Source organism: Myxocyprinus asiaticus, chromosome 2 (assembly GCF_019703515.2).
Source record: "Myxocyprinus asiaticus isolate MX2 ecotype Aquarium Trade chromosome 2, UBuf_Myxa_2, whole genome shotgun sequence".
In the NCBI taxonomy this organism is placed as follows: Eukaryota; Metazoa; Chordata; class Actinopteri; order Cypriniformes; family Catostomidae; genus Myxocyprinus; species Myxocyprinus asiaticus.
Window position 1 is genome coordinate 24,963,270 of NC_059345.1, and position 102,100 is coordinate 25,065,369.

At 38.2% G+C, this 102,100-nt stretch overlaps 6 protein-coding genes, 1 long non-coding RNA gene and 5 other non-coding genes across 15 annotated transcripts; 11 read left to right on the plus strand and 1 right to left on the minus strand.

Moving 5' to 3' along the window:
• The first annotated feature begins 300 nt into the window (after nt 1-300).
• On the plus strand, nt 301-10,568 carry LOC127414903 (N-alpha-acetyltransferase 40). Of its 2 annotated transcripts, XM_051653299.1 has the most exons (8): nt 301-641; nt 3,076-3,171; nt 3,596-3,648; nt 3,768-3,863; nt 6,594-6,752; nt 6,874-6,957; nt 7,068-7,145; nt 9,521-10,568. In XM_051653299.1, the coding sequence occupies exons 1-8, from the start codon at nt 636-638 to the stop codon at nt 9,663-9,665; spliced, it is 717 nt and encodes a 238-aa protein (XP_051509259.1). In that variant the 5' UTR covers nt 301-635; the 3' UTR covers nt 9,666-10,568. The 2 variants fall into 2 exon arrangements, with proteins under 2 accessions (XP_051509259.1, XP_051509266.1); XM_051653306.1 differs by lacking the exon at nt 3,768-3,863.
• A 1,267-nt stretch (nt 10,569-11,835) lies between these two features.
• LOC127414861 (galactosylgalactosylxylosylprotein 3-beta-glucuronosyltransferase 3-like) lies at nt 11,836-21,778 on the plus strand. The gene is made up of 5 exons (XM_051653218.1): nt 11,836-12,193; nt 12,303-12,471; nt 15,378-15,732; nt 17,514-17,804; nt 19,453-21,778. Exons 1-5 carry the CDS (start codon nt 12,106-12,108, stop codon nt 19,549-19,551), a joined length of 1,002 nt encoding a protein of 333 aa, XP_051509178.1. The 5' UTR covers nt 11,836-12,105; the 3' UTR covers nt 19,552-21,778.
• A 2,842-nt stretch (nt 21,779-24,620) lies between these two features.
• Nucleotides 24,621-29,540, plus strand: LOC127414895 (uncharacterized). 2 transcript variants are annotated; one of them, XM_051653284.1, is made up of 3 exons: nt 24,621-24,687; nt 25,732-26,409; nt 28,691-29,540. In XM_051653284.1, exons 2-3 carry the CDS (start codon nt 25,774-25,776, stop codon nt 28,841-28,843), a joined length of 789 nt encoding a protein of 262 aa, XP_051509244.1. In that variant the 5' UTR covers nt 24,621-24,687; nt 25,732-25,773; the 3' UTR covers nt 28,844-29,540. The 2 variants fall into 2 exon arrangements, with proteins under 2 accessions (XP_051509244.1, XP_051509234.1); XM_051653274.1 differs by lacking the exon at nt 24,621-24,687 and adding an exon at nt 25,408-25,587.
• A 1,424-nt stretch (nt 29,541-30,964) lies between these two features.
• LOC127414956 (uncharacterized) lies at nt 30,965-36,077 on the plus strand. Of its 2 annotated transcripts, none has more exons than XR_007892879.1 (11): nt 30,965-31,005; nt 31,517-31,550; nt 33,755-33,801; nt 33,990-34,040; nt 34,184-34,296; nt 34,463-34,510; nt 34,692-34,725; nt 34,963-35,014; nt 35,203-35,285; nt 35,443-35,517; nt 35,667-36,077. It is a non-coding gene; the product is annotated as an uncharacterized LOC127414956 (long non-coding RNA). The 2 variants fall into 2 exon arrangements; XR_007892880.1 differs by having other exon boundaries at nt 30,990-31,005; nt 31,517-31,574.
• LOC127416855 (small nucleolar RNA SNORD29) lies at nt 34,328-34,392 on the plus strand. Its single transcript, XR_007893197.1, has one exon. It is a non-coding gene; the product is annotated as a small nucleolar RNA SNORD29 (small nucleolar RNA).
• On the plus strand, nt 34,555-34,623 carry LOC127416763 (small nucleolar RNA SNORD30). The gene has a single exon (XR_007893164.1). It is a non-coding gene; the product is annotated as a small nucleolar RNA SNORD30 (small nucleolar RNA).
• Nucleotides 34,764-34,888, plus strand: LOC127416778 (small nucleolar RNA SNORD22). Its single transcript, XR_007893167.1, has one exon. It is a non-coding gene; the product is annotated as a small nucleolar RNA SNORD22 (small nucleolar RNA).
• LOC127416764 (small nucleolar RNA SNORD31) lies at nt 35,054-35,123 on the plus strand. Its single transcript, XR_007893165.1, has one exon. It is a non-coding gene; the product is annotated as a small nucleolar RNA SNORD31 (small nucleolar RNA).
• LOC127416770 (small nucleolar RNA SNORD31) lies at nt 35,314-35,383 on the plus strand. Its single transcript, XR_007893166.1, has one exon. It is a non-coding gene; the product is annotated as a small nucleolar RNA SNORD31 (small nucleolar RNA).
• Nucleotides 36,078-36,941: 864 nt separating the features above from the next.
• Nucleotides 36,942-42,228, minus strand: LOC127414930 (ADP-ribosylation factor-like protein 2). The gene is made up of 5 exons (XM_051653343.1): nt 42,023-42,228; nt 41,709-41,819; nt 39,760-39,922; nt 39,424-39,504; nt 36,942-39,289 (listed from the first exon to the last, which is right to left on the minus strand). The coding sequence occupies exons 1-5, from the start codon at nt 42,085-42,087 to the stop codon at nt 39,155-39,157; spliced, it is 555 nt and encodes a 184-aa protein (XP_051509303.1). The 5' UTR covers nt 42,088-42,228; the 3' UTR covers nt 36,942-39,154.
• Nucleotides 42,229-46,016: 3,788 nt separating this feature from the next.
• Nucleotides 46,017-50,329, plus strand: LOC127414938 (basic leucine zipper transcriptional factor ATF-like). Its single transcript, XM_051653355.1, has 3 exons — nt 46,017-46,578; nt 46,712-46,819; nt 47,974-50,329. The coding sequence occupies exons 1-3, from the start codon at nt 46,501-46,503 to the stop codon at nt 48,316-48,318; spliced, it is 531 nt and encodes a 176-aa protein (XP_051509315.1). The 5' UTR covers nt 46,017-46,500; the 3' UTR covers nt 48,319-50,329.
• A 222-nt stretch (nt 50,330-50,551) lies between these two features.
• LOC127414848 (serine/threonine-protein phosphatase 2A 56 kDa regulatory subunit beta isoform-like) lies at nt 50,552-100,991 on the plus strand. Its single transcript, XM_051653192.1, has 13 exons — nt 50,552-52,126; nt 64,221-64,417; nt 65,264-65,365; nt 65,532-65,624; nt 66,692-66,822; nt 66,924-66,983; nt 69,315-69,423; nt 77,634-77,687; nt 77,828-77,878; nt 78,148-78,267; nt 78,429-78,556; nt 86,862-86,963; nt 97,401-100,991. Exons 1-13 carry the CDS (start codon nt 51,931-51,933, stop codon nt 97,564-97,566), a joined length of 1,509 nt encoding a protein of 502 aa, XP_051509152.1. The 5' UTR covers nt 50,552-51,930; the 3' UTR covers nt 97,567-100,991.
• The last annotated feature ends 1,109 nt before the right edge of the window (nt 100,992-102,100 follow it).

The following is a 102,100-nucleotide window of genomic DNA, read 5'->3' on the forward strand; positions in this document are numbered from 1 at the left end:
TAGAAAATTAAAGAAACTATTATATTCAATCATATAATATGTTAGAATATAATATATTGCATATTACTTATTTCCAGTAATGACCTGGTGACACTATTTTGGCAGCATCCTTTATAATGCTGGAAGAGTGTTACAGGAATTTGCGACAAAAACAACATACACGACAGCAGTCAAAGGAAACTGCCTTTAATATAATCTAATTTGTATTTTATTGTAATACTTGCAGTTCACCATTTAACACTCTACGTGAGGAAGCATGTGGAGAGTTCGACCCTTAACCCCAAACCTCTGTGTCGTCATTTCCCCAAGACTTGGCGGCGGCTGCTAATGCTGCTGAGAGGGAAAGAAAGAGTGAAGAGAGGGAGGGAGGAAAGGAGATCAACAAAGGGAGAGAGACGTCATTTTCCCCGCTTCTTGGCGCGAATCTGGCTCGTAACTATAAAAGGGAACAATCGTCGCTTCTTTCAAGCGTCTAAACAGCGAGCTGTTGTGTTTTTGCAGACTAGCTCGCTCGTTAGCAATTTTCACATTCCTTATCACAAACCCCATCTCATCTCCAGATATTGATCTCTAACTTCTTTAAAGCGTTTTAGAGTACAGTAGTCTCTTCAAGGCGGTCTTATAAATTCTTCACAATGGGGGTGAGTTTGTCTGTCCTTGTTGTTTGTTATTAGCTTTGCTCTTACTTTGGTTTTTGACAGATGTGTGCGGCAATTTGAACAAAGACTGAAGGAGGCAAATCATAATCCCAGGTTTGAGTGAGAGTGTGTGTGTGTGTGTGTGTGTGTGTGTCATGGAGGGATACGCGGAGCTCGTGAATAGCGAGGGGTGGTGGTGAGATTTTTTTTTTTTGGTGTAAAGACGTTCAGGTCCTAGACTTTTACGTGTCCAGAGATGTTGTTCAGCATCTCATGGTTGAGTTCTTGTTTCTGGTTCATTTCAGGTGGATCGTCGACTGCGCCATTTCTTTAACGCTAAGCACAATAACACTGATCCATTTAACAAGTCAAACCGTTGCTATTTTCATCAAACTGCTTGTTTGTCGTGTAAGATATGGAACAGTCGGTACATTAAAGCTATATGATGAGCATGTAAGAATTGAGTGAATGTGTAAATTGGGCATAAGGGTCTTCGTGCAGGCATTTAATCAGCGGACATGATGCCAGCAGCACTGCAAACCCCTTCACACCGCACATGCATTCATATATAATAACATCAGTATAACCTTATATTATACATTTAAGCCAGGCTTAAGTTACAATTGAGAAAAGTGAACTTCAGCATCGTCAAGCCCTTGTTTTATGAATCACGTTCATCTCCACGTGCCTGAAGAGTTCACAGCACCTGTTTCCTGATTGTTTCTTCTGCCATGTGTGTACTTGGATCTTAAAATTATCTTTATTATGTGGCTCTGGGCCTCTAGTTGTATATTAATGTTGATGATAGACAACATGTTTCTCGAATTAACTGTTAACTGCAGACCTTCATAGAAATGCAGCCATCCTATGGTGACCAGAGGTAGACTGATAGTGGATTTTGCCGATACCAATAACTAAGGTGGTGGAAATGCTGATAACGGATTATTTTGCCCATGTTTTTTTAAATCGATTTTATAGAATGTTAAAATAAATTCTTAGTCTTTCCTACTGTGACGGGCCAGACGTAGAGGCTACAAGAGTACAAAATTAATATTTCCAAGTTGCAGTTTATTGTTCAACCAAACTTCTAATAATAAACACACACACACACACACACACACAAAAAGAAAAAAGATTTGGTGCAAAATGCAGGACTTTTAACTGTAAACAAGCCCAAAACACACAAGGGATTCTTATTTTGAAATGACGAAAACTTGGCTCTGTTACAATAATATATAATTATTTACTTACCAAATTAAGCATTTTATAGCCTGTATATTCACCAGATGAAGGGTTTTGTAATTCTGTATTTCACCAGATGAGGTTTAATGAGAAATAAGGTTTATTATTATTCACCAGAAATGAAATTGGAGACGTGATTCATGTGCTGACGGGGCACGTTTCCATATAACCACATTTTTCTTTGCATGTCCTCACTTTAATTTAGAACACTAAATAACAGAATATGCATTGAAGTGAGAATAAAAATACGGATGAACTTTGTCAGTAATGGATTTAGATACAGCAAATCTCAACGAGGTGTCAGTGATTATTTTTATTTCACCTCTGCTGCTCTTATAAGAACTGTAGAATCCTCCATCGCTGGCCACAGAGTAACACGGAGGAATAAAAAAAAAAAATCTACCAGCATAGATTTTTGCAGATAATGATAGTTCCAAAAAGAAACTATCGGCACTGATTAATCGGTTAAACTGTTATATTGGCCTACCTCTAATGGTGACCTCAAACATGTCAAAAACCCTGTACAGTCACTTGCAAACAGAAAAAGTTGTGATTATAATAGTTAAAATACTGGGAGTTGTTCTGAAGGCAAAAAATATTACTTGCTTGTTATGAACCTATACAGTATATCAGGCAGGCCAATCCATTAGTTGATATTTTGACTGTTGGCTGATTATTGGTTTCTGTGTTTAAAAAATGTGGCTATTGTGTAAATATTTTGTGTATCATATCACTGCAGAGGGGGGAAAAAAAGCTGGTTGACCTATCCAAGTTGGTCTTCCAAGCTGGTCACTTGGCTCGTTAAAGGGGCGTTTAGGGCACTTTTTAAGATGGTCATGTTGGGACACCGGCTGGCCTCTGAGCTAAACCCACTGAGTACCAACTTGGCCAGGCTGGGAGACCAGCTTATGCTGGCTTTATTTGTTTTGTTTTTTCAGCATAGGTCTCCTTTGCTGTAAATAAACTATTACATTTAAGTATAATATTGCTAGACCTGCAATCAAGGTATTGTTATAGGCATCATCCATTTGAAAAGACAAATTGGTCAAATACTGTTACTTACTGTGGACTTTCCCAGAGTAGGACCCTCAGAATAGTAATGTAATTATGAAATATGACTCAGCCACAGTTTTGTTTAGTCCCTTTTTTGAGGATAATGTCTTGATTGTGCATCTGTCTCTCCATAAACATCAAGAGAAAATCAAACAGAGCAAAGGAGAAAAAGCAGAGAAGGCTTGAAGAAAGGGCAGCTATGGATGCAGTGTGTGCCAAGGTGGATGCAGCTAATAAGGTATGAGATTAAGTGGTTAACATCTCAATACTGTTGTTAAGATTATCTGAATGGAAGGATTTCCAAATGTCTCAAGATTGCTATACAGTATGTATTTAGTGTTACAGTGTTCATACAATTGAAAAGCATTAAAGCGATATTTCACCCAAAAAATGAAAATTCTCTCATTTACTCACCCTCATGCCATCCCAGATGTGGATGGCTTTCTTTCTTCTGCTAAACACAATGGCTGCATTGTGTGGACCTACAGAGCTGACATATTCTTCTAAAAATCTTTGTGTTCAGCGAAGAAAGTCATACACATCTTGGATGTCATGAGGGTGAATAATTGATGAGAGATTTACATTTTTGGGTGAACTATATCTTTAACACAGTGTTGACATTTTAACACCAATAATGACAGTGTTGCATGGTTTCTTTTCAGCTTGAAGATCCTCTAGCTGCCTTTCCAGTGTTCAAAAAGTATGACAGAAATGGGTATGCTGTCCTTTTTGTTTTCCCATTTCTTAGTCTATCAGTGAACTGGTGAACTGAAGTCATTCCTTTGTTTTTAATGTGCCATACTAATATTGTGAAAGTGTGTGAATCTGTCACAGGTTAAACCTGGAGATTGAGTGTAAACGGGTAACTGCAATCAGTCCAGACACAGCGGAATGGGCCTATGATTTGACTAGAGGCAACATGCAGACGCTGTAGGTATTGAGCAAGTCAACATGTGGGGTAATTTAACATCCCTACATTGTTTCTGCCTTGCCAGTGTGAGGCATTTTGACCTTGCCTCCAGACCTTGTTTGTGCACACATTTGCTTTGAGTCTCATTGAAGTTTAAATGCATCTTTTGGACTTAATTGAAGTTGGTGGAATGTTAAAGACCGGTTCATACTTCTGCGTTGAACCTATGCCATAGGCTCCATGTAGCTTCCATGGTTACGCGTAACCTTCGCCATAGACTAACACGCACCTCTCCAGAAATGTTACTACACGTCGTGTCACAACAACTGTGATTGGTCGGCTTTGTAACCAAAGACCATCCACCAGGATATTAAAAAATATATCTGAGGTAGTTTTGTGTTTTCTCAAAGATTAATTTAAGATCTAGCCTATCCTTTGGCATATCACACTTGCCTATATGTACTGTAAAGTCCACCTTTTAAACTTTAAAGGGGTCTTTTATTTTTCTTTATTATCTTCACTGTGGTCCACTTAAAATGTTAGTTTTTTTGACACCAAACAGTCAATTTAGTCATTTGATAATTTTCCACCCCGTCTCTGGCCCTCTGTCTGAAACGCTCGGTTTTAAGCTGCCTGGCACTTTAAGACTGTTGTGATTGGCTAACATCATGCAGCCCTTCCAATACAGGCATATTTGAAACATAGTCAGAAGAAAATGAACCAAATCGACACAACATTAAAACTACATTTCAGGGTTAACACCTAAAATACATCCAACACATTTCATCTGAATGTATCAAACTGTTCACTCAAGCACAGCATACACTATCAAACAGTCATGACATATGAAAAATTCATGAATGAAATTGGTTACTTTTTTGTCCAATAGTCCAATTTTATCTGTCCCATCTTTCAATAACAGCTCCTTGGCTTGAATCATATTTCTGAATGCACATATGTAATACAATACACATTGATGTTGGGTGCTTCAACGGCTCCAACAGGCCAAAGCAGAGATGCTGGTCTTCACATCTTGCATTTTCCCAGTTTGTTTACACATCGCCGGAAATGCATCAAAACGATCAAAGACGTTTACGATGGAAAAAGTAGCACAGATGGGTGCAGAAACGGTCCAGGATGCCTTGTGAACAGCAAGACAGCACAGCTGAATGAAACACAATGGTGGTCTCCATTTTAGAGTTATAACTTGACATTGCGTCTTTTAAAAGTGGTGCGCGATGTATGATAACGGTCAAAGCCATTCACCTAGTGCACATTTATTTAGAAAAACATGAGCAATATTTGAGCACTACTCACGAACAACATCTCAGATGTAGATGCTCAATAGTTCGGTTCACTTATAATATGCATTTAGAATGGCACTGGAGGTGCTTTTTATTTTATTTTATTATTTTTTTTTATTATTTATTTATTTTTTTTTACCAGAATTTGAATAAGAAGCAAATTAAACTACTGTGAACTTGCCTACAAACAGACACATACAGAACTTCCTGGAGAGTTCAGAATGTCAAAATAAGCGTGAGGGTTTAAAAGTTAAAGGCGCACGATTGATATATTACTATTATAATATATCATTATTATCATTTGTTTACAAATGATAATATTTAAGTTGAATGGGTTCCAAAAAATAACTGTGTGAATGAAAAGTGAACTGATATCTTACAACTAAATTGAACAAAAAAATAAATCTGAATCCTTTAAAGTCCAGATACAAGTTGAGAAAATATTGTAAAAAACAAAACGGCTTTTCTATTGATGACTTATACTAGAGTTACTGTTAATTTTGCTGCTACATTATCCAGTATACTAGTTAACAAAGTTTTTCTTAATAAGCAATACATCTATATTGAAATAATGTGTAGTTAGAGGTTTGTGTTTCTTTACATATTAAAGAGTACACCCAATTAGTTCCACACAATAATGTTAAGATATACTAAACTGATTATGCAAAAAAAACAACACTGGTATCGGATCGGGATCTGTATCGGCTGATGCTGAGATTTCCGAAATCGGAATCGGATCGGAAGAGAAAAAGTGGTATCGGTGCATCCCTAGTTGTTGTTAATTAAATTAATTAATTAGTTGTTGGGGTTTTTTTCCAGCACAGAGCATCAAAGTATGCCAAATTATTTATTTATTAATATTTAAGCAACTCCAGCATGCATGCAGTATTTGCGTGTGTGTTTTATTTGATTTTTTTTTTTTTTTTCTCTGCATGGCAGACAACATACCTAACCAACGTACCAACGTACCTAACATTTCATAACATTCACATACTTGTGAGCTTGTTACTTATGAACTTGTTTTTAATGCTAATATAGCCTTATTTAATAACTTAATTTGAATGCATGAATCTCATTGCTTTTGTTTATTAATGAAATGAATAATTGTTATAGAAATAAAGGCATTTTCTTACAATACACTTAGTGGTGTCATCGCAAAATGACAGACGAACCAACACAGAGTTATAAATGAGGCTATAAGCTACAAGGCAGGTTTGACGCAGAAGTATAATTCGGCCTTTACAAATGAAATTTAACAAAGCGGAAGAGCTTTTCTGCAGTTGGTGATTTCCACCTCTTTGGTCATTTACATACTCAAATGTCTCTGAATGATTATTATATGTTTAAATAATGTGCATGTGGTGTATGCATCTGAGAAATGTTCATGCACATTTGTTAATTTGTTTGGTTTATAACAAATGTAATTTGTTTTACATTTTTTGACAGATATGAACAGAGTGAATGGGGATGGAAGGAGAGAGAGAAGAAGGAGGAGATGAAGGATGAGAGGGCGTGGTATCTCCTTGCCCGTGATGCTGACTCTACACCTTTAGCGTTTTCACACTTTCGATTTGATGTAGAGTGTGGAGATGAGGTTTTATATTGGTAATGTTTCTTTATTAGGTCTCTATCAATTTTTACACTGTATGACTTCACTGATTCTCTGAGTAACATGACAGCAAATACTTGCGTTTGCATGTAATTAACTCTAATAAAATCTCCGCAGTTATGAAGTTCAACTGGAGAGTAAAGTCAGACGGAAAGGCCTGGGGAAATTCCTCATCCAAATCCTTCAGCTTATCGCCAACAGGTACCAAATCCAACACTCCTAGTTCTGGTGGAATTTATACCACGTGTACAGTAAGTACTTCTGCCAGTAATCATGAATCACTCAGTTTCTGGCTTTGTGTCTTTCCTCAGCACACAAATGAAAAAGGTCATGCTCACAGTATTTAAACACAATCATGGGGCTTACCAGTTCTTCAGGGAGGCTTTACAGTAAGTTCCATCCTTCTTGACTAATACATATTTAAAAAAAAAAAAAAAAAAAACTTGCCATATAGCATTCCTAAACCTCATTTGAATGCTAATTAAATACAGGGTTCTGTAATCTACCAAACACACAATAGCAGTTACCATAGCAACGGGTTCCTTGCCAATTACTGAAAAGAAAATCTGCTATCCTACTTTTTCATAACAAGCATACTCCGTTTAAAAATGTTGGTGCTATTTCGGTTTTGAAGCAGAAGTTCAAATTGCAAGATTTACACTCGCTGAGCACTTTATTAGGATTACTATACCAATACTGGGTAGGGCCTCCCTTTGCTCTCAAACAAACCTCAATTCTTCATGGCATGGATTCCACAAGATGTTGGAAACATTCCTTTGAGGTTCTGGTCCATGTTGACATGACTACATGCAATTTCTGCAGATTTGTCAGCTGCACATTCATGCTGCGAATCTCGTGTGCGTGCGTGCGTGCGGTTCAGTTTATTACCGAGAACCATTACACTCATATATATACGTACACACAGTATATACATATATGTAGGATAAACATTAAATGTTAAAGATATAGCATATGCAATTGAAGCCTGAAGTTGCGTGGTTCTCTATCTGTGCTCGCCCGTCAACAGGGCTGCTAGCTCCGGTTACAGGATAGCGCAGAGCGGCTCAAATGCACGATTCAGTCGGGCTTCCCTCAATAACGTGGCGCATACAACACATTTGAATTCTACGAGATTTTTCTATTTTAAAGCACTATGAAGCAATTTAACCAATTCAGACAGCTAAACGGCAGCGATATTCTGAACAGCGCTGACAAGGGAAAGAGAAAACGCCTGCCCTGCCCCAACATCAATTACAAGACTTTTCACATCTACACTTAAACACCCTTACTAACATTTTATCACAGTAAACTGTAAAAGAATATTTCAATACAACTGTGGAAGTTGTAGCCAAGAAAAAAAACACTGATAGCACATAGTCTCCTGTTGTGGGTATGTAAGTATTTTGGATTGAAAGACTTGCTTGATTGTTGTGGAGATGACAAACTGTCTCCTTAGTGTTTACCTCATTCCACAAGGCAATGAGCTGTAATCAAAAGATTTATGATCACATGTATGGTTTTTTTTTTTTTTTTTTTTTTCTGTTTTTATTTTTGTTTTTTCAACAACTGAAGTACCTTATATTGTTGTGGATGTCCCAATCTGGATATTGGATTTGCACTTACCAGAGAGCTCAGTAAAATATCAAAATTATATTTTGGTATCATTTGTGAGATAATGTAGTTGATTGTGTAAAATATAGCACATAATATCGTAATATCGATCGCAGGCCCTTGAATCTAATCGAAATCGCATTGTGGCAGACTTTGAGTTATTGGCAAACATCGGATCACTGGTTAAGAGAATCAGTATAAGATTGTAGCATGCTGAATCTTGCGATTTACACCCCTAGTAAATAAGACAAAGATGCTGGTGAAAGCCCCATTCGCACCACCTGCAACAATTCGACAGGATGCCATTCATTTTCAATGAAAGCACAGCGATTTCCAGTGACATGAGCAACAGAGACCATTGGTGAGGAGATGTGGCCGTGGCGAGCGACACAACAAAGCTGAGAAAAGTTTAACTTTATGCAAATGACGTGCGACGTTCAGGAGCAACTACCAATGAGAGTGAAGACAGTGGAGCTCATGTCATCCATCTCCTGTGAGATACTGGAGCCGAGTGCAGGCAAAATGGAGAGGTTATAATGTTGTGAGGGATTTCACTGTTCTGTATCACTTGTCTGTAACCACATATAATAAAACGATGATGCATGGAAAACCATTCATAGATCGTTCGTCCCGTCAATGATATTATACATTGAGCATTGCTGCAAGTTATGTAAAAACACTCTCCCCTTGCAGAATGTAAATTTTTAGAATCAAGAGAACCTTGTCAAAAGAAAATAATATCTTTTATTTACCGGCAGTACATCTAATCTGTGATCAGATTTTCTTAAGCTATGGCCAATTGTGCAGTCCACCAATAAAAAGTCACTGGCGGTGTGAACGGGCCTGAAGTCATTTGTGAGCACTTTTTAATGTTTGACTGTGTCCTTTGATGGTCAGTGAGTGAGAAAAACTTCACCTTATTGTACAGAAGATTTTGTATATACTAGATTTTCATGAATGCTAATTAAAACTTGTCTAAAGCAGGCCTTTGACCAAGCTCCTTCACACTGATTGACCGTTTGATGAAAGTTACTCCCATAATTTGCACAAAGCATTATCAGATATAAGAAAAAAGTGGATTCCTGTGATGTCCCTGCAATGCTTATGCAGTGTCAAAGTATGAATACTCTAATGGCTGTCGTCTTCCTGTCAGGTTTGAGATTGACGAAACTTCACCCAGCGTGTCGGGTTGCTGTGGAGATGACTGCTCCTATGAGATTCTGAGCCGAAGAACAAAATACGGCGAGGTCTCAGGGCATGCACATGGTGGCGGCCACTGTGGAGGCTGCTGCCATTAAGAGCGGGCCTTCCAGTATCGTTTCAGAGCTTCCTCATCCTCATTCACTTCCCTTCTCCACCGCCCATGTACACCTATTAGAAAGCCCCTAAAACACTCTTCTGTCCATCATTATCAAAGGCCCCTCTTTATGCTTGCTCTTGGTTTTAACTTTGAAAAACAAGTTTTGAATGACAGAGATGGCTGATAAAAGCCACTGTCAGCCAAAGTGACATTTCTCACCTCAGGTATTGGCATGGTGAGGCTGTATGTCTGTGTATTTCATCCAGACCAAAAAGCATCTTCCCCCAGAAATTTTCCCTCTCCTCTCAGCCATTTTATTACTGTAGTGAATGAATGCAAGTGTGGTTCATAGTGGATATTGCAGCCATTTCATCCTATACCTCTTTTCAGGGTAAATGTATTTTTTAAAAAAAAAGCTGAAGTTTGCTTAACCATCTTCTCACTTCAAGAATCTGAATACAGTGATCTGCAATGTTTATAATTAGGAATCACTAAACCTAGTCTGCCTCAGGTCATTGAATTTAAACTTCTAACAAATGTTTTTTAACAGCTATTTTAGGGAATTGTTAGATGAGGATTATGTTGATGTTTGATTCGATACAGGGATTGGCATGTTAGTTTTGGTGGACCCTTAGAAACATACTTTTGTTTTTTTTTTATCATAATCTTTTATCATGTTACTGTATATTTCACATTTCTTCACTGTATATAATCTGTTTGCCATGTACATTTTATTTGCCTTCACAAAGTCATTGGGAAAAGTGTAAAAAAAACTTAGTGACAAGAGTTAGAGAGATGATTGTTCCTGTCTTGTGCTCTTGTTAAAAACAAAAGGTCATTCCAGCTTTGTCTTGTTTACTTTGTATGCAACAAATAAAGGAATCTTGTTTGACTTATGGAAGTTCAATTGTGTTGTAACATTGTGTTTCACACTAATTTAGGTTAAACTATCCTTGAGATGTTTTGGGGTCATGAGGAACCAAATTTACCTTGATATTTTGACATATAAGAGGTCATTCTATAAAAACATACTGTAAATCTCAGAACTCTAAACTTAATCCCGTTCTCTACTTCCACAACTTTCCTTGGGGGCCCATTAATTCATAAAGCAACATATAAGCGTGGATTGCATGTGAACCAGTCAATACAATTCAAGCTTTGCAAAGGAGCTGCTATTGAAGGATAGTGCAGTTAAAAAAAAAAAAGTTTCATTCATGAATATTTTACATTTCATGACTATTTGATAGTTTATGGTGCTACTGTGATTGATTGAAGAGTTTTATATATTCAGATGCAGTGTTAAATGAGCGTTGTGTAAACCCTGAAATTTAGTTTTATAATGTTGTGAAGCTTTGTTAATTTTCTTCTGATTAAGTTTAAAATATGGCTGTATTTGAGGGGCTGCAAGATGTAAGCCATTCATAACAATGGAATAACATTGAAGTTTAAAGGAGACTCTGAGGCCAAAACTGAGCATTTCAGACAGAGGGCCAGAGACAGGGTGGAAAATTATATATTACTAAATTATGTTTTGGTGCAAAAAAAAAGTTAAATCCAATTTTACAACTTTGTTTCCATTACGATGTAATGTCAACAAACCCTGAAATAACTGCAAAAATGACTTTTTAAACAACTTTACAGCTCAAATAATACATAAGTTTTAACAGAAGAATTAATGTAAGTGCTTTTATGAAATTATAAACTTCACATTTCTGCCTCCCCCTTTTTTTTTTTCTTTTTTTTTTTTTTTTTAAGAAAAGGACGGACGAGTAGAAATTAATTTTGTGTTAATCAACATTTAGCCACAAATGCTGTCGACTGAGCTTAACTTGTATTGAACCCTAAACATTCCTTCAAGGGATACAATAGGCATTGTACGGGGCAGTGGTGGCTCAGCGGTTAAGGCTCTGGATTACAGATCGGAAGGTCGGTGGTTCAAGCCCCAGCACCGCCAAGATGTCACTGTTGGGCCCTTAAGCAGGGCCCTTGACCCTATCTGCTCCAGGGGCACTTAGCTTAGCTGGGATATGTGAAAAAAAAGAGTCTCACTGTATATGTGCAAATGTGTGATAAATAAAATTATTATTATTAATTGTAATTATTATATGTATAGAGCGGAACTACAGTAAATTGCTCCGTTTCAGGGGATTATTAAGCGTGTGGCGCAGTCGAAGCGGAAGTTGTTGGTAGTGCGCAGTAGATGAATGGGAACGATGTGATTTAATGCAGTAGCCTGTAGGAAAAGAATCACGAAGGATCGCTTTAAATTAATTAAACTCAAAGCGAGCAACAGTTGAATTGTCGGGTCTTACAGAACATTAGGGTAGAATGCAATCGATCAACCAACTAAAATATGTGTGTGTCGTTGTTATAATGCATTCGCATGGGTTGTCTCGGTGATCATCGCCCTACATTAGTCTTGATTTCAGCAGATCACCATGAGACTGAGACTGAAGCTCAAGACTGTGTTCGTGCTCTACTTCATGGTGTCACTACTCGGACTCATCTATGCGCTGATGCAGTTGGGTATGACTGTCATCACAATGTTCCTTCTTCTATCACATGGTTTTACCTGATGTAAAAGTGCAAAACTAAATGATTCATTGTTATCCATGACATTGACTCTTTTCTGTAGGTCAGCGCTGTGACTGTACAGATCATGGCATATCTAGAGATCAACAAATCTCTCAGCTGAGAGGGGAGCTGCAGAAGCTGCAGGACCACATTAAAACATCAGAACTGGCAAAAGACACCAAGAAGACTAATGTGCCTGTTATTTATGTGATAACACCTACATATGCAAGGTATGTACGTCGCTGTTACAAAAGACTGTAATGCAGGAATTCGGTAATAGCGTTTTTTATTGTTTTATGAAATAACACGGAGAAAACATTACTAATACCTGCCAGGTTGCACCGAAATAGGTGCCATGAAATATCACACCTTTGTAAACAACAACAAAAAAAAAGCCCATAGGCCGCGCTTAGATTATTTGTTTAGCTAATCAGAAGTCTTTTGCTTTCTGTCGGTCAATCATTCAACCCATATATGGACAGCAGGAAGTTGAGAGCGACGGTTTGACGGGCCCTGTTCCAAATGGCACCCTAACCCCTTGTTGTCCTCTGAGTGCAGACTTTGGTGACGTAAGCGAGTGCAGACCGATGGGGCGCTAGCCAGCAAGTCTATGACGATGCATAAGTGATTTAAGTGTGCATTTGGAACAGACTTCAAGACTTCAGTCAGATGATGCTTTTTTTATATACATAATTGTATTAATATACACGCTGTTTTACAAATGATTATTTGAAAAATCATGCCATGAATAGAAAGAGTAAAGGAACACACTTTAAACTAACTCTTGAATATTTCTTTTTATGAAATAATTCTTAGCAACCCACTGACAATAAAGTATTAGATCATTTAATCATGAACCTCTGGAAAAACAAAGGGAGGCGCTTGTGAGCACCCTTCTGAGCGCTAAAATGTATAATGGTATCCCTACGGTCTCGTGGACTTCGCGGGAACGTGCAAACGATGGTCACGAGACCGCAAGTTCACATCAAGTGTGCCATTTGGGACAGGGCCTACATACTGTACTTAATGAAGGACGCACTTCTCGGAAGTTAAAACAGTACACTCTTTAAGTATGCATGCGAGAAGTGTGAATAGATTCAAGACATGTTACGTTCAAGTCCTCCTGGGAAGTTCGTATTTACAAGGTCGAAAATCGTAAATTCGTTGTGACATATGCTCAAGTGATTTTACTCGGGGGGGGGGAGACCCCTTTTGCAATTGAATATTTTTTACTTAAGGCAGAAAGCTTTTTTTGGCACCAATGCAACAAAATGAAGTGCAAAACCACACATTAGGTGTGTTACTATGCTGCCTTCACGTGCTATCGTAATTATCAGAAATATGAGTTTCCCACTCAGAAGTTGCACATGAATGACATCTGAAGTCGTAATTACGACTGGGAAACAATTTTGATACCAGAGTATCCGAGCTGGGAGGAGATTACAGTTTCTGTAGTGAATGACATTTTTTTTTTTTTTTTTTTTCTAAATACAGCTTATTGTTAGCGCTTACCTTTTCGGCCATATTCATGTATGTACAGGTGCATCTCAATAAATTAGAATGTCGTGGAAAAGTTCATTTATTTCAGTAATTCAACTCAAATTGTGAAACTCGTGTATTAAATAAATTCAGTGCACACAGACTGAAGTAGTTTAAGTCTTTGGTTCTTTTAATTGTGATGATTTTGGCTCACATTTAACAAAAACCCACCAATTCACTATCTCAAAAAATTAGAATACATCATAAGACCAATAAAAAAAAAACATTTTTAGTGAATTGTTGGCCTTCTGGAAAGTATGTTCATTTACTGTATATGTACTCAATACTTGGTAGGGGCTCCTTTTGCTTTAATTACTGCCTCAATTCGGCATGGCATGGATGTGATCAGTTTGTGGCACTGCTGTGGTGGTATGGAAGCCCAGGTTTCTTTGACAGTGGCCTTCAGCTCATCTGCATTTTTTGGTCTCTTGTTTCTAATTTTCCTCTTGACAATACCCCATAGATTCTCTATGGGGTTCAGGTCTGGTGAGTTTGCTGGCCAGTCAAGCACACCAACACCATGGTCATTTAACCAACTTTTGGTGCTTTTGGCAGTGTGGGCAGGTGCCAAATCCTGCTGGAGAATGAAATCAGCATCTTTAAAAAGCTGGTCAGCAGAAGGAAGCATGAAGTGCTCCAAAATTTCTTGGTAAACGGGTGCAGTGACTTTGGTTTTCAAAAAACACAATGGACCAACACCAGCAGATGACATTGCACCCCAAATCATCACAGACTGTGGAAACTTAACACTGGACTTCAAGCAACTTGGGCTATGAGCTTCTCCACCCTTCCTCCAGACTCTAGGACCTTGGTTTCCAAATGAAATACAAAACTTGCTCTCATCTGAAAAGAGGACCTTGGACCACTGGGCAACAGTCCAGTTCTTCTTCTCCTTAGCCCAGGTAAGACGCCTCTGACGTTGTCTGTGGTTCAGGAGTGGCTTAACAAGAGGAATACGACAACTGTAGCCAAATTCCTTGACACGTCTGTGTGTGGTGGCTCTTGATGCCTTGACCCCAGCCTCAGTCCATTCCTTGTGAAGTTCACCCAAATTCTTGAATCGATTTTGCTTGACAATCCTCATAAGGCTGCGGTTCTCTCGGTTGGTTGTGCATCTTTTTCTTCAACACTTTTTCCTTCCACTCAACTTTCTGTTAACATGCTTGGATACAGCACTCTGTGAACAGCCAGCTTCTTTGGCAATGAATGTTTGTGGCTTACCCTCCTTGTGAAGGGTGTCAATGATTGTCTTCTGGACAACTATCAGATCAGCAGTCTTCCCCATGATTGTGTAGCCTAGTGAACCAAACTGAGAGACCATTTTGAAGGCTCAGGAAACCTTTGCAGGTGTTTTGAGTTGATTAGCTGATTGGCATGTCACCATATTCTAATTTTTTGAGATAGTGAATTGGTGGGTTTTTGTTAAATGTGAGCCAAAATCATCATAATTAAAAGAACCAAAGACTTAAACTACTTCAGTCATTGAATTTATTTAATACACGAGTTTCACAATTTGAGTTAAATTACTGAAATAAATGAACTTACAGCACTTTTTAATGTCTCTTATTCTTCCTCTCCATCTTGCTCCTCTTTCCAGGCTGGTGCAGAAGGCAGAGCTCACTCGTTTGTCTCACACCTTCCTCCATGTTCCTCAGCTCCACTGGATCGTGGTGGAGGATGCTCCCCAGCCAACTCCGCTTGTCACAGACTTCCTGGCTTCATCTGGCTTGACATACACCCATCTACACAAGCTGACCCCCAAAGACAGGAAGTTGCAGGAGGGTGATCCTAGCTGGCTGAAGCCCCGAGGTGCTGAGCAGAGGAACGAGGGTCTGAGCTGGCTTAGGGAGATGGGTGCAGCCGCTGAGGGAAAGGAAGCGGCCGCCCTTGAGGATGCTGTGGTATATTTTGCTGATGATGACAACACGTACAGCTTGCAGCTCTTTGAAGAGGTGAGATGTTCTGAGATTGTTGTTTGTATTGATGCTTAAATGTAGCACCACAGAAACAGAGATTTAAATGCAAAGCTCCTCCAGACTTAAAAGTTTGTTGTAAAACTGTAGCTAGAGCCAAGTTACGTATATATTGTTTCTAAGGGCCAAATCCTGTGAGGATTACAGAGGATTCTAAACAAGAGATCATGTTGAGACATTTCATTGGTGTTGAATGCTTAAACCTCCAGGTGGAGCTATACATCAGGTGTAACAAATGTATCAGAAGTTCTCTTTTGGAAATTTAACCAAAACCCCATTTGCACCAGTTGCAGTGGTCTTAACCTAATGGCTATGAACATTTGATGGGAGGTCTTAGGAATAGTTCTCCCAAAAATGATAATTTTGTCATCATTTACTCACCCTTATGTTGTTCCAATCCTCTGTATCACTTTTTCATTTACAAAATACACAAGATTTATTAAAAGATGTTCTGTTAGCTGATTTCCACACAATAGCAGTTGTAAGTGACTCGTTTTAAAGCTTTAAAAAACACCAAAACGTGTCATAAATGTAGTACATGCAACTTGTGCATCATATTCCATGTCTTCTAAAGGCATAAGTTCACTTTGTATGATAAACAGACCAAATTATTATGCACTAACTCAAATCAGATCAAATCATTGATCAACTCTTGTAAACAGAGCACAAATGAAATATCATGATTCTTTCAGGGCTCAACAATAAATACTTTTTTGCTGTTAGCCTGGTCGGGCTGGTAGTTCAGATTTTTTCTTGCCCTGCCAACAATAAATTTGCCTCACCAATGTATTTTTATATGTGCCAAAAAAAATGTTTTCTTAAAAAACAAAAACAACACATAATTCCTGCTATTTTCACAAAACCTTACCTTAGTTAGCCTGTTAGATAACGTTACCTTGGTTTAAATCTGCAGATTTCACAACAGCAATGTTCAGTATTTCACAGAAAACCAAATGTTTTCACGGTATAAAAAATATATATTCTGTACAAGATCAATGAATGTATGATTTTGTGACAATGCAGCACTGGCCCAATTGAGCAAGTAATGGTTCTGTCAACAGGCCTGCAACATCAAACCTTGTTGGTTTTTGCGCATCTTGACCAAATGTCAGGAAACAAGAACTAAGAACTTTTTTTTTCCTCCCCAATTTGGAATGCCCTATTCCCAATGTGCTCTAAGTCCTCGTGGTGGCATAGTGACTCGCCTCAATCCGGGTGGCGGAGGACAAATCTCAGTTGCCTCCGCGTCTGAGACCGTCAATCCATGCATCTTATCACGTGGCTTGTTGAGCACGATACCGTGGAGACATAGCGCGTGTGGAGGCCCACACTATTCTTTGCGGCATCCATGCCCCACCGAGAGCGAGAGCCACACATTATAGCAACCACGAGGACGTTACCCCATGTGACTCTACCCTCCCTAGCAACCGTGCCAATTTGGTTGCTTAGGAGACCTGGCTGGAGTCACTCAGCACACCCTGGATTCGAACCCGTTACTCCAGGGGTGGTAGTCAGCATCAATACTCACTGAGCTACCCAGGCCCCAGAACCAACATGGTTTGATGTTATTGATGTTTTGCCATATTTGATATGTGCCCAATAAAGATAAAATTTTCTTGGGACAACAGAAGTGATGTTTCAACAGTCTTTTTATTTTTATTTATTTTTTTCATTATTTTATGTGAGGACTTAATTTATTTTTTACCTTGCCTTTCTCTTACACTTTTTCCATCCTCACTCTCCTCCCCCACACCCTTCAGATCCGATACACACACCGGGTCTCCGTGTGGCCCGTGGGTCTGGTGGGAGGGATGAAGTTTGAGAGTCCTGTGGTGGAAGATGGGAAAGTTGTGCGTTTCCACACTGGCTGGCGCCCCAATCGCCCTTTCCCCATCGACATGGCTGGTTTTGCAGTGTCCCTGAGGCTGGTACTGGCCAATCCCAAAGCCTGCTTTAACGGTGATGCTCAGATGGGCTTTCTAGAAAGCAGCTTTCTTCAGCACCTGGTTACTGTGGAGGAGCTGGAACCCAAGGCAGACCTGTGCACCAAGGTAGCTCCAGTTTTCTTCTACCAGTTGCAAATATGCACATTTGTACACTGTAATCTTATTTCCTTTTTAGGTCTCAATGTATTAAGCATGCACAGTACATCAATGTGTGATGGACTAGGCCATTCATCTGCCATTAAGTAATGACACTTGGTATGCACTATAAGGAGACGGAACTATAAAGCATTTAAAGTATAGTTCACCCAAAACATGCAAGTTTTGTCATCATTTAATCACCCATGACAATGACAAAAATGTCAAAAAAGCACCATAAAAGTGTCATAGAAGTCCAAAATCTCTTGCGCTATATCCAAAGCCTTCTGAAGTATGTTTAATAGCTTTGCGTGAGGAAAAGTCAAATTTAAGTTATTCACTGATAATCTTCCCCTCTGCTTTAAATTTCAAATTGTTTTTGTGGTAGGGATATGCAAAACTACCAGTTTTCATAATTGACTAGTCGTTCGGTTGTTTGAACGACATTTCGACTATTCAATGTTAAGGATAATATATAATTAGTCTCTGTTATGTTCACATGACCCTGATCAGGCCTTTCAGAGGGATATGTGGACGCTACGAGCAGCACTTCAACATGGTAACGAATGGATATTGAACAAATAAATAGGCTAAATAACTATAACATCTTACTGCACAAAATTATCAAAGTAAGAAATAAAAGCTCCAATACTGAGTGGCACAAAACTGCTTAAAGGAATAGTTCACCCAAAAATGAAAATTTGCTGATATTTACTCACCGTAGGCCATCCAAGATCTGAGTTTCTTTCTTCATCAAAACAGAATTTAAGATTTTTAGGATTTCATTTCAGGCCTCCTCCTTTGAACAATGCAAGTGAATGTACTCCATTTTTTGACGGTCAAAAATGCATATTTAGGGTGCATCAAAATAATCCACACGACTCCAGTTGACAAATTAAGTTCTTCTGGACGCAAATGATTGATTATTTTAAGAAACAAAACAATACTTATATGCTTTTTAAATACAAATGTTCACTTCCGTACATCTCTTTGATGCGCGCTCATGAGAGGGATGACGTAAGGTCACGCGTCACGTGGAGGAGGAGTCAGGAAGTGCGTCATTGTTAACAAGAGAAGGAGAGCTGTACAAACGTTTAATTGTCTTTGCTGTAGATTTGTATTTGTATAAGTCTATTGTTCAAAATGGTCATTACTAAAAATATTAATGTAAGTAGCCGACCCAATTAATCAACTAGTCAGTTGTTAAACGACTTTTCGATTAGTCGACCACTCTAGCACATCCCTAATTTGTGGTCACTTTTTCGTATTTGTATTGAAACTTACTGCCGCAATCAGTAGCGGTATACATGAGAACCAATAACGTTTTGCGACTTTTTCATCAAACCTGACACGTTGTGTCTTAACATGCCAAGTTTGTATATGTACATGTGCGAATGAGATTTGAGAGGCTATGGCAGAGGGGAGAAAATATCATAATGCACTTTTGTTACATGGAGAAAAAAAGCTGCTCGGACAATCTGCCTAATATCTCTTTTTGCGTTTCACTGAAGAAAGAAAATAACGGGGGGGTTTGAATGACATGAACTTTAATTTTGGGTTAAATTGTCTTTTTAAATATTCCTTTAATTACTACTGGAATCATTTTCCTCTTGCTCAGGTACTGGTGTGGCACACCCGAACTGAGAAGCCAAAGATGAAGAGGGAAGACGCACTACAGAAGCAAGGGTTGGGTTCAGATCCCGATGTGGAGGTGTGAGTTCCACCTTCTCAGAACATGCCTGGACTTCTCCAAACATACATGTTGACAACTTCTAGTGTGCCAAACAGATTTACAGTCTTATGTATATGACATAACTCTGAGTCACTCTGCTAATCAACTGTTGTTACTGGGCCACACTTTTTAACACGCACAAAAACACTACAGACTTTGGCCTAAAAGAATTAGCAAAGGAAGTGATGATTCAGCTGAATACAGGGAGGGAGAGAGAAACAAAGGAAACCACAACTTGCAACCATTTATGGAAATCCATTTCCACAAAGTGTCACACCCATATGCAGTCTTTTTCCTCTATACTCTTGAACTGTATCTGAATTTTTAAATAGTGTTGAAATCAATAAGGTTGTATTTATATCTTTATGTATATATGCTTATCAGCCACAACATTAAAATCACTGACAGGTGAAGTGAATAACATTTTATTATCTCGTTACAATGGCATCTGTCAAGGGGTGGGATATATAAGGCAGCAAGTGAACAGTCAGTTCTTGAATTTCATATGTTGGAAGCAGGAAAAATGGGCAAGCGTAAAGATCTGAGTGACTTTGACAAGGGCCAAATTGTGATGGCAGATGACTGGGTCAGAGCATCTCCAAAACGGCAAGTCTTATGGGGTGTTCCTGGTATGCAATGGTTAGTACCTACCAAAAGTTGTCCATGGAAGGACAACCGGTGACAGGGTCATGGGCACCCAAGGCTCATTGATGCACGTGGGAAGCGAAAGCTTGCCCGTCTGGTCCAATCCCACAGAAGAGCTACTGTAGCACAAACTGCTGAAAAACATAATACTGGCCATGATAGAAAGGTGTCAGAACACACTGTGCATTGCAGCTTGCTCATGCTGACTCCTGTTCACCACCGAAAGCACCTACAATGGGCATGTGAGCATCAGAACTGGACCATGGAGCAATGGAAGAAGATGGTCTGGTCTGATAAATCACATTTTCTTTTAGATCATGATCCGGGTGTGTGTGCGTTGTTTACCTGGGGAAGAGATGGCAGCAGGATGCACAATGGGAAGAAGGCAGGCCAGCGGAGGCAGTGTGATGCTCTGGGCAATGTTCTGCTGGGAAACCTTGGGTCCTGGCATTCATGTGGATGTTACTTTGACATGTACCTCCTACCTAAAAATTGTTGCAGATAGCATACACTTCATGGCAACGTTATTCCCTGATGGCAGTGGCCTCTTTCAGCTGGATAATGTGCCCTGCCACATTGCAAAAATTATTCAGGAATAGTTTGATGAACATGACAAAGAGTTCAAGGTGTTGACTTGGCCTCCAAATTCCTCAGATCTCAATCCGATTGAGAAACTATGGGATGTGCTGGACCAAAAAGTCCGATCCATGGAGTCTCCATCTTGCAACTTACAGGACTTAAAGGACCTGCTGCTAAAGTCTTGGTGCCAGATACCACAGGTCACCTTCAGAGGTCTTATGGAGTCCATGCCTCTGGGTCAGAGCTGTTTTGGCGGCACGAGGTGGACCTACACGGTATTAGGCAGGTGGTTTTAATGTTGTGGCTGAGCGGTGTGTGTGTGTATGGTTTACTTGAAATATGTGTATTATGATGTATTATGTCAATGCTGGCCATGTCTCTGTTAAGGAATGCTGAAGAACAGAATGCTGTACTTGTCTGTCTCATCTCTCCTGATGTCTTGTAGTGTTTGTCTAATGTTATAATGTCAAGCTGTTGTCTTTTGTCTTAAGATTTATGTTTGTTTTTCTTTTTCTTCACTGATAAATGACGTGGAGGACGGTGACAGTACAGAGGTGATGTATATTTTTATGATTAACAAATTCTTTTGAATCTAGTCCCAATGATGTGATTTATCTGACCCTATGTCATGTTGTGTACTTTGTGCTGATAACGCTTCAAGTGACAGTGTGAAGTACAGTGACTCTATGATGTCACTTGTAAAACAACAGATGAAGAAAACATTCTCATACTATGAAAAATTTTTCAGTTCTTTTGCAGATCACTATCTCTGTACTGACGACGCTGTGAAAATAATAGATGATAAGGTTTTAATACAGTTTGTCAGATTCCATAAGCTCAAAGTTTTTCATTGTATTGCTTTAGAGCTCTACATGTTGTAGGATATTAAAGTTGAGGTGTCAATTCCCCTTGAAGCATCACTGAGTGTCAGCTTGATCATGTTCAAACACATCCGCTTTTGTTGTAAATAAAAACGGTTGCCATTGCTGATTTTGTGCTTAATATGGTATTGGAACTACTTCCAGGTCAACCTATGTCTCACACATTTGAACAGATTGACTCATTCTGACCCATCACGTTAAGAAGTTGCCATGTGAGTTACAGCACCAGAGACCACAAGGAGTGAATAACCTAGACCATACACACCCTCTGTATTATGATTCAATACTACAACTCTGCTTGGTCCTGTTGTATGCTCCCTCCACCACACAAGCGCAAGAGCACAGCTGTTTTTGTTTATGCTGATATCACCTGGGGGCTATTGCTGCTCTTCATCAGATGGTTTTTTACTTAAACTAAAGCACTGAGCAAGAATAGAATATACTGCTGTGCATTATAGTCTATAATTTTAACAGGAAAATAATGGTAAAATGCTATAGTAAAAACTTAACTGGTTAACTGCTAAAAAAATATATATAAAAAAAAACAGTACATAAAAAAAAAGTTCCAAGAAGTAACATTGTAGTAGTCATAGTAGTATGATTTCCCTTATAGTTAAAAGTGAAAATGTATATTGTGTTTAACAAGACAGTACATGTACATTTTCTATCCCTGCATGAACCATCACATTTGGTATATTTTATTGAAATATTTGTTTCTTGTATTTGAAATCAGTTATGGTACCCACTTTATATTAGGTGTCTTTAACTACTATGTACTAACATTAAAATACATACAATTCAATTAACTCTTTGTATAACTACATTTTGTTCTGCAAAATTCTCACAAGGTTCAGAGGTAGGGTTAGGTTTAGAGTTAGGGGTTAGGTTATCAGTGTAATTACAGATGTAATGCAGGTACTTTAAATGTAAGTGCAACACAACATGTATGTACATAAGTACATTGTATCAAATGCTTAAGTACATAGTAGTTAAAGACTCCTAATATACAGTGAGTCCCAGTTATGTACATTGGGTGAGTTTTGTATGACATTTTATGTTGTGTGAAAGTTTATTGCATTAGTTTAGTGTTACGTGTGTTAGGCTGATAGTGTCTTGTGTTTGTGTGAGTGACTTTGTGTGCACTGTATATATAAAGTTATTGTCCATTGCTCCTTGATAGGCCACTTTTGATTAAATTGAAGTCACATGTGCCCTTTTGTTATCCCACCTGTGTTACTGTGGTTAACCATACATGTAAAAGTGCAAAGCAGATTTTTGTAGTTCCAGTAGGTTAATATATTTACACTATATAATTTCATGATATATATGGTAGTGAACTGTAAAATATACAGGTACCTAAATGACATCCCATAATGCCTGAAACATGGCACTGTATTTTTACAGTGAATTTATGGCAACCACAGCTGGCAGATTTTTGCTGTAAATTAATAATAAAAAAATAAAAACAATGTGTACTGAAAGGTAGACCGAATACAGTTGAAAAGGTGAATATTTCCCTTCTAATGAAAGCTGAGAACATCAGTTTTGGGGGGTAATTTTTTTAATTTTCTTAATCCTATTTCATTGTGAATAAGTCATTATTTCTGAATGAAAGGAACCTTTGCTTGTTGTAATTATTGATTTTTCTACCTTTAATGTATTTTGGGACATCCTAGGATGTAAGGCCATCCCATAAGAAACATGATTGTCAATGCTCCTATAGTTTTGTTAGCTTTTATTCAGTCAGAAAGCTTAGATAAGCAATCAGATTCATGAATTAAGATAGATTGATAGATAGATAGACAGACAGACAGATATTATGCAGTGTAAATGATTTTTTAAAGTAGATTTAGTCCATTAATATGATTGTAAATGAGTATTTTGGTTGGTTTGCATGTGTGTGCATGTCACAGGATGTCTCGTATCAGGGTGAGGAAAACTAAGAGAGTATTTCCAACTGATGTGTTAGAAATGATTGAAAACAATCACAGAGTATCAAATGTGTCAGTATATTTCAAGTTAAAAGTTAAGTTAGGCATAATGCCTTATTTAAAAATTTGTGTTACAACTGTACCTGGTATGGGGACAATTGTAACAAAAGTGCTCCTTGTCTTCAAACACTAATTGTAGAAAATAGTAACAATGTATGCAGCTTTTGCCATAAATTTTGGTTGTAGACAGATAAAGGTATCTTGTGTAAAAAAAAAAAAAAAAAAAAAAAAAAATGGCATGTTTATTCTGCTCTGTATTTGTGCAGTACATCAAAAAGTGTTACAGCTGTACTCGGTCTACCCTAGTATATTGTAAAGCTACATTGGGACAGTATTGTGAAAAGTGCAACACAACTTAATTGAATTGTTTAAAAGTATTTAAAGAAACCAATTTTTACACATCATGCAAAATTACTTGCAAATAAACACGTCCACACGCACATAATTTTTTTTTTTAAATCTGTTACCCTGCAGCAGTCACTAAGTCTCTCTTAAATGCCACACCTAATATATCCAGGTATGCATTCCATTCATTCTTTTTCCAGTCTCTCTGTTTTCTCTTTCTCCATTACTGGCACTCTGTTTGCCCAGTTTTATGCTGTTTATACATTCCAACATCTTTTTCAAACTATCAGCAAAATTAAGCAAAAGCATGTGTGAACAATATGTGTTAGTGGAGACATTAGTGGAGAGGTTTTTCTTTGGAAATCCTTAATGTTGCCAGGGGGAATAATCCCCAAAACAGCGTGAATCCTGCTCCAGAGAGTCAGAATCTTTGCTAATGGTTCAATAATGGAAACACAACACTGACTAACTTTGAAACTCTTTGAAACTGTTTTTCTTTTTTGTAGCTGCTGACCTTCTTTAGTTAATTAAATGAAACGAGAGAGAGAGGTGGGGGTGGGGTGGGGGGAGTTAGTTTGCTTGAATGACGACAGGTTCAGACAGAGTGACGATTGTGTGTGTCAATGTAAGGTGAGTTGGGCACTGAGAGAGAGAGCAGAGTCAAGGGAAACAGTCAGCAGGTAAGTCGCTTAATGCTCTGTTTTTTATTTGTACATTAAAATGTAATGAAAATGTCATGTTAATTGTTGATGTAATGGTTACAATACCAAATTATGTCTATGCCCTGAGACACTCTATACTAATAGAGTAACTAACTGTGAAGCTGAAGTTGGTTAGTTCCATTTCAAAAACATTTACTGCAAATAGCTTTAATGGCATGAATAAGATGACCTAAACTAACCTAAAATCTCCAAAGATTTCATAGATGGATGAGGACACTGCAAACAAAAATATGAAACAAACCTTAGCACTATGTGTATTTTCAAATATTCATCATAGTATTTTGAATAATGTAAGTTATCATTAATCAAAGCCTAAATGCTAATTACAGGCTTTAAAACACTAAAAATTAAGGTTTGTGAGATATTTATAATTACTAATATTAATCATCTTTAATTCGCTATCTGTTAAAATATCTGAAGTATGCTCTTCCTGGTATGAATAATGGGAGAATAATATATGCATTTAATTATGATTCTATTTAAATATATTTGCAGTATTTCATTATTGTGAGTGATTTTGAGTCACAGACAGTCATCTGTCTTGGCACCAGTATCAGTTCCAGCATGACCAAGCCGAGTCAAAGTCAAAAAGAGGCTGGAGTTCCTCTTATCTGAGTGATAAAGCAGTGGGTAGTCTGTACACTCAGGAGACATACTGTCCCTAAATATGAACTTACTGATACGCTATTTACACACAGACTGAACTTTGAACAGTGTGAATATGATGACATGACTGATAAACACACATTACTGAGGGATGGAGGGGAGAGATAAACCTCAGGGCATGCAGATTTCATTTCGACAGTAGCCCGAGGAATTCTGTTGGTCTTCTTCCTCTTCTTTTTGTCCTTTAATTATGTAAGGAATGTTTTGGTGTGATTTTCTGTATCCAGAAGCTGATGGATGTCGTTTTTCTTCTGCTTTGAAAAAAAAGTAAACTTTTTAAGAGATGACCACCATCACATGTCAAAGTCACTTGTTTTTGTCTTCCTTCCTCTTTAGATTGCCAAAACCGGATTATCATCTCTCTGAGTTCACAATACCATGACTATCGGCAAGAGCTCCAGAAAGAACAAAGCCCCTCGTTCCCCTACTTTCCTGGACAAGGCTAATGGATTCTATGGGCGCCTGGATGAGATGGGTGGAGATGATGTACAGGTGGAGGGAGAAACCACAGAAGTCCAGATGGGAACCTTGATCAGAGAAGAGATCCGGAGACAAGATGACATGATGGTCCCAGGTTGGATAGAAGAGGATGACCATGTGGTTGATTTTAACCAGGGAATGATGGATGACGATGGGACCACTTTACTGAAGAGAAAGCCCAGCAGACTGAGTCAGCGCTGGAGCAGGAAAAGTTCTAGGAAGGCAAAATGTGACAAATTTTCTTCAGGGAAAGAAAGTAAGGGTACTGAAACTGTAAAGAACCCATCTGTAGGTCCAAATCCAGAGGTGCCAGCAGTGGCCCAAACCCTGAAAGCAGCAGACAGCAGAGAAGCAGAACTAGCACTGGTCCATTTCTCTGCAAGGGAGCATGCAGATGATCAAATTCTCATTTCAGGAAAGACGGGGGGTAAAAGAGAACTGGAAGACACAAGAAAAGAGAAGAAGACAGAAGGCAAATTGGATGGAGAAACCATGGAAATTGTAAAGAGGAACTCTCTCAAGAATTATCGCATGGTGAGGTTTGGCTGTTAATAAAATGTCTGGATGGCTTTGTGTTTTGGCACTGAGACCACATTCATATTTATTTGTTTTCATTTTCTGATTCCTAACGTCATTGTTTTCCGAAGTATGTAGTAATGGAGAGCGTATGTTTTTGATTGAGGAAAAAGCTGTTCTAGTGTAGAAGAGAAGTGTAAACGTAGCAAAATCAATGCGGTTACAAATGAAAACGTGTTAGTGTGAACATGACCTAAAATGAGATCAGTTAATCTGGTAACACTTTAAAATAAGATTCTGTTAGTTTACATTGTTTAGTTAATGCATTAGATGTCATGAACTATCTATGAACTATAATTTTTCGTTAACGTTAATTTATAAATATGCTATCATTTATTGTTAGTTCATGTACAACTTTTAATGTTAAAATGTATTAGTGTGAACATAATGAACATTTACCAAGATTAATAAATGCTGTATAAACTGTCCATTATTAGCTCATGTTAATTATTGCGTTAACAAATTTATACAACCACATAACATGTATACTGCTTATATCGTATACAACCTTCATAAAACTTTCATTTTGAGAGAAATTATAACTCTAATGGCTGATAAACTGCTAATATGTTCAGATAGATAAATTAAAATGAAGATATGTCTTCTAAACCTAACAGCCTACAGATTGCAGTCTTTAGTATTGATTTAATCATAAATCTGATCAGAACATAATGACTAAAGCAGTTACCTCCAATCATGCTTCATACGCAAGTTGTATCACAGTACAAGGTACCACATATACTCTAAATACTAATAGTTATCTCAAATTGTAAAAAAAGAAATAAAATAGTTTACTTATCTAATTTTTTACTATTCTTACTAGTTTTAATTAAGTTAAGGTTACTCTCTAAATCCTAAAGATGTCATTAATAAAAAGAAAAACATTAAGTGGTCCTAATTAAACATTACTTGAAATGTCACACTTTGAAATCATAACTCAAATATATATGTTCTTTAAACTTTGGCTTCAAGTATGACTAACTCAGAATTATCAAGTTCAAAATTGCAGCTGTGTGGAATACCCATAAGCACTAGCGCTTAAATAAATTATGTATGCTTGGTAAAAACAAGGTAACTTACAGTATGTAGAAAAATAATAATTATTTAAAATGTATATAGTGTTAATTCTTATGACAATTGTTGTTGTTGTTTTGTTGTATCTGGTTGATTTTTTTGAAGTCACCATGAGGATGATTAGTGTTACCTCTGGTGAACTTGGAGCCTGTTAAATTTTAGCCATTCTTCTTTACTCAATTGTACTTAACAAATGCATATTTATGTGCACTAAAAAGTACTGAGGAGAATCCAATGCGCCATATGGCGAACCAAGATTCCAGTCATAATTTCCTTAATACTGTGTAAGACATGCTATACCTCAATTTAAGTAATTAAATAAAAACAATAATATTTTAATCACAGATTAGGTAAGTTTACTTGTAACTAGTTAACATTACTTAAAGAATTCAGTTTACTTGAGCCAAATACTTGAGCCATTTACTTAAAAAATAAATAAATAAATAAATAAATAAATAAAAACATGCAAATCAATAGCCTTAAAAAAATTAAGTAAGGTCAATTAATTATTTTTTACAGTGTAAAGTGAAAAAGATCAATATTAATTAAATGTGTAAAATGCCTTTATGCATCTATGGTTCAAAAAGGGAACATTTTGGAGAGACATCTTGGGTAAAGTTCCTTTTCTAAAGTGTGCGAAAACAAGCAGTCTATTAGTGCCACCAGATAAGACTCCATCACCCCATAACTGTTTACTTTTGCAGTAATATGCCATGGTCAGTCTCTTCTTTCCATCTATCCACCCTTCGTAAACACTCATTGCTTAATGTTAGGAGATCATTTTGCTTGGCTCTGTCTTTCTCTCTATCCCTCTGTTATGTCACTATCAATTTGTACTTATACATTCTAAGGAAAAATCCAAGCAATACATGGACAACAATGCTATTCGATCTGGACTTATGCAAAGTGACCCTGGTTGAAGGGGTTTCTCTGATGAAGAATTTCTGCAAACAATCAAAAGGACCCTGTCATTTCACCTGCGGTCCATGACCTCTAGTTCAGCTACTGAGGGCACATTCTTTCCCTGTCCCAGCATTGTCAATAAACCTATCCAACAGAACAAACATGTTCCCGATTAAAAAACAATGATATATGTTGGGGGGGATGTTGTTTTCTGTGACTGTGAAAGTGAAAGTAACATTTTTCTATTTATTTTCTTCTGTAGGCTCTGGACAGAGCTTTCCGCCGAGGATGGGAGACATTTGTTGCCAATCTGTACAGTGTGACGCTGACACCTATCTCATCAACATCCTCTTCATCCTCACCATCAGACAAAACCAAAATGAACAGGAATCGTGCTTTAGCAGAATTCAGATAACAGACTTACTGTTGATGTTCAAATTGATCTGTAATTTCATGTATTAATTTAAATGTGCTTAAATATTTAATATCAATTGTTCTGTTGCATAGAACCGATCTGTGCTGATCTATTTTTTAACTGATCATTATATAACCTGACAAGAGGGGTCAATATTTGAACTTTTTATCAGCGTATAAATTTGTTATCGCAGCACTACTTGGCAGGGGCCTGTAGCTGATCTTTGTTCCCTCACAGGAACACATGAGGCCCAGGCCCTTAATTTTCTTATATGGAGAGATTTTTTTGAGTCCAGATATGATTAGAATTTTTGAGCTGTGAACAGTTTTGGGGAGTTCCTGTACTTTGGTCATGAACTTGTATTCTTCCAAATATTACAAAGATGTACCTAAGGGTTAACTCAAAAACAAACTTGGGAGCTCAAAAAGCTTTTTTAAAATGTCATTACAACATAATTGGCAGTGAAGTATATTAATGACAATAGATGGAGTTAAGATGTTTTTGGGGTTCTGTACATCTATTTTACCTGTGAACAAACAGTTTTTTTTTTTGTTTTTTTTTTGACCATTTAGTTTCTGTGAAAAACATTTGGTCTTTGTGTGTGTGTGTGTGTGTGTGTGTGTGTGTGTGTGTGTGTGTGATGTCATGTTCTGCATCACATTAAAAAGAAAAAGTGAAGAAAAAAAATCCTTTGTCACTCAAATCTGTTCTAATGTACAATTCAGTTTAATTCTACTAAATTTGCATTATTAAAAACTGATAATGAAAATAAGTGCATAAACAATTATTATATGTATGCAATATTGCTCATGAGAAACACCCACAACTAAAGTTTAGGAAATGTTTTCAAACGGCAAAAATAATGCATTCATAGATTTCCACTATTCATATGCTACAATATAGCCTCTGTGCTGTCATGTGGACACATTTGTCAGTTTGCTGTTCTCTTTGGCTGTTTGGAATGGAATGGTAGCATACTGTTTACTGTCTTTAAAAAATTAGTATATGAAACAGTATGCATTATGCATTGATGAAGAGTAAAACAGTAGTATACTATACTGTTGTCACATGACTTAACTATGTAGCATGTTTAATTCAGGTTACAATCTCATAGGGATTTTTAGGTTATTTAGCATTGTATTAGGGATACAGTATCCACCACAGTGTGCTCTGTTGTAGGGTATAGAGCTGTTCAGCCATGATGTACTTATGTAATCGAATCCAGAAGGCAAATTCGACATGGGTTCCCTCTGGATACGTTCTGTGGTAGGAAGAAAAGGTTTGTGTGGGAATAAGGTCTGTGGTAAACATTACTTGAAGATACTTTGTTGACATTTTGTTCTACAATTCAAACATGAATTTATGTTGCGTATGAGTTGCTAGATAAGGACTACAAATACCACAAGCATATGAGTGAACATGCATGACGAAATGGAAATCCGTTGTAGTTCTTATCTAGCAACTTGTTAACAACATACTTTTTAAAAACATCCAAGTATCTTCAAGTAATGTTTACCACAGACCTTATTTTACTCAAAAATCCAAATCTGCAATTTTAAAAACCCATAAGAAAATCCAGAGGGAACCCATGAAAATGCTAATTCTCTTTCTGATTTTGGACTACAAACTGAACAGCTCTAAACTGCTTATTTTGCTAAATGTGGTTGATCATCATGGTATTTCAGCAGATTATGTACACATATTGCATACTGCAGAAATAGTATGAGTAGTGTATGATACATGGTAGTATGCTATTCGGATATATACTAGCCTAAATGCAAGTACCCTCGTTTTACAAAAATGGTGCCATCTAGAGGAAAAATGTGAGGATTGAAAAAAAGAATATATATAAAAAAAATATTCAGCAAGTCAACAGCTAGTGCTTTTACAGTGTTTTGCTTTGTCTCTGTCTATTTTGTTCTGCTATTTTTAATTTATTTATTTTTACTATTTAAAAGTTTTTCATCCGCACTTTTTGCACAGTTACAGTTTTTTTGTTTACATTTATTTTTGTTTATAAGGAACAATGTTCGCGCTTTTAATGTAATCTGTTAAATATCATTGGCTGTTGTAAAGTGGGCGTGAATATCACGTGATGACATGTATAAAATGCGCCTTGACCAGCTCTTCGTTCATTTTGCAGCGGCATCTGGTCTGGAAAGGTATGTTTGCATGCGTGTTTCATCTATTGTGAAACGTTTTTGCATTATTTCAATTATTTAATGCAGAGGGAGTGCAAGTTTTAAAAGGCCAATTTTTGTTGTTCTGCATCTTAATGTTCGCTTGTATTTTGGCTTTAGTCGACAGCATGGCCGTGAAGCTTTTTTGCGAACGAGTCATTGATCTGAATCTAAAGCCATCCTTGCTTTATTACAGCTTTTACTTGCAATTTGTCAACAATCTGATTATAACTTATCAGAACCACGACATATGTGGGGGAATTTCTTGGAAATTGTCTTTTTGTACGGCATTTCCAGTTGTTGGATCTCTCAGTGATGATAATACACAGACCTGTACTGAAACCCTGTGATTGCAGTTTATTTATCTGACGAGAGATTTGAGCTATTCTCCTGTATTTTTACTTAACTTGCTTGGTAGTTAAGTAACTTAGTGTTCGGGAAGCTACAAATGAAAGCACATGTTAACTAAGTGGTATTTTTTGCACCCCTACAGACCAGGACGAGTATGCAGTGCATTGACTGGGATGGTAAGTCTCTTAGTTTGGCATGAGGTGTGTGTGTGTATAAAATATATATGTGTGTTGGTATGTTGCGACGTGCTATTCACAGACATTAAAAGCCAAGCCAAAGGGGGCCACTAAAGGCTGTGTACAATCTTCGATAACTGTACTTATAAGCTTGGCCTAGCAGTTTAGTCTCCAGCATGCGAGTAGCACCTGTAGCTTCATATATTAAATGCTTGACTTAAGACATATCCAGTGCTACTGTGATTTCAAGCCGAAACGTACTTGACGCAGACAGACGGGAGCGCTTATCCAACACGTGGTCCTGCTGTACATGAGTTACTTGTGCTTTTGCGTTGCCCTGGCGGTTACAAACCTCCAGACCACAAGAGGGCAATCGTTTTTTTTTGGGTGGGGTGGTGGGTTCGGCGTTACGACAACTTTAACTAAAAAACGTAAGAATTTATGCGTTTTGGCTGTTCGTTTACACGACAACGTCGTTTTGGGGCCTGAAACGCGAACTTTAGAAAACGTGTTTCAAAGTGCAAGTTTGAGAACTGACATCATGCGCACGCATATTACGTGTTAAAGAATGATGGCTTGATTAGCATCAATTTGAGATGTTATTTGCACAGACACCAGTATTCATATTATACAATCAACCATTTATTCATTTAGTGTTTTGTATGGAGTGTGAACATTGTACAGTAGGCAGAACCTGCAATTTGAAGATCTTAATGTATGGATTCAGATACGAAAATTTGTATTTAGCCTACAGAGATGTGACGCCATATACAGTATTCAGTGATGTGCTTAGAATATGAAAACATGAGGCAGTGAAAATGCATGTTAGATCCAGTGTACACAAGACCTCTCTCCATCAGAAGATTTCCATATATCAGAGTTCTGTCTGATAACCAAAACCAGTCAACATCAACAGCTTGTTAACTCTCCTACCAGCCCAAGAGTCAGCAGGGGGAATACAGAAGGCAGGAGTTTATTTAATAATCTTTAGTTTAGTCTAAAGGCATGCGCACGAGTACTTTAAAACGCATGGGACATTCAAAACTACAATGGCGGACTGCAGGACTTTGTGCTACTAAAGATTGAGTTTGACACTTCTCCAGCAACACAATTGTAATTATGCAACCTCATTGTCCGTCCAGACAAATTTCGCTATCTTTGTTTATTCACCGCTCTGTGGAAGAGTGCTTGTGCGCAGGTGCGTAGTCTTACTTTTAGAAAGTGACATTGTCAACTACTGGCCTGGCATGCATAATACAGTTTAGTCACTTTCTAGGATCTGTGTGAACGGGGATTGACAATGTTGTCTTCAGCATGAAACCGATATAACGGTGCAGTTTTCAGGGTGTCAAGTTTCAGCATTTAACTATAAATGTTTTGAGAGTCTTTTCCGGCCAGTTCCTATAATTTACCTAGGGCAAATATACTACAAGTCTTATTACGCATCGTATTTTAATGGGGATATAATTTATTACAGCTGACAAGCGAGTAAACTTGGTTTGAACATCAACCGTAACACGAGAAAATTGAGGTTAATGGCTTAACACTTCTATGTATGAATTTGAAGGCTGCTTATTGGATAAATACACGTAAATGTCATTATGCGACTATGCATCACTTTACGGGGAGTTTACGTCCTACTAGGTAAGTCTTGCCTTAAAAGCACCTATTATGGTTTTTAAACGTGCCTAATTTTGTTTTAAAGTTTTGGGGCAATAAAGTTTTTTATTTTATTTATTTTTATTTTTTTATAAATTAGGCATGTTTAAAGACTCATAGGTGCACTATTTGAGTTACTTATTCACAACAGCTGTCAGTTAGTCTTAACTGATTAGGCAGCAAGTCGTCTGACTACATTTTCAGATGCAGCCCGAATGTGGCACATGACATGGTAGTTGGAGTGAGGCGAGACACTGAGGAAAAGGGAGGGGGGGGTCATTTGAATGGACTGGGGGCAAAGTTATGTTTTTCGAAAAGATTCAACTCTAATTGCTGTCAGAGTCTGCTATGACAGTTGTTGATTGAAAGAAAATCCGCTCTAATGCGTACTGGTGCATTACGCAACGATGCGTGAAATCAAGCATGTGTAGCAAGGTGCATCTGCGTTCAAGTACTTGCAGAGAGTATGTTTGGGCCTTCAATATACAGTGCATACAAAGGTTTAGTTTCTTTTGCAACTCCTAGACTTACCTTTTTTTTTTAAGTTGTCATGGAGACTACTGGAATGAGGTCTAGGCCTGTTAACTTCAAGGTAAGTTTGTCACTTGATTTTGTGTTCTGTAGTCTATTGTTGGAATGATGATTTCAATGACAAGCATATATCTGAGTTTCAGTGACGTTTGCCTTTTTTATATTCTGACTTGATGCAGCTGACTAGACTTTTTTTTTTTTTTTTTTTTTTTTTTTTTGCTGTTTTAACTTGTTTTTTGCTTTTATAAGGATGCTTAAATGAACCGGCCTGCACCTGGTGCCAGTTGACTTATTTTTATGGTAAGGACATCTTTATTGTCTGCTTTTTGTCTTTATTCTATTTTGGTATAAAATGTATTAATGGGCATTCCCATCTTTCAACTGGATGACAGACTTGTCATGTGACATTCTAGTCAAGTCTTATCTGAATTTTTTCCCTATAGGTGGAACCACTTGTCCTGACCAAGTGGTCAAAATGGACTTCTCGTGTGTGTGTGTGTGTACTGCAAGCACAAGTCAACCTAGACCAGAACTAAAGAGCCTGGGTTGTGTAGAGGTAATTTTTATTCTATTTAAATGCTGTTGCATCTCTGTGATGAAGATACTTAGCTCACTTTGACCCCATGTGAAAAGTCGTGAACTCCTGAGAGATTGTAGACCTCGTTTCATCATTCTGGCTGTACTTGTATTGTTTGCTAAATGTTTTCTCTTTTCCCCTTCAGGAACATTGTGCTGTTATTAAAAATGGAATGGGTTGAATCCTCAAACAGGTGAGGTCTTTACAGTTGCTCTACCTATGCTACATCTCTCTGTAACTTATGATGATTAACTTTGGAATCTCGTTCGTCTGAACCCCTGTTGATAAGTCTTATTACTGATGTTGCAGTATTAATGTCTCAGCAGTGATGCATTTCATGTGTATGAAATAATATTAAGACTCTTCCTCTTAAGGTGGCACACATGAAGTTGGCTGAACGAATGAAAGGTGAGTTAGATTTGAGCTTGCCATTTTTCTTTTCATCCTTTTTATGATGCAACTTGCACGCGTCTTACGCCTTGTCAATACCAGAACCTGAAAAGGTGAACCCACTGGTGTTGCCTAGGCAATAAGGGGATCACTTGTTGGGGTTACCAACAGTCTGAGAAGGACTCTTTTGTATAGATTAGATTTTAAATATTGTGCAGAATTCCTAATTTTCTTTTTCTTGCATGCTCCTTCCAGTACTGGAATCTTCCCCTGGAAGTTCTGCACCTTCTTGAATATGGCAAAGTTGGTATGTTTACTCGCAACTTCCAGAAATAATTGTGAACTAGTAGGTGTGATGACATATTACCGCCCCAGTCTGATTTTTATCTGACTGAATGGTACCACTCTGACTTTTTTTGTTTAATCAAACATCCAAAATTAGTTACTTAGAGATTTTCAAGCCTGGAATTTTTACTTCTAACTCTACCTCCCCAGGTTTGCCATGACTGGGAGCAATGTACTGTTCTGGATTTCCCTAGAGGTTGACTTGCTAGATGCTGGTGTATCTTACAGAAAAGGTTTGTGGCTGAGTTACTTCATGTTTCTAATTTAAGTGATTAGATATACCGCCCCAGTCTGAAGTTTTTATGACTGATTGGTACTTCTCTGATAAACATCTGGCATAATTTAAGGTTTTAGGGTAATTATTTGTACTAATCTACTTTGTCTCTTTAGGTTGCTGAACTTTGTACTGTTCTTCCAGTTTCCTAGAGGTTGACTTGCTAGATGCTGGTATCTTTTACAGAAAAGGTTTGTGGCTGTTACTTCATGTTTAACTTTTGAAATGATTTTTAGATATACTGCCCCAGTCTGAAATTTTCATGACTGATTGGTGGTACTCTAACAATCTGGCATAATCTTGAAGGTTTTAAGGTACTAATTTCTTTTTTTTTTTTTAGGTTGTTACATTTAACTTGAAGTTCAGTCCTTACCTCCTGTACAGCCAACAATTGAGCTACACTGTACAAAACTACTCTAACAGCATTAAACCATGTAAAATGGCTAAGATTCATGGACTTTGTCATTGCTACTGTAAGCACTTGTAAGACTAAAGCTGCCTGGCTAAATTCATAAAATCTGCCTCTTCTTGGCCTGTATTTTAACCAGTTTATTCTAAGGACACAGATGGCATTTTGTTTTCAATAACTGAAGTTTACATTCAGCACATGTTTTAGTATTTATTGTTCAACTAATACGCCATTGAGAATCCATAGTTTACAGATTTCATGATGTAAACTATGATTTCACCCTTTTATTAGACGATATGCACATCTAACCTGCCCTTCAATAAAGTGAACCATATAAATGTGCTTAGAGTGGCTGGAAGTATTGCACTCCTGATGTTTTCTGAAACTGACTTAATAGTTTTAAAAAATAGAGCATGAGAATAGCCGTTTCTGAATGCATAGGCAAATTGTTCAGTTAAAATCTACCAATAGCACTCCCAGAGGGTTGTAATTTGAGGACATGCAACCAATGAAGAATACAGTAATATGTGGGTGGTAGTTCGCATAAATTCACACATTTCATAAATGAGTGCTGCTCATTGGAAGATTCAGATGCATGTGCTAGGTCACTTTGACGCTGGGTGTGCCAAAAGACACACAGACAAGCACTCTTTGCTCATTTTTGCTCAAATCTGAAAGTGATTGAAACATCGCTTGGTAAGACTTGGGGCTTTAGCCTGTTGTGTCTATCCCATAGCATTGTGCACTTTTTTTTTTCATAAGTGTGAAATGATTCTTTTGTTTGCACTGTGTTAGTAACTGAGTAATTGAGGATTTCATAGTAAAGTCTCTAGCTTTCTAAAGAGTTTGTGTAGTCAGAGGGACTCATGAGCAGTAAACCTTTTATTTTGGTTGTCATTTACCCTGTTCCTCACTAAAGTGGGGGTGCAAAGTAACAGCATGTAAATAGCACCAGAAGTACTGCTGGCTTTCAATGTAGCATTCAAGTGAGCAAGAGGTCCAAAACACCGCATGTAATTGCATGTACTCTTAAATTCTTGTAATTTAAGATACTTGGATTAGTTACTATTTTATGGACGACATAATCAGGCAAATCATTAAAGAATTTTATTGATCCTTAAGTATTTAAAAAGGCTAACACCAGCCATTAAACTGAAGGTGGAGTGGTAATTTTTTTTTTTTACAAATTGTCAAACCACACATCAATTCTCATATTTTAAGTTCTTTAATGCCTTTTAAGCAACATTGGAGTAGCTGGTACCATTTTGACAATGTGTATATAACAAAAAAAGAACTGGGTCTGAAGTAATCCAAAGTCATTTTAGATTACATTACTGACTATTTTAGTCATGTAGTCAATACCAGATTACAAATCAGATGTAATCTACCCCTAGCCATTTTTTTTTTTTTTTAAATGGATGGCACAACAACATGGTCTTTGCCCAAACAGTGCTTCATTGGCCAAGTTTAGCAAGTTTTTTTCCCCAAGGAAATAATGTAAAGATGCTAGGAACTAAACTTGAATATACCCCCATGACATGAATGCAGTGGAAGGTTGTTTAACAAAAAACCATATGAAAAAGAAAAGACCTGTGCTAATGCCCAAGTGGCTGGTATGAACCATATCATGGCAAATGTAAAAGCTAAGCTAAAGTCCAGGAAGACTGCAGAAAGGGTGGTCATTTACTGCCCTTTAGTGGGCTGGTGGTACTGGGGGACAAATAAGGACTAAAAGTTTATGGAAATTAATGACTTAAGTTCCATTGAAGTGATCACTCATATGCCTGATTCCTTTCCAAGACTATCCACAGAGTGCTTTGGAGGGTGGAAAGTGTGGAGTTGAGCTCTGAAGGCCTATTATGCCCCTTTTTACAAGATGTAATATCCTCAGGTGTCCCCAGAATGTGTCTTAAGTTTCAGCTCAAAATACCCCACGGATCATTTATTATACCATGTTGTAAATGCCTCTTTTTGGGTGGAATCAAAAACGTGCTGTTTTCATGTCTTTAAATACAAATGAGCTGCTGCTCCCCGCCCCCTTTCCTTAAGAGGGCTGTGCCTTTACAGCTCATGCTATAGCAACAACAAATCAGAACCAATATGACTGACACCGTAAATACCGGAGTTCAGCCAAATATGTATGAGCAACCGTAAACGACGCAAAACATAGGCATTTCGAGTTTGTGATAGTGCTTTTTATGTAGAAAATCACTTCCTGCCCTCATCTGCATTTCACACCACAGCAACACAGTGATGTGACGTCATGTGCGAACAAGCTATAACGACATAGCTCTGGTCTCTGTGAATACAATCAGAGACAATGGTAACTTTAGCTGCATTAGCCGTGGAATCAGCTAACAAGCACATTCGGAAAGGCGATTTGCAAACATTCACAAAATATAAAGTGCGATACTTACATCTTCAGGATATAAAGCTGGAACACGAACAGTTGGAACTGATCCATGCTTGAGAGTCAAATTTTTTGAAAATCCTGCTTTACATTGACCCTCATTCACAAAGCAGTCCAGTGTAAAATGATTTGCACAAACATACATGTTTTGGGGCACATTTTCTTCAAAAACAAAACTTGTCCACTGCATCTTCAGTGGCTCTGATGCCGGGAGTACATGAAGGCTCTTATGTTCACTTTTACAGCCAACAACAGAACACTTCTAACGCTTACGAAGTTGAGACATTATTCTTCTCACTGTAGCTGCTCCAGCGCGGAAAAAAATGGCGGACTGTGTGTCGATCACTCGGGATGATCTATGATAATAGGGTGGAGTCTGTCACCAGTCGTGGGCGTGGTCTGCTCTAAAGTGACGTCACTTTAGAGCGGATACGAAAACCAGTCATTTTGAGGCACTGTTTTTGATTAATAGAAATATAAGAAAGAGGAGTGGGTGGACTTTAAACATTGTAGGGTGGTTGTGTACACACACTGCCGACTCACATTTATGTTCAAACACCATGTAAAAGTGAATTTTGCATAATAGGTCCCCTTAAAGTAATTTTTGTTTGGAACAACCTTACAGCATTTATGCCACTTGAAACCAATAGAAAATGTGGCTCCAATTTGGTCAAAAGAGGCTGGCCTGTAGAATAAACTGTAGAATCAGAATATGGTTTCTTAAGCACAAGTGTAAGCAGCCATTTTAATAAAACAAGACCTAATCAAATGGGGAAAAAGTTTTGTAGACAAAGCCTGTTGTTCTTAAATGGTTGCTCTGATCCAACTTGAAAGGTCGTCAAGTAAAGTACACAAAAACTTCAACATGGTTTAAGCTTTACCATTCAAAGCACAAGGCTTTTCTTGTGGACTTTAAAAAAAAAAATGCACAACCTGATGGTAGTACAGCTACTATTAACTACATCCAATGAGCCTGAATTGTGCAACATGTGATGAAATGCTCAATCCATTAATCTGTTGTAAAGATACGAGCTGCAATGTCATCAAGAAGCCAGTCCACACCTGTCAGTAGGTTCTCGCCAGTCACTGCACTGCAGCCCACTATACACCAGTGATGGGTCTTGATGTCATCACGGGCTAAAACCTGTACAGATTAACAGACAAAATTAAGAAAACATGACCATGGACAAGTCACTGATTGTTAACAGTTGGGCCTACCATGCAGGTGAAATTAAAATGACCAATTACAGCATCTGTCAGTGACAAAAAGAAGCTTACCTCTCGTATGCCATCTTTTGATAAAGCACCGGGCAGGTCCTGTTTGTTGGCAAAAACCAATAGAGTGGCTCCTGCTAGTCGCTGTTGAGAAAGTAAATGAACATTATTATATTAATTAATCTTACACTTCATGGTAATATGATTTAAATAATAAAGTGAATATAAAATAAAATGTATGTTACATTTAAATCTCACTATAAAGGAAATATGGCCTATCCTTTTATCCATGCAATAAAGTGTCTATTCATTGCTAATGTGTAAACTAATTGCAAAACCTGACCATTTCATTTAAAACATTGTGTTATTAGGTCTAACTAAAGAAATTCGCAATCTTACCTCCTCTAGTAATAAAGCACTCAGCTCCTTCCGGCAGTCCTCCAGTCTCAATCTGTCAGCACTGTCCACTACCCACACCAGTCCATCTGTACTCTCAAAATAATTCCTCCAGTATGAGCGTAATGACTTCTGGCCTCCCACATCCCAAATATTCAGCTTAAACCTAGTCTCAATTAAAAAAAAAAAAAAAAAAAACAAGAGTGAGAGATGAGCATTGCTCAATCGACAGCATTTGCGGCATAATGTTGATTACTACAAAAAATTATTTCGTCTCGTTGGTCCTTTTTCTTTAAAAAAAGCTCAAATTTAGGGTACAGTGAGGCACTTACAATGTAAATGGGGCCAATATTTGGACGGTTTAAAGGCAGAAATTTGAAGCTTATAATTTTATAAAAGCACTTACATTAATTCTTCTGTTGAAGCTCATGTATTATTGGAACTGTAAAGTTGTTTAAATCGTCATTTTTTTTTTTTCATTCATTTTAGGGTTTGTTGAGATGACAGTCATGGCAATGAACAAAGTTGTAAAATTGGCTATAAATTTACACACAAAAGGTTAACGAGATTTTATCACACTAAAATCATGTTAGCATGCATACTGTGAGCATCTTGTGGGTATACTTTTGGAATAGCAAGTATTTTAAAGTTTACAGATTGGCCCCATTTACTTCTATTGTAAGTGCCACACTTTTTGTGGTAATCAAATTATGCCACAAATGCTGTCAATTGAACTTAACTTGTATTGAACCCAGAATATTCCTTTATAGGAATAGTTCACCCATACATGAAAACTCTGTCATTATTTACTCACCCTTTGATGTTATTGACATTTTGGCATATTTGATTTGAGCACTGTTTATTGGAGTTGATCAATGGTTTCGAATAATGACTTAAAATTGTATCTGTTCATCACACAAAGGGATCATATGCCTTCAGAAGACTTGGAAAATAGTTCAAAAGTACAATCGACTACTTTTACTGTACTTTATGGTGTATTTTTGTCCATTATGGAGCTTGACAGCCTGTTACAGTTTTGGAGTGACAAAAGGGTAAATAATAACTTAATTTATGGGATAACTATTCCTCTATTCCTATTATGTGTTAGCAATGTATTATAGAGACACTACTACTAACCAGAACTGATGCTCAAGTGCTTTTTGCTTTACACCAGTGGTTCTCAGCCTTTTTTTGATGAACGCCCCCCCCACTTCATTTCCTTACCCCAACCGAATTCAAATGGTTTCCACGTCTCACGCCTTTTCGCTGTTTCTCGCAGAGCTGTGAGTTTAAGTACTCAAGCTTTAAGAGCTTTGCGCTCACACTGCTCTGTCCATTGAGCCGTATCCATAAATAGAGTCATCCAGGTGCATTAGCCGAGGGTGTGCCGCCACTGTATTTGACGCTGCTAAACCAGATACTTCAGATGCATTGCTAGACTTCAAAAGTCTATAGCCGTATAATTGAGAACCAACTGATATACTCCAAGTCTAGATAAACATTTTAATGCAAAGAGGAGCTTGACGATAGATTTGATTATTATGAGTGATAAACACCCCCCATTTGTAACATAACGCCCCCCTCTCTACTAATTTGCTTTCAGCGCCCTTTGGCATCCCTTGAACACCGCCATTGTCGAGAACCCCTGTTCTACACCAACACATACAGGCAAGGTTAAAGCTTATCCCTTTCCAGTTTTTCCTATTCTGGAAATAAAATATTAGAAACTGAATTATCCTGCTTTCTCCTATTAGCTAGAAAAGTGTATATTAAACCCTTGCTTGATGTGCTTTAAAAACGTGTTTCATTGTTTAAACGAAGGCATTTAGTAAGCACAATTTCAGTGTATAATCAAGGACACCCACAATGCAGCACTTTATCCTATCTTCCACTTCTTGTGTAAGCAATACATGAACATATATGAGCATAACAACAACAGGCCTTCGTCTTACCCCCTATGCTCAAGCGTCTTTATGTTGAAACCTAACGTTGGAGAAATAGTGCTGACATCCTCGCCGTTGAACTTCTTCAGGATGGTTGTCTTTCCCGCATTATCAAGACCACTGAAAGGTGAAGTTAAGGACCCCCAACAGTGTCTTCAGAATCACATATGAAAATATTATTCTAATCTTGCGGAGTAATCAGTGTCGAGAATAGAATACATACAGAAAGACGTACACATGCGTAGAGGGAATTGAACTAATTTGGACATATTTATAAACATGCACGTATACATTCGTTTTCTAACTGTTCATCAAAAGGATACAGCATCAGTAGTCGCATTTCACGCTCTTTGTGTTTCATCTTCTTCAAGATCGTCAACAAACCCATCGCGAAGTTTAAAATCTAAAACAGTACAGTAACTATCAAAACACATGAGATAATTTCCTAAATAAATATTACACGCGTATTTGTGCCGACATACTGGAAACACTGAAGAGTTGCTGTGTGTTCAATCAACATACTGAGGTATGATTGGTTAGAAAGTGCGGAAAGGAGACATTAAAGGAATATTATTGGTTGTTATACCTGTCATTTATATTCGGGGATTTTCTATTGGTATACGAGAACAACGGCAAGGGCGTGTCTACGTTTTTGATTGGTTAAGGAAGCTGTCATAAAATCTTCAGTCACAACGCCCCTAAATCAATCGTTTCTATGGCAGCACCGCTTATGACACACTTGAACGTGAACTGAACCAAAGAGTTGTAGGCTGACTAAACACACAAGGTGAATCAAACAACATGATTTCATCTCATTTACTTGTAAATGTGATGAATAAAAAGCAAATCTGGTTCCAGATTATAAGGTCAGTTACACTTCATCCTTGACTGTACTCTATATTTTACTGTTGAGATCAATAAGCCTAATCTTTTTGCATTGGATGCCCTAGTTGTTAGCAGTTCTCTTACAAAATTATGGCCTTTTTATTAAAGATAAAAGTAAAAATAATCAATAATTAAAAACAAGATCGACCTAATAGTGTGCAACAGTACCCGTCCACTTATTCAGCCGCCTGTGTTCCGAAATTATTTTTCCCATTCATTTTTCCCATGGACTTTTCATAAAATCCTTAATTAAAAGAGTTGTAACCCATGAACCAAACCAACCAGCTCCGAGGTAAACTACAACATCACAAACTGTTTTGAGACACAAAAGTATTTGAAAATTGTACAAAAAGACAAAGGTACAAGACTGTGTACTTACCGTCTTTGATGAGGGTATGAACTGCAATCCCATGAAGCAATGCGAATGATGTCATAGAATTAAAAATTATGGCAATATATAAAACTATTGAATTTAGGTTGTTGATTATAAGTATAGAGACAATATATTTAAGTTTATTGCAAAATATTCCTATAGTATAAACAGATTAGTAGTTTAGACTCGATTGCGTCTTTCACAGTTCGTCATGGAAGTGGGCGGTCACGAGCCACGTTTCGCAAGTTTGGTTGTCTGCGTTCTCTGATTGGTGAAGCTTTCTCTGCTGGACCATGGGTAATGCAGTTGTTTACCATGTATTCCTCTATGAAACATGATTTTTAAAGAATGAAGTTGAAATAATGCAGACGGATGCTTCAACAGAAGCATAAGAACAACCTCGGAGCTTACGGTAAGTCTGTCTTTTAAAGCTGTATAAGTTATCGTTGAAAATCAATTTGTCTATGGAAAAAAATTAATGGGATTTTTACTTCTGGAACTAGACTGTTGCGCTCTATAACACTGATACAGAGAAAATCTTTAGTGGTGTTGTTGATGATAAAAAAAACAAAAAACAGGATGATTATAATAGAAACATTATGATTGTTATATTCGGTATCACATTAAAAATAATTAAATAAATTTAACACCTCAGATTTAATAGGTTATTTGTCAGTTGACAATTGGTTTTCCTCCAAAGCAAAGTCCCGTACATTCATTATAGGGACAGCCCACTAAAAAAACTTTACGGTAAGTGCCTTGTTCAATGATTCTCAAGTTTCAGTATTTCCCCAACTGAACTTGCAACCTTTGGGTTTGCCCAGATCCTTAACAACTGCCACCAAAATAAAAAAAAATAAAAAAAATACATTTAAGCCCATCACATTGACATTCTATTCAGTAACAATGGAACATTGTTAAAGGAAAATTCTGGGTTTAATACAAGTTAACCCTTGAATGATCTTACAGGTCAGGTGCACTTTTAACACTGATTTACATAAACTTAACTTTAACTTTTCAGCCTAAAACTTGAAGACATCCTCCTCAGAGGTGATCTGTACCTGGCAATCTTTTTAATCCATGTGTTTACAAACAAAGTGATAAAAAAGGTAAGAAGGTCCTCTGGGTCCTACGAGAAAGCTATAAAATGTTAGAACAGCTCAAAATGTTATTTATACAGTAAGTACACTCATACTCAGAATGAATATGCTGCTCCTGGGCCAAGCACTTGTCATATCAAGACTTGACAACTTTCTAACCTAAAATCGCTTACTAAACTTTTCTGCGTAAAGTTATATCCAATTTTACAACTTTGTTGCCTTGACGATGTAACACCATAATGTAGCTCAAATAATACACAGGTTTTAACATAAGAATGAATGTATTTATAACATTATTACAATTATAAGCTTGTCTTTAAACCCTCCAAAACTTGGCCCCATTCACTTCCATTGTAAGTGCCTCACTGTAACCTCGATATTTGCTTATTTTTTATTTATTTTTTTAAGAAAAGGAGGGACAAAATTAAATGTTTTTCTCAGTTGACCGCAAGTGACAAATGCGGTCAATAAAAAAAAACTTGAATTGAACCCAAATCATTCCTTCAAAAACAAAAACGTAAGTCGCTTTGTATAATAAATATCTGGTCATCACTTCATAATGTCTTTAGCACCAAAATGCTGTCAGTCACCCTCTACAAAGCCCATTTTAAGACAGGATTTAAATGTACAAGCCATATATTCTTATATACATTATTATTGTTGTTAATATCTACAGCTGAAGTCAGAAGTTTATATACATGTCCATTTGGAAGACCCATTTGTGACTGAGCTTTAACATCCTGGCTGATTTCTTGAGATGTTGCATCAATATATCCACATCATTTTCCTTCCTCATGATATCATCTATTTTGTGAAGTGCAACAGTCCCTCCTGCAGCAAAGCACCCCCACAACATGATGCTGCCACCCCCATGCTTCACGGTTGGGATGGTGTTCTTCGACTTGCAAGCCTCACCTTTTTTCCTCCAAACATAACGATGGTCATTATGGCCAAACAGTTCAATATTTGTTTCATTAGACCCGAAGACATTTCTCCAAAAAAAGTTAGATCTTTGTCCCCATGTGCACTTGCAAACTGTAGTCTGGCTTTTATATGGCAGTTTTGGAGCAGTGGCTTCTTCCTTGCTGAGCAGCCTTTCAAGTTATTTTGATATAGGACTCGATATACTGTAGATATAGATACTTGTCTACCTGTTTCCTCCAGCATCTTCACATGGTCCTTTGCTGTTGTTCTGGGATTGATTTGTACTTTTCGCACCAAACTACATTCATCTCTAGGAGACAGAATGCTTCTCCTTCCTGAGCGGTATGATGGCTGTGTGGTCCCATGGTGTTTATATTTGCGTACTATTGTTTGTACAGATGAATGTGGTACCTTCAGGCATTTGGAAATTACTCCCAAGGATGAACCAGACTTGTGGAGTTCCACAATTTTTTTCTGAGGTCTTGGCTTTCTTTTGATTTTCCCATGATGTCAAGCAAAGAGGCACTGAGTTTGAAGGTAGGCCTTAAAATACATCCACAGGTACACTTGACTCCAATTAGCCTATCAGAAGCTAAATTAGTCTTGACATCATTTTCTGGAATTTTCCAAGCTGCTTAAAGGCATAGTTAACTTAGTGTATGTAAACTTCTGACCCACTGGAATTGTGTTATAGTCAATTAAAAGTGAAACAATCTGTCTGTAAACAATTGTTGGAAAAATTACTCGTGTCATGCAGAAAGTAGATGTCCTAAATTACTTGCCAAAAGAGTGGTTAAAAAATTAGTTTTAATGACTTCAACCTTAGTGTATGTAAACTTCTGACTTTAACTATCTGTCTGTCTGTCTATCTGTCTGTCTGTCTGTCTATCTATCTATCTACATTAAATATAAATGTACATATATTGCAATAAATACGAGATTTATTTATTAGTATACTTAATTTAAGAGTAATTAATTGGTCAGTTATTAATTAATTATAACAGTCTTACATCCATAAAAAAAAAGTAAAGACTTAATATCCCACATCACTCCACCCGTTTGCACTTCCTGACGGGAATTCCCAGCGTTTCCCGGAATGTCATTATGTAGAGCGGGAAATGAAGACTAAATAAACAGGCTAAACAGGCTACCGGAAGCCATCACCTCCCGGCTCCGCTAACCGGGCCATTTAAAATAATTCGAAACCGAAACAATTTAGTCCACCCCTGTACTGCGTCACGTCATTACAAGAGCTATTGGCTCATTTCGCCGCCCACGTCATACACTACTACTAAGGATTTAAAGATTTACAGAGGTTTAACTCATGACCTCTTTAGTAGTGTAGACAACGCTTTAAACTGCTGCATCAGGATCATTTTAATGTATTTACTTCGCTTTTTGCAGTTCGAGGAATTTTATACGAGGAAACATTAGCAAAGGCTGCTGCTTTATTCTCAAACTATAAATGTAAGCATTTGGCTTAATTTAACTAAAAGAAAGAGCATCTGTTTATCTCGAGATGCCAGCTGCCCTTATGGACAACTTTGACAGGGGAAGTCCTTTCTCACAAAGTGGTTCACAAAGTCCTCAAGACTGGGTAAGAGGTTAATTTGTTGCTAATTTAATTTGAATATACTTTATATTTTAACTCTAATGAATCCCATTATATGTATAATTTATTTATTGTGCTTCTGTATATATGTATGATCTGTTGATTTGAATATCTTCAGAGCACAGTACAGTCAGATGGCCACAAACATCAGTGGAGAGAGAAGAACAGAGATGCAGCTCGCAAGAGTCGTAGAAAACAGACAGAAAAGGCAGACATTTTGCACATGGTCAGTATAATTATATATATATATATATATATATATATATATATATATATATATATATATATATATATATATATATATAGACAGATTGGTAGATAGCAAGCATACGTATACCACCGAGATGTCTATTTAAGAGCGTTTGATCTGATAAACAGAGGCAGATATACATAGATTCTAAATCATAAACATCTCAAAGATATCTGCTGAATGTCTTATTGACATTCAAGAGGAAACGTCTTATAGTACTATTGCAGATAAGCAAATATGTTTTCCAGATGTAAACACACACATCAAATAGATGTCTGGGTGATATATATATATATATATATATATATATATATATATATATATATATATATATATATATATATATATATATATATATAATGTGTGTGTGTTCGTGTGTGTTTGTGTATGTGTTCTTACTCATAATAAACACAACCTGTAGCTATACAACTTCCACAAGATGTAGCCATATAATTACTTGATATTAAGAAGTAATGTATCATTTTGCAAAAAGTATGATGGGTCCCCTGGTGTGCATGTGTGTGCGCGTGTGTGTGTGTGTAACATTGCAGCTGTATAGTCTGTAGTTAGTAGTCTGTAGGTGTGTGGACGAGAGGGAGTATTACACAACCTTTTCATGCTGACAGGCATTTCTGGGAAACAAAGTGAATGAGTAAGACAGCTCACCAGAGTAATTAAAGATAATTATTATTTGGGTAAACTCAGAAGTAACACAACTTTTGTCTCAGCTTTTTTAACCTGGTTTTTATTAATACAAATTGCACAATACAAATTTATATGATTTATTTTAGTTTTCAATGTAACATGTTATGTTCTGTACACCCCTCCACCTTTCACTTTTAGTTTCTGTTCTGATAATGTACAAATCTTGGACTTTCCCCTATTATCCTACCCATTAATCACATTTAGAAATGTGTCTTTTGAATAGAAGTGGGCATGACTGTGGGTTTAACATTTACTGTCTGACTTCAATGCATGTTTGTAAGTGAGAAAAGTAGGCGATGGTCAAAGATGCTTTAAATTGTAACTATGCCACATTTTCTGTTACTTTGTAACTTCTGCATTTTTTACTTGAGTGATTTTCAGTGTTACACTGTTTATAAAACCTCTAATTTGTCTACATATTGTAGGAACTCCAAAATCTAGAGCAGTCCAATGCTGCATATGTGAAAGAAATCGCAGAACTGAGGAAGGAGATTCAAATCTACACCACTGCTTTGGAACAACATGGACCTTTCTGCACTAAAGTGTCCTTGTGTGGACCGTCACTACCCATTAGTGCTGATCCATCCACAGCAACACCCGCTACAGCAGATTTCACCTTTGTCTCTGACCTCAACCCCTTGCCGGACCTTGGTTTCTTATCTGCCTCTCCACATAATTCAGTGGACTTTGCTCTATCAGACCTCCTTGAGAGCAGCGATTGGTCTTCTTGGGACACAGTGAATGGTGATGGTTGCTTACAGCAATTTTGAAAAACATGAGATGCTATATCAGTTACATTCTTATTTGGTGACTTTCCTTACACACAGTGCTGGGTAGTAACAGATTACATATAATCTGTATTATGTAATCAAGTACTTGTAATTACATTAAATTACATTTTAAAGTACTCTTAATCAGATTACAGTTACTATTTTATGGATTACTTGAATACATATTAATCAGGCAAAGTATTCTAAAGTATAATAACAAAGAACATAATTGTTCATTATTTATTGATCCCTCTAATTCTTCTTCTGTTCAAATACCTTTTAAAAACCTGATACTAGCCACCAGCCATAATTACACTGAAGATGGAGTGGTAATCCACACATAAATGCAGAACCGATTGTATCAGTGCAGTAAAGTTTTAGTTTCGCAAATTGTTTTTGTACTCGGCTTCAAAAATTTACAAGAATGCGCTTTTGCTTTTGTCAGAACTTTTGAGACGTATTTTTTTTTTTGTGACATTGATTCACAAATATAACTGGTCTGGTCTGCGTTTCCCAAAAGCATCGTAAGCTTAAGTAGATTGTAGATCAATTTAAGTTTACGATGCTTTTGGGAAACGCAGCCCTGATCTGCTATCACACGTGGATGATGTTTGTAATGCCAAAATTGCCAGAGTAAGAACGTTTTAAGTGCCTTTTTTACTATACTCAGAAACAGATAGGGTTGGGAGTGTTACTTTTAAAATGTTTTCCACTACAGATTACAGAATACATCCTTTAACATTTAATTTGTAATGTATTCCGTTAGATTACTCAAGGTCAGTAACATATTCTAAATACTTTGGATTACTTCTTCAGCACTGGTAGATTTTTTCACTTGTTTTGACTATAAAAACTCTGCCAGTACAGTAAGACCAAATACACATGTTAAAAATACATTCACTGAAAAAAGCCTAAGTATCTTATGCAGTGTTGCTTCTAAAACAAAATAAATTACATTTATCTTGTTTTAAGGATTTTTAGATATTTTTACAGAAAAACAATTCAAAAATGATCATCATGAATACGATTTTTGCCCTAATATCAAAGGTCTTACTGCTCCAAACTTACTTCGAAACTTACTTCTCTGTTGTATGAATGTAGCACATTTTAAGAAAGTGTTTCACCGCTGTTCGAATGCTCTTTGGATTGCATTTATATGTATAAATGTTTTCCATCTAAATAGACTAAATATTAAATGGAACAAACGAAAATAAAATGCAAAGTAATCTCTTCAGTAATCAAAATACTTTTTGAATGTAACTGTACTCTAATTACCAATGATTTAAATTGTAACTGTAGTGGAATACAGTTACTTGTATTTTGTATTTTAAATACGTAATCCCGTTACATGTATTTCGTTACTCCCCAGCCTTGGAAACTGGAACGAGTAGTGAGTAAAACACACACACACACACACACACACACACACACACACATACAAATCATATCAATTCTTATATTTTCATCCATTAAGCAAGTTTTCTTTAATGTATTTAATCTACATTATGTCAAAATGGTACCAGCTTCTCCTACTCAGTTGCAAGTGTCATCAAACAAACAAGAATTGTCAGAAGTAATCAGAAAGTAATCCAAACAAAATCTGATTAGATTATTTCAAATGTAATCCAAGAGATTACGTTAATGACTACAATTTTAGTCATATAATTTTTAATCAGTCTCAGATTACAAATTAGAAGTAATCTACCCAGCACTGCTTACACACTACTACATACAGCAAACAGCTTTTTGAGACTTTTTGTTGTTGTGTTCAAATGCAAAAGGTGCTAAACCCATGTTCTATAAACATGTAGATATTGTTTTTTTCTTTTTATATTTTTTGTAAACTATATACTGTATATTTACAAATGCAAAAACTGACTTTAGCTACATTTTGAATGTAGCTTCCATAATAAGGGCATTATATTTAACGTGCATGACGAGATCATGGCTTGGTTGAATCAATTTTAATGTGTATTTTGATCATATATTTAATAAATTATATTTTAATATTTTCATGTGTAATTTATTGGAATATACATTTAGTCAAAGGCCAATGGATCCATTAATTACTGCTTGAAGGTAATTTCTGTAAAACTGCATGCATCGCTATCAGCTTTCTCAGAGGCACAGCAGTTGGGGATGGTCTATCAGTAGCCAAAAACGCCCATAACATTCAGCATCACGTCTAGTTTTTGGTAGGTCAGCGGCACGTCGTCGGTAAACATACAGACTTCGGGTTCGAAAAATAATACGCGATAAATTGACCAACGATAATCGAATACAGCGACGAGTGAGTGGACGGAATAATGAACGAGTGAAGCAAGAACAATGGCCAACCTGACAGTCCCAAAAAACAGCGGCTAGATACTGTGTCAGCCAGAGAGGGAGGGAGAGAGGGAAGAGAAGGGAATAGGTTGATGTAGAAAACCGCTGTCTAAGATACGGCATCCGCTCGATGTAATAAAAAAGAACATATTGCTTATATAGTCGATTAAACGTTGTATTGAGTGGTAAATGGTAGCCATAACATCGCGATGTCTAGCAGCAGGTCGCGTAAATGTACGAGTAAATAAATAAATAAGAGCGTGGCGAGCGTCATCTGCAGTGTGTAGCATTTACATCTACTTGCACCACCTGAAGACAACGACCGACAGTGACTGCTAGGAAATAAAGAAACGGCGGAAAACCACGAGCTATCAGCGGAGAAGAAGGACGGCAGACAAAATCACAGAGACTGTCAACGTCCTTGTGATACAGAAGTAATTGAACAGCGGTTTCTTGTGTTTGAGGGAGAGGAGACTGAAGGGGGTATCAGTGCTGCAGCGGCCGCCGTGATGCTGTACACATGTAGGCACGTTTGAAGCAGTTCATCCCCGCCCTGTGTGGATCCGCCGTAAGACCGAACCGAACTGACGGTACATTAACGGAATTTATAGGGGGACGTTGGAAGGCTCTTATAAGGCGCTGAACTAGTGATTGATAATATGACGATAACCTTTATTAATAAGTGATGTATTAGTACATGTGTGGAGAAGATAAATGACAAGATTTCTTTAAATCACTAATTTTTTCCCCAACATGGAATGATTGATCCATGATCAATGGATAGCAGCATGTTTATTCCATCCGAGGTTTAATACGCTACCGATGTATGCCTTCAGTCTATAAATATTTAAATAAAGACCAAATTTAGGCCGATGACTTTCTGATGACGACAGTAAGGCAGAGATGTCTTCGTTGTAGCAATGTATGTTCACCCCAGTATCTCTTCATTAAGATATAGATAATTACATTCACACCTTGTGATTTTCGTGGCTAATCTCGTTTTTTTGGGGGTGGGGGGGTTTAATGTAACACAAGCAGGAGACGATTCAAATTGAACACGATTGCTTTCACTTTTAGGTTCTTTCTGCCATCCATCTGTCTGTATTTTGACCAAGTTAGATAACTTCTGTCTCTAGTCCTTCCTTGCTCGTTCATCTCACGTTTTTCCAATTCAAGAAACATCTTTTCAGTCAGTAACAAGGTAATAAGACTGTAAGGTTATAAGAGCCAATCCTCGCCATAGGCTTCCTTCCTCGAACAAGCCTCTGCCGCACCACCTTTGCAGCGATGGAGGCCCCTACGAAGCTACCTCCATCGAGCCCATCATCGCCGACCACGGGCTTCTCTGTGCCGAGCGCGGAGAAGGTAGACGGCTTCCCCCGCCGCTCGATGCGCCGTGCCCGGCAGCGACGGTCCCATAGCTCTTCCCAGTTCCGCTATCAGAGCTCCCAGGTGGAGCTGACGCCGCTGCCCTTACTTAAAGGTAGGTTCCTCTCACTGGGACGTGAGGTTCTTTGTTTCTAACGACATGTTAATAATAATTCTAATAATAATCCATCCCACAATATAAAAATAGGATATTACACCCATTTTGATGCCTTCTTAAGCATCCTTGAGAGATGTGTTCTGTATTAATATTGCAGACCTTCATAAGGACTCCATAACTAAATCTTTTAAGGGGCACAGATAGACTGCTCTCATTTGGGCAACTCAGTCATATTCCTATAATGATTCTTTCTTACAAGGATATACAAATCTACAATGACCATGGTGCGTGCTGTCCATTTGCATCTGTTCCCTTGTCATTGTCACAGTCAAGTTCTTTGCTGGTTTGGGAACCTTTGTGGTCAACTATTTTGCCCTTAGTTTATTCTATGACCTCTTTAATACCTGAATTTCCTCCACCTGAAGTGACAGAGAATGTGCAAGCCACAAACACTAAAATGGCATGGAAGCTGCACTATAGAATGCAACATTCTGGTTCTGGAAGAAAAAAACCCATTTATTTTTTTTCCAAAGACAAACTGATTTTCAATGATAACTTCTAAACCTTTAAAGACAGACCTCCCGTGAACCACGAGGTTGTTCATCGATGGTATGTGCCTTTTCTGAAGTCATCAGTCCATGTTATTCCAACTTCATTGTTTAAAAATAATGTTTAATAGAGGAATTCCTGGTGAACAACTACATCACCCATGATCAGGCAGAGTAAGATCCACCAATCAGAGAACTGCAGTCAACAAAGCCCACCAAACATGTCCAGCATTGACTGCCCACTTCCATGACGCACTGTGAATGACACAACTGAGCTGGTCTCCCTACACCCTTAAACTACATATATATTTGTATATATTGGATTATTTTGCAGTAAACTTAAAATATATTGTTTCTAGACTTATAATAAACAACCTAAAATCAATAGTTTGTATATATCCATCATTTTTATTCGAGTACGTCATTCGCAATGCTTCATGGGATTGTAGTTTATGCCCTCGTAAAAGACATGTCTTTTTGGCCGATTTTCAAATACTTTTTTGCTTCAAATCAAAGTTTGTAATGTTGTGATTCACCTTGGAGCTGGTTGGTTTGGTTCATGGCTTGGAACTCTGTTATGAAGGATTTTCTGAAAAAAATGAATGGGAAAATTATTTCCGGAATCCAGATGGCTGAAAAAGTGGGCGGGCACCGTTGCACTCTATTGGACAGATTCACAATAAGTGTAATAGTTTGACGTAGCCTGAAGCTTTAATCAATTATATACTTTTGTGACAAGAACCTAAGAGAGCTCAGGTGAAATAGTTATTACCTAACAAAGTCATTAGCATAATTACCCCCCCCCCCAAAAAACAAAAAAAACAAACTGAAAAAAATTCTGAGATGCCTAAAATAAAAAATATAATCAAATAAAGAATAAATACTTGTTATTTCCACATTTTACGGCCCTCACTTTCATATGGGTCCTAAATTTAACTCGTGATTCACACTTATGCAGGATATGATTCATTTTCTTACATACGGGAATCGTCTGAGCTAGATTTCCAGTGAAGCAGGATTTGGTGACTCCAGTCTCCATGAGACATTCCAGCTGTGGGTGTGCTGCCAGCTGGTTCCAGATTGAGCCTCTGTCCTGCTTAACCCATCCAACTGACCTGCTTTCAGTCATTCACATGTCACTGAGAGACATATTCAGTGTTAATCAACCTTCTAGCGTACTATTTACTTTTACTAAGTTCTTGCATTTGATTTGAACCCTTTCACTGGCTGTATTTAGCTCTGAAATTGTTTATCCATAACTGGATAAAAGGTACAGATCAGTTGCAGTGCAGCCCTGCTGTCTTATGTTTGATCTATTCTGCTTGATTAATTATACTTTAATCTCAATTTCAAGCCTTAATATAAAGCAATATTATCAAACCACTGACAAATTCTATACATTTAAAAATAACCTATAATCTCATACGATTCAGTTCAACATAGTCAGTTCACTGTAACGACCATGTTGTCTATTTTTACCTTGAATAGATCCTGTTCAGTCTTCATTTTTTGGACGTTCTTCATTCTAGAGCTCCTGAAATAATGGTAATGATTATAAAGATGAGAACTCTCAATTTCCAAATCTCCGTCATGTGTCCCTGGTGTTATTTTTCATGTGTGTTAATGCACAACTGCAGGGTTTGTTGTTGTAACGTACTATATACCTGCCACTTACATCAGCTCCATTACTGGTACAGCATGTTTAGATGTGACATATATAATGCCCTTTAAACACGAGATTAGTTTAGTGGAGCATGACAGACGTCACCTGACAATGTGCTACTGAGTGTTTGTGTGGTCTGAGGTGGTGTTGGGTTCGAGCCCACCTTAGTCGAGTCTGAGTCATTCCGAGTCTTTAAACAATCGAGTACGAGTAGAGTCCGAGTCCAAAAGGGGCCAAGTCGGACTCAAGACCGAGTCCATAACAAGCCGAGTCCGATTGAATCTGAAAATTGTAACCGTAAACTCAACATCAATATTTTAAGCTTATTTTAACCTTCACAACTAAGAAAAACAATTTGTCAATATATAAATGTAACAAAAACTTGACAAAAACATAGACTAAAGTAAGTGAAACTTGTGTTAGTCATTACAATCTGGGTTATTATTGTTTTGAATTTTAATTTAGTTTTTATTTCTACTACATTTTAAATTTGTCCATTCAGTTTACTTTAGTTTTATCTAAAATTATCCCTATCTAAAGAAATAATAGTCTATACTGAGGTTTCTTTCTGAGTCTCTTATCTGCTGACTGGTTTGGGAAAACACATACAATTGAGTCAACACAGTAGTAATTAGCACTCGCTGAGAAGTTACAACTCACGATTTGACTGCAAATGTTACATCCAAAAACACTGGAAAAGCCCACTGATAAAATAAGGGCAATTTACCACAGACATAGTTAATTAGCAGAAAACAGTTCTGCGTGCTGCTCGTGCACCTTAAACCCTGATGCGTCCTTGTGCGTCTAGCCGCAGCTGACGCAGAAGATAAAAATATTTGATATTTGCTGGAGCGGCAGCCATGTTAGTCTACAATCATTATGAAATCTTTAAATATCAACCAAAGAATTTCATGGAGGTCTTCTTTAACCGCAAAAACATGAAAAATAATAATATTGAGAGAATACTGAGAAATAGGCTAAAACTATATGTGCATAAGTTACCCGTTTGTAAAAATTAAATAAAAACTTTAAAATAAAAATTTAATAACCAACTAAATTCAGCTCGTTACATGAAATAGCTTCATACACAAACTCTGCCATCGAATAACACATTTTGTAGTGTATGCATTAAATGCTTTGAAAATAGTAAATCAATAATAATTAGGTGCTGTTTATCTGTTTAGAGTTGCTGTCTGCTTTAGCAATAAATATTTTTTTCTGAATTTTTATTTCAAAATGTTGGTTTTAGTAAACTGTCATGATGTGGGTGACTCAATAAAGTTCTTTATTTGAAGTTCTTAACCACGATGAAACCACAATGAGAGCACCTTCTTGGCTGCACAATTGGCATGTGCAATTTTATCAGTTGTCAGATCCCGTGCCATGCGAAACTGCCTTGTTTCTAGTACATTGGCTACATACCTGTCTTTATGTTTTCATTGTGCCAGACACCTCGGTAATCGATGTTAAACAGTAGTCTCCGTAGTAACATTTAAGCGTATTGGTTGACTGATGAGTGAGACTGTGTGCGTGTGTATGTGTGTGTGCGTGTTTGCTTAACATGGTGATACAAACTCTGGCTACATCTACATCTTCATGGGGTGCTACAGCTGCATGCAGAAAGAGATGTTCATTTATTTCTGTTTCATTATTTTAAATTTTTTCATTGCATCACAAATGCCATGGACTCGGTTGGACTCAGAAAAAAATCCAGAGTCCCAAAGGCTCGAGACTGAGTCAAGTCCGAGTAAAAATGAGTCCGTGACAAGTCCAAGTCCATTAAAATTGGACTCCTGACTCAGACTCTAGTCCGAACTCGAGTACCCCAACTCTAGTCTGAGGGCTGTGAATTTATGTTCATGAGCTTCTGTGTATGTTCTGCGTGTAACAGAGAGCAGGTGAAGAAAACAGCTGAGACACCATATCAGTCCAAAACATGTCCTGAGTCTTTAATTGCTTGACCAGCCAAAAATATGGTCAATGCTTGAGCTGTCAGGCTTGCTAGCCTTGATTTTTAGTTCCAGTTAAAGACTGAAAATGTGTTATTGGTGTGAGCCATTGCTGGGATGTTTATTTTCATTTTCAAACCTTACGATTTTTGTTAGCTTGTGTTATTGTTTCTACCTAAACCTCAGCACTGAAGATGTCCTCATGAGTTTGTGAGTGTGTCTCTGTAAAAGCTGCCACTGCCTGACCGTGCGTTCAGACCAGAGGAGGCGAGAGCGTCAAAATTCGCTCTGGCTGCTCTGCCAACAACGCTATCAAAGATTCGTGGACGCTCTGACGTAGTTGAAATAGGCGGCAACGTTCGAAACGTTACGAAAAATGTTGTTCTGTTTTTGGTATGTTTGTTTATGGTTAGCCATGACAGCATGCCGAATCTGTTAGAAATCACTAACCTTATGGTATGTTTATTGCTGTGCATTTGTGAATTATTTTTTCAGGGTGAAAATATACCTATTTATGTTTGAGAAACTGATTTTCAGTGTGTGTCTGTGTGTGTGTATGTATGTGTGTGTGTGTGTGTATGTGTGTGTGTATCTGTATCTGTCTGCTTCTTCCCGCAAGGTCCAGCTGGTCAGGGCTGGTGTAAGGTTACATTACACAGAAGGCCTGCTCTCTCTCTGGCCTCCTCCGATCAATAAAGAGGGCAAAAGAGGAAGAGGGAGAGAATAAAAGTGGGAGTGAGTGATTATTGAGACAGGGAGAGAGGAAGGGAAAAAATAGCTATTAGAGAAATAGAGAGAGAGAGAATTGGATAAGCATGTGTAGCTGTAAGTGGTAAGCTGTAGAGTGGTGTAAAGTTTACAGAGGGGGAAGTATTGTTTTGAAAAAGACTTCAGGCCAAATGTGTCACACAATAGACACAATAGAGGATATATATATATATATATACAGTATGTGTATATATTAGTCCTGTCAGCCGATCAAATTATTTAATTGTGATTAATAGGGCTGCAACTAATGATTATTTTGATAATAGACTAATCTAACAATTATTAGAATGATTATTTGACTATTCAGTCGATTATTGCAATGATTAATTATTAGCTCTTAATCGACTATTCAGCTTGTGCCTCAACTTAAAAGGTTGTATTAAACATGCTTAATAACATTAAAGAGAACAAAATCATCTTTTAAAAATATCTCTAAATAACATTCATTGAATGTTAAAAAATCCGAAAAAAATAAAATAAAATCAGCCCCTGTATATAAGTGTATTTTTTTCACTTGTTTATACTTCTGCCAGTACAGTAAAGACAAAAATACTTTAAAATATGAAGTCTTAATATCTTATATGTTGCTTTTCATGTAAATGTATCTTAAGTATTTTTAGATATTTTAAAATATTAAAATATGTTAAATATTATATTCAACATTCTCCAATAACAATTGTTTCTTCTGCAGTATAGCTTCTAAAGTAAATGTACATAAGGTTTGTTGAAAAACAAACCAAAAAAGACAAACCAAAAACCTTCTTTTTTTGCACTGCATAATGGGCTAAGACTACACTCTCTCACCTTTTTGTTAACTTCGATCCATCTTTAACTCACAAAAACAAAAAAACTATTTTCTTAATAGATCTGTGTATCGACGATTTTCTTTACGATAATATACACACTGTGACACATACAGTATATTATTATTCACTACGTTGGGAGCCATCATGTTATAATCTAGCTGCAGCAAGCGGGTGCGAGGGACGAGCATCTCCACGCGAAAGGGTTTATCAGCCGGGAGAAGTTTGAAACTCTCTCGCACTGACTCACATAAGCGGTTCTGACCGCACAGAGAAATGGCAGTTTCGGAGTTTGAGCTTATTTACACAACCGCTTCCTTATTATTTGAACTTGTATTTAAGATATAACGCCGGGCAGGTAAGTTTTGCTCAAGTGGAACGCCAGGTAAGTTTCCATTTTATTTCACGTCAGGATGGCACTACTTCTGTATTTACTTATTTTGTATTTTTGTATTATAATTCCCTCATACTTTGCGATCTACATCACCTTTGCATCTGGATTGTGAGCTGTGTTTTCTTCCTCTCTTCATTCAGGTGCGAGGGGCGGTGCTGCTCTCGTGTGTCATCATAAGTGTTTCAAATTATCTCATGTTGCATTAAATGAGATCAATGACTATTCGACAATGAACATTTTTGTTGACAGTTTTTTATTGTGTCAATAACGTTGACTAATTGTTTCAGCCCTAGTGATTAATATCATGATTTTTCATAGTTAACTGTGATTAATCTCAGATTTTGAAAGTGCTGAACTTTTAATTTATACATACTTCTATTCCTGTCAAACTTCATTTATTTCCTTCTTAGGAAAGAAAAGAAAACAATATGTAACTATAATGATAATTTACATTTTCCTAACAAAGCCTTCCTCAGTATAAAGATAGAAATGCACTAAAATAGCACCAATCCAAGTAACATTAAACATTAGTGGGAGGTTGACAAATTGAAAAAACTAGTCCCTGTTGGTTGCATATTTATTGCAATGCACATTAAATCTCTTAAACCCTCATCCTCTATAATATTGCTCTGCCAGCATGCTGTATCTATCCACTTTGCTACAGCAAATCGTGAAACCGCATTCTATGTATGGCAGAAAAAAGTAATAGTATGGTAGTATGCCATTTACTACATGACCAACGTCTTGTTCTGCTTTTCCTCTCATTAAATATTTTTAATGCTATTGGGTAGCCTGCTGTAACATTAGAGCATTACTTTATGGATATTAGAAAAATAATATGTATTTATTAGTATTAGAGTATTAGAGCTTTCTTTACTTTTGTTAAAGCTTTCAGTGTTAGTGGAATTGTCTTTGTCTAAAACTTTATACATGTGCTCTTCTACAGAATGGTCACCATTGTTGCATTTGAATTACTGTTAGTAAGGTCATGACACTTTCTGTCACTGGAACTGCCAAACTGAAATCAGTGAGATAAGTTACTTTTTGTTCCTGTTTTGCAGTAACATTTTCTGATAAATGTCATGATATCTTAACAAGGGAAACAAGGAAAAATCTGATTTTTTATTTTAATATTCGTTCCACATCCTCAAAAAAATAAATAAATTCTCAAGTGAAATGTGGCAAAGCTTAAAGGGATTGTTCAACCAAAAACTACAATTCAGTCATTATTTACTCACCCTGTGTCATTCTAAACCAATATGGCTTTCTTTCTTTTTCTTTATATAAAGGGAGACATTTTGAAAAAAATATTCTGCTTGCAGATGTCATACTGTGGCAGTGGATGGTGACCATCTCTTCAAGCTTTAAAAGGACTAAAAAGTATAATTCAGAAGTCTAACAAATTATTCCAAGTGACTCATGCCTTTATTCTGAAGGCATATGATATGGTTTGATGAGAAACAAACTAAAATCGAATTTATTATTTAGTTAAAATCATCACCGAACGTTGCTCTCCTGCAAGTGCACCCCCACTCGGGAGATGGGGCGTTCAAGCGATAACTCGCTTTGTTTTGATACAACCGGACATCCACAGCGATAGTAATAACAGAACACAACACAGCTGCACACAAACCAGAGAGCCGAACTTACAAAACATGTCTGAAGAGTTTGAAGTCGAAGAGGAGATGCATTTCTATGCTCAGTCTTATTGGATTGAAGCAGAGTACTCAGAAATCAAACTGAAAGAGATAGAAGAGGCTGAGGCAGCCACAGTCACCCCGTGTCCTAACCACATATTCTGTAGATCGCTTGGTTTCTATTTACGCATTGCGCCGTGCAGACATGTCTGCTATGAACTGTCACTGGTTCAAATTCTTTGTCATAACAGTATATTGAAGCCAGCATCTCACTAGCCAGTTAAAACCAAATTGATTTTGGCCGAGGGTGTCACACCTACAACTGTTCTGCTAAGGTCTTGCTCTCTTAAATCGGAGTTTTGTCACACATACACCAGTTCAGAATGGAGAAGATGTGATTGCCTACCTCCGCCTTTGTGTCCAAATGCATCTCCTCTTCAACTTCAAACTCTTCAGACATGTTTTGTAAATTCAGTTCTCTGGTTTGTGTGCAGCTTTATTGTGTTCTGTTGTTAATATCGCTGTGGTGGTCCGATTGTAGCAAACAAATCAGATTCTTGCTTGAACGCCCCATCTCGCGAGAGGGAGCTGCGTGAACTGCTGCTCTTTTGCACGCTCATGAACGCGCACAGGAGAGCAACGGCCAGTCAAGATTTTCACTAAATAATAATGTAGATTTCGATGTATTTCTCACAAAACCTTCTCGTATGCCTTCAGTACAAGGTATGAGTTACAGGGAATTGGTTAGGCCCATAATTTCTCTCTTTGTGTACCAAAAAAGAAACAAAGTCAAATTGGTTTAAAACAATATGAGGGTAGATGCTAACTAGCACACTTGGAGTCGCAAGTTTGAATCCAGGGAGTGCTGAGTGACTCCAGTCAGGCTTCCTAATCAACCAGTTGGCCCAGTTGTTAGGGTGGGTAGAGTCACATTGGGTTAACCTCCTCGTGGTCGCTACAACGCTACACACACACATATATATAGAGAGAGAGAGAGAGAGAGAGAGGTTGGGGCGCATGGGGAAAAGAACCGGGTAGGGGGATGACATCATATCTCCTGCTCCCTCTGCACTGCTTTCTTCCCCTATCATGCCCCCCCCCCCTCTCTCTGTCTCTGTCTCTCTGTCTCTCTCTCTCTCTCTCTCTCTCTCTCTCTGTCTCTCTCTCCACTGTTGCTTATTGGCCACTTTATATTTAGTAGCTTTGCATATATAACATTACAGCATGTTTATCACAGTGCTGACAAGTCTAACTGATATCCATTTTTTAACATGTAAAAATGGATGATTCAGACAGAAAATGTTTTGCTTTTTATGCACGTAAGATAGATATAATTTTTAAACTCATTTTATTATTGCAGACATGTTAATATGTCTTGGATACTATGCTTCCTCTGACTCACTACAAGCAAACACACACATATACACACACACACACACACGTTTGTGCAGCTATCATTGTGAGGACTCTCCATAGACATAATGATTTTTATGCTGTACAAACTATAGATTGTATACCCTAACCCTCACAAAAAACATTCTGCATTTTTACATTTTCAATAAAAATCGTTTAGTATGTTTTTTTAGCGATTTAAATTATGGGGACACTAGAAATGTCCTCATAAACCAGATTTGTAGCATTATACCCTTGTAATTACCGGTTTGTAACCTAAAAAAAGTCCTTGTAAACCACTTAAACCTGACACCCCCCCCCCCCCCCCACACACACACACACACATGTTGGTGCAGCTATCCTTATGAGGACTCTCCATAGACATAATGATTTTTATACTGTACGAACTATAGATTCTATCCCCCTAACCCTAGCCCTACCTCTAAACCTAACTCTCACAAAAAACGTTCTGCGTTTTTACTTTCAAAAAACATTGTTTAGTATGTTTTTTTTAAGTGATTTGAATTATGGGGACACTAGAAATGTCCTCATAAACCACATTCATAGCATAATACCCTTGTAATTACCAGTTTGTAACCTAAAAATAGTCCTCGTTAACCACCCAAACCTGCTAGCACACACACACATACACACACACAGTTACGTAAGAGCCTCTTTTCATCACATCTCCCTCTCTCTCTCTCTCTCTCTCTCTCTCTCTCTCTCTCACACATATCCTTCAACAGACTTTATTTCTCTTTGCTTTATGTTTCTTCTTTTCTCTCTGTCTCTCTCCTTTGACCATACCTTCTTCTCTCTGCCCCTCTTGGTTGACTCCATCTAAGGCAGACTGTGATGATGAAGACTAATTAATTTTAAACTGAGATTATGAAGTGTGTGAAGTAGCATACTGGGACTGAAAAAGGAGAGAGGGAGAGACATGGAATATTTCACATGCAAAAATACATGAACAGTAGGGCTTGTAAGTTGTGTGAGTTTTCAAATGAGAGTGGATTGTCATAGTTATCGTGGCTTGAGACTCTGCATCCACAGAGCGGCTGAGATGGCGCATTTTTAAGATAGCACCCGCTGTGGGGCCTGGGTAGCTCAGTGAGTAAAGACGCTGACTACCACCCCTGGAGTTCGCGAGTTCGAATCCTAGGGCATGCTGAGTGTCTTCAGCCACGTCTCCTAAGCAACCAAATTGGCCCGGTTGCTAGGGAGGTTAGAGTCACAGGGGTTAACCTCCTCGTGGTCACTATAATGTGGTTCGCTCTCGGTGGGGCGTGTGGTGAGTTGTGTGTGGATGCCACGGTGGATGGCGTGAAGCCTCCACACGCGCTATGTCTTTGTGGTAACACGCTCAACAAGCCACATGATAAGATGCGCGGAATGACGGTCTCAGACGCGGAGGCAACTGAGATTCATCCTCTGCCACCCAGATTGAGGCGAGTCACTATGCCACCACGAGGACTTAGAGCGTATTGGGAATTGGGCATTCCAAATTGGGGAGAAAAAGGGAAGAAAAAAAAGGGAAAAAGATAGCACCTGCTAATCCTGTTATTACCCAGACACCTACATTTATTTCTCATTAACATCCCATCCATCCTCTTTACAATATCTGCGGTAACATACTCTGTACTCTATAGATGATAGTGTCTGTGTAACTCAAAGAAGATATGTAATTGTGCTGTTGTGTTTAATCATACCGTTAAAAAAAAATCTGTCGAAGTACTCACAAGCAGCATCCCCCATCAGACATTTTTGCATCAATTCAGATGTGCTTACCTTCTCCTCTAGCGTTACTGAACCTTTGAGACACAGGTCCCATGGAAACTAAGAAGTAAACGTGTTCCCATAAACCAGTGGTTCCCAACCCTGTTCCTGGAGGCCCCCTAACACTGCACATCTCCCTTATCTGCACACCCAATTCAGGTCTTGGAGTCTCTATTAATGAGCTGATGAGTTGAATCAGGTGTGTTTGATTAGGGAGATATCCAAAATGTGTAGTGTTGGGGGGCCTCCATGAACAGGGTTGGTAACCACTGCTATAAACAATGGTGAGTGCGATTCTGAGGTTGTGCTGTAGTAAAGACACGCTCTTAAGGCACCTCTGTGCTCTTAAAGGCACCTCCACTTAAAAGGGTACCTTTACATTTGTGAAGGGCACCTTTAGATTTGTAGCCCCCATTCTGTGCACGTCAGTGCCTAACCCTAAATATTAAACTTTGGTGCATAAATTATGCTACACCGTTTGTGCTTTGGACATAAATGATAACTCAAATTCTGCAGCTTATTAAGGAGAGGTGTGCTATTACTTTTATAAGCGAATGGATTTTTCTAAAATTCCATAGACTTACATTGACTAGTGAATGGGGCCAGTCTATAAACATTAAAATACACACTGTGGCAGCTGGGGGCGTGGTCAAGCGTCCGTCCGGAGAGAGAGAAAGCGGTAAGGGCGCTTGCACCTGAGCTAGATTATGTTTAACACCTGTCTCTAATTCCAGTGAGCATGGGGAGAGCGGCATATAAACAGCCACGCCACCAGCAGCAGGGAGAGAGAGTTTGGCACAAGAAAGGCCACGGTGCTCCTGAAGCAGTTATGTTCGTTCTGTTGTATTTGTGAAGCTGATGTGTTTAAGTAACTACGTGCCTATGAAAGCTGATTTGTTTAAGTAACTACATGCCTGTGAAGCTGATGAGTTTGTGAAGTTGTAAAGCACTGAAGTGGCCGATTAAAAGTCTTACCTGAGCCTGGAAAACCCGCTTCCCTATGTTCTCCTTCCCTTCTGCTGTGAAGTTGTTACACACACTTAAAATACACATTTACTGGCGTTACAGCGTTTATCAGATTGCAGGGTTTATAGGCGTTACATCGTCATGACCACAAAGTTGTAAAATTGGATTCTCTCTCCTCTTCTCCCTCTTTCTCAGATGCTCCTGTGGCAGAACTTCATGACTTGTTCTGTAAGAAGCTACAACAGTGTTGTGTTCTCTTTGACTTTCTGGACTGCGTTGCCGACCTGAAGGGGAAAGAGATCAAACGTGCAGCGCTGAATGAGCTTGTGGAGAGTGTGGCCACCAGCCGTGGGGTCCTCATCGAACCCCTGTACCCAGAGGCCATTAAGATGGTGAGATGGACGGTGAAAGCAAGAAAAAGTGATGGAGGAGGATGGGATTTAATAAAAGAGCAGTGGAAGCAGAGAGAGATAATTTGTTTTGAGGGACGCACAGGATCTCAATGTTCTAAAGTGCACTTAAAGACATTTACGTTTCCTTGTGTTTAGCTACATTAGCTCTGTGTGTAGCTAAATTATGAAAACACCTTAATAGGAAAGCAGTAGAGTTTTTGTTAACCAACCTTTTAATGTTTTGATGTGAAATGGAAAAAAGTGACTTTTTGGAGAATGTGAGTTTGCTTTGAGAATTACCTTGGACGACCTTCTAAATACCATGGTACATTAATATGGTAATCATTCAGTAACATGGTATAGAGTATACATATATTACATTTTATACCATCACTGTGTGGTGGTACCTCCACAACACTTTTAAAGGGAGAAAGCTGGTAATGGTGGAGTGGAACAATTTGATATTATTAAGGGCCGTTCAGACAGAACGTGTTCTTTGCGAGAAAAATTAGACCCATGCAACAAATATAACAGAATGCAGATGTCTCGAGACACAATTTAAAAAGTTGACGTTCTTTTATACCTGACACAGCATCTAAAAAATTATTACATAGAAAACTATTGGAAAAAAGTACAGATGGATGCAAAAACGCGTTCGGTTTGAACAACCCCTTAGAGCGTGAGCAGAGAGCCTTCATTGACTTATTCGTCAATTCTCTGCCTTTTGATGTGATTTGCTGTGGGGATGCAGTTGTCTTATTGCCATGCTTTAGTAGAATACAGCCTCAATTTCTCAATGACTCTTTCATTCTCTTTCTCTTTCTTTCACTTTCTCTCTGTCTGAAGATCTCAGTGAACATTTTTAGAACTCTCCCACCCAGTGAGAACCCTGAGTTTGACCCAGAGGAGGATGAACCAGCTCTGGAAGCCTCCTGGCCACACTTACAAGTACATTTTAACTCCCTTATACACACAAAAACACATTAACCCACACACACACTGGTGTGAGAAAGCATTCTTATATTTTATGGTTTGTATCTCAGCTCAAATCTCTTTCTCTCTCTTTCTCTCCTCCACCCATCCCCAATTTTGAAATCTTCACTTCAATTTCTAGTTGGTGTACGAGTTCTTTTTACGCTTTCTTGAGAGTCCAGATTTTCAGCCTTCTCTTGCCAAGCGTTATGTGGACCAGAAATTTGTACTTCAGGTATAAAGCTTTTATTATTATTATTATTATTATTATTATTATTTTGATGTACATTTAAAGTCAGCTTGAAAGCAAAATTGACCCTACACTGAAAAATGTGGTAACTTGCAATTGTTACCACAAGGATCTGTTTCTGCTTGGTCTAAACCATAAAAATTACTTTTGTTGGTGTAACCTAATTTGTGAGGTAAATTTATTAAGATTAAATAAAATATTTTTATCTGAAAATAATCAGTTATTTTAGATATTACCACATGAAGCAAATTTTTTAGTTAACCTCACATAATATTTTGTGACAGTATATTTACTTTTTTAATACACATTCCTGGTTTTCATTGTGTGGTATTCATCAGTGCATGTTATTCCAAAGAAAATTGGTCTTTGTAATCTTTAATCAAGATCTAATAACTTGCTCCCACTCTGAAACAAATTTATTTGTCAGCTGATGTCACAAAGCACTTTTATTTTTCAATTCCTGCCCTTCAACCACCTGTTATTTACTGTACACTGCAAAAGGTGGTGACCTGCAGTTGTTACAGTAAAGAGTTATTTCTACCTGATTAACCCTTAAACCTTTAAAATGGGTTTTGTTGGTGTAACCTAATGTTGTCAGGTTGATAAGGTGATGTTAAATAGTATTTTTGACTTAAACCAATTTATTTAGATGTTACTACATGAAGCAATTTTTTCAGTGTAGACACCACTTTCACAATCCAGTCAATTACAGATGATAAAATCAAGTCCCACACTATTTTTATTTCTTGTTGAATGTCCTGATTAATTCAGAAATATTTACACTATTTACACTATTGTTACATTGCAGAAGTAAAATAGGTTGCAAAAGCTGTTTTATGTTTTCTTTAATACAATGATATGTCCAAAAGGTCTTTATCTGTGATTTATAGCATATCTGAATCATTTTAATTTTGCTCCTCAGTTTTAACCTTGTCTTTAGCAAGTCTAGACATACCAATTCTAAACATTCCCTTGAAATGTAAGGACATATAATTAGTGCTTTTAATAACATGAAAAAAGGCTGACTGTATGTGTGTGTGTGGCACATGTAGCTGCTGGAATTATTTGACAGTGAGGACCCCAGAGAAAGAGAGTATCTGAAGACTATTCTACACCGTGTCTATGGCAAACTCCTGGGCTTGAGGGCCTACATCCGCAAACAAATCAACAATATCTTCCTCAGGTCAGACACACATAAAAACACAAGCAATGTGAACAGTAACAATAAAACATGACCACTTTATGGCCTGTAGTAACACATTATATCTAAAATCAATTCAACAGGTTCATATATGAAACTGAGCGTTTCAATGGAGTTGCTGAACTTCTGGAGATTTTGGGAAGGTAGGTATTACATCGTCATGACAACAAAGTTGTAAAATGGCTATAACTTTACACAGAAAAAGTTTGTAAGTGATTTTATCACACTAAAATCATATTAACACACATATTGTTTATTTCTTGTGGCTATACTTTTGAAACAATGAGTATTTTAACATTTACAGATTGTTCCCATTCACTTCAATTGTAAGTGCTTCACTGGAACCCAGAGTTTTGCTTTTGTTTTTTTAAGATATGGAGGGGCAAGTTAGAATACATGTAACGGGATTACGTATTTAAAATACAAAATATAAGTAACTGTATTCCATTACAGTTACAGTTTAAATCATTGGTAATTAGAATACAGTTACATTCAAAGAGTATTTTGATTACTGAAGAGATTACTTTGCATTTTATTGTCATTTGTTTCATTTAATATTTAGTCCTTTCAGATGGAAAACATTTATACGTATAAATGATGCGATCCAAAGCACATTTGAACAGCAGTGAAACACTTTCTTATGATGTGTTACATTCATACGAGCAGACAGAGAAGTAAGTTTGAAGTAAGTTTGGAGCAGAAGAAATAGAAATAAACCTTGTGTAAATTATCAGCTTTATGCTAAGCTAAAATGCTATTTCTAGCCATTTTACATGCACATGTTACCAAGCATGATCATATTGTTTTTATCAAGAAAATTCCCGTTGGATCATAATTTCTTTTTTTCAGTGTGACCTTTGATATTAGGGCAAAAATCATATTCTTGATAATATTTTTTGTTTTCCTGTAAAAATATCTAAAAATCCTTAAAACAAGATCAATTTTTATAGTCAAAACAAGTGAAAAATTCTACCAGTGCTGAAGAAATAATCCAGAGTATTTAGAATATGTTACTGACAAATTACATTTTACAGCATGTATTCTGTAATCTGTAGTGGAATACATTTCAAAAGTAACCCTCCCAACCCTGTCTATTCTCCTGTGAGGGACCCCTTGCCCAAAATACAAAAGCAATAACCTTTGTATTTTAGGCAGAGAGTCTTTCACAGGTAAATCGTCATATTTGAGGGTCATTGGCATCAACAAATTTTAAAAACTCTGTAATAGAAGACCTGCCATCAGAAAATAGCATGCTGATATGTATCAGGTTCAGCCTTGCTAACTGACCTGTTTGAAAATCTGTCAAATGACATTTACATAGCAAATCAATTGCGTTTATATTATTAGGAGGATGGCTAGGGTTTATTCATTGTTCATTATTCAGATTTAGGAAGTACATATAACATCTTATGAAACTTTGTACTATAATATTAAAGAAGTAAATTATAGTATTACATAACACTGTGCTGCAGCAGTTAGTGATATCCCTGTATCACTAAATTACTGGAGAGAAGCAATATGGTTTGTAAACTGGTGATTCAGACACTTACTGTAGCAGACACTTCCTACATCAGCTCTAGTTGCATGTTCCACAGTCATGTTTCATGTCTTTAGCCTGTCCAGCAATGTAATTCACAGCCATGTTTTCAATGCAAACAAAATGGTGCCAATTTCGGAGTGTGTTTAATAGCATAAACAAAGTAAACCTTTGATGGAGAGAAAGAGGGGGAGAAAGAGGGGGGACCAGGGGGAGGGATGAGTCAGAGTGTTGGGGATGGAGGTCTAAATTCAGGTTGATGCCAGTTGTATTTATAGTGCCTCCCACCCACACATCTCTCTGATCACTAGTGAAAAAGAGAGAATGAGGCAGATCGAGAGAGAGGGAGAGAGAGAGATCTGTAGACTTAGAGAGAGAAAAGATGGGCAAGATAAGAGACAATGAGAGTGAAAAGCTAAACAGAAGAAGATTGCAGAACCAGAGAGATGGGGAAGCCTCCACACGCGCTATGTCTTTGTGGTAACGCGCTCAACAAGCCACATGATAAGATGCGCGGATTGACAGTCTCAGACGCGGAGGTAAGTACAGTGAGAATGGGAAAGAGTACTATAAGAATAAGAGAGACTGAATATGTAAAAAGAGAGCGAGGAGGAGGCAGGAGACAGAGAGTAGATGGTAGAATAAAAGAGAGAGAGAGAGATAGAGAATATTGATGGAATGGAATGAAATAATTGTTCAAGCGAAGGGAGGAATAGACTGAGTGGAAAACAAAGATAAAGATAAACCGACGAGAGGAACTGAGAGGTGATGCCAGTCTGAAAGAGAGGAAGGGTTTAGCAAGGATTAGCTGATGAACAATAATGTGGCAAATGAGTATACAGAGCATCTTCAGAACAATTGATACTAATCCTGTTTGCTCTTCCTTTTCTCTTTTCTGCCTCCTACTCACCCTCTCCTCTCCTCTCCTCTCCTCCAGTATCATTAATGGCTTTGCTCTGCCCCTCAAATCAGAGCATAAGCAGTTCCTGGTGAGGGTCCTGATTCCCCTGCACACTGCCAAGTCTCTCTCCATTTTCCATGCACAGGTTAGAACACCCCGACACACTGGGGAACACACACAGGTCTGATGCTGTTACAGTTTTTCACAATCGCTAAGACACATTTCTTGAAAACTTCACCCATTTTCTCACAGCTTTAAACACAAAACCAAATCTTCAAACTACATTCACAAAGCCCCTGACTCTTCTGGCAAAATCAAACAATCGCCTCAAAACCATTTCATCTGTGCTTAAAATCAAACAATGCTTTCAGATCATACTCACAGCCAGTCAGTATATAAACACTACAGATCATTCATTAGACACTACATCAGAAAATGCAGAACACAGCATCCAGAGCATGTAGTTACTGTTTTTCTTTTTTTTAATTGTATATAGTAAACTCATTTTAGTAAGCACAATTGAGTACAGTGAATATATTGTATACTGTAAGTACTGCAAGTAATACAGTATTGAATGTCTGTATATTCAACTGCAAAAGCCAAAGAACAAAGAACAAAGAAAACTCTAAATGAAAAGCACATTACAGTACACTCAAAAATGTTGTCAACTGCAAAATCAAAGTCAATGAGAGATACATTCTGCCTCAGCGTCACATCTTCGTGCTTTGTGTATTTTGTACAATTGGTTTGATCACATCATGAGAAACAAGTGTAAACAATTTTGAGTCATTGTGTGTAAACGATAACAACTGTATTGTAGTTGTGTTTACCTTTTGCCATGTTTACTGTTCTGCAACACAAGTGCATTACATTTCGAAAAATGTTTTAGTGAGTGAGAATGTATTTAGAGTTTTACAAAAAGAGTGGATGAGATTTGCAAATAGTGTCTAACTTCCTGAACTTGTTTAAGGTTTTTCCAAAATGCTCAAAGGTTTAGGCCACTGAGAATTTGGTTCAGAGTATGGGGTTTGGTGTTTTAGCAATTCAGGAAAAACTGTAATTAGTCCACTGCAATAGGATAACACACCACAAGAGGGCGCTAAATACTAACTAAATACTAATTGCTAAATACAGTGGCCCCAAAAAATATGTCAAATCTGCAACACTAGTGGATTTTCAAAAATAGCTCTGAACACTCACTCTGTCTGCCATTGGTTGAACAAACAGATAGTCTCACCCCCAAATGCCATTGTTGCTATGATATACTTTGGTTGGGATGCTCAAACAAACAGAGGAATGTTTTTATAATGTTCAAAAGGTTTTTGTTTTGTTTTTTTATTTTATCCCTTTTTCTCCCCAATTTTGGAATGCCCAATTCCCACTACTTACTAGGTCCTCGTGGTGGCACTGTTACTCACCTCAATCCGGGTGGCGGAGGACAAGTCTCAGTTGCCTCCGCTTCTGAGACAGTCAATCCGCGCATCTTATCACATGGCTCGCTGTGCATAACATTGCGGAGACTCAAAGCATGTGGAGGCTCATGCTATTCTCTGCGATCCATGCACAACTTACCACATGCCCCATTGAGAGCGAGAACCCCTCATCGCAACCATGAGGAGGTTACCCCATGTGACTCTAACCTCCCTAGCAATAGGTCCAATTTGGTTGCTTAGGAGACCTGGCTGGAGTCACTCGCAACTCCAGGGGTGGTAGTCAGCATCAATACTCGCCGAGCTACCCAGGCCCCCCAATAATGTTCAAAAGTTTTAATCTCAGCATATTAAGCTACGATAGGAGAAAGTCTGGAACGTAAGAAAGAAACATGGAAAAAAATTACACACTTCATCTGAAAACTGTCATTTGCATTATATGAAAATTATCAAACCAAGTGGACCAAATTTTAAAAAAGATAGGACAAGCACACTCTCAAGCAGAACATTTAACAAAAAGAAGCTTGTTAGGTTTTCAATTATAAAACAATAGATTGCTGTTCAAAATTAAAACAAAAACATATTTGGAGACTTTCTGATTGTCAAAGGTAGTGAAATATCACCTATACTTGTAGTTACTTTGCTAGGACACCTAGGTGAACTTGAGAGGAACTGACTTAATACATCCACTGATCCTGTGACCAGTTCTACCTCATCTCATAGAAACGCATTACTATACCTACATTTTTGAAAAGTGATTTTTACATAGCGCCGTGTATGTATTTTGGTAGTTTTCTGCTCAAATGAAAACCATAGGCACTACAACAACAATTACTTTTCTTTTCACACAAATAATCAGTAAAATGGAAGATTATCAGTTAATAAACACTTATTTTTTGGCCCTGTTCCTCAAACAAGACATTAAGACATCTAAACACTTACTATAGTGCATGACTTGTAAGGTGATATATATTCATGTGTGTTACATAACCAACTACATTTACAAGCTTATTCAGGTGTGATCAAATCATGCAGTAGCTCATTTGATAGTGTTGCACTTGTGATGCAAAGGACCAGGGTACATGTTCTGAAGAGCGACATGTGAGCCGACAGTGTCATAGAAGACCCACAAAATGACGTGGTTGCTTCAGCAATTGTGTTTTTCATCTCATATTTGCTATTTATGACATTACTGATTAGGTTAAGGTGTAAGGTTTAGGGTAGGGGGGTAGGTTTTGTTGATTTAAAAGTTGATAGAGCATTAGGGGGGTAGGTTTTGTTGATTTAAAAGTTGATAGAGCATTAACCTTAAAAACCTCATCTGTTTGGAGAATGATATACAGTAGCTGCAAGCAGAGCTACAAAAAGGAGTGGGAGGTCCAAACCACCAGCAAAGATATAGGGAGCCCTTAACCTAACCCTTTCCCTAACCTTAACCGTGAGTGGAAGTAACGCCCCCTTTTGGAGTTGGCGTAACCCCTTTTGGGAGTAACCCCGTCCTATTTTGGAGATTCTGCCCCCATTTGGAGATCTCTGCTCTGCAGCTATACCTACTTTTCTGTTTGGGAGAAAATTTTACTTGCTTTTAGAGCCACAGAGTGGACATTTCACCTTGGAATTGCTGCAATATGTGTAAGAAACCACGTAATATAATTTTGCAAAAATGTTGCCATAGTCATGTTTTTTAAAATGATAAAAATTGCTGCATAATAATTGCTGAGAATAAAAGTAATTGCAAAAATGAAGAAAAATTTAATTTGTACTAAGAAAAGATTTGATCTGCAATAAAATTTGCACATTTTCAAGAATGGCTTAAGTGTCCAAGTACTTTTTGGGGCCACTTTAACACAGTGTAAATATATAGTGCTTAGTTTATTGCCCTGCTTAAGAGTTAACTTTGTGTGTATACAAGTATTTGTGTGTGCATGGTAGTGTGTGATTGTTTGAGTATGCGTGTATTCTTGCATAACATTGAGTTGGTTGTCCATTATATGTATACTTCTTTGCAACCCATTAGCAAGTTATTTCTGGAGAGTGCTTTTGTAATGTTAATACTGCTGGTTTTTTTGTTTGTGTGTGTGTGTGTTTTCTGAAAGTGCTAGCCCTTCAATCCTACACCCCCCTCTCCCATGTCAATATCATCCTATCCACAATGCAGTGCCCACACTCCAGGCTGTTTAAACTTTCTACTCCTCGCAAGGGCATATTGGGCTCTCCCAGGGAATGCTTTCAGTTGGCCAGACTAATTTCATGCAGCCTCCATAGAAACAGAAGGGGACAGTGCAGCCAAATCTTTAATCACACTTCCTTTAAGGCCAATCCAGCACATTACACATTTATGGAGAGCTCTTTGTGAGATGAAATGCTAAATACCCAACTCTGTTTTTTTTTACTGATTTTTATAAATGTTTTTGTCACCAGCCTGTGCAACATTATTACTCTGTATGACCTGTGGCTGTTGAGATATGGTTACTATTTGATATGTTTGCATAGGAACTAATGGTGAGGGGTTGAGTTAAGTCTTGGTGGATTTACAGTATATTAGGATGATTACAGCTTAGTCTCCATTGAGCCTCAATCTACTGAGTGACACCAGGGGATATATTTGGACTGAGGTGTCTCTTGGGTATGGGACTTTTATTGTGCGCCAAGCCAAAACATAACAAAACCTTCTGAAGTGTTGAGGTTTGATATTTAATTTTAGTGTTACTTTTACCAGGATTTTACTGCTTAAAATTGGTTCTCTTATAGACAGAACATACAAACGCACACACATTTATACATAGATTCAGACACACATGCACATAAACTCGCTAGCTAAAGACTTTAACCTTTCTTTTAAAGTGAGAGCAAGAGAGAAAGAGAGAGAAAACACTTAACAGACTGAGAACTAAGAGGATAATTATGATGTTCCCAGGTTGATGTGGAAAAGAACGAGGGGGAAGAGAAAAAACATGAGTTAATAGGGCTTTCACCCCCTGGGGAAAGGCAGAGATTTTATGTGACATCAGCCCTTCCGAAGCAGACACACACACACACACACACACGCATGCACACACACGCACACACCATCACCACCCTAACAGCTCACCCAGGCAACCGTGCAGAAGGGCTTCCTTGGTAATAAAAACACGCACACATGGCCAAATGGTTTGTGTAAGCTCCCACTGGAAAACATCCTTTTCTCACTCTTTTACCAGTAATCTCTGGGTTTCAGATGCTGCATTGTGTGTCTCCTCTTTGGGTAATATATTAATCTGGAAAAAAAGCAGCACGTGTATGTGTGTGCAGGCTAAGAATGACATCGTTTAGACATGTATAGTTTCAGTGGTTTAGTGATTTTGTGCTTTTTGAATCTACCCTAACTTAAAGTGTCATTAACTGTAACTCTACCATTGTTTGGCTCAGTTACACTCTGAAGCTCATTTTTACTTTTATTAAATTCACTTTACGTAGAAAGATTCCTTGAAATTCAGTATGGCACTTGAATTGCAATATACATTGAATCGATTTATATATATCTGGCCATACAGTAGTGTAGTCTAGGGCATACACAAGCATATGCCTTATGCCCACCTATCTTTCTTAGGATTTTGCATATTTCCGTTTCAGTAAGGGGCGGGACATTTCCAGCTTCTAATGCTGCACAAGCATCCCTGGAGTAACCATAATTTGCACTGTAAATGTATTTCCCTGCTAAACATATATACTGTATTTACATTTAAATGTAACCAATGCAATTAAACTTTGTGAAAATACTGCATGTTATTGCACTCGTGCTAGTTTTTGATGCTCTGTATGTATGTGTCCCTTAATTATATCAAATGTCTTTTTTTGTGTGCCTTTTACTGCTGTCGGTGGTGCCTTTTTCTCGTAATATGATATCAAATCATTTAAATTTATATTTCTAAGTAGGAAAACAATTTCACTATACACAGAAAAGCAAATTATAGTACACATATAAAACAAATAACCATTAATTCTTATATAGGCTACATATGGTAATATAAGACAATGCGTTAACGTGAACATTACTTCACTCATATGAGCTATACAGTGCAACATTTTATTGCGTATTGTGAATTAGTTTATTAATTCGAGTAATTATAAAGTATTAAAAATTTTCATTGTAGCCCAATGAAAGGAACATTGAGACCTATTAATTTAAATACATATTTAACATCAAATTACCATACCATGGTTCTTAGTTCTTCTGTACATCATGCCAGTAAGAAACGTACCCTGATATACATATTCATGTTAATGTTTTTTTTGTTTGTTTTTTTTTTTGTTTTTTTGTTTTTTATGAAAAAAAAAAAAAAGATTTCTTACACATTTTACATATGTACTATATATAAATGTAAATCTATATACATTTTAGAGACCAGGTGCAAGTTTTTTTTGGTGGGTGGGGGGTCATACATAAATTCACAGTTTGCCCACCTCTTCAGACACTACTACACCACTGTGGCCATATATGAGTGGTGTGGCCTAGTGGATAAGGCTTAGGGTTGGTAACTGGAAGGTGTCTTGATGCCTGCAAGGAACAAGGCATTAGCTATCACCATTGTGCCCTTGAGCAAGGCAAACAACCTCACCTTGCTCCTAGGGAATTGTCCCTGTTAAAAGTATACTTCAAGTTGTTTTGGATAAAAGCATTTTGCCCTGGGCCTGGGCCAGAAGCCAAAACTATAGGCGCCAATCACCTGGGTGCTCGAGTATCAACAGGATTGCGTGATATTATGCCAATAAAATTAAATAAAGTTAATACATTTCTGTGCTGTATGATCGGTTGTTAATTTCCTTGTTCGTGAAATTAGTTTGTTTGACAAGATTTGTGGCATCTTTACACTCTCTTCTCTACATGTTTATATTGGCCAGCAGCCATATCACCCTGCAGCTCTTGCCTGGTTACCCACTGAAGCTAAGCAGGGTTGAGCCTGCTCAGTACCTGGATGGTAGACCTCATGGGGGAAACTAAGGTTGCTGCTGGAAGAGGTATTAGGGAGGCCAGCAGGGAATGCTCTGCGGTCTGTATGGGTCTTAATCCCCAGTATAGTGATGAGGACACTATTCTGTAAAAAGGTACCATCCTTTGGATGAGACTTTAAACTGAAGTCCTGACTCTCTGTGGTCATTAAAAATTCCTGGGCACTTCTTGTAAAGAGTAAGGGTGTAACCCTGGTGTCCTGGCCAATTTCCCCCCATTGGTCCTTATCAGTCATGGCCTCCTAATAATCGCCATCCCTGAATTGGCTACATCACTGTACTCTCCACTCCATCAATACCTGGTGTGTGGTGAGCATACTGGCGCACTATGGCTGCTGTCACATCATCCAGGTGGATGCTGCACACTGGTGGTGGTTGAGGACATACCCCCTCTGCTATGTAAAGTGCTTTGAGTGCCTAGAAAAGTTCTATATAAATGAAAGGAATTATTAATCATGAATTAATTATATCAAAGTTTGTAAGTAGGCTTTTAAAGACCTTTTCAGTGACATAAACAATAACAAAGAAATTACAGTGCTACTACGCATGTCTGGACTTGGAGCATTTCTGGTAGCTGTAATATAAAATATAAATCAGATGTATACAAAAACTGAAAATAAATAATGAGGTGTCATTACCGGAACTTTAAATAAGACTTTGAGGCAACAACTTTTCTCAAAGGACATCAAACATTTACTTGAAGGAACTTATCCAGAGTTGTATCATTATCTTTTTGAAACGGAGTGCGTCTACATGAGAGAGGCAGTGAAAATGTATCGTATTTAGATGTTTACAATTATGTCCTTAGTGGAAAACTTTTAATTTTTTATCAGCGCTTATAATCAGTGAAGCTGTTAACCCTGCAAGTGTGTGAATTACACAGCTTCATTCAATGGAAGCAATCTATTAGGTCACTTTTAGGGCCCGTAAATAAATACTCTGACTTATCTAGCCAGCTAGAATCTACATATCAAACTTACAGTTAGTTGCCAAAACTTTCGTTCACTTACCAGAGATAAAAGTGTGCTACATATCCTACAGTTTTTAGTCCGTATCCCTCCGTCTCGCTTCACTGCTACAATGCAGGCTTCCAGTTGTTCTGTTTTTCAGAAATGTTGATTTGTTTCAGGCATCCAGGGAGCATCCAGCCATGGTCCAAACTTTAATGTTGACATTTTAGTCATTATGAATGAAGCGCTTTCTGCTGTTGTTTTCAATGTGTTTGAAAACTAACCAATGTTCTAGGAAGAAAGAGGTCACTTTGAAATGATCTATAGTGCCGGCATGGGCGGGGCTTGTTGAATAGTATGTGTTGTACTAAGCCCAGTTTCTAACTGTGGCCCTGCATCTAACCAGCATATCTTAAAGGCTTACTATTACTGTAGTGCACCATTTCAGTTCCTACATATTACATTACACATTGCCTCTGTATAGATATGTATATACAGTATATTGTTCTGCATAGATATATGCCAATGCATTGACTGTTTCAAAAACTCACAATGCTGGCAGATTGATGATAAAGCCATGTGGTGGCATTTAGAATCTTGATTAGAAGAATGGTTTATTTTTAATGTCTGCTCAGTTCTTCAGATCAAACCATGAAAGGAAGATAAGGACTTTTATCTGTTCTTCACAGCAAAAGAGTGTGCTTGCACTCTAATCAATGAACAATCTCTCTAAAGCATAGCTGCACTGACCAACCCCCCCCCCCCCCAACACACACACACAACCTCCCACCCTGCCTTACACACCCTTTAATCTGAAGCACCTGCAGGTAAAATCAATAAGCTGTTGAAGTGACACATACAGTGTGTAGGAAGCCTGCAGAATTACAGCAAGTGATTATATTTTCAATCCACAAAAAAAAAAAAAAAAAAAAATAATAATAATAATAATAATAATAATAATTCTTTGTGTGTTCTTTTTTATGTAGCTGGCTTACTGTGTGGTGCAATTCATGGAGAAGGATGCCACGGTTACAGAACATGTAAGTCCAATTTAATTATGTCATGCCATCACGCATACTACTATTTTTACCATGTATACTGCCGCAATTACTTTGAAAGTCACACTCATATCAAGAAGGTTGATGTTTTATTTATTGGTCTACTTACTGTTCTTCATTAGATCATCAGAGGGTTGCTGAGATACTGGCCCAAAACATGCACTCAGAAAGAGGTAAGAAAGTGTGGATGGGTGGATGAATGGATAGATACATGAAAGGTAGAAAATCTTGATAATATCTAATATTCTTACAGAATTCTCAGATAGTGATGCACTACATAATTCACACTTTGCTGAGAGTGTTTTTTTTTAATATTTTTACTTAATTATCACTGATTAAAAAAAAAAAAACTTACACCTTGTCTTCGTACTGCAAGTATGTTTGCCTGTAAATATTTTTTTTTTTGATTTTTTTGTTTTTGGACATCATCCTGTGACTCTAGGTGATGTTCCTGGGGGAGGTCGAGGAAATTCTGGATGTGATTGAACCATCTCAGTTTATCCGTGTGCAGGAGCCTCTATTCAAACAGATTGCTGCCTGCATTTCCAGCCCTCATTTCCAGGTCAGCTTTCTTCTTCACACTTGTGCATTACTCCCACACTGCACTTTCACCAATTCTGATGTCTGTCTACAGTACTTGTGAATGCAAGGAGGTGCAATGAACATCTCTCTGTTTGTGTACTGGTCGGGCAACCACCCATTCTTTCTTTTTCTCTCTCACAGGTTGCAGAGCGGGCTCTGTATTTCTGGAATAATGAGTACATTCTGAGTCTTATTGAGGAGAACTGCCAGGTCATCCTGCCTTTGGTTTTTGGCACGCTGTACAGAGTTTCCAAAGAGCACTGGAATCAGTCAGTATCTTTCTAACATACGGATGATTTAGAACACTTTCAATAACATTTAGTGCATTTCCATGCACAATATGCGGATAACTACTAAAGATATTTGTATTAAAAACAAGAAAACCTTGTTTACATGAGATTTGAAATCATCTAGTTATTCTCTGCTTTTGACGTAAAAACGTAAACTTTTTTTACATTTTAAAAAAATTTAATTCAGATTAACAATTTTTATTGATTCACATATTTGAACATAGAAAAGCAAAACATACAGGTGCATCTCAATAAATTAGAATGTCGTGGAAAAGTTCATTTATTTCAGTAATTCAACTCAAATTGTGAAACTCGTGTATTAAATAAATTCAATGCACACAGACTGAAGTAGTTTAAGTCTTTGGTTCTTTTAACTGTGATGATTTTAGCTCACATTTAACAAAAACCCACCAATTCACTATCTCAAAAAATTAGAATATGGTGACATGCCAATCAGCTAATCAACTCAAAACACCTGCAAAGGTTTCCTGAGCCTTCAAAATGGTCTCTCAGTTTGGTTCACTAGGCTACACAATCATGGGGAAGACTGCTGATATGACAGTTGTCCAGAAGACAATCATTGACACCCTTCACAAGGAGGGTAAGCCACAAACATTCATTGCCAAAGAAGCTGGCTGTTCACAGAGTGCTGTATCCAAGCATGTTAACAGAAAGTTGAGTGGAAGGAAAAAGTGTGGAAGAAAAAGATGCACAACCAACCGAGAGAACCGCAGCCTTATGATTGTCAAGCAAAATCGATTCAAGAAGTTGGGTGAACTTCACAAGGAATGGACTGAGGCTGGGGTCAAGGCATCAAGAGCCACCACACACAGACATGTCAAGGAATTTGGCTACAGTTGTGGTATTCCTCTTGTTAAGCCACTCCTGAACCACAGACAACGTCAAAGGCGTCTTACCTGGGCTAAGGAGAAGAAGAACTGGACTGTTGCCCAGTGTTCCAAAGTCCTCTTTTCAGATGAGAGCAAGTTTTGTATTTCATTTGGAAACCAAGGTCCTAGAGTCTGGAGGAAGGGTGGAGAAGCTCATAGCCCAAGTTGCTTGAAGTCCAGTGTTAAGTTTCCACAGTCTGTGATGATTTGGGGTGCAATGTCATCTGCTGGTGTAGGTCCACTGTGTTTTTTGAAAACTAAAGTCACTCCACCTGTTTACCAAGAACTTTTGGAGCACTTCATGCTTCCTTCTGCTGACCAGCTTTTTAAAGATGCTGATTTCATTTTCCAGCAGGATTTGGCACCTGCCCACACTGCCAAAAGCACCAAAAGTTGGTTAAATGACCATGGTGTTGGTGTGCTTGACTGGCCAGTAAACTCACCAGACCTGAACCCCATAGAGAATCTATGGGGTAATTGTCAACAGGAAAATGAGAAACAAGAGACCAAAAAATGCAGATGAGCTGACGGCCACTGTTAAAGAAACCTGGGCTTCCATACCATCTCAGCAGTGCCATAAACTGATCACCTCCATGCCACGCCGAATTGAGGCAGTAATTAAAGCAAAAGGAGCCCCTACCAAGTATTGAGTACATATACAGTAAATGAACATACTTTCCAGAAGGCCAACAATTCACTAAAAATGTTTTTTTTTTTATTGGTCTTATGATGTATTCTAATTTTTTGAGATAGTGAATTGGTGGGTTTTTGTTAAATGTGAGCTAAAATCATCACAATTAAAAGAACCAAAGACTTAAACTACTTCAGTCTGTGTGCCTTGAATTTATTTAATACACGAGTTTCACAATTTGAGTTGAATTACTGAAATAAATGAACTTTTCCACGACATTCTAATTTATTGAGATGCACCTGTATATACACAGAATCATTAACATGAACATTAACCCCCACTATTACCCCTCCTTCTCCCAATCCCAAATCCCACCTTGGCCACCACAACATCCCAGTGGTCGTACATGATATTGACACACAAAAAAATAAAAAAATAAAATATAAATAAATAAATACATAAATATTTTTTAAATATAATAATAATAATCACACATCCATAAATGACAGATATCCACCCCATTTCTCCACAAACAAGTTAAATTTCCCCATTGTTCTAAATGACCCTTCTTCAAAGGTCACCACCTTTCCCATCTCCGAGCACTCCAGCTGACCTCCATCCCATTAAAAGTATCTGTCTAACGATCATGACACTGGTTAAGACCCAACTCTTTATGTGTCTATTTTCAATATCGATGACCACCCCATCACCCAAAATACAGAGTCTGGGGCAAAATGATGCCCAAGTGCCCAATACATCACACACCAAACTCTGAACCTTCAACCAAAACTCCTGGATCTTAACACACCACCAAAAAACATGGTTTATGTGTCCATCCTCTGATTGGCATCGTCAGCAGGTGGGTGTGTCTTTAAGACCAAGCCTATACAATCTAGAGGGGGTCCAATAGAACCAATGTAAAATCTTGAATTGCATAAGGCTCACCCTTGCATCTCTAGATGCAGACTTGACGTTTTTTAGAATCCTAGCCCACTCTCCCTCCTCCAATTCCAAGTTTAAATCTTTCTCCCATAATCTCTTGAGAGAAGTTAAAGCTCTGTCCTCCAGACTTTGAATTAGCTGGGAGTAATACACTGATGCCTCATGACCTTTTCCAAAAGCAGTAATCACCACTCCCATAGTATCTGCCGCTTTAGGAGAGTGTATGCTATTCCCAAAAAAGTACAGAGCAAGTGGCGCAGCTGTAAATACCTAAAAGACTGAGATCTGGGGATCCCAAAATGTTGAACTAAATTTTCAAAGGATCTCAACACACTACTCTCATATAGGTCACCGAGTGTAGTAACCCCCCTCACAATCCACTCTGACCAGCAGAAAGGGGACTTATTAATGCATAATTTGGGGTTCAGCCATAAACTCGAGGCAACATGTAGATAAATAGCCTAATTAAACACTGGACGCTTTTGTACATACCGAGTGCAAATGCGAGATAACAGGGTGTAATTTAACTTCTCCGGTTAGTTTGATAGAAAGGCTTTGCAATGGCAAAATAGGGGCAAGAACTTCCTGTTCAATACAAAACCAGGGAGGGGATCTTTCAGGTGGAAGCAACCAATGAGCCAAATGTCTGAGGCCGAACGCATAATAATAAAACAAATCTTGGGTAGGCCTAGCCCACCTTTGTCAATTGGCCTATGCAGCTTACCGAAATGTAATCTGGGACACTTACCATTCCAAATGAAAGACTTCGCTATGCTATCAAATTGCTTGAAGTAAGAGAGGGGGACATCTACAGGGAGAGACTGTAGCAGGTAGTTGAATTTTGGAATACAATTCATTTTAATAACATTAACCTTCCCAATCATAGATAAATGTAATGAAGCCCACCTGCCCACATCACTCGAAAAACTTTTTATTAAACGGCCAAAATTAACTCTAAATAAATCAGACAAATTTGCTGGGAATAAAATACCCAAATACTTAATGCCCTGTTTGGACCACTGGAAGGCGCCCGGCTGGAAAGCCGTTACTGGGCAGTACACTGTCAGAGCCAAAGCTTCGGATTTAGACCAATTGACTCTGTATCCTGAGAATTTAGAAAAGGAGTTCATAATTATGTGGAGACAAGGCATAGATCTAGTAGGGTCGGAGAGAAATAATAAAATATCATCTGCGTAAAGCAGAAGCTTATGTGCCATACCTTCCACCATCACCCCTGGAAAATCATCCTCCTTTCTTATTGTGGCTGCTAATGTATCCAGGGCAAGACAGAACAATAATGGGGAAAGAGGGCAACCCTGCCGGGTGTCCCTATCCAGTGTAAAATGATCTGAAATTAATCCATTTGTTTGTATCGCCGCTACCGGGTGTCTATAAAGCAACTTAATCCATCCAATAAACGTACTCCCAAACCCATACATTTCCAAAATCTTAAAAAGATAATCCCATTCTACCATATTAAACGCCTTTTCGGTGTCAAGTGAGTTGGCAGCGACTGGAGTCACTGACCACATGATACTGATGAAACGCCTAATGTTATCAGAAGAGCTGCGGCCCCGAATAAACCCCACCTGATCTATATGTATAAGAGATGTCATAACTTAAACGATATTTGACAATATTTTAACGTCTAGCTGGATCAATTGGACGGTAACTTACACTCGCTTGGATCTTTGTCCTTTTTTAAGAATCAGATTGGTCCGGGCTTGTGTCATGGTTGGCAGAAGTTTTCCATTCATTAATGATTCCATATAAATTTCTAACAAAAGTGGAGCCAGTTCTGTAGCATAAGATATAAAAAATTCAGCGGCAAAGCCATCTGGCCCCGGAGCCTTGCCTGTAGGCAAGGCCTCAATTACCTCGCCAAGCTCCTCCAAGGTTATCTCAGAATCAAGAGAATGTTTTTGCTCAGTCGTCAATTTAGGGAGTTCTAAAGGTTCCACAAAGTTTTTTATATCTTCATCAGTAGACGAAGATGTGGAACAATAGAGATCAAGATTAATTTAAATTAATATCAAATTTCACCACCAGCAGATTTCACTGGTAATGGTAGAAAAAGACTCTCTCTGCTTTATATATCTAGCCAATAGCTTCCCTGCTTTGTTCCCTGACTCAAAGTATGACTGTTTTGCCCTGAATAGCCAAAACCTTCCATGACAAAATAGTATTATATCTGTATTTCAGTCGGGTCAATTCTCTGAGGCCATCAGGCGACATTCGGCACATCAGCTCTGCCTCGACACTTTTAATATTCCCTGCCAGCTCCACGAGTTCTTGTGCTTTGGATTTTTTGATGAATGAGGCATACTGTATGATCCGACCCCTAAGAACCGCCTTAAGTGCCTCCCAAGCCATGCCAACAGAGGATACTGAGGACTGGTTGGTCTCCATATAAACATTGATTTCAGCCTTTAACATTTGTTGGAAATCAGGATTTTGCAAAAGGGATACATTAAAGCGCCAACTATATGATTTATTTTTCTCTATATGTGGCAACACCTCTAAACTCACCAGGGCGTGATCTGAGACTAAGATGTTTCCAATTGAGCAATCAACAATAGATGAAATGAGGGAAAAAAACCATACCTGCCATATCTGCAAGACCAAGATTTTTACACATCTTGAGAAGCGTCAGTATTGCTGTAGGGGGCTTACACACTTTTGCTTCACTGTGATCAAGGACTGAATCCATAAATAGATTAAAGTCTCCTCCCAGTATTATATCATGAGGGGTGCCAGCGGCTTGCAACATCCCTTCAAGATCTATAAAAAAGCCCTGATAATCAGCATTAGGTGCATAAATATTAGCCAAAATCAACCTTTGCCCCTGAATTTCTGTTAAAACAACAATGATTCTTCCTAATTTATCTTTAATCTGTTTGAGACATTTTAATTGTAGATGTTTACTTATCAATGTAATGACTCCCCTGCTCTTACTTGAGCCAGCACTAAAGAAAACATGCCCACCCCATATCTTCCCACATTTTTCAGCTTCCTGTGGAGAAAGATGTGTTTCTTGAAGAAACACTATGTCATATTTCTTTCATTTAAGAAAAGAAATGAGCTTCCTTCTTTTTATGGGGTGCCTCAACCCATTCGCATTCCACGTGGAGAGAGACAATCCACTCATATTAACATTTGACATTTTGACGCACAACAGCGCCAACCGGCGTCCATCCCTCTGAACTCAAACAGTCCATGTACACCTATGAGAGCCCCCGTGACTACTTTGCCGTTGGATTGCTGAAGTCCGGTGTTTCTATATAAATTTTGTGAGGTAGAATTACATAACAGAAGAAAATCTATAAAACAAACTCCAGCCAATAGGCAGAATAAACATAAAGAGCGTGTAGATTCATTCACATACTGTCTCGAAGGTGTGTTCCTCCCCAAAACAAGCTCCAGCCTCTAGCGGAACCAGCACACACACAAAAAAAATAATATAAATAAAAAAAAAGTTCAGTTTCCTCAGACAGTCAAACGAATGCTCAGTGAGCCGGCTGTTCATGAGTGCAGCAGATGACCTAATCCTTCCAATATCCTGCAAAAAATACTCCACAAAACAAACTCCAGCCAATAGGAGGCATAAACACAAGGAACGTGCAGATTCATCCACAACTGTCCCGAAGGAGTGTTATTCCACAAAACAAAGGATGAAGGATATTGCATGTTGGGGACAAATAAACACTATGGCCATCCTTAGCATCCATTCTCAACCTGGCCAGAAACTTCAGTGCAAAAGCGACCCTCCATCGATGCAAAAGTTTCTTGAAGGAGTGTTATTCCACAAAACAGACTCCAGCCGCTAGGCGGAACCAAAAAAAAAAAAAACAAAAAAGGTGCCTAGCTTCCTCAGGCGGTCAAGTGAATGTTCAGTGAGTCAAGTTCATTTGGCTGCAACGTGAGAAACACACCATGACTTCCTCAGTCCATTGATTTTATGAAAGACATCGCTTGTTGTGGGCATGTAAATATTTTGCGGCCATCCTTAGTATCTATTCTCAGTTTGGCCGGGAACATCAGTGCAAATGCGATCTTCCATTGATGTAAGAGTTTCTTGCATTCCTTGAATCGATCATGTTTCTCTCTTGTCGAAATCGCAAAGTCTGGGAACAAGAAAATGCTGTGGTTCTTCCAAGAAAGCCTTCCTTTACTCCTCGCCTAATGTAACACAAGATCTTTATCGGATGATCTCAGAAATTTGGCCAGAATTGATCGGCGTCTGTATCCCTCAGCGGATCTCCGAGCCGGGACTCTGTGAGCTCGCTCGATTTCCAGCTTATGGCCTGTTATGTCAAGCAGACTTGGGAAGAGCTCGTCAAGGAATTTCACCATCTCTCTGCCTTCTTCGTTCTCAGGAATTTCAACAATTCGGACGTTGTTTCGCCGGCAACGGTTCTCAAGGTCTTCCAGTTTTTCCCAAACACGTTCCAAATCTACTTTGGTCGCTAGCGGGTTAGCAGCTAATTCCCTCTCCGATGACTCCAGATAATCGATCCGTTTCTTGACGTCCCCGATTCTTGTAACCAACTCAGAGAATTTAGTCTCCATGGAAGTGATCAATTGACGTATTACAGCAAGATCCTCCAAATCCGCTACGACCTTCGCCAGCATTGCCGACATGCTGGACAGTTGGCACTGAATTTCTCCCGCCGCACTGTCCAAACCAAGTCCCTGGTCTGCAGCCCTGTCAGGGGTATCAGCTTGAGCACATAAGTGTCTTTTAATGTCTCCAGAGCCCAATGATTTTGAATTCTTTGACATATTGACCTCACAGAACAGTTATGGAACAGGGTGTATCGAATCTCACCGGTTTATGACACAAGAAGAATGAAAAACTAGCAAAGTGCGCAGAGCTCACTGTTCACACATCCGACCCGTGCATGGCGTCACGCGACCAAAACTTAAACTTGATACTATCATGCAACAAAAGTAATTTTTGTCATGAGCAAAAATCTATGTGTGCCAATCAGTTTATGCTTAAACAGTTTATAACTTTACTCTAAAAAAGGAAAGCCATTTAATGCATTAATGACCAAACATACAGCAGACTTATTAAGTATAATCAGTGTAAGATTGTGCATGTAAATGCGCTCATTTATGCTTCTTTAACATGAACCAAAACCTAGTCTGTAATGCTAGCTATGTTTATATGCAACCTTAAAATCCATTAATAATCAGACTAATAGCTCAATCGGAATGAAAAATCTTTATGTAAACACCTTTTTTTACTTGTACCTTGTGTACATGCTTAGTGCAGTGCTTTAATGGATACCAAATTGTGTTGAAATAACTCAATACTCTGTACCGAACCCTAATTTATATAAAGTTATGGCATTAAAAATTTCCCACCAATCTTTGCCACATGCTCTCATCCTAAGATGTCTAGTTTTTGGAGGAGGAATGGCCATGGAGGAATAGCTCATTTGTTTGCACAAGACAGAAATGCTCCTGCTGATTTGAATTCTCATCTTTTGTTGAATAAAGACAGCAATCTTTAGTTTAGTTAAAGACTAATTTTCTCTGACAGGACTACTGACAGAACTCTCAAGCCCGTTGTTGTTTTGGTAATGCTGACTAAATGCTGGTCTTCGCATGCGCATACACTTTTTTGCACATGTAAACAGATACATATAAATAGTACATTCAAAATCTGCAAAAATCTGTGCATGTAAATAGTCACTGAAATCTACTTCAGTAAAAATCTCTAACAAGTATATGTGACATTTATAAAAATGAAGTTGATGTTAGTAATTCATTAAGAAATTAAACACAAAACTATGTTTTTTTCCCCTTTTCTTAGGACGATCATCTCTCTTATCTACAATGTGCTGAAGACATTTATGGAGATGAACAGCAAGCTCTTTGATGATCTCACTGCCTCCTACAAAGTGGAGAAACAGAAGTGAGTACAGGGCTGAGGCCTTTGATTATGGTCCTGTTTCAAATCAAATCAAAATCAAATCACTTTATTGTCACACAGCCATATACACAAGTGCAATGGTGTGTAAAATTCTTGGGTGCAGTTCCGATCAACATAGCAGTCGTGACAGTGATGAGACATATACCAATTTACAATAACATCAAATTAACACAGCACAATTTAAACATCTGATATACACATAATTACACTCAACAATATACAAATAATAACATACACTGTAGAGTATACAATACGCACTATATAGATACACATTATTCAATAAAAATAAAAAATAAAATATATAAAATGTATATATAGTATATATAGAATGTACAGTATTGTACTGTATTGACATTCAGGCTGTCGGTTGGTAGTCAGTTGTTAAGAGAGAATATAATATAATAATAATATAATTTATGACAGTCCGGTGTGAGATATAAGAGTAAGGGTAATAAAGTGCAGTGCTGATGTATTTTGATCGTGGGAGATCAAGAGTTCAGATGTCTGATTGCTTGGGAGAAGAAGCTGTCATGGAGTCGGCTGGTGCGGGTCCTGATGCTGCGATACCGCCTACCTGATGGTAGCAGTGAGAACAGCCCATGGCTCGGGTGGCTGGAGTCTCTGAAGATCCTCCGAGCTTTTTTCACACACCACCTTGTATATATTTCCTGGAGGGAGGGAAGCTCACCTCCGATGATGTGTCTGGCAGTTCGCACCACCCTTTGCAGTGCTTTGCGGTTGTGGGCGGTGCTATTGCCGTACCAGGCGGAGATGCAGCCAGTCAGGATGCTCTCTACAGTGCAGGTGTAGAACCGTGTGAGGATGTGGCGGTTCATTCCAAACTTCCTCAGACGTCTCAGGAAGAAGAGGCGCTGATGAGCCTTCTTCACAACGACTTCAGTGTGGATGGACCATGTGAGTTCCTCAGTGATGTGGACACCCAGGAACTTGAAGCTGCTGACTCTCTCCACTGGTGCTCCATTGATGGTGATGGGACTGTGTTCTCTGTCTTTTCTTCTGAAGTCCACCACAAGCTCCTTCATCTTACTGACGTTGAGGGAGAGGTTGTGCTCCTGACACCAGTGTGTCAGAGTGTGCACCTCCTCTCTGTAGGCTGTTTCATCATTGTCAGTGATCAGACCTACCACCGTCGTGTCATCAGCAAACTTAATGATGGCATTGGAGCTATCTGTTGCCACACAGTCATGTGTGTACAAGGAATACAGTAGTGGGCTGAGAACACAGCCCTGCGGGGCACCAGTGTTAAGGGTCAGTGATGAGGAGATGCTGCTGCCTATTCTAACCACCTGGCGTCTGCTTGACAGGAAGTCCAGGATCCAGCTGCACAGCGAGCTGTTTAAGCCCAGAGCCCGGAGTTTCTCATCTAGCTTGGAGGGCACTATGGTGCTGAATGCTGAGCTGTAGTCTACAAACAGCATTCTCACATAAGTGTTCTTTTTTTCCAGGTGGGAGAGAGCAGTGTGTATTGTAGATGCAATGGCATCATCAGTGGAGCGGTTGTTGCGGTAAGCAAACTGCAACGGGTCAAGAGAGAGAGGCAGCACAGAGCAGATGTAATCTTTGATTAGTCTCTCAAAGCATTTGCTGATGATGGGGGTCAGAGCAACAAGATGCCAGTCATTTAAGCAAGTTATTTTTGATTGCTTTGGAACAGGCACAATGGTGGATGTTTTAAAGCATGTGGGGACTACAGACAAAGAGAGGAAAAGGTTGAAAATGTCCGTAAAAACACCAGCCAGCTGGTTCGCGCACGCTCTGATGACGCGGCCCGGAATGCCGTCTGGGCCCGCGGCTTTGCGGATATTCATCCGTCGGAAGGATCGGGTTACATCCGCTACAGAGACGGAGAGTGAACTAACCTCTGTAGCTTCGGCCGCGAGAGCTCTCTCCGCGATGGCGGTGTTATTTCCCTCAAAACGAGCATAAAAAGTATTTAGCTCATCCGGGAGAGAGGCAGCGGTGTTCATGGCGGAGTTTTTATTCCCTTTAAAGTCCGTGATGATGTTAATTCCCTGCCACATGCTTCTAGAGTTGGTGGTGTTAAACTGTCCTTCAATCTTGCTCCTGTACTGGCGTTTTGCGGTTCTGATAGTTTTTCGGAGGGCATAAATGGCTTGTTTATGCTCCTCCATGTTCCCAGAATTAAAAGCGGAGGACCGTACATTAAGTGCTGCGTGAACATCGTTATTTATCCATGGTTTCTGATTCGGATAGATCCGTATTGTTCTGGTCGGAACCACGTCCTCCACACACTTTTTGATGAAACACATTACGCTATCAGCGTAAAGCTCGATGTCGTCATCAGAGGTGGACCGGAACATCTCCCAGTCCGTGTGATCAAAACAGTCTTGTAGCATGGAATCTGACTGGTCCGACCAGCACTGGATCATTCTGAGGGTGGGTGCTTACTGTTTCAGGTTCTGCCTGTAAGCAGGCAGAAGCAGAATGGAAGAGTGGTCCGATTTGCCAAATGGTGGGCGGGGGAGGGATTTGTAGCCATCCCGGAAGGGAGAGTAGCAATGGTCCAAAACCCGGTCCCCTCGTGTGTTGAAACTAATGTGCTGGTGGTATTTAAAGTCCCCGGTCACAATGAACGCGGCCTCAGGGTGCGCGGTTTCCTGCTCACTTATACTCCCATACAGTGGGGGAATGTACACAGCTGTGATAATGACCGCTGTGAATTCCTTCGGTAGCCAGAATGGTCGACACAGAAGCGTAAGAAATTCAAGATCAGGAGAGCAGAAAGACTTAACAGAATGTACATTCCTCTGAACACACCAGGATTTGTTGATCATAAAACATACACCACCTCCTCTGCTTTTACCTGAGAGGTCTTTGGCTCTGTTCGCTCGGTGCACGGAGAACCCCACGGGTTCAATGGCTGAGTCTTGAATCTCCGCAGACATCCAAGTTTCCGTAAGGCAGATAATGCAGTAGTCCCTTGTATCTCGTTGGAAAGAGATCCGCGCTTTCAGCTCGCAGAGCTTGTTATCCAGAGACTGAACATTTGCCAGTAGAATAGCGGGTAGCGGGGGTCGATTTGCGCAGCATCTTACTCTGATGAGAACGCCGGCTCTGTTTCCCCTTTTCCTTTTGCGTTTCCACGGCCGCGCTGCCCAGACAAAAGGCTCCGCTTGCGTGTTTGTAAACAGCGGGTCGGCATTGAGAAATTTGAAGTCCGGTTTACGGTGTGAAATTGCTGAACCAATGTCCAAAAGTGTTTGTCTGTCGTAGACAATAAGGCAGACAACATCCAAGACAAAAAAACATAAGAATTGTGAACAAAACAAACAAAACACTACTATGTTGTGTCGGAGCTCGCAACGCAGCAGCCATACTCGGCGCCATCTTGAGCCAGTGGTATTTCCACCTGGTATGAGGATGCATTTTGGCCGATCCGTCACAAGTGGACAAGTGAGACACACCATCATTTACACTTGGTCATAATATGCATCTCTTTTGACCACTTGTGTTCAGAATTTTTGGGTAGGGTCTTTGAATTTACGACATACATCAATCATGATGATAAAGCACAAAAAAGTCAAAGAAGAAAAAACACTGGTTTTCTTCATTAGGGGCCAAGCCCTGATTGCTTTCATTAGTGTTCTTCTTATTATTATTATTATTACTATTATTATTATTAGCGGCCATACCGAAGGTGCAGAGCCCCTATTGTATCTGTAAAGCCCTGTTCACACCGCCAGCGATACACAGCGGCAGGATGTTATTCATTTTCAATGAGAGCAGAGCGACTTCCGGCACCCAGAGCAACAGAGACCGTTGGCAAGAAGATGTGGCTGTGGTGAGTGACAGAACAAAGTTGAGAAAAGTTTAACTTTATGCAAATGATGAGCAACGTTCGGGAGCGACTACCAATGAGAGTGGACAGTGGTGCTCATGTCATTATCTCCTGTGAGATACTGGAGCCGAGTACAGGCAAAATAGAGGAGAAGTTACAGTCCTGTGAGGGATTTCACTGTTTAGTATTATTTTTCTGTACTCACTTGCATGGATATAATAAAACGATGCATGGAAAACCATGTCAGAAACCCTCGGCATTCTGAGTGAGTTTGATTAATACAATGACAAATTGTTCGTCTTGTTAATGATATGATGCATTGGGCACTGCTGCAGTTCATATAAAAACACTCTCCTCTGCAGAATGTTAATCTTTAGAGGCAAGAGAACTGATTCCTAGTCAAATTAGAATGCTATCTTTGTTTTACCAGCAGTACATCTCATCTGTGATCAGATCTTCTAAAGCTATGTCTAGCTGTGCAGTCCACCAATAATGTTAGAGTGACAGCAGTAGGAACGCCCACTAGCGACTTCACAGTACAGGGACTAGTGACATTAAGCGACAATGTCGCTGGCTGTGTGAACGGGTCTTTAGTGTTCTTCTTCTTATTATTTTCTTCCTTTGACTGGGAGTCTATGGCACTCCAGGGCAGAATCCGTATGGTAAAAAGTTGTGAAATTTGGCACACTGGTAGGAACAATCCTCATGGCAAATTTGGAGCTTCTAACTTAAACTCTCTAGCATCACCAAATTTTTAATTTTTTTCATTGATTCACAAAACAGGATTGGAAAACAGAACATACACACACAGAATCAAATTATATCAAATGATACATCCCCACTACAAACATCCAATGAAAGTATACACACATACAAATCCAAAAAAAAAAAGAAAAAAAAAGAAATATTTTAAACAGACAAGAGACACTAAGGATAGATAAAAAAATAAATAAAAAAATCATACATTTAAAACTACAAACCTCCCTCCACTGCCCCTCCCCGAGAACCCTCCAAAAAGGCCAAATAGTTGCCCCATTTTTTATTAAACGCATCCATGATACTTAGCCTTCTAAACGACATTCCCTCAAATGCCGCCACCCTGCCCATCTCTGTGTGCCACTCTCGAAACGAGGGCGCTCCAGCCGACCTCCATCCCCTAAGAATAATTTGTCTGCCAATCATAACACTGGCTAGGACTCAATTTTTTATGTATTTATCCCCTATATTAATGACCGCCCCATCACCTAAAATACAGAGTCTGGGGCAAAATGAAATTTGAGTTCCCAATACATCACACATAAAACTCTGAACCCTCAACCAAAATTCTTGGATTTTAACACACCACCAAAAAACATGGGTTGTGTCCCCATCTTCTGATTGGCATCGCCAGCAGGTGGGCATGTCTTTAAGACCAAGCCTATACAATCTAGAGGGGGTCCAATAGAATTGATGTAAAATCTTAAATTGCATAAGGCGCATCCTTGCATCTCTAGACGTAGACTTGATGTTTTTTAGAATCTTAGCCCACACTCCCTCCTCCAATACCGAGTTTAAATCTTTGTCCCATAAACTCTTGAGAGAAGTTGAAGCTCCGTCCCCCAGACCCTGAATTAGCAGGGAGTAATACAGTGATGCCTCATGACCTTTTCCAAAGGCAGTAAGCACCACTCCCAGAATGTCTAACACTTTAGGGGGGTGTATGCTACTCCCAAAAATAGTACAGAGCAGGGATAAAAGCGCCACCAACTTTTAACATTTGCACTCACGTTAACGCTTATAACTTTTGAACCATATGGCCTAGAAACAAAATTACCATGGTTACACTTAGTATATATCATAGCCATTATGTCCTGAGGGTACCTGAGTAGTTTCTATACAGTGCAACCTAGTGGTTAAGAAATATGAATATGAAAAATATAATATAATGGTATTGGGCCATTGCCATTTTTAATGTAATTGAAAACCTACTTTTTCAAAATTCTCCTAGACCATACATCCAATTTGCACAAAATTTGGTGTGCATCATCTAGGGACAGACAAAAAACAGTTAATAAAAGCTTTTTGATAGACCAAACAGCTCTCGATTAACGCATCAACAAAGTATATGGCAGGACGCCTTGTCTCGGCAATGCTATAGAACCGTAGCCCATAGAACCGTACATAGGAAAATTATGAAATTTGGCACACTGATAGGGGTGGGTATGAACAATATTTGGGGTCTCTCTAGGACAAACTCTATAGCACCACCAGTAGTTTTTTTTTTTTTTTAACTTTTAAATGGATTTAGCCACTCCAGTCTGTCAGTCTGCCAAATTTTTGTCAGAGCACCTTGAGACATTTCTGGCCAAAAGTTATCAAAAGCTTTTTGATTGACCAAACCATTTCTTTATAATGCATCAATTACTTCAGCAGTGAAGACGCCAAACAGGAAGTGAGGCTAAATGTCAGCAACGATTTGTCCTATTGAAACGAAACTTGGTATTCTTTATTAGGACCATCTGAGAGTATTTTTGAACCACATATCCTAAAATCATGAGCTTGATGTTTTTGGATTTCTTGGGTCATACGGAAATTTAATTATTCCATGATTGTCCATATGGCCTGTCCACCATTTTGAAATGTATTAAAAAAAAAAAAAAAAAAAAAAAAAATCAAACACTGTATCTTACCAACAGTTTGGTGTATTAAAATGAAACTTAGTAAACATTATTAGCATCATGCCCTGAACTGACATGAGCAGTTTGGGTACAGTGCCACATAGTGTTAATCTTTTTTTTAAATAAAAGTCCTTATAAGTATTATAAATAATTCTTGGCATAAATTAATGATTCTGATCTCGGTAGATTCTATGCATTATACTGAATGCAATGATACCAATCTTTACAAAGTGTGTGATATTGCATGTCTGCCATTTTGACTTTAATTTTAATCTGCCGTTTCGAACTCGTCCTACAGCTTTCATCAGATCCTTCCCAAATTTTGGTCAGATAATCTTGAGACCTACTGGTAAAAAGTTATCAAAGGATTTTTCATATTCCAAACCATTCTCATATTCCAACTCGCAACAAATTTGACCATGAAGATGTCTGTCAGAAGTGAAAATCATACATTTAAAACTACAAACCTCCCTCCACTGCCCCTCCCCGAGAACCCTCCAAAAAGGCCAAATAGTTGCCCCATTTTTTATTAAACGCATCCATGATACTTAGCCTTCTAAACGACATTCCCTCAAATGCCGCCACCCTGCCCATCTCTGTGTGCCACTCTCAAAACGAGGGCGCTCCAGCCGACCTCCATCCCCTAAGAATAATTTGTCTGCCAGAAGTGAAACTTTATCTTCGCAACGCTTAGGACAATTCTCACTACATTTGCCACAAATGATTGTCAAATCATGCCAGACAAAAGTAATTTAATGTATGCCGTATATTAAGTAAAGTTTGAAACAGCAGTATACTTCTGTTTGCTGCCTCTCATATTGGTATGCCTGTTTGTCTTTCAAATAACATTTTAATTGATTCATAGATTTAACACAAAGAAAAAACCACAACATATATACAGTATAATGAATCACATTTAACATTAAACCCCCACTATTACCCCTCCCAATCACCCACCCCAACCTGACCCCCAACGAACACCCCTGTGGTCCAATAGGAATACACACATACACACACACACCAAAAAAAAAAAAAAAAAAAAACAGAAAAGAAAAGAAAACAAAAAAATATATATAATAATCATGTATAATTAAAACTAAACTACTCTCTCCACCGCCCCTCCCCGAGAGTCTCCCAAAAACACTAAATAGTTGCCCCATTTCCTATCCAAAAATTCTTAACCCCCATCCTCAGCTTGATCCCTCCTCGAAAGCAGCCACCCTCCCCATCTCCGCACACCACTCATAACACTGGTCAAAACCAAATATTTTATGTATTTATCCCCCAAATTTATGACCGCCCCATCTCCCAAAATACAGAGTCTGGGGCAAAACGAAATTTGAGTGCCCAACACGTCACAGACAAAACTCTGTACCTTCAACCAAAATTCTTGGATCTTACCACACCCCCAAAAAATATGGATTATGTCTCCATCTTCTGATTGGCATCGCCAGCAGGTGGGTGTCTTTAAGACCAAGCCTATACAATCTAGAGGGGGTCCAATAAAATCTATGTAAAATCTTAAATTGCATATGGCGCACCCTTGCATCTCTAGATGCAGACTTGACGTTTTTTAGAATCCTAGCCCACATTCCCTCCTCCAATACCAAGTTTAAATCTTTCTCCCATAATCTCTTTATAGAAGTTAAAGCTCCATCCCCCAGACTCTGAATTAACAGGGAGTAATACACTGATGCCTCATGACCTTTTCCAAAAGCAGTAATCACCTCTCCCAGAGTATCTGCCGCTTCAGGGGGGTGTGTGCTTCTCCCAAAAACAATAAAGAGCAAGTGGCGCAGCTGTAAATATCTATAGAACTGAGATCTGGGAATCTCAAAAAGTTGAACCAAATTTTCAAAAGATCTCAACACTCCACTCTCATATAGGTCACTGAGCATAGTAACCCCCCTCACAATCCACTCTGACCAGCAGAAAGGAGACCTATTAATACATAATTTAGGATTCAGCCATTTGCTTGAGGCAACATTTAAATAAATGTCCGAATTAAACACTCTGGACATTTTTGTCCATACTGAGTGCAAATGTGAGATAATGGGGTGTAACTTAACTTCTCCGATTAGTTTGATAGAAAGGCTTTACAATGGTGAAATAGGGGCAAGAACTTCCTGTTCAATACAAAACCAGGGAGGGGCTCTCTCAGGTGGAAGTGACCAATGAGCCAAATGTCTGAGACCGAACGCATAATAATTAAACAAAATATTGGGTAGGCCTAGTCCACCTTTGCCAATCGGCCTATGTAACCTACTGAAATGTAATCTGGGATGTTTACCATTCCAAATGAAGGACTTCGCTATGCTATCAAATTGCTTGAAATAAAAGAGGGGGACATCTACAGAGAGAGACTGTAACAAGTAGTTAAATTTTGGAATACAATTCATTTTAAAAACATTAACCTTCCCAATCATAGATAAATATAATGAAGCACACCTGCCCACATTGCTCGAAAACCTTTTTATTAAGGGGTCAGAATTAACTCTTACTAAATCAGACAAATTTGCTGGGAATAAAATGCCCAAATACTTATTGCCCTGTTTGGGCCACTGGAAGGTGCCCGGCTGGAAAGCCGTTACTGGACAGTACGCTGTCAGAGCCAAAGCTTCGGATTTAGACCAATTGACTCTGTATTCTGAGAACTTAGAAAAGGAATTAATAATTCTGTGGAGGCAAGGCATAGATCTAGTGGGGTTGGAGACGAATAATAAAATATCTTCTGCGTAAAGCAAAAGCTTATGCACCACGCCTCCTGCCACCACACCTGGAAAATCATCTTCCCATCTTAGGTATGCCTTTTTGTCTATGGCACATCAGTGTGGCTCATTGTTGGTGCAGTGACTTGTAATCAGAACATTCATGAGAATGGGGCTTCAAATCCAGTCTTGACCAAGATCATAAATGCTTCTGTTGCTTGACTTTGCATCTTGCTGAGCACAATAAAGGCTTATCTTATGGGCTAAAGGTCTAAAGTAGTCAAATGGATGCTTTAAATCAGTGGTTCTGAATTCTGGTTCTGAGGTCCCACAGCACTGCACATTTTGTATGTCTCACTTATGTGATGGATCTCTATTAACGAGCTGATGATTTGAATCAGGTGTGTTAATTAAGGGAGCCATTCAAAATTGATTTTTGTTTATCTCTTTGGCAATGTTGAGCTATGTGATCAGTGTATAAACATTGAGCTAACACTGCAAACGCACCCAGTCGGGTGTTCGAGTCCCACTGAGACTAGTGTGAAAAATATGCTTTTGGTGATGCTTGAGTCCTCACATTGTGCTTACTGCAATTTATTATTGCCTTATATTAGCTTGGCCCTGATAATTGCTGCTTGCAGCTATATTTATACTTGCATTTAATCTAAGCACAAACATGACGTTTAGAGCAGAATTCTGAGTTGTTTAATTGAAGCACCTGTATTAACTGAGCTTCAGGTGTGGGTGTTTCTCATCTGTGTCACTGCATCTTGATATCAGGCACACTAAAGAAGTTTATGTATTCATTTTGTACATGTTTTTTTTTTTTTGCTTTGTCAGTTATTTCCTTTTAAAGCCGCACGTAATTGGCAAAGTTTAAACTCTTGTTTTAGCCCAACGGTTGATTGACAGTGTGATTCAATCAACCTTGAATAGGCGGTGCATTGCTGCAGTTTAACAAATGATTGATTACACTACAAGCCCAATTTGTCACATGTGGTCACAAATTTCTAATGGTTTTGGACCCTGTTTATACCTGTCTTTAGCGCCATCCAGTTTCAAACAGATTGCCCAAAAATGCATCTTAATACCAGGTGTAAATGGAGAGAAGTGTATTTTTCTGAACACTGCAAGAGTTTCGATCCTTTTGGTATCTTCCTCTTATTACTTAAACCCACTTTACGCCTCCCATGCTGCCTCTCTTGTCTCTCTCAATCCCTATTTCTCTCTGCAGGGAACTAAAGAAAGAGAAGGAACGAGCTGAGCTGTGGAGGAATTTGGAGGAGCTGCAAGAGAGGCGGCCACAGAGTCTGACCGAGGCCAGTAGAAACCAGAAGAACCTGCAGGAAAGAGAGAACACCAAGAGCCTGTCAGAGACCAGTGCTGCCAACACCACCTAGAGACAACATGCAAACACACACACACACACACGCACATAAATATCACAGCACTGTAAAACAGAGATTTACCAATAATTCCAACTTGGGAACCAGTCAATGCCTCAATTCCACATTCTGAATCACACACACATCGTGCAGACACTACTATCACAAGCACCAGGCAGAGCACATGTACAACAGGCTGTCCATATGTAGATATGTTACAAACACCGAAGCACACATCACACCCTGGTGAGATATAAAAGCTAAAAAAATGAGTACCTCTCACATGCATTCTACTCTTCCATATGCTACCTATGCTTTATACACACCTACCTTTCTGCATCTTTTCTTTCTATCCCTTCACAATCCAGGATTATAAACTTCAACATGCAAAATATGCCTGAATGGGGTCCAAACATGGAAGACACACATGTGCACACTCAAAATCAAACACATATGCATCATTCATTGCTGTCATTCCAAAACTGGCTCTGTTTCTCTCAGGCCCGATCCGAGGCCCCCGTCAACTGACCAACAGACTCTGCATTCTGTCAAACACTGGGGAAGAATGAAGCTGATAATGATGATCCTAAAGATGAAAATTATACAATTCTAATGTTCCTACTTCTACAGCTTATTCTATAAAAGTACTACTTCTATGCTACTATAACTGATGTTTTATATATATATATATATATATATATATATATATAAATATGATATCAATGTCTGATTATAGTGTTGGTGGGGGTATTCTAGTGTAGCACCTCATAAACATGACTGAAGTATGCTGCTAGGTAAAACTAAACTTGTTCTGAAGTGACAATGATACTTTAGTCTGTTCTTTTCATCTTTTAAAAAAAACATTCAAAACATTTTAATTTAGCAATATTCCCATCTGTTTTGAATAATGTCAGACAATTATTTATTTATTTATTTATTTTTTTTTTAAACCAATTTGCTTGCTAACACCCTCTCTTTTTTGTTTCTTTTGTGTTTCAGGAAAGAGTCTTTATTTTGTAATCTTGTTTTTTGTATGTTTGTTTTTGGTTGCTTCTATTGATTGATGTAGAGGCTTGATAATGGAAAAGGATCTGCGTTTGTGGGCATATTGAGAAAGGATAGGAAGAGATTGTGCTGATGTGTGTATGTGTGCTTGTGTGTGTGTGTGTGGATGTTGTAGAGAAGGGGTGTATTACTATCTCCAGTTTAGAAGAGAACAGGGATTGAATCAGAATGTACTATTCACTTTGAGTGTACTTATATGCTCAAATGAACTGCCAATGGTGATTATTGATTTTCAGTATAGTCTCTCTCATTGAGAGAGAAAAATGAAAAGAGCAAACAATATCACTCTTGTTCTTGTCTACAAGAAAGCAATCAGATTAACTCCCTTTGTCTGACCTCTGTTATCGGCAGAAATAAAACATTTCATAGTTACAGAACGGAAAAGAAAAGTGATATAGAATAGAGATGGCAATAAAAATGGACTGAAATTGTACGCATACGTAGCATCACTTAAACTAGAGTTGCACTGTCCTTTTGATCAATGTCTTGTGTTTTAACATAGCAATGTATTTTTGGGGGAAAACGGATTTGGGATATGAATGTATAAAAGTGGGATGTAAACATGATAACGTGTGTTTAATAATTCCGCATCAAGAGCACTTTTGTCTTTATTTTCACTCTTATTAACCTTAGTCACACGAGCCACTTGTTCAGTCTCAATTATCTTATTTTTTTCTTGGACCAATTCTTTTATCTATGAAATTTGTTCATTATTGAAAACTAACCTTTTGTTCAGCTTTAAATGTATTAATCTGTAGTTGATTTCAATGACATGAAGCTGATACAAGCCTTCCTCATTCAGTTCACTCCTAAAACAAGAGAAAATGTTTATAATATTGGTAAAGTTTTCCATGTAGTATGAATAGTGCTGTAATGTCCTGGGCTAGATTAATGGGAATTGTAATTACTTACAGAGATGTCAAAGTACCCGTTTAACGTGCTTTAAAACAGAAATGTAGTCTGCGAAGCGACATGGTATAGGAACATTTTCTCCTTAGTAGTTTCTGGCATCTGCTTATGGGCTCAAACAGGTGAATTAAGATCCACTCTCACCTTTAATTACATTTATTTGTGTGCTTCATAGGAATAAAGTGGATTCAACTTCACTCATCATCGTTCAGGACTCGCGTGGTCACCGCTATCAAGTACTCATGCGATACTTTCAAATTTGTACTCAATAGTCATTTTGACTGACATTCTGGGGTTTGAAATTAATGCACTTTGAATATTGCATATATGGTGAACTGAAGCGAGACAAAGCTTTCCTAATATTTTACTCAAGATCAACAAAGAATCATTTTCAGATAGTTGGGAAGTTAAAGAACTTGACAACTAAAAAACCTGTAACTTCGAGAAAAGACAAATAAATGATTGAAAACAAGACAGCGCAACATATGACATGTTCCCTTGAATAGTTTTTCAAAAAAAAAAAAAAAAAAACTTTTTCAATTTCATTCAGTCCATTATAGTATTCGTTCGTTTCAATTAAGTGTGAATTTTGTGAGAGTCTCGTTTGTACCATTTGAATTATTCACTGCTCATAAAAAACTAAATGCAAGATGCACTATGCTGGTCGATAAAGAAAATGGATATCACATGCCGTCTTGTTTAAATAGTGTCAGTGTCAGAACGGTGCTTTCTGAAGACTATAACTATTGCTCATATTTAGGGTAAGTTATTCGTCTTGGTTCTGGAGGTGTTTTTCCCATTATTTTCTTCCATAGGGATTTAGTCCTCTTTCTCTGATTGGTGGATCTCACTTCAGGATCATGGGTAGTGTGGTTCTTCACCAGAAATTCTGCTATTATACATGTTTTTAATGAAGTTGACATAAGGTGGCTTCAGCAGAAGCATATACCATCGATTAACATCCTCAGAGCTCACTGTAGGTCTCTCTTTAAAAGTTTAGATGTTATAGTTAAAAATAAATTCCTTTATGGAAAATATGAACTGGATTTTCACTTCTGGAACCAGACTTGCGTGGGGCAATGCCCTGGTAACTATCCATTAGTGGACAAATTTGCTAACCCTAACCCTAACTAACTCTAATAACTTCTCTTTTGAAAATCTATTTAAAAGCATTCAAAACGTTTTTGAACTTTAAAGTTTTCATATGTGGCATAATTCCATAACTGTTCTGTACTGTTGAACAAAACCCTGATGCATTTTCATTATTATGTCCATCATAATACATAACTCTTGTCTCAGGGTGATTGTTTAATGAAATATCATTCGGTGTGACTTTATATTTGAAAAGTGTTTAAGGACCAGAAGTGACATCATACAGCAGCATGCAGAACATAGATAAATGTTAGAGGTTATTACCACCCTTTCATTTTTGGAAAATTGATGATTTGATGATTGATTGTTTGACTGTGATGGAAATATATCCTGGTTATCAACTTTATATACTTCCATGTCTAACTCAGAAGTCATATACTGTATATATTCGTTTTGGTTCAGTCATTCATTATTTTCTTATATATATATATATATATATATATACATTTTTGTTTTACATTTCCAAATGTTTTTTTTTTTTTGCCTAGATCTTTTGGACCGGATGGCTAAGAATGATAATTCACATATCCTCTGATTCTACTTCTAATGACTTGTTCAACTGACCCACTCAATCCAAGCCCTGTTATCTGAGAGCTCAAACCAACAGGTTTACGCTTCTTAAAATTTACCAACCCAGACTAGGCAAATTTCACAAATGCCTGGGGTTAGAAAAATGCCTCCAAATTGCCTCACTCTTATTCTCACAGTTGAACAACCTCCAAGTTAAATTGATAGTTTGCCCAAAATCAAAACGGTAATTATTTACTAATCCTCATGTCATTCCAAAGCCATATGACTTTCTTTCTTCTGTGGAACACAAAAGGAGATATTTATCAACAAAATTGCAGTTGCTGATTTCCTGTGCTGAGTGACTCCTTAGCAACCAAAGTGGCCCGGTTGCTAGGAAGGGTAGAGTCACATGGGATAACCTCCTCGTGGTCGTGATTAGTGGTTCTCGCTCTCAGTGGGGTGTGTGTTAAGTTGTGCGTGGATTGCGGAGAGTAGCATGAGCCTCCACATGCTGTGAGTCTCCGTGGTGTCATGCACAACAAGCCACATGATAAGATGCGCAGATTGACTGTCTCAGAAGCAGAGGCAACTAAGACTTGTCCTCCGCCACCCGGATTGAGGTGAATAACCGCGCCACCACGAGGACCTACTAAGTAGTGGGAATTGGGCATTCCAAATTGGGAGAAAAGGTGATAAAAAAATAAAAATAAAAACAAAGCAGTTGCTGATTTCCATACAATAGTAGTTAATAGTGACACAAAATAAGCACCCAAAAGTGTCATGAAAGTAGTCCTTGCCATGTGTGCGTCATATTCCAAGTCTTTATTCCATGGCACACAATCACTTTAAATGATAAACTGACACTAAATGTAAGTTGTTATTCACTCTCAAATAAAATAAAATAAAATGATTG

What these genes read in the sequence shown, in the direction of transcription:
- LOC127414903 (XM_051653299.1), top strand. An exon ending in AGAGGCAACATGCAGACGCT is followed by an intron (nt 3,864 to 6,593) that starts GTAGGTATTGAG and finishes ATTTTTTGACAG; the next exon opens with ATATGAACAGAGTGAATGGG. An exon ending in TTCTTCAGGGAGGCTTTACA is followed by an intron (nt 7,146 to 9,520) that starts GTAAGTTCCATC and finishes TCTTCCTGTCAG; the next exon opens with GTTTGAGATTGACGAAACTT.
- LOC127414861 (XM_051653218.1), top strand. Translation starts at nt 12,106, where the DNA reads ATGAGACTGAGACTGAAGCTCAAGACTGTGTTCGTGCTCTACTTCATG. An exon ending in GCTTGCAGCTCTTTGAAGAG is followed by an intron (nt 15,733 to 17,513) that starts GTGAGATGTTCT and finishes CACACCCTTCAG; the next exon opens with ATCCGATACACACACCGGGT. An exon ending in AGGCAGACCTGTGCACCAAG is followed by an intron (nt 17,805 to 19,452) that starts GTAGCTCCAGTT and finishes CCTCTTGCTCAG; the next exon opens with GTACTGGTGTGGCACACCCG.
- LOC127414895 (XM_051653284.1), top strand. Translation starts at nt 25,774, where the DNA reads ATGACTATCGGCAAGAGCTCCAGAAAGAACAAAGCCCCTCGTTCCCCT. An exon ending in CTCTCAAGAATTATCGCATG is followed by an intron (nt 26,410 to 28,690) that starts GTGAGGTTTGGC and finishes TTTCTTCTGTAG; the next exon opens with GCTCTGGACAGAGCTTTCCG.
- LOC127414930 (XM_051653343.1), bottom strand. Translation starts at nt 42,087, where the DNA reads ATGGGTTTGTTGACGATCTTGAAGAAGATGAAACACAAAGAGCGTGAA. An exon ending in GTGCTTTATTACTAGAGGAG is followed by an intron (nt 39,505 to 39,759) that starts GTAAGATTGCGA and finishes CTTTCTCAACAG; the next exon opens with CGACTAGCAGGAGCCACTCT. An exon ending in CAAAAGATGGCATACGAGAG is followed by an intron (nt 39,290 to 39,423) that starts GTAAGCTTCTTT and finishes TAATCTGTACAG; the next exon opens with GTTTTAGCCCGTGATGACAT.
- LOC127414938 (XM_051653355.1), top strand. Translation starts at nt 46,501, where the DNA reads ATGCCAGCTGCCCTTATGGACAACTTTGACAGGGGAAGTCCTTTCTCA. An exon ending in CACAAAGTCCTCAAGACTGG is followed by an intron (nt 46,579 to 46,711) that starts GTAAGAGGTTAA and finishes GAATATCTTCAG; the next exon opens with AGCACAGTACAGTCAGATGG. An exon ending in AGGCAGACATTTTGCACATG is followed by an intron (nt 46,820 to 47,973) that starts GTCAGTATAATT and finishes TACATATTGTAG; the next exon opens with GAACTCCAAAATCTAGAGCA.
- LOC127414848 (XM_051653192.1), top strand. Translation starts at nt 51,931, where the DNA reads ATGGAGGCCCCTACGAAGCTACCTCCATCGAGCCCATCATCGCCGACC. An exon ending in ACCCAGAGGCCATTAAGATG is followed by an intron (nt 64,418 to 65,263) that starts GTGAGATGGACG and finishes CTCTGTCTGAAG; the next exon opens with ATCTCAGTGAACATTTTTAG. An exon ending in AAACATGCACTCAGAAAGAG is followed by an intron (nt 77,879 to 78,147) that starts GTAAGAAAGTGT and finishes CTGTGACTCTAG; the next exon opens with GTGATGTTCCTGGGGGAGGT.